This window comes from Sander vitreus, chromosome 16 (genome assembly GCF_031162955.1).
Source record: "Sander vitreus isolate 19-12246 chromosome 16, sanVit1, whole genome shotgun sequence".
In the NCBI taxonomy this organism is placed as follows: domain Eukaryota; kingdom Metazoa; phylum Chordata; class Actinopteri; order Perciformes; family Percidae; genus Sander; species Sander vitreus.
This window is the reverse complement of record NC_135870.1, coordinates 31008072-31151963: the sequence shown is the minus strand read 5'-3', so window position 1 is coordinate 31151963 and position 143892 is coordinate 31008072. Positions and strand designations below refer to the sequence as shown.

The window sequence follows — 143892 nt, the reverse complement described above, 5'->3', positions numbered from 1 at the left end:
TTATTTCATGTCACACAGTCATGCGCAGTCAGATTTTTACCATGAATGATGTCAGCTAATGGTTGTACTAGCTGTGCATAGTTTGGGATAAAAACACGACAGTAAGAACACATTCCTAGAAATGACATCATTTGTTTCTTAGTCATAGGTTTTGGAAAGGAAACTATGGCTTCAATGCGAGATGGAGACAAAGTTTTCCCTGCTTCAGAAATGTCGTGTCCCAAAAAATTAACATCTGTTTTCACAAATTGTAATTTTGACAGGCTAGCTTTGTGCCCTTTGGCATGTTTTAGCAATGCAATAGTATCACGTTCACACTGTTCTTTTGTGGGGGTGCCAATTAAGCAGTCATCTACATATTGTAATAACCCTGTTCCAGGTGAAAGGGTTAAACTCTCTAGGCTCTCTCTCAGAGCATCATTGTAGATTTTTGGAGATTCAGTTAAAAACGGGTCTGATTCCGTCAATTGCTTCCTGCTTTAGTGGGTACTGATGTTTGTGGGGCCTCTAGTCCAAACGCGGAGCGATGACTACAGGTTGGCAATTTTAAATCAAACCTACGTCATATTTTTTTGCTGCCCAGAGGTGACACGGTACCTCAGAGAGTAAAGGTGTAATATCAGTGGGCAAAATGTCGGTTTTGCTCTGCAAAAATGTTTGTGTGTTTGTCACAGGTTCCTTTAACAGATGAACACTGCGTACACAAGACATGCGTAGCGATAATGGTTTTCTATAACACCCTGTGGAGGGAGAAAAAGAAACCTCGTTATCCATAGCATCAGTCCAGTCGGTCAGTCTGTCGGAAAAACATGTTTTGTCTATCCATCAAGGAAACTGATACTGCACATTTTTCATCTTGCCAGTATGCGTAAGTACTCTCAAGCTCATCGTTTAGTTCTTCAAAAAACTGTTCAGCATAGTCTTCAGCTGGTTCTGGTGAAACAAGAGAGGTACAATGTAAATGCTGCGGTTTCATGAACTCAGCTGTTGAAGTCACAAAACCTTGTGCTTCAGCCAAGAGATTTACAGCTTGACACAGAGACATGAATATGTCAAACAAAGTGTAGTTGTTTTCAAGACGCACAACTTTGAGACCGGTAGATGTTGGTACTACACCTATTCCAAAAATACACATAGGTAACACTTTATAATAACCATCATTAATAGATGGTAAATTAACAGTTAATTAATCTTTAGTTAATTGTCATTTTACTGTTAACAAACAAATTATAATTAATAATGTTTTCTAATTATTAGTAGTGCTGTAAATTAACAGTTTATTGTTACACACATTATATCCCTCATTTACTATATTAGGTATCGGATAATGATTAAAAAATGTTTGTAAACCTTTAAGAAACCATTTTTAAAACATCTATAAACAATAAACTCGCGAACAAGACCCCAAGGTACTTGAACTCCTTCACTTGGGGTAAGGACTCATTCCCTACCTGGAGAAGGCACTCCATCGGTTTCCTGCTGAGAACCATGGCCTCCGATTTAGAGGTGCTGATCCTCATCCCAGCCGCTTCACACTCGGCTGCGAACCGATCCAGTGAGTGCTGAAGGTCACAGGCCGATGATGCCATCAGGACCACATCATCTGCAAAAAGCAGCGATGAGATCCCCAGCCCACCGAACTGCAACCCCTCTCCACCCCGACTACGCCTCGATATCCTGTCCATAAATACTACAAACAGGATTGGTGACAAAGCGCAGCCCTGGCGGAGGCCAACTCTCACCTGAAACGAGTCCGACTTACTGCCGAGAACCCGGACACAGCTCTCGCTTTGGTCATAAAGAGATTGGATGGCCCTGAGAAGGGACCCCCTCACCCCGTACTCCTGCAGCACCTCCCACAGTATCTCCCGGGGCACCCGGTCATACGCCTTCTCCAGATCCACAAAACACATGTAGACTGGTTGGGCATACTCCCAGGCTCCCTCCAGGATCCTTGCGAGAATAAAGATCTGGTCTGTTGTTCCATGACCAGGACGGAATCCGCATTGTTCCTCTTCAACCTGAGATTCGACTATCGACCGAACCCTCCTTTCCAGCACCTTGGAGTAGACTTTACCGGGGAGGCTGAGAAGTGTGATACCCCTGTAATTGGCACACACCCTCTGGTCCCCCTTTTTTAAAGGGGAACCACCACCCCGGTCTAACACTCCTTAGGCACCGTCCCAGACTTCCACGCAATGTTGAAGAGGCGTGTCAACCAAGACAACCCCTCCACACCCAGAGCTTTAAGCATTTCTGGACGGATCTCATCAATTCCTGGGGCTTTGCCACTGTGGAGTTGTTTAACTACCTCAGCAACCTCCACCAGGAAATTGGCGCCCTAATCCCCCCTCATCCTCCAGCTCTGCCTCTACCATAGAGGGCGTATTAGTCGGTTAGGAGTTCCTCAAAGTGCTCCTTCCACCGCCCTATTACCTCCTCAGTTGAGGTCAACAGCGTCCCATCCTTACTGTACACAGCTTGGATGGTTCCCCGCTTCCCCCCTCCTGAGGTGGCGAACGGTTTTCCAGAAGTACCTTGGTGCCGACCGAAAGTCCTTCTCCATGTCTTCTCCGAACTTCTCCCACACACGCTGCTTTGCCTCTTTCACGGCAGAGGCTGCAGCCCTTCGGTACCTTGCAACTGCCTCCGGAGTCGTCTGGGATAACATATCCCGGAAAGACTCCTTCTTCAGTCGGACGGCTTCCCTGACCACCGGTGTCCACCACGGTGTTCGTGGGTTACCGCCCCTTGAGGCACCTAAGACTCTAAGACCACAGCTCCTCACCGCAGCTTCAGCAATGGAAACTTTGAACATTGTCCACTCGGGTTCAATGCCCCCCCAGCCTCCACAGGGATGCACGAAAAGCTCCGCCGGAGGTGTGAGTTGAAAGTCTGTCGGACAGGGGCCTCCTCAGACGTTCCCAATTTACCCGCACTACCCGTTTGGGCTTACCAGGTCTGTCCAGAGTCTTCCCCCACCCCCTGACCCAACTCACCACCAGATGGTGATCGGTTGACAACTCCGCCCCTCTCTTCACCCGAGTGTCCAAAACATATGGCCTCAGATCAGATGAAACAATTATAAAATCGATCATTGACCTTTGGCCTAGGGTGCTCTGGTACCAAGTACACTTATGAGCATCCCTATGTTCGAACATGGTGTTCGTTATAGACAATCCATGACTAGCACAGAAGTCCAACAACAAACAACCACTCTGGTTTAGATCAGGGAGGCCGTTCCTCCCAATCACGCCTCTCCATGTGTCTCCATCATTACCCACGTGTGCGTTGAAGTCCCCCCAGCAGAACTATGGAGTCCCCGACTGGAGCCCCATGCAGGACTCCACTCAAGGTCTCCAAGAAGGCCGAATACTCTGAACTCTTGTTTGGTGCATATGCACAAACAACAGTCAGAGTTTTCCCCCCACAACCCGCAGGCGTGGGAGGCGACCCTCTCGTCCACGGGTTAAACTCCAACGTAGCGGCGCTCAGCCGGGGGGCTTGTGAGTATCCCCACACCCGCCCGGCGCCTCACACCCTGGGCAACTCCGGAGAAGAAAAGAGTCCAACCCCTATCCAGGAGTATGGTTCCAGAACCAAGACTGTGCGTAGAGGTAAGCCCCACCAGATCTAACCGGTAGCGCTCCACCTCCCGCACAAGTTCCGGCTCCTTCCCCCACAGAGAGGTGACATTCCACGTCCCCAGAGCCAGCCTCTGCTGCCCGGGTCTGGTCCGTCGAGGCCCCTGACCTTCACTGCCACCCATGTGGCAGCGCACCCGACCCCAGCGGTTCCTCCCACAGGTGGTGGGCCCATGGGATGGAGGGATGTCCGCCACGTAGCTTTTTCGGGCTGTGCCCGACCGGGCTCCGTGGCAAACCCGGCCACCAGACGCTCGCTGACGAGCCCTCCATCTGGGCCTGGCTCCAGACGGGGGGCCCCGGGCTTCCTCCGGGCAGGGTCACTTCATCCCTTCCTCGATTTTTCATAGGATTTTTGTGAGGGGACAATGGAGCGGGAGATTGGTCGGAGAATCGGCACAGCAGGTGCGGTATTACATTCAATTTATTGCACCGTTGTGATGAAAAGAGAGCTGAGCCACAAGGCAAAGCTCTCAATCTACCGGTCAGTTTTTGTTCCTACCCTCACCTATGGTCATAAAGGCTGGGTCATGACCGAAAGAACAAGATCCAGGGTACAAGCGGCCAAAATGGGTTTCCTCAGGAGGGTAGCTGGCGTCTCCCTTAGAGATAGGGTGAGAAGCTCAGTTATCCGTGAGGAGCTCGGAGTAGAGCCGCTGCTCCTTTGCGTCGAAAGGAGCCAGTTGAGGTGGTTCGGGCATCTGGTAAGGATGCCCCCTGGGCGCCTCCCTAGGGAGGTGTTCCAGGCACGTCCAGCTGGGAGGAGGCCTCGGGGGAGACCCAGGACTAGGTGGAGGGATTATATCTCTAACCTGGCCTGGGAACGCCTCGGGATCCCCCAGTCGGAGCTGGTTAATGTGGCCCGGGAAAGGGAAGTTTGGGGTCCCCTGCTGGAGCTGCTACCCCCGCGACCCGACCCCGGATAAGCGGATGAAGATGGATGGATAAACAATAAAAAAAATTGATAGATGGACCAGATATTCCTAACACTTTGTTGAGGGTTACTAGTTGGTTTGTAAACCGTCTATAAACAGTGTCTGGATGGTTATTATAAAGTTGCAACATATTAAATAATTATATATATATGTATATAAACTTAGCACAAAAGTAAGGAAATTTGTGTTTGGTAGATTATTTAAACAATGCTTTTTGGCAATAAACCTTATACCGTTGGAAAGGCTGTTTAGTTCCTTACAAATGGGGCACCATATGCCAGAAAAATTTGCCAAATCGTCTCTGTCAATGCCAAACAGCTTTTCTTTGCTGTTGCTATTGACTCTTGTTTTGAGCTTCTGGTACCCCCAGGTGCTGACAATCAGGTGCCTGATTCTGCAACCAGTGGCTATACCATATCTCCAGTCTGGGACCAAACTCTATCCTCCAAGATGACAACACTCGCCCCCACAGGGTGGGGTTTAACAGAGACTACCTCCAGAATGTGGGAGTGGAGAGGATGGAATGGCCTGCCAGCAGTCCTGATCTCAACCCCATTCAAAACTTGTGGGATCAGCCTGGGCGTGCTGTTCGTGCCAGAGTGACCAACACAACCACGTTGGCTGACTTGTGACAAATGCTGGTTGAAGAATAGGAGGCCATCCCAAAGCAGTGTGTGACCAGGCTGGTGACCAGCATGAGGAGGAGGTGCCAGGCTGTTGTGGCTGTGTATGGTTCTTCCACACGCTACTGAGGTTCCTGTTTGTGAAATGAATCAATTGCCAATATGTCTTGTTTCTTCAAACTTCAATCATCCAATCCACCAAACACCAAACGAGTCAATGGCAGAATAAGCTGTTTGGCATTGGCAGAGCAGATTTGGCAAATTGTTCATGGGCGCAACCCACATATACAATGGGGGCACCATTTGTAAGTGAACTAAACAGGCTTTCCAACGGTATAAGATTCATTGACAAAAAGCATTGTTACCACAGAGAAACAATCTACCAAACACAAATTGCCTTACTTTTTGTGCTAAGTATATATATATATAATTATTGTAATTATTGTATATGTTGCAACTTTATAATAACCATCCAGCCACTGTTTAGAGACAGTTTACAAACCAACTAGTAACCACTGACAAAGTATTAACTATCTATCTAAATAATGTTTATAGATGGTTTACAAAGTATTTATTAACTATTTAACAAGGTATTATAGTCATCTGTTGCAACTTTATAATAACCATCCAGAAAATATTTATAGTTTACAAACCAACAAGTAACCCTCAACCAAAAATATCTGGTCCATCTATCGATGTAATGTTTATAGATTTCTTAAAGGTTTACAATCATTTTTTCATCATTAACCGATACCTAATATAGTAAATGAGGAATATAATATGTGTAACAATAAACTGGTAATTTACAGCACTACTAATAATTAGTAAACATTATTAATTATAATTTAATTGTTTGTTAACAGTAAAATTAATGTTTGCTAAAAGTTAAATGACAATTAACTAAAGATTAATTAACTATCAATGTACCATCTATTAATGATGGTTATTATAAAGTGTTACCAACTAATGGCTACAGGTAGTAACTTCTTGTGAACTTTAAATAGCTTGATCAAATGTAATTATCCAATGGTTAGAAACTGAAGAGGTACTGAAGAGGTGAGTACGTGCTAGTGTGTTTTATGGGTCTGTAGCATTGTGTGGAGGGGTTATCACATGTTTGAAGGTGTGTGTGTGTGTGTGTGTGTGTGTGTGTTTATTTAAACAAATGTGTTTTTATTATGTCATAGGCAGCCCTTGAAGGAGAAAGCAACGAATCATCAGAAATAGACCACACATCGATTACCCCTAATCTGGACCCTTGTCAATGTCGTGGGAATGAAGGTGATATAGAATGTGCTTGTATGTGTTTTATTCCAGACACACCCATCAGCCAGAGGCCTGGTGTTTCCTATAATCACACGGTCAATGGAGCAGACAAAGGGCGCCCCAGTGCTCATGCATCAGCAAACGTCTCTGTAAATACAGAGGATATTGATGAGGCATTTGAAGGTGGTCAAATATTGGATTGTTTTAGTACTAACAGCAGTTTTGAGACAGGCGCCCCCAATAAACCGTCCTGAGCAGATAACATTATTACAGGGTGAGGCACTCTTCGACTTCTGCGCCGAAACTACACGTCGACACACGGCGTCAGATGCGATACATGACCAAATAGATTCCAAAGTTGATAATTTACACAAAAATCTGGTGAATAAAGTAGACGCATTGCAGACCGCTAATGCACAGTTGTTTGACGTAGTCACAGCCTTGGGTGTGGCGTTAAATAGTTACGGCAGAGGTCTTGAGAGGTCTGAGGCACAGCATCTGCAGCGATCAGTCGCCCTCAACACACTACTGATTCCGTTGATAGCTATATTTTCAAAAGACAATAACAAAATGAAGTGAAGCAGTCATTGGGGGTAAAAAAAAACAAAAAAAAACAAAAAAACATTAATAACAAAAATGGGTACCCCCGCCAAAAAACCTAAAAAATCAGAGCAAATACATACACGCTACAGTGACACCGATGTAGATGCTTTATGTGCAGATGACTATAGCCGGGCTGTGTGCCATCACGATGCGTATATTCAGTTGTGTGAGAAACAGAGAAAAATATTCCAAGATGTACTGAACAACATATGTACGGCTGGCCCCAGTGGCACACTTCCCCCAGAAACAGCCAGCCTTGTCACCATACAGGCAGCAAATCAGGCCCCACCAACAGTATATCCAGACAGACCTGGGGATTGTCTCGTCACTATACAGTCATCAAATCCTAATCACACAAGGCAAACATGTTTTGCTAGTGTCCAATCATCAAATTGTATACGTACAGATGATTATATAGAACCACAGCCGTCCACAAGTACATACATGGGGCCAACTATAAATCCTCAGGGGCCAATACAGTGTGGAGAGGGTCGGGTTTCTAGGATAGCATCCAGAGCAATTCCTGTTTTAAACACGGCGGAATTTCGTCAAGCCATTGATTTTCGAAATATTGATTTGACGGATAATGGTAGTGTGCCAGAACGAGTGCATAGTATCCCTAACGGGGTTAATCGAGAGAGCATTAGACACTGCGTCACAGGACAGTGTTTTAAGTGTCGAGCTAAGGGGGCCATCTGTGGCTGCACCTATCCAAACAGTGTTGAACTCCAGCGATGGGTATAATGTAGATACATTTCTGGAGCAAATTTCACAAGCTATGCAGAGTAACGATACTTCTTTGTCCGAGGATTCATTAGAATTACTTGTAACAATAGCTCGCAGTATGTCGGGAGGGGGAGGGGCCCGGCTAAAGCTAGGAAGTGTATGCTACGATAAAATATTGTCCTTAAAGGGTAATGCTTTATATAACCCTATGAATACCACCGCCAATGACAAACTTTGCTTTGCTCTATGTCTGGCTCACTATGTAAACCCCCAGCTGTCTCAAAGTGAGAAAACAGACTACGCAAAACAACTGCACACGGATCTTGGGCTTGAATATTCACATACGGTTTCGTTCACAGATGTTGACAGATTTCAGAAACATTTGAACATAAAAATCGTAATATTTCATCACGGAGCCAGTCATAAAAAAACACAGATCTTCAAAACACACGATGAACATAATGTGAAAACGGCATGGTTGTATCTGCATAATGCGCATTACTACCTCATCTTAAAACAAAACTTTTTTTTTCGGGGCTACATGTGTGTGATGTGTGTTACAGATCATACAACATAGCATTGGATCACAGGTGTAGTCTGCTTTGTAATGTGTGTCACACAGCATGCCACCCAGGTAAAACTATTAAGTGCACAGCTTGTAAACGCATATGTAAATCGACGCACTGTTTTGAACAACATAAAAGGTTGGATGCAAAACATGGACTCATTCCATGGGACAGATGTAAATATTGTGAGGCATGTCATATGACATATAGGGTGGCTAAAAAGCCTCACGTATGTAGAGCTCCAAAATCCTATATACAACCCCTCAAAAACGCTAAACATAGTGACAAATACATCTTTTACGATTTCGAGACTAGATACCACGATGGCCGCCATGAGGCTAATTTCGTATGCAGTATGAATATGGAAGGCAAAAAATCTGCTTCGAAACAACAAAATGTGTGGAATTATTCGTCAATCATTACAGACAGCCGGCCTATAAAGGTTTTACCTTTATAGCCCACAATGCATCAGGTTTTGACAGCTATCTTGGTGCTCGAGTACATGGTGAATCAAAGCATATGTCCAACGATTACCATGCGCGGTTCAAGGGTGATTATGATGCTCGATGCTACTTGCAATCAACGATGGATCGACTCATTCAGTTTTCTCCCTATGGCTAAAACACCCACTGCTATGGGCTTTTCAGATGTACTCAAAGGTTATTTTCCGCACCGCTTCAATACACGGCAGAATGAGCAATACATCGGTCCATACCCACATCCGTCCCTCTATGGGTATGACACCATGTCTGATGACGCTAAGAGGGCCTTCATGGAGTGGTACGTGACAGTTTGTGACACGACATTTGACTTTCGAGCGGAATTGATTCGCTATTGTGTTAACGATGTGGCTGTATTGCATAAAGCATGCACAATATACAGAGATGCTTTCAAAGAATGTACATCGTTAGACCCCTTTGCATTCGCCACCCTGGCCTCATCATGCATGGGCGTGTTTAAAACCCTTTTCATTCCCAAAGACACCGTGGCGTTGACATACGAGGGATCGTACATTAGGCAAAACAAAGCCTATTCGGACATTTCGATTCAGTGGTTGCAGTATGTCTCAAACCGAGAGAACATTGAAATTCAACACGCTGTTAACAGAGGGGAAAGGGCATTCTCTGTCGATGGATACTGTGCTGCCACAAATACGTGTTATGAATATAATGGCTGCTTCTTTCACAGATGTAATAAGTGCTATGCACAAACTGAAATCAATCCTGTCACAAAAAAAAACACACGATGAATTACGCAGAGCATTTTGTGACCGAATAGCCGCACTAAAAACTGTGTATGGTCTAATAGTGGTGGTGAAGTGGGAATATGATTGGAAACGGGATGTGTGCAATAATCAGGACGTTAAGGCGTTCATGGCCACATATGAAAAGCCAGAACGTCTCAACCCTCGAGAAGCCCTTTTCGGAGGCCGAATGAATGCAATGAAGTTGTATCACAAGACAGAGGGTGATGAAAAAATCAGATACTACGATTTCACAAGTTTGTACCCAACTGTCCAGGCAAAACGAGACTACCCCATTGGGCACCCTCAAATAATCCACACTGATTTTGACGACATAAAAACTAATGTACTGTGTCACCCCCCAGAGGCCTGTATCATCCGGTTCTACCCTATCGATGCCACGGTAAATTGATGTTCCCACTGTGTGGAACGTGTGCCGAGCAGATGAATCAGACAACCCCATGTAACCACAGCGAACATGAGAGACAATTGTCGGGAGTGTGGGTAACGTTTGAACTAATCAAAGCCGTGGAGAAAGGATATCGGGTAGTCGCCATCAGCGAGGTATGGCATTTTCCAGAAAAATCGGATCAGCTTTTTAAAGGCTATGTTAAAACATTTCTCAAGCTCAAGCAGCAGGCTTCTCAAATATCAAAACGGAAGATGACAAAAAAAAGTACGTTGAGGACTACTATGTCCGCGAGGGTATCCGTCTGGACCCTGCCAAGATATGTGTTAACAAGGCAGTCGGAAGTATCCAGAAACTCTTACTGAACAGCCTTTGGGGTCGTTTTGCCATGCGTAATAATATGCCAAATGCTGAGCTCATAACAGACCCAGAGCGCTTTACACAACTCATGTTCAGTGATGCTTTTGATGTTCGACAGTTCTCATTTATTTCTCCAGAGGTGGCGATAGTGCAGTGGCGACATGCTGAGAGTCAGGCTTCCAGTGTAAAAGACGTTAATGTCTTCATAGGGGCCATGACTACAGCTTAAGCACGTCTCGAACTTTATGAGCTGCTCGATAAACTGCAGGAGCGCATTCTCTACAGTGATACAGATAGCATCATATTCACCACCAGAGGCGATGAGTGGGTACCAGAGCTAGGCCCCTTTCTGGGAAATTTAACGGACGAGCTTAACTCCTCACTGCTCTGCGGTGATCCCAACGAGGACTATATAACTGAGTTTGTTTCTGGTGGGCCAAAATGCTACGCATATCAGACCGTCCAAGGACATACACAGGTGAAATGCAAAGGCATAACTCTCAATGCACAGAATGCCCAAACTGTCACACACCAGTCATTAATAGGGTTGGTACAATCATTTGTGACCAATCAGCATGCCACAGACCATCTGTCCACAACTACAGACACTATAACACGGGACAAAAAGCTGTTTCATCTCAAAAACACTACAGTGACCAAAAAGGTACACGTTGTTTACAATAAACGACGTGTGCTCCATGACTACACCACCCTACCTTATGGCTACTAATAATATCAACAATAACCAACTGATTGTTGGATTTGATTGCCGGCTTCAGCATCCATTCAGTGCGGTTATTAGTGGCGGTAAAACGCATTTTGTCAAAGATATTATTGAAAAGCAATCAGCAGTAATATCACACAAGCTCAATAACATCGTATACATTTATTCATGCTGGCAACCAATATACGATCGGTTGCTTAAAACAGTGAATATAAATTTTGTGGAAGGTATCCCTGATTCACTTTGTGACGAGACACTTCTACCGCCTACTAAGAATAATCTGCTAGTAATTGATGATCTTATGTCCCAAGCATGTGGTAATCTAGAAGTACAAAATGTCTTTACGAAGTATGTTCACCACAGAAACCTCAGCTGTATATATTTAGTGCAGAATCTTTTTATTCGAGGCAAGGCCAGTCGTACAATCAGTTTGAACACAAACTACATGATATTATTTAAAAATCCTCGAGATCAAATTCAGATGAGTTTAATAGGCAGTCAGATGTACCCGGGGAATAATAATTTTTTTCTAGAGGTGTTTAACGATGCAACAAGTTCACCATATGGCTATCTCCTGATAGATTATAAATCCAAAACTCCAGATAATTTACAACTCAGAACAGCTCTGATATCGTCACGGCAGGTTGTATACAGTCAGGTCCATAAATATTGGGACATCGACACAATTCTAATCTTTTTGGCTCTATACACCACCACAATGGAGTTGAAATGAAACGAACAAGATGTGCTTTAACTGCAGACTTTCAGCTTTAATTTGAGGGTATTTACATCCAAATCAGGTGAACGGTGTAGGAATTACAACAGTTTGTATATGTGCCTCCCACTTTTTAAGGGACCAAAAGTAATGGGACAGATTAACAATCATAAATCAAACTTTCACTTTTTAATACTTGGTTGCAAATCATTTGCATTCAATTACAGCCTGAAGTCTGGAACGCATAGACATCACCAGACGCTGGGTTTCATCCCTGGTGATGCTCTGCCAGGCCTCTACTGCAACGGTCTTCAGTTCCTGCTTGTTCTTGGGGCATTTTCCCTTCAGTTTTGTCTTCAGCAAGTGAAATGCATGCTCAATCGGATTCAGGTCAGGTGACTGACTTGGCCATTGCATAACATTCCACTTCTTTCCCTTAAAAGACTCTTTGGTTGCTTTCGCAGTATGCTTCGGGTCATTGTCCATATGCACTGTGAAGCGCCGTCCAATGAGTTCTGAAGCATTTGGCTGAATATGAGCAGATAATATTGCCCGAAACACTTCAGAATTCATCCTGCTGCTTTTGTCAGCAGTCACATCATCAATAAATACAAGAGAACCAGTTCCATTGGCAGCCATACATGCCCACGCCATGACACTACCACCACCATACTTCACTGATGAGGTGGTATGCTTTGGATCATGAGCAGTTCCTTTCCTTCTCCATACTCTTCTCTTCCCATCACTCTGGTACAAGTTGATCTTTGTCTCATCTGTCCATAGGATGTTGTTCCAGAAATGTGAAGGCTTTTTAGATGTTGTTTGGCAAACTCTAATCTGGCCTTCCTGTTTTTGAGGCTCACCAATGGTTTACATCTTGTAGTGAACCCTCTGTATTCACTCTGGTGAAGTCTTCTCTTGATTGTTGACTTTGACACACATACACCTACCTCCTGGAGAGTGTTCTTGATCTGGCCAACTGTTGTGAAGGGTGTTTTCTTCACCAGGGAAAGTATTCTTCGGTCATCCACCACAGTTGTTTTCCGTGGTCTTCCGGGTCTTTTGGTGTTGCTGAGCTCACCGGTGCGTTCTTTCTTTTTAAGAATGTTCCAAACAGTTGATTTGGCCACACCTAATGTTTTTGCTATCTCTCTGATGGGTTTGTTTAGATTTTTCAGCCTAATGATGGCTTGCTTCACTGATAGTGACAGCTCTTTGGATCTCATATTGAGAGTTGACAGCAACAGATTCCAAATGCAAATAGCACACTTGAAATGAACTCTGGACCTTTTATCTGCTCCTTGTAAATGGGATAATGAGGGAATAACACACACCTGGCCATGGAACAGCTGAGCAGCCAATGTATAGAGCCAAAAAGATTAGAATTGTGTCGATGTCCCAATATTTATGGACCTGACTGTATGTCCCAAGAAAACAGAGGGTTTAATAATGTCAATCCGGATGCAACGTAATTTCACACTGCTGGACCTTCTTCACAAAGCAGCACCCCGAGCTAGAGGTGTTATCGTGAACAATGCTAGTCCAGATTTTCTTAATGCGTTGTGCAAAAATAGCTCTGAATGTATTAAGAGGTAATATACCACTGTCTAGCACTCAGTACAAGTTGTTGAAAAAGAAGAAGATGGTTATTAGACTAATCGCTGATAAAAAAGTCAAACATAAAAAAAAAAAAATTATTTAAACCGGTGGTTTTCTATTGCCTCTATTGGGGGCTGCAATCCCTTTCATCGCTAGTCTCATCAATAGGATCTGACATGGAACACACGCAGAAAATGTTTCTGGTGCCTCAGCAACAACTAGCAGCATTACAGCAGCATCAAGCCTCAGACACACAAAACGCCTCTTTGTGGCAGTCTGTCCAAAATGAATTGGACCGAGCCATGAGCGATATATTGAGTCAGTCTGACATTGACGCATATGAAAAAGCCAAAAAATATTCAGTGGTTTTGCAGAAGTATCTTACCCTGGTAAAACAGGGCAAACGTGAGAAAAATTTTATTACGTTATCCTTACCCAGCGATGCATCAAAGTCTGAAGCCTCAAATGTTGAGTCACAAGACGCCATCATAGAAGCCGATATGATAAGATCAGAAGTATTGGCACATATGCCCCCCAGGAATAAACGCAATGCTGAATACATAATCACCTCTTTAGCCCGTAATAATGACAAGATCACGTGGTCAGATAATGGGCAAATCGTTGTTGAAGATAAGACTTTGACAGGCAGTCAATGATCTACTGAAAAGAGTAATAACGCATAATAATGTTTCAGACCGTTCGAGACCTGCCATATGGAATGTCTTTTTAAAGAGGTATGTTTAGCACGCTTAAACATACCTCTATCCGTAATTCCAAACACAGCTGTACATCCTGCTATTGTTGGATTTAAAACAGGGTCCCCTGGGGCTGCTAATAGACATCACATAGTGACTGATACACAATCACCAGTCATGTTCACACCTAGGTCAGCACATATTGCCACACCCTTTAGACAGCCTTCATTGACAGGCACAAGCTCCCCGCTCACACCTAGATCAGTATGTATGGCTTCACCCATGAGCAGGACCCGGTGGGCTAGTTTTTGATTATTCTTTTATCGTCAAGTTGTCAAAGACATTTAGTGATTGTATTTGCCTATTTTCTATTTTACATATTGGTTGTTTTTATTTTTTAATACTATTTTTACATTATTTACCTATTGACTGTGGCTGTAACACAATGAAATGTTTCTCCCTACTGTGAAAACCTAAAGACGGTTAGTTTTTATCGTTGAGTTGCCAAAGACATTTAGTGATTGTATTTGCCTATGTTCTATTCTCTATTTTACATATTGGTTGTTTTTATTTTTTAATACTATTTTTTTTTATTTTTTTTACATTATTTTCCTATTGACTGTGGCTGTAACACAATAAAATGTCTTTCCCTACTGTGAAAACCTAAAAAGACATTATTGACTGTAAAACTGTGATAATATTGACTGTGTTTCTCTATTTGATTTTTTCAAAACTAATCATGTATTTTCCCTATTAGCTCTCTTTTTGAAAAGTTTGAATAAAAACTATTACAGAAATTGGTAAGACAATTATTTTCACGTTTTTATTAGCTACAAGCACTATACAACACTTTTACTTATGTTGCACATTGCACACATTTAAACTGCTGATCGTGGCACACATCGGGGTGTATTTTGTTAACAAAATGACTGACCATAGTATCGTTACAGACAAGATTATTACCGTACATGTTCAACAGTTTTGTATAAGACATTTTTTTTTTCTGTATATTACATAAAAAGAACACACAATGCTGTCCACAGGTTGTCGAATAGTTATTTTGCACCTGTACCCCGGAGTGGTACATCTCCACACAATTTTTTAAGAGGAAATGACTGATTTCTGGTAGACTGTGTCCAAAGCTATCAAAGAACAACCCATGTTTGTTTTCAGTAAGGTATATAGCCAGCCAATGTTGACCCGGTTTATCACTTGTGTCTGTGTTTACCACTAACATTGCAGGTAGTTCTAGGAAAGTTGATTTTTCGATAGATGTCTGTGTGTACGGTACGGTAAACAGGTCCAATTCTGTCTTCACACACTCTTCCAACTGATTATGAATGAACGCCATGATTACTTCCTTAGATTAATTTAGAATATGTCTTTTGCTAAGACCAGAGAGCGCCGGGTCGGAGCGCTGCGTCTTCTGGAAGCTGTCTTCTTTTTGATGACTCTTCATTTTTTGGTTGTGGTTTTACGTTTTCTAGATACAGCCTGGTTACGCCCACATACTGAGGGGCTTCTTCTTTACGGTTTGCACCTGTATACCATGAGACCATTTCCCTGCTGTCTGCTTGCTATGGTATTTCGAACATTAGACACAACGTCCCCAATAATACCCGTGGCAGCTGTTTTCAGATGCAGTTTGGCTAGATTAAACCCCTTTTTTAAAAGGGGGACAGCCATACGGAACAGATTTCTGAACAAGCCCCCCTAAACCATTCCCATATTGCACACTGGAACCTATGTAGCCAGGGAGTTCTCCACCCCCCTGGCTCATATAGTAGGCTGTATATCGCCCATCATCTGAGGTGTATGCTTTCTACATCATTTTAATGCTGCTTCACGGGTCTAAAATTTGACAATGACTTTCCGTATGAGAAGGGAATGTGTTTGTTCTGATCGTCGCGTAATTCTATTTGAATGTCCGTAATAGTTGAGCGTGACAGCGATTGGTAATGAGGCGTATCGTAACTCATAGTGGGGATGCGACGGCTCTCATCAGAGATATTTATACACAGGAGTAGTGGGACATGGCTATCACCGACTAACTGGTAGTCCACTATGTCGCTATAAATAAATATATTCTAGCGACCTGCATGGATGTCTGCAGGTCTGGGGCTACACATTTAACACGTGGGTTGGAATCTATTTCGAACACAGTGTCTGGAATGAAGCCAAGAATCTCGACCACACGGCCTGTAAATGCTAAATGATACCCCGCACCGCCGGTAAAGTAAACCCTATTTGTAATATTGTTGTAGCTCATGGTTATGTCAGCTGACCCTATACTAGACATGCATCTCATATTATACTCTTTAACAATGCTAGCCACTGAATTATAACAACCGACCGCTAGTTCTATTCTATATGTATGTTTAGTTTTTGTGTCAACAATTTCAACCTCAGCATCATCTGTGGTAAAATTATTGGGGTAGTGTATCTCTGAGGCCTACCTTGTAGGGCTGCTGGAATATTAACGGTTTTGCCAATTTTGTTCTGAACTGCTATATCTTATTGTTTGGATAAACTAATGCTGAAGCATTACTGAGGAGCGTAACAAAAAAACGTTCTTATTCATTATACCTACACCTTTCATTACCAAATCAGAATGACTAGTTTAAGTGTTTGTCATGCTAGCTTTATCTCACATCAACTATGTCTTTTTCAGCGACCCATGAATTTAATGTATCAGGCCAACCTAACCATTTCACCAGGACTAGCTTTTTACGACCTACTTTCTTGCTATCAATTATTTTCTCTATTTTAAACACTTTGTTTTTGTCTACAGTTACGGGTTGTAACTCTGCCTCATAAAATGTTCCAGTCAATGACTCCCCGTCAGTGTCTTTTAGTATATAAACAGGGGGTGTCCTTCCAACACATTTAGCTACTGTAAAAAATGAATCTGTAAACGTTTGTTCATAACCTTTCCTAAATACACCCCTATGTTTTGACAACCTGACGGTATCGCCCTGCTGAAATTTAAAAGCAGCCATTCCGGGGTGTTTCAGTTTGTATAGATTGTTAAAGACTGTTTTCTCATTGTCTTTATTCACTGCAGACGGTGCCATTTTTATTGACCTATGGTGTGAATCGTTGTAAGCACTCACCAGATCTTGCACAACATCAATATATCTACGTGCGTTAACAGCTGTTAAATATCTCCACATACGTGTCTTAAAAGATCGATTGAAACGCTCCACTACACTTGCCTTTGTCTCGTTTGATGTAGAGAAATGATGTATTTTATATTGAGTCATCAATCTTTGAAAAACCTTATTATAGAACTCTTTTACCTCGTCTGTTTGAAGTTTCATAGGCACCCGCCCTTGACACAATATTTCTTTAAAGGCACTTGTGACGGTGGGGCCAGATTTGTCTTTAAGATATTTGACCCGTGCATACTTAGAAAACACATCGATACAGGTTAATATATACCGAACGTTATCGTTTTCCTCTGAATATTCAGACATATCGACCAGATCGGCCTGAAATTGTTTATCGATACTATTAACTAACACTCTGTTCCTGGGGAGTGCGTCTCAACGCCAGAGCGTGTAGAGTATACGCATCCTGACGCAACAGAAACTTTTTAACCGTAGGTATTGGTGGAGCCAACCCCATACATTCTTTGACTGCATTGCGAAGCTTATGCACCCCACCTAACCCTCCAGGGTGTGCGGGGTCATAATATATTTTCGCATAACCCTCTCCATGATTCATCTAGGACACATGTGAGCACATTAGATTTATGCCAACATTTTTTATTCTACAACACGCGCATGACAGTTATGTGGACAGCGAAACCCCCTCTATTACAGATAGAGTTTTGGCTAAAATGGATACATCCGTTTTACTGATTATGAATACATGTAGTTTTTTGCAAATCATGTAAGACATTGTTACAATGTTTTTCTTTCACATATAAACTCACAACATCTATAAGCATCGTGTACATAACTAGTGTATGATATACTTTCAGCATCTTGAAATTGTGTGTGATGTTAGTTATGACTGTGCAAAACGTCTCCACAACACTCTCACGAGTTATTAGCATTGATAACAACATTTGCATCAACTCATCCCAAGGGGGTGTGCTATACTGGCTTCTAACAAGATCCATCAGTTTTTCTAACCTACACACATCAATGCTATTTACATTACGTTTACTCTGGTACTTTTTAACATCATTCACATTGATGGCAATGGTTTTATCTAAAATACAGGATAAACGAGTTATCACATAGCTCTCACTGATATGGTCATACATTACACGTAAACAGTTCCCCATATCCACACAGTTACTTTTTTTTCTCATATAAATCTCTCCAGTAGTCTCCAATTTCTCGAATTTCAGCCACTTTGACAACGTCCTCACTAATCATAGCATCATACATTTCTCGTATTTTGACTGTGACATCTTCCACAGATTTCAACTCATACAAAACGGTTTCTGCTACACCACGGATTCTTGCACCATCAGCACAGAGCTGTTTCATCGCCAGAAAGCGCCGTACGACAGGGATAAATTTATCCGTCAACAGTCTTTTCATAAGCTGTTCAAAATGTCTTGCATAGAACCCCTCTGGTATACTACCCAAACACTCGTGCTGTTTCTGACTCGGATGGCTGATCTGACAACCTTGGCACAACTCCTCCCAATAGTTGTAAAGTACCACGTTAAGCAGATGTAGAGACGCTGTTTTAACACTGTCTATAAACAATGTTGACACCATTCCGTCCGATTGATCATCCCCCACATTGTCTGAAGAAACACAGCCATCTGGCAGTTGTAAGACATCAGACGATTTGGGGAAAAGCGGATGTCCATAGGGGTGTGGGGAAGGTAGCGGTGACCTGATCAAAAGAGAGGGTGGTAAAGGGGGGGAAATTTGTGGCGGAGCCAGGAAGCGTTCAGGGGTTATTTGTGTTGATGATGATGATGATACGAGCGATTGAGGAGATCCGGTTGCAGTCAGCTGAGCAAACAAGCTGTGTTGGCTCGGAGGCGTCCCCGGTGATAAACAGCTCCACTCCAAACATTCTGGAGAAGAAGAAAAAAAATCCACACATTACAGTCACAGTAATACAGAATAAGAAAATTTAAAAAAGCATTTTTAACTATTTTTAAAAGCAAATAGCACATACAAAAAGACCCACCGTTTTACTAGTCTTTGTGTCTGACGATTTTAAGTCTATAAAGTGGTCGTGGCAGGGGCAGAGAGTGTTGTCCACCGTCATCGAAAATCAACTTTTTTCTTATGGTCTCATAAGAGCTCCTTATTTGGTCTCTTCTAATGATATAATCGACGGTATCAAACTTCACACGTCACACCATTGTATAAAGAAGCCATTTTTAAACCACTTGTTGCATTCAGTGTTAGAAACAGGATATGGCTTTAACAACCATTCTTCACGACCTCTGGCTGCAATAACCTTCTCTTTTTCTGCGCATACACTTAGGAAAATAAAATCCTCAGCAGATCTTGTGAAACGATCTGCTTCCACACGGTAGATTTCACCCCCTTTGCAGCCGTCCCACTGGGACACATATACTATCTCAGGAAATCCAGGGTTGTCCAGGTCCTTACACACAACCTCCCTAAAAAGTTTCCAGTCTTTAACCGAGATCGTACACTCTGTTTTAGCTTTGCTAGATAACTCCGCAACAATGCTAGTGTACACAGCTAATGTCACATACCCCTCACTGTAGCAAATGGAATAACAATATCCATTGTCACTCACATATTCCATATCGGCTGTACACGACTCTGCCATGCTTGGCATAAACATCTCTGGATGGGATCTCTTTTTCCGGGGCGCCCAATTCACAGCACATGGGGTATCTGTAATAGCAGTAGCTTCTCCAGTACTAGATGGGTCTCAATTCAAATGTACTGGGAGCGCGTGTATCAGACATACCTTCTTCAACAGATGATCCAGCTTGAAATCTAAATAGGTGTGTAGACATGGCTGTAAGACGTTTTTCCTCTTGCTTTTCCCCAAAGGAGTTTAAAAGAAAAATCCACAGTTCGTCTGTTTGAGATGATCGAAGGGACAAAACGAACTGACAAGCTAGCTAGTTAGCTAGCTAAAAACGGCAGGTAAAAAAAGTGGCCAGACATGTTGAGACAGTTATTTATACCCCCCTACATAACCCCCCCGCCCCTATGACCGTATGACCATCATAGGAGACTCCTAACTTTTAGCCTTTACCCATTGGTCTCACAACGGAGTTTTTAACACTTTGATCTAAATAAGATCCAATATTAACGGCATCACACACGTGGGGCCTCTGTGACGACATCATCACGCACTCGGGGGTGCGAAACGTCACTACAGACGGGGAGGTAGCTATAACATAACCCCCACACCAGACTCCCTTTTAGGAATACATGATTTAAAACTTCACCAGACTGTGACAGATCACTCAGGGCAGTCATGACTCTGGTTCTCACGGGGGGTCCCTACCCCTCAGTGGGGAAAACAAACCGGGGACTATTGATTTCATTTATTTCAGCATTTTTTTTATTTTAATAGATATATATATATGTATATTTTTTTTCGATCAATCAGAACACTAGAAAATAGATGCGCGCACACCTACCCCCCTGCACCCCATTACCGCATTCTAATTACTATTCATACTCACAAGCCCCCGGCTGAGCGCCGCTACGTTGGAGTTTAACCCGGTGGACGAGAGGGTCGCCTCCCTACGCCTGCGGGTTGTGGGGGGGAAAACTCTGACTGTTGTTTGTGCATATGCACCAAACAAGAGTTCAGAGTATTCGGCCTTCTTGGAGACCTTGAGTGGAGTCCTGCATGGGGCTCCAGTCGGGGACTCCATAGTTCTGCTGGGGGACTTAGACGCGCACGTGGGTAATGATGGAGACACATGGAGAGGCGTGATTGGGAGGAACGGCCTCCCTGATCTAAACCAGAGTGGTTGTTTGTTGTTGGACTTCTGTGCTAGTCATGGATTGTCTATAACGAACACCATGTTCGAACATAGGGATGCTCATAAGTGTACTTGGTACCAGAGCACCTAGGCCAAAGGTCAATGATCGATTTTATAATCGTTTCATCTGATCTGAGGCCATATGTTTTGGACACTCGGGTGAAGAGAGGGGCGGAGCTGTCAACCGATCACCATCTGGTGGTGAGTTGGGTCAGGGGTGGGGAAGACTCTGGACAGACCTGGTAAGCCCAAACGGGTAGTGCGGGTAAATTGGGAACGTCTGGAGGAGGCCCTGTCCGACAGACTTTCAACTCACACCTCCGGCGGAGCTTTTCGTGCATCCCTGTGGAGGCTGGGGGCATTGAACCTGAGTGGACAATGTTCAAAGTTTCCATTGCTGAAGCTGCGGTGAGGAGCTGTGGTCTTAGGGTCTTAGGTGCCTCAAGGGGCGGTAACCCACGAACACCGTGGTGGACACGGTGGTCAGGGAAGCCGTCTGACTGAAGAAGGAGTCTTTCGGGAGATGTTATCCCAGGCGACTCGGAGGCAGTTGCAAGGTACCGAAGGGCCCGAAGGGCTGCAGCCTCTGCCGTGAAAGAGGCAAAGCAGCGTGTGTGGGAGAAGTTCGGAGAAGACATGGAGAAGGACTTTCGGTCGGCACCAAGGTACTTCTGGAAAACCGTTCGCCACCTCAGGAGGGGGAAGCGGGGAACCATCCAAGCTGTGTACAGTAAGGATGGGGACGCTGTTGACCTCAACTGAGGAGGTAATAGGGCGGTGGAAGGAGCACTTTGAGGAACTCCTAAATCCGACTAATCGCCCTCTATGGTAGAGGCAGAGCTGGAGGATGAGGGGGGATTGGCATCAATTTCCCTGGTGGAGGTTGCTGAGGTAGTTAAACAACTCCACAGTGGCAAAGCCCCAGGAATTGATGAGATCCGTCCAGAAATGCTTAAAGCTCTGGGAGTGTCTTGCTGACACGCCTCTTCAACATTGCGTGGAAGTCTGGGGACGGTGCCTAAGGAGTGGCAGACCGGGGTGGTGGTTCCCCCTTTTTTAAAAGGGGGACCAGAGGGTGTGTGCCAATTACAGGGTATCACACTTCTCAGCCTCCCGGTAAAGTCTACTCCAAGGTGCTGGAAAGGAGGGTTCGGTCGATAGTCGAGATCTCAGGTTGAAGAGGAACAATGCGGATTCCGTCCTGGTCGTGGAACAACGGACCAGATCTTTACTCTCGCAAGGATCCTGGAGGAGCCTGGGAGTATGCTCAACCAGTCTACATGTGTTTTGTGGATCTGGAGAAGGCGTATGACCGGGTGCCCGGGAGATACTGTGGGAGTGCTGCGGGAGTACAGGGTGAGGGGTCCCTTCTCAGGGCCATCCAATCTCTGTACGACCAAAGCGAGACTGTGTCCGGGTTCTCGGCAGTAAGTCGGACTCGTTTCAGGTGAGAGTTGGCCTCCGCCAGGGCTGCGCTTTGTCACCAATCCTGTCTGTAGTATTTATGGACAGGATATCGAGGCGTAGTCGGGGGTGGAGAGGGGTTGCAGTTCGGTGGGCTGGGGATCTCATCGCTGCTTTTTGCAGATGATGTGGTCCTGATGGCATCATCGGCCTGTGACCTTCAGCACTCACTGGATCGGTTCGCAGCCGAGTGTGAAGCGGCTGGGATGAGGATCAGCACCTCTAAATCGGAGGCCATGGTTCTCAGCAGGAAACCGATGGAGTGCCTTCTCCAGGTAGGGAATGAGTCCCTACCCCAAGTGAAGGAGTTCAAGTACCTTGGGGGTCTTGTTCGCGAGGGAGGGGACAATGGAGCGGGAGATTGGTCGGAGAATCGGCACAGCAGGTGCGGTATTACATTCAATTTATCGCACCGTTGTGGCGAAAAGAGAGCTGAGCCAGAAGGCAAAGCTCTCAATCTACTGGTCAGTTTTGTTCCTACCCTCACCTATGGTCATGAAGGCTGGGTCATGACCCAGAAAGAACAAGATCCAGGGTACAAGCGGGTCGAAATGGGTTTCCTCAGGAGGGTAGCTGGCGTCTCCCTTAGAGATAGGGTGAGAAGCTCAGTTATCCGTGAGGAGCTCGGAGTAGAGCCGCTGCTCCTTTGCGTCGAAAGGAGCGAGTTGAGGTGGTTCGGGCATCTGGTAAGGATGCCCCCTGGGCGCCTCCCTAGGGAGGTGTTCCAGGCACGTCCAGCTGGGAGGAGGCCTCGGGGGAGACCCAGGACTAGGTGGAGGGATTATATCTCTAACCTGGCCTGGGAACGCCTCTGGATCCCCCAGTCGGAGCTGGTTAATGTGGCCCGGGAAAGGGAAGTTTGGGGTCCCCTGCTGGAGCTGCTACCCCCGCGACCCGACCCCGGATAAGCGGATGAAGATGGATGGATGGACCCCCTGAGGTTGGAAAAAAATGCACCATGTGTGTTGCGTGTGCTGAACGAGGTCCAGTTTAATGTGGTATGAGGTTAAGGTATTCTTTCGCAGCGGCAATTTCGTAGTCTGTGAAGTTGTACTGAGACGTGATTATTGCTGGTTGAAAACTTAACCCAATACCCCGCTGAGATGACTTGCAATATAGTCTGCTCTGGCAATTTTTGTTAGTCTCATTGGAGACTATAACTTTTGTACAAATAGTAAAACGAATGGCTACAGGTACTAACTTCTTGTGAACTCTAAATATCTTGATTAAATGTAATTATCCAATGCTTACTGTCACAAATTAAGTTATCCAAATGATATAGTACTTCCAGCCATTGTGTAAGTGGCTAAACTGCATTTCCTCGAATGGCCACTCGAGACTGGCTCCAAAAGTGAGTCAGTCACCATTGACATCTATGCTGAAATGCCCAAATTTACAGCAGAAGTAACCATGTTAACAGCTTAGTACAAAAACCAGGTGGGTCTCTATAGCCACATTTCCTGTTCATGACAGTGACATAGTGGGTGAACTAACCCGTTTTCAATTATTTTAAGGATTCAATTTCTGTGTACTTGAGGGCTGGTCCGCTTTGAGTGACAGGTGGGTGTGTCACGGAGACTGTGGCCATCATAGACTGTGGGTTTCATTCGCCACACAATAACTCTGAAAAAACTATGGACCATTTTTCATACTGTCTATGGTATATACCTGTTCAGCCGTGACATCATGAAAAAGGCGTGGTTTATGGTCAAGAAGCCGATCACATGCACCGTCAATATGACTGTACACCCCCTGAGGTTGGAAAAAAATGCACCATGTGTGTTGCGTGTGCTGAACGAGGTCCAGTTTAATGTGGTATGAGGTTAAGGTATTCTTTCGCAGCGGCAATTTCATAGTCTGTGAAGTTGTACTGAGACGTGATTATTGCTGGTTGAAAACTTAACCCAATACCCCGCTGAGATGACTTGCAATATAGTCAGCTCTGGCAATTTTTGTTACAAATAGTAAAACGAATGGCTACAGGTACTAACTTCTTGTGAACTCTAGATATCTTGATTAAATGTAATTATCCAATGCTTACTGTCACAAATTAAGTTATCCAAATGATATAGTACTTCCAGCCATTGTGTAAGTGGCTAAACTGCATTTCCTCGAATAGCCACTCCAGACTGGCTCCAAAAGTGAGTCAGTCACCATTGACATCTATGCTGAAATGCCCAAATTTACAGCAGAAGTAACCATGTTAACAGCTTAGTACAAAAACCAGGTGGGTCTCTATAGCCACATTTCCTGTTCATGACAGTGACATAGTGGGTGAACTAACCCGTTTTCAATTATTTTAAGGATTCAATTTCTGTGTACTTGAGGGCTGGTCCGCTTTGAGTGACAGGTGGGTGTGTCACGGAGACTGTGGCCATCATAGACTGTGGGTTTCATTTGCCACACAATAACTCTGGAAAAAACTATGGACCATTTTTCATACTGTCTATGGTATATACCTGTTCAGCCGTGACCTCATGAAAAAGGCGTGGTTTATGGTCAATATGACTGTACACCCCCTGAGGTTGGAAAAAAATGCACCATGTGTGTTGCGTGTGCTGAACGAGGTCCAGTTTAATGTGGTATGAGGTTCGCAGTGGCAATTTCATAGTCTGTAAAGTTGTACTGAGACGTGATTATTGCTGGTTGAAAACTTAACCCAATACCCCGCTGAGATGACTTGCAGTATAGTCAGCTCTGCCAATTTTTGTTAGTCTCATTGGAAACTATAACTTTTGTACAAATAGTAAAACGAATGGCTACAGGTACTAACTTCTTGTGAACTCTAAATATCTTGGTTAAATGTAATTATCCAATGCTGTCCAAGTTGTACCGGACTGTCACAAATTACGTTATCCAAATGATATAGTACTTCCAGCCATTGTGTAAGTGGCTAAACTGCATTTCCTCGAATAGCAACTCCAGACTGGCTCCAAAAGTGAGTCAGTCACCATTGACATCTATGCTGAAATGCCCAAATTTACAGCAGAAGTAACCATGTTAACAGTTTAGTACAAAAACCAGGTGGGTCTCTATAGCCACATTTCCTGTTCATGACAGTGACATAGTGGGTGAACTAACCCGTTTTCAATTATTTTAAGGATTCAATTTCTGTGTACTTGAGGGCTGGTCCGCTTTGAGTGACAGGTGGGTGTGTCACGGAGACTGTGGCCATCATAGACTGTGGGTTTCATTTGCCACACAATAACTCTGGAAAAACTATGGACCATGTTTCATACTGTCTATGGTATATACCTGTTCAGCCGTGACCTCATGGAAAAGGCGTGGTTTATGGTCAAGAAGCCGATCACATGCACCGTCAATATGACTGTACACCCCCTGAGGTTGGAAAAAAAATGCACCATGTGTGTTGCGTGTGCTGAACGAGGTCCAGTTTAATGTGGTATGAGGTTAAGGTATTCTTTCGCAGTGGCAATTTCATAGTCTGTGAAGTTGTACTGAGACGTGATTATTGCTGGTTGAAAACTTAACCCAATACCCCGCTGAGATGACTTGCAGTATAGTCAGCTCTGGCAATTTTTGTTAGTCTCATTGGAAACTATAACTTTTGTACAAATAGTAAAACAAATGGCTACAGGTACTAACTTCTTGTGAACTCTAAATATCTTGGTTAAATGTAATTATCCAATGCTGTCCAAGTTGTACCGGACTGTCACAAATTACGTTATCCAAATGATATAGTACTTCCAGCCATTGTGTAAGTGGCTAAACTGCATTTCCTCGAATGGCCACTCGAGACTGGCTCCAAAAGTGAGTCAGTCACCATTGACATCTATGCTGAAATGCCCAAATTTACAGCAGAAGTAACCATGTTAACAGCTTAGTACAAAAAACCAGGTGGGTCTCTATAGCCACATTTCCTGTTCATGACAGTGACATAGTGGGTGAACTAACCCGTTTTCAATTATTTTAAGGATTCAATTTCTGTGTACTTGAGGGCTGGTCCGCTTTGAGTGACAGGTGGGTGTGTCACGGAGACTGTGGCCATCATAGACTGTGGGTTTCATTCGCCACACAATAACTCTGGAAAAAACTATGGACCATGTTTCATACTGTCTATGGTATATACCTGTTCAGCCGTGACCTCATGGAAAAAGGCGTGGTTTATGGTCAAGAAGCCAATCACATGCACCGTCAATATGACTGTACACCCCCCTGAGGTTGGAAAAAAAATGCACCATGTGTGTTGCGTGTGCTGAACGAGGTCCAGTTTAATGTGGTATGAGGTTAAGGTATTCTTTCGCAGCGGCAATTTCATAGTCTGTGAAGTTGTACTGAGACGTGATTATTGCTGGTTGAAAACTTAACCCAATACCCCGCTGAGATGACTTGCAATATAGTCAGCTCTGGCAATTTTTGTTAGTCTCATTGGAGACTATAACTTTTGTACAAATAGTAAAACGAATGGCTACAGGTACGTAACTTCTTGTGAACTCTAAATATCTTGATTAAATGTAATTATCCAATGCTGTCCAAGTTGTACCGGACTGTCACAAATTACGTTATCCAAATGATATAGTACTTCCAGCCATTGTGTAAGTGGCTAAACTGCATTTCCTCGAATGGCCACTCGAGACTGGCTCCAAAAGTGAGTCAGTCACCATTGACATCTATGCTGAAATGCCCAAATTTACAGCAGAAGTAACCATGTTAACAGCTTAGTACAAAAACCAGGTGGGTCTCTATAGCCACATTTCCTGTTCATGACAGTGACATAGTGGGTGAACTAACCCGTTTTCAATTATTTTAAGGATTCAATTTCTGTGTACTTGAGGGCTGGTCCGCTTTGAGTGACAGGTGGGTGTGTCACGGAGACTGTGGCCATCATAGACTGTGGGTTTCATTCGCCACACAATAACTCTGAAAAAACTATGGACCATTTTTCATACTGTCTATGGTATATACCTGTTCAGCCGTGACCTCATGAAAAAGGCGTGGTTTATGGTCAAGAAGCCAATCACATGCACCGTCAATATGACTGTACACCCCCCTGAGGTTGGAAAAAAAATGCACCATGTGTGTTGCGTGTGCTGAACGAGGTCCAGTTTAATGTGGTATGAGGTTAAGGTATTCTTTCGCAGTGGCAATTTCATAGTCTGTGAAGTTGTACTGAGACGTGATTATTGCTGGTTGAAAACTTAACCCAATACCCCGCTGAGATGACTTGCAATATAGTCAGCTCTGGCAATTTTTGTTAGTCTCATTGGAGACTATAACTTTTGTACAAATAGTAAAATGAATGGCTACAGGTAGTAACTTCTTGTGAACTCTAAATATCTTGGTTAAATGTAATTATCCAATGCTGTCCAAGTTGTACCGGACTGTCACAAATTAAGTTATCCAAATGATATAGTACTTCCAGCCATTGTGTAAGTGGCTAAACTGCATTTCCTCGAATAGCCACTCGAGACTGGCTCCAAAAGTGAGTCAGTCACCATTGACATCTATGCTGAAATGCCCAAATTTACAGCAGAAGTAACCATGTTAACAGTTTAGTACAAAAACCAGGTGGGTCTCTATAGCCACATTTCCTGTTCATGACAGTGACATAGTGGGTGAACTAACCCGTTTTCAATTATTTTAAGGATTCAATTTCTGTGTACTTGAGGGCTGGTCCGCTTTGAGTGACAGGTGGGTGTGTCACGGAGACTGTGGCCATCATAGACTGTGGGTTTCATTCGCCACACAATTATTCTGGAAAAACTATGGACCATGTTTCATACTGTCTATGGTATATACCTGTTCAGCCGTGACCTCATGGAAAAGGCGTGGTTTATGGTCAATATGACTGTACACCCCCTGAGGTTGGAAAAAAATGCACCATGTGTGTTGCGTGTGCTGAACGAGGTCCAGTTTAATGTGGTATGAGGTTAAGGTATTCTTTCGCAGTGGCAATTTCATAGTCTGTGAAGTTGTACTGAGACGTGATTATTGCTGGTTGAAAACTTAACCCAATACCCCGCTGAGATGACTTGCAGTATAGTCAGCTCTGGCAATTTTTGTTAGTCTCATTGGAAACTATAACTTTTGTACAAATAGTAAAACAAATGGCTACAGGTACTAACTTCTTGTGAACTCTAAATATCTTGGTTAAATGTAATTATCCAATGCTGTCCAAGTTGTACCGGACTGTCACAAATTAAGTTATCCAAATGATATAGTACTTCCAGCCATTGTGTAAGTGGCTAAACTGCATTTCCTCGAATGGCCACTCGAGACTGGCTCCAAAAGTGAGTCAGTCACCATTGACATCTATGCTGAAATGCCCAAATTTACAGCAGAAGTAACCATGTTAACAGCTTAGTACAAAAACCAGGTGGGTCTCTATAGCCACATTTCCTGTTCATGACAGTGACATAGTGGGTGAACTAACCCGTTTTCAATTATTTTAAGGATTCAATTTCTGTGTACTTGAGGGCTGGTCCGCTTTGAGTGACAGGTGGGTGTGTCACGGAGACTGTGGCCATCATAGACTGTGGGTTTCATTCGCCACACAATAACTCTGAAAAAACTATGGACCATTTTTCATACTGTCTATGGTATATACCTGTTCAGCCGTGACCTCATGAAAAAGGCGTGGTTTATGGTCAAGAAGCCAATCACATGCACCGTCAATATGACTGTACACCCCCTGAGGTTGGAAAAAAATGCACCATGTGTGTTGCGTGTGCTGAACGAGGTCCAGTTTAATGTGGTATGAGGTTAAGGTGTTCTTTCGCAGCAGCAATTTCTTAGTCTGTGAAGTTGTACTGAGACGTGATTATTGCTGGTTGAAAACTTAACCCAATACCCCGCTGAGATGACTTGCAATATAGTCAGCTCTGGCAATTTTTGTTACAAATAGTAAAACGAATGGCTACAGGTACTAACTTCTTGTGAACTCTAAATATCTTGATTAAATGTAATTATCCAATGCTTACTGTCACAAATTAAGTTATCCAAATGATATAGTACTTCCAGCCATTGTGTAAGTGGCTAAACTGCATTTCCTCGAATGGCCACTCGAGACTGGCTCCAAAAGTGAGTCAGTCACCATTGACATCTATGCTGAAATGCCCAAATTTACAGCAGAAGTAACCATGTTAACAGCTTAGTACAAAAACCAGGTGGGTCTCTATAGCCACATTTCCTGTTCATGACAGTGACATAGTGGGTGAACTAACCCGTTTTCAATTATTTTAAGGATTCAATTTCTGTGTACTTGAGGGCTGGTCCGCTTTGAGTGACAGGTGGGTGTGTCACGGAGACTGTGGCCATCATAGACTGTGGGTTTCATTCGCCACACAATAACTCTGAAAAACTATGGACCATTTTCATACTGTCTATGGTATATACCTGTTCAGCCGTGACCTCATGGAAAAGGCGTGGTTTATGGTCAAGAAGCCGATCACATGCACCGTCAATATGACTGTACACCCCCTGAGGTTGGAAAAAAATGCACCATGTGTGTTGCGTGTGCTGAACGAGGTCCAGTTTAATGTGGTATGAGGTTAAGGTATTCTTTCGCAGCGGCAATTTCATAGTCTGTGAAGTTGTACTGAGACGTGATTATTGCTGGTTGAAAACTTAACCCAATACCCCGCTGAGATGACTTGCAATATAGTCAGCTCTGGCAATTTTTGTTAGTTTCATTGGAGACTATAACTTTTGTACAGATAGTAAAACGAATGGCTACAGGTAGTAACTTCTTGTGAACTCTAAATATCTTGATTAAATGTAATTATCCAATGCTGTCCAAGTTGTACCGGTCTGTCACAAATTACGTTATCCAAATGATATAGTACTTCCAGCCATTGTGTAAGTGGCTAAACTGCATTTCCTCGAATGGCCACTCGAGACTGGCTCCAAAAGTGAGTCAGTCACCATTGACATCTATGCTGAAATGCCCATACTCATGAGGAGCCCACATCCAAGTCCATCATTTTGTTTTGTTTCTGTCACGCAGCTTTATATCTGGGCTCTTGGGGTGGAAAATTTTCGCTACTAAGATTACGCCGTAGAAGAGAAGAGAACAGTACAGTACAGTAGAAGAGGCAACTTTTTTGGCAATTAGCAAACATGAAATCATATAAAACCTTAATTTTAATTGCAATCAAAAAATGTCTTTGTGAAATGTGTTTTTGATGGATCTAATTACTTATTCTGAGGCACGTGTTATACAATTAGCTTAGCACTACACTGTACACTTTGTTAAGCTTCCATAAGTTTATCGTTGTTTTAAAGAAAGCGTTCCTCTGAAAGCCTTCTTGATTTAAGTTGTCAAGTAGATGTTAAGTTAATGCACATCACAACATCTTTTGTGGTGCCAACTTCATAGCTAGGACATAGATTTAGCTTCAGGGACATTTTGGCTGCTAGCTAGGTGCACATGACATGATAACGCGTATACAGCGTGAAGGGAGTAGACAGCAACATAATTACATTATAAAATAATCCGATTATACAATCCTTCGGAGCTTGCTAAAAGCAGGAAACTGTCCTTCCAGGAATGGTGTGAGAGCAATCATGACACCAATAAAACTAAGGAGATGATCTTTGATCAAAAAGAACCCTATAGTTAAAGGAGACTGTGTAATTCACAGTACCTCTGCATTCACATAGACGGTCTGCTAAAATGGAATGTGCATTGTCTCCGGACATTGTCTCCGTCACATTTTGACATTGTGAAGTACTTTACATTACATTTTTCACTCAACCAAAACAACTTGCAGTCAAGAGAGTTAGTAAGGCTAATCACTCACTACTGATCACCAAAATGCAACAAACCGTAAACTCATCTTTATTTCCCCAGCACCCTACACATTTTGAGGGCCTCCCGGACCCAGGAAAAAACCTTGAGGGTGGATCCTATAAATGTCCATGTTGTAATTACTTCACCAATATGTTGTACAAGATGAGACTTCACCTTGATAACCACATGCAGCTTGCAGTGCAACACAAAGGTAGGGTTTGTTGGGATGGACAATATGTGTATGCTTGATGTTGACCACCAGTTCCGGATGGATATGTAAAGGATAATGAACGCTTTGATTTATTTCATTTAATTATGCACACTTTGGCGGCCGTTATCCCTACATATAGGCCTAGGTGGCAAATCCATGACATTCTACGATTATCAGATTTAATAAAGTAAAAAAAAAAAAAAAATTAATGTTTTACAGGGCTTTTCATCTGTAAATGTAGCCAGGCTTGTAGGACGTCTGCACATTTTCACTGCATTCAGTGCAATGTTACCATCATAAGAAAGGACCAGTTTAAACTACATATCAGCAGTCACCAATCACCAGCCTTTGCACCAGCCACCACCACACAGTGTCCACTGTCAGCACCAGCCACCACCACACAGGGTCCAGCCTCTGCTGATGCCTTCTTAGTGCCACCGTCTCCACCACTCATTTGCAAGAATAGAGAATCTGTGGTGTGTCCACACTGTGCTCAAATTTTAAACAGAAGGAACTTGCGAGTACATCTCCAGAGACGCCACACACCAATAAAACCAGACATCACCGCCCAACACCACCTGAACTGCCAATGCATCAACTTTGATAATGGTGTATTTGCAGTTGTAAAATCATTTGCCACCCCCAGCACACCAGTCCATGTCATCAAGAGGACTTGGGGGCAAAACCAGAAAACCCAGTGTGAGATGGACATCTGCAAGATAAATATGGACTGTGCACAGCGCTCCAATTTGAGAACATTTGAATGTCCTCACATTCAATCCCTCTCATACTGCCCTCAGGCAACGCAAATTTATTCTGCTCTATCAGAGGAAGTTCTGCAGCAGATGGTGGAAGAGAATTGGTTTGGGCAGGACAAGAAAGACAGGTGTTTGGCACGGCCGAGGGCTGCCGTTGAGGCTCCACTCTCCTGTGTAGTTAGCGTCTCTGGCCCTCCTTCTCAGAAATATCTGTCTGTTTTTGAGCCAACGGTGGCATACTACAGCAGGCTTGGTCGGGTCATGGTCAGCTTTGATACTAAGAAAATAACTTGGCACTGTCCATGTGCGAAGCCCCGTCAGTCCTGCATCCATGAGTATCTTGCCAAGTGGCATTTATTTCAGACAGATCAGGGAGTTTTTAGGAAAACTAGATGTCTTGAGGCAGACGAAGGAACCATGCTGTTCAGTGAAGACATAGAAGGTGCAGCGGAGGAGGAGGAAGGAGTGCATTATCCACCTACAGGCAAAATACTTGTGAATATGGTTAAGGACATCTACCACAATAAGAAACTCCCAGCACTTTTTCCCCATTATGCAGTCCACACCAGCTCATTCCCATCTGCCATAATCCCACCTGAAACATTTTGCAGAGCATGTCCAGACTATACAATGCTGAGTGAACCAGCACTCATCACGTCCAAGGCGAAAATTGTTTCCATGACAGATGTCATAGAGGGTAGGTCCTTCTTTTATTGTGCACCTGTTGTTTGAGGGTGTGTATTATTATGCTGGTTTTAGAAGAGCCAATGGATATTGAGATAAGGGGATTAAATGCCACTCTGCGTCAAATCATGACAATCACCCCCTTGGTATAATATCAGTGCAACTGTGTTATTGTGGCTCTTATTCTTCATCTTAGTTTTACTCTTAAAGCTGCATAGGTTCATGTTTTATCCATCTCTTCAATTAAATCAATCCTGAACAGGAATTTCAGTGTAAAGCAAGTGGTGCAGTAGGTGTGGCCTGGTGTACAGATACCAGGAGTGGTCTGATGGTATCCACAACTTTGATGATCTTACACTATTGTCTCTTCACCTTTGTCTCTTCCTGTGAAACACTCTTCAGGTAGGACAATCATTTATTCCCTAAGTCTTTGATTCACTGACAGAACAGTTTAATTTCGAACGTACAATGTCAATGTTGATTTTGCAGACTCACCAGGCTGTTGGTAGTGTTAAGTTATTGTGCTGGGCCCTAAACACCTTCCGAACATCTTTATCCCAAGATATAATTACTCTAGATGGTATTGCCCTGGCCTCCAGCACTACTGTCAGAAATCTAGGAGTTATTTTTGATCAGGATATATCCTTTAACGCCCACTTAAAACAAACCTCTAGAACAGCCTTTTTTCACCTTCGTAACATTGCCAAAATTAGGAACATCCTGTCTCAAAACGATGCTGAAAAACTAGTCCATGCATTTGTTACTTCCAGGCTGGACTATTGTAACTCCCTATTATCAGGATGCCCAAATAAAACTCTTAGGACTCTCCAGCTGATCCAGAATGCTGCAGCGCGTGTTCTGACAAGAACTGAGGGGAGATCATATTTCTCCTGTACTAGCATTGGCTTCCTGTAAAATCCAGGATTGAATTTAAAATCCTTCTCCTGACCTACAAAGCTCTAAATGGTCAAGCACCATCATATCTTGAAGAGTTCATAGTACCTTATTGTCCCACTAGAGCACTGTGCTCCCAGAATGCAGAGTTACTTGTGGTTCCTAGAGTCTCTAAAAGGAGAATGGGAGTCAGAGCATTTAGCTATCAGGCTCCTCTCCTGTGGAACCAGCTCCCAGTCTGGGTTCGGGAGGCAGACACCGTCATCACCTTTAAGAGTAAACTTAAAACTCTCCTCTTCGATAAAGCTTATAGTTAGGAAGTAAGGAGTTGCAGCGTTCGCCTAGACCGACGAGGGAAGGTGTGTAGCCACAGTCATGACGCACCGCCTCCCTAGCTCGGCTTCTCTTCATAGAAAGCTTACTATATTTAGGGTATGAGGAGTTGCAGCGTTCGCCTAGACCAGCGGGGATGGGTGTGTAGCCACAGTCATGGCGCACCCCCACCCTATCTCTGCTTCTCCCCATAGAAAGCTTACATATACTTAGGGAGTAATGAGTCATAGTGTTAGCCTAGACCGGCGGGGGAAGGTGTGTAGCCACAATCACGGACCACAGCCTCCCTATCTCCCCTTCTCTGCAGCTCTTAGTGATGCGGTTATAGTTCTAGACTACCGGACACACTGAGCTTCTCTCCTCTCTCTTTCCATCTGTGTGTATTCGTGTCACAGAAATGCTTGTTACTAACATAGCTCCGGGGAGCTTATTCCCCGGAGTCCTTATGTTCTTTTTCCGCCCAGCATCATCATCTTGGATCATGATGGCACCTACATCATGGTGGCAGCTGTCGCCGTGGTCCTGCCCTACGCCCTGCTGTGCCCTATTACACCCTGCTACGCACTGCAATGCCCGGCTTCGACTTGCTATGTCTGGCCAATGCCCTGCCATGCCCTGTTACACCCTGCTGTGCTCTACGACACCATGAACTATTATAAATATAACAATATCTTTATTGTGACTATTATTGCCATTGTTCAGCACACCCCCAACCTGCACCGTCAGACACCGCCTACCAAGAGTCTGGGTCTGTCCCAGGTTTCTTCCTAAAAGGGAGTTTTTCATCACCACTGTCGCACTTACGCATTCATGCATGCTCTTGGGGGAATCACTGGAATTGTTGGGTCTTTGTAAATTATAGAGTGTGGTCTAGACTGACTCTATCTGTAAAGTGTCCTGAGATAATTCCTGGTATGATTTGACATTATAAATAAAATTGAATTGAAAAAATGATCGAGGCGCTTGAAAAAACATCTGGTAAACGTTAACCATCAGCGCAAAGGATTCTACAGGCTTACCTGACCTTTGAAGCTCTTTGTGACCACAGCTACACATTTATAGTGTTTCATGCGGCTATCATCCTGTGACTGTGGTTATGGACCTGCACAAGAAAGGAGTATTTAGTATGCCTGGTGTGTGTGTGTGTGTGTGTGTGTGTGTGTGTGTGTGTGTGTGTGTGTGTGTATATATATTCGACTTGCACAGAGTATGGCATGACTGTAATTTTCTTGAAAGTGAGCAGTATTAAGGAACCACCAGCAGATTTTGATGGCAAGGTGGATGCAGAAGAGTTCTGGGAGAAGGTGGCAATGGAAGTGATTTCCCGTGGATTAAAAAAAAAGAGAGCTAGAGAAAAGAAGAACTTCATCCGATGTTTAATGTGAATAAAACAGCCTTGAACAGCCTACTCACTACACTCCTGTCACTACCGATGTGACTGGGAGTCAGTGCAGATCCTAACGTATAGCAGGCAGTGGACCAAACCACTGTGAGGCAAGGGAGGGGGGACTCAAAATGTTTCTAAACTTTAAAAGCATTTTGGGGGTGGTTGTATTTTTTTACTACTTACACAGATATTTTAAGGTACATCAGTATGTTATTTACAATACACAGCATTGTTTTAATTATATTCCTAGGGGGGGACAACCATTAGATGGGATTTACGCCCTTGATTGATGTTAATATGTGAACAATATGGGGCATTCACCAAAAAGTCTAATGCGCAATATCCTTGAGCATCAAAGCAGAAAGCTGAATGAGTTTTGGTGATTTTCTATTATTTTGTGATATAAAAGATCTATTTTTATCTTAAGGTCCACAATCTACAGACAACAGTAATGTATCAACAGAGCATGGCCCAAGACTAGATGAAGAGTTGACCGATGTGGGTCCACAATCTACAGACTCCTCCACACTTGGGGACACCTGTTTGTTATTCTGGTTGAAGTAGTACATACTTGTTTCATGTATGAATTATTCATGTGTGTCTATAAATGAATAGCTGTCCAACTGTATAACATTGTACAGAAGTACTGGTTTTGTCCTTCATTAGTGTTCTCCCATTTTGTCTTTTGATATCACTTCAACGACAGGCATGCCGTGGGGATCTCACTGTGTGCGTCTCACAAGTGCAGGCTCAATAGAGGCCAAGAGGTCGTGCTGGTCCTTTGATTTGCACATCGCTCTGTGGACACCTGGTCACTATCAGATCTGTGTGCGTATATTTCTTCAGTGTTTTTTGCCATGTCATTTGTAAATTATTCTCTGTTGTATTGAAGGAAGTGTGTCACTGAAATCATGTCTCTTATTTGCACATCACGTCATTTCCTTCACAATTACTTGAAGTTGCAGCCAGGCTCCATGGGCACATGTACCTCCACTAGGAAACAGTTATTTGATGCATATCACCATGATACTGGTACTTGCTTTACTAAAAACAAAGGCGCTCCTCTTTAGGTCATATATATATATATATATATATATATATATATATATATATATATATATATATATATATATATATATATATATATAATTTTTATTTGGTCACGTTCCTTTGACCTTTTTAACCTTTTTATTATGTGGTCACGTTCCTCTGACCCTTTTCATTTCAATTTAAGCAATTGTCTATTGTTATTTTTTTGTTTTCATCATTATCACAAATATAATTGTCTCCCTCGGAAATTTGCAGGAATATTACTCAAAACATTTATGCAGGTACTTGGGAGGAAATAACCGGCAAAGAGTTGCAGGTATTTCTATAGTTATTTGCATCACAAACACATGTGTGAGTGTGTTCAATTCATTAATGCTGGCCTGTCTTGATTCAGGGCTTCCCTAGCCAGCAATTCGGCATTGACTGTGGCGTCTTCATCTTAATGGTGGGTCCTACTCTGTGATGCTAGTCAAAGCATGTTGATTATGTTAAATTCACATTTGCTGCATCAAGTTTTATTTCATACACTATGGACCACATGGATACCTCTGATGTCATACTGATACAGTATGCTGCACACATGCCTATATCAAACCTTGGGTACAGGCCACCTTGTACATCGCCTTAGATGCTGAATTTGACTACTCTTTTCTAAGTATTTCTACTATGAAATTGTTATGGCCTGGTTCTGTCATTTTGTGTTGTGTACTGAAGCAAAAAAATTTTTAATTTCAGCAAGACATGCCAGCCCTGCGGAGATGGTGGTGTCTGTTACTACTGGAGAATTACTCCCTTGACAGGTATAATTAATTGTTGTAGACGACATGGCTCCATGACCGCTGGTAGGTTTTTTCTCTATATTTGTCTAAATGAGTTCAATCAGTTTCACTGTTGCTTGCCTCTTACCCTATCAGGACTCAGTGCAGATTAAATATGATAATTGCCCCTGATTCTGTAGGTAGTTGTAACTTTGTACAATGTAGGTCTTTGTTTTAATTGTACATTTTCATTTGAAGCCATGGTCAAGTCTTTGCACATTGGACAGCGGAGTGCCAGGAGCTGTTGAGTGGAAATTATTCCCCAGTGTTGAGGCTGAAGAGAAGGCGCGAGCAGGACCCTGAGGTTAGTTGTGAGGAAGAACCTTGATACACACAGTCTTGCCAAAACTCTTTTAAAGTGTCCGATTCTGACTGTTAAATGATTGGAGAATTAGTTTTGAGAGTCAGTATAGAAAACTTTTTTTTTTTTGCAGTTGTTGCCGGTCCACTTTACAAAAAAATATATATTTCCCTCTTGTCTGCAGAATAATCAATACTGTTGAGAGAGAAGGGAGTTCATCAATTTTCTCAAAAGCCCAAATAAAGGTAATTATTAAGACATATATTAGCCGTAATAAAATGAGAAGTGTTCTTATGTGTTCACACTTTTTGTTTCAGAGCTTATATGATCAGCTAATCTGTGGGAGCAGAAGGTCCAACAGGATGTTCTTATGGAATCGTCCTGCATCCCTTTCTCTGAAACAGCACCTGAAGCAGAACATGCTGCTTTTTAGTGAGAAGCAGGTAAGCAAAAATGGCAGTGATGTGTATGTGTGTACCTGTGACTGCAGTGCCTTACAGAGAGTGGTCAGAGTACCTCTGTTATGGGCAGCTCTCTCTCCGCCCTGTTTTGGGTGTTTTTGTTCTGTTTGTCTGTGTGTCTCTGTGTGTATCTGTGCTTTTCCACCTGGAGTGCTGGAGGTGTATTCAGAGGAAAGTAGGTCAAGGGGCGTGGCCTAATCAACACTGCACAGCCGTTCCTCTCAGCTGCAGCTCATCTCCAAGATTCATTCCAGCAATACTTAAACCCGGGCTGATCACCTCTTCGGCGCCAGTTTGTTATCTACACCCATGTGGTAACTTGGCTCTGAGGTCTCAGTTTATTCAAGTTGTGTCCGTGTTGTTTTGTGCACCCTAGCTTTTGTCTTTGTTTTCCTGAGCTCATACTTTCCCCGTGTTTCTCTCCAGTGACCGCTCAGACCTGCTGCCTCCTCCGCTGTGCCTACAAGCTTCCAGCCTCACCATCCAGCCTTATCCTCCACCTGTGGAAACTACTGTAAACTCTTCCCTGCCTGTCCGCCTCGAGTCTCGTACAACCCGGATCCTTCCCCCTCGGCTCGCCTCGGTACTCGGACCAGCCAGGAGATTCCCCGCTCAGACAAAACCCGCACTGTATCTCTGAGTACTCTTTGGTTCATTAAAAACTTTACAAACTGCGTTCATTGTCTGTGTGTGAAATCTCTGCGTTCTGGGTCAGAACAAGCCCCTAACAACCTTTTCCTAACCTGCAGGATACCTATAAGAAAAGAGTATGTTAAAGGGCCCGAAGTATTTTAATGGACGTTTCACATCCTGACCATGGACTTTTCAAACCACTGAGGTCAGACAGACGTCTCTGCTGCTACAAGACCAGAACAGAGAGACTTAGGAGGAGTTTCTTTCCTCAAGCTTTACATTAGTATTTCTATGTATGTGACAAATAAAAGTCCTTGTATCCTTGTATTGCTTTGTCTCCATAGACCTATGAGATCTGGAAAATAACAGAGGAGGTGACTGGCTTGGGATCATCCAGTAGAAGCAGGGAAATGGGAGCATACATGAGCGCTGACTTTGTGATGGATGTCATGTATCCAGAGGTAAGATGGTCACTTTTTCTAGGTAATCTGATGGTCCCCAAGACCCTCACGCTGCCTCCACTGTGCTTGACAGGTGGCATTAAGCATCAGTGTAGCATCTTAGGTGGTCAAATGGGAGATTTGTATAGAGTGAAAAGGGGTCTTGAAGAAAGAAGTCTTGCATACCCACATTATGCAATACCCAGTGGACGGCACTTGATTGGGGGATGGGAAATGGAGGAAACTTGATATAGGAACCCTGCACTCATCGCATGATATGATTGTTTGACTGTTTTCCAGATAGTCATCAAAATCGTGGCGGGCGAAGGTCTGTCTAGACTACGATCTGAAGTCCTAATGACCAGAGGAGGCATCGCATTTTAAATATTATTGACCTCAGGTGCTCTGGTTGGTCACCGTTTCCAGATCTTCTGCATCTGCACTCTCTGTCTCTCTGAATAAGGGTTGTGTGCATTTCGCTGTAGATTGAGCATTTTGATACTTTCACAGTATTTACTGATGTATCCACCGCATAGTATGAAACTAAACTAAAAAGTAACTAGATAAATAAATGATGAGGTGTACCAATATTACATTTTTGGGACAATAATCGTAACAGACCATAATTATCTGTTTGTTGTAGCTCATACTGATGATATTCAGTATGATGATGATAATCAAACAGATATTCTTGCAATTGCCAACATTTAAAATGACAATAATATATAGAAAAGTATATGTGAATAGGTTAGCATACCTGAAAAACTGTTTGCCAGTTGTCTGTCGTGTGTTGAAGTGAAATGGCATAACTTGCATTTTTTTTTCAAATGTTTGACTCAACAGTGTTATAAATGTTTAAATATAACCATGGGAGGGCGAACAGCGCTGTCTAGTGGGAATTTTAAATCATTACACCTGGTGTTAAACGCAAATAAATAGTTTTGATCGTCAACCTTGATGATTTGATTGATGACATTGTGAACAGTCAATAGTCATCAATTGGTTACAGTCCTTGTTAAACCTCTGCAAACGTTTATCCTAAGACATGACACCTGTGGACTGGCCTCCCACTACATGTTAAAGAAGCTCACTCAGTTGACATTTTTAAATCTAGATTAAAAACCCACCTCTGCTTATTATATATAGCCAACCATAACACACCATCCTTTTAATGTCTTATGTTGCTGGTTTTTATTGTCTGCATGACCTGTTTCACCTGTATGCTTCTGGTTCACCTGTTAATAAAGCAAAATCGCCCCATTGTACATTTGGTTGTAATGGAGACTGAATTGTTTCAAAATCGGAAATCAAATGAACGAAAAAGTGCACGGGCCCAATTACAGTAAACTTCACTGTTGTTGCATGAAATGTTGTTTGTGTTTAGCCTACATCATCAGTTTATATCATCTAATGTGAAAACAATAGGCTAATATCAGCTTCGCTACCAAGCTAGCTTCCGAGCATATGGGGAGTGACGTAAGCAAAAAAAAAAATGGCTGACTTGGATGTGGGTGGGACTTGATGTCAAGCCCCGCCTTCCCGCAGGCTGCAGCGAGATGCACTTGAAATTTGGTGGTTGAAAACTTAACCAATATCCCGTCGAGATGATCGAAATATAGGCAGCGGTCGAAAAGTCAAAAATGTCCTTCTAAGTCCTTTCCTAACCACTTATCTTTAAACCCGATGGTAAACGCCATGAAGTAAAGGAAAGATGTGAAGGAGAATTTGAAAGCATCTAGGAAAAATAGAAGCGCGGTGCGAGGAGAATCTGACTGGCCTTACACTCGTCTGTGTAATCATGCGACAGCGGATGTTATTGACAAAAGTCTGCCGGTGAAACTACTCTGTTCTGAAGGTGGACTACAGAAAGCACATCTGGATACTTCCCACCCCGTGGGTTCTTACCGTTTTGTGGACAACCCCGTGGAAAATATAACTACAAACACCATTAGCACAATCTTTTCACATTTGGATCACAGACGATGGAATCTGACATCCCTCTACATCTTTACTGGAAAGAAGCCCATCATTGAAAAGGCCAGGGCATGAACTGCAGGTTGTCACGCAGCTTGCACTGACGTGTTTCCTTGTCGGCTTCAGTTGGTGCTACAACCCAAAATGGCTGTTGACTGCAGAAAAAGGAGTACGACACGTGTGCACTTTCAGAAACACTCTTCTGCATTTTCCTTGTCTATAGAGTGATGGTATGTCTTTTGCCAGTTGTCATTCTACTAATATTGTCTCTGCTCAGCTAAGCCCTGGAGCCTGTATTTCTTTATGATGTTGCCCACGGTTGCTCTAGCAAGCACCTGCTTGTCTGTTTGTTCTCTTGCATTGTGCTACTTCTTTCTTAACTCTTCAACCACGGATGCATGAAGCAGCAGTTTTCTGGCCAACGGGTTAAGTTGTGTGCGAGGTGACTGGGTTTGTCCATTAGTTTTCTTTTCTCTTTGCCACTTCTTGTATTTATCTTTTGTAGTTTTTACTTCCACCAGGGCACCTTTGAGTACTTTTATTTTTCTATTTCAAGCTTCTTTCTCTGTTTAGTTTGATACGTTGACCTTGTTGTCTTTGCCTAAAACACAATAAACACACATTTATGTAGATTTCACTAACACTGTAACACACAACTGACAATTATTTGACATATGATCATCCATACACCCAACCTAACCCATTACCTTCACTCTAATCTGAAACTCAACTCTGACATATGATATATATATATTATATAATATTTGACTTGGAAATGTTGCCCCTACGGGAAAATAATTCACCTGTTGATCACATCCAGAGTAAGATTTCAGAGCTATAAACAACCACTTATTGCCACAAACTAATCCCATTTTTTGTGAAGGCTTTTCTATGTGATCACTTATATTTCTCATGTTTAAATATGATTTACTCCATTTTGCTTTTTGTGAGGTAGGTTTTAGAATCTCTTTGGTTTTTATTATTTCCATTTTCAGTATCACTGTTGTATTCTGCTCAGTCAATGAGAAGTGAGTACTCAACAGTAGTACCTGGTAACTATGTAATTTTTACACTTCTGACCTTCAGGACTTTGCCACTGGTTGCAATACAAGAGGTGTTGTAAGTGAAGATGCTACAGCTGCCTTGGCCTTTTCCATGAGCTTTGCTTCCCTCTTTTTCTTTCTCCATTTCTTCCTCTGTGCTCGCTGCTCACGCTCACTGAGGTCAGCAACTCTTTTTCCTTTTCCCCTTTCTGGAGATACTTTGCTTGTCTCTCTGGATCTGCGTCTTCGTTTTCTCCCCCCCAACTAGCTGTTATTAATTCAACACATTGTAATAATTACACATTCATCTGCCAGTTAGTGAACAGCTTCAGATGTATCAGCACCAAATGTTTGGATCTGCATGTAGCCCGGGAAAACCAGGACGCATTTGAGATCCCACCAATGGAGACACACATATGTAGATATACAGCATAAGGCAATGGCTTCAACTTGGTGAATGTGATCTTACATGTCTGACCATGTGGCCTCACACAACTCACCAGGACTAAAAAGAAGCATTAACAACTCCACCTCAGTTCCTATCGGTCTAATGGCGAGAAAGCAGCGGACCATACAGCAGCTAAGAGCTGCCTTTTGTGACTAGCTAACATTATATTAGCTGTTATGATGTGGCATCCATGACTAGTTAAATTGATACCATGGCAACTTGCAGACCAGAACACAGGCAGTGTCAAGTCAGTGTCCTGCAACCATAGACATTATATAGAATAGACCAACAGATCCCGTGTCTCTGGACGGAGACCAGTGAAGGACATTAGAAGCTCTTTCCCGGTGATGGCTGAGCGTTACTGAGCAGCCTCCAACTGAGCTTGAAGACGTAGATGTGACGTGAGCAACCTGTCTGAAAGTTGGAAGTCTTCTGGTAGCTGTGCCAAGAGAAATCTCAATCATTCCCAATCTAGCAGAGACGGAGAGCGTAGGTATATGTAAGGAGATAACATAGACACAGGCTCATTATTGATCACTAAAATGATAGTTAACATTAGTCATTACACTTAAACAGCTGATGGAAGTCCAAACTGCCTGAGAGCTTCTCCTGTACTATACGGTAACTCCTCTACCATGAGACAGGAAGTCTCGTGGTTATGACCCAATCGTTAGCCTATTGTTATAAAAACGTCTGCTACGGAGCCATAACGTGAGCTACAAGGTAATGGAGCCTTTTATACATTGTCGTGTTTCTTTAGAAATAAACAACGGACAAATGGAGTCTTTAAACGCTTCAGATGTAAAGGTATTCTCTGTCAAAGTGATGTCAGAATGAATGGCAGTCAATGGGATGCTAACGGGGGGTGATGGCTTGGTAGCATCAAAATGGCGCCATAGGAGGTTCGCGGTCCGAGGAGAAGCTGACCCCCTTGCCTGCAACTGTCTGGGGCCTACCAGGAGATGAAGTGCAAAGGCTAAAATAAAATGATTAGTTTTTTTCTATTTGAGATTTTAATTTAAGTATTTCCATTGTCAAGTTTCATATTTGATGTTTATCTTTTCTTATTATATTGCGATTTACAATGTCATCCTTCAATTTAAGATTTCAGTTTGAGCATTTATATTTAAGCTTTGCATTTTAAATTTGACTTTTTATATTGTCACTTTACATTTTCAAATGATCATTTTACATTTGATCTTTGCTTTATCAGTTTCCTTTTTCTTTTTTTAAATTCAATTATGTCATGATTATTCCCAGTGACGTAGTAAAGTAATATCTTTTTAATTGTATCTCTTTTCGTTTTCTCTTTGGACTTTCAATTTGAATTATGAATACATATATCCTCCATAGCTCTAAATGATCACCCAGTCAAACCTTCTTGCTGGAGGACATTTTAGGAACGGACCACGGAGGAGCTGTGATGGACAAGCCTACAGGAAGCTAATGAAGGCGTCACAGATGCACCTGCGTCTGAAGGATGCTGCGCTCTGATTGGCCGGCTGATTTTAGAGGCGGGAGCTGTCTGTGGAGCCCAGCGATGATTAGGCAATACACCTGGCTGTCAACATAAGTGCGCCTACCTGTCACTTCCTGCTGTCGGGATTTATTCATTTTCACTTTTATGTTGCGACTAGAGATAATTTGGTTCGTCACAGCCATGTTTGTATGATACCGTCTAATGTATCCCGCACGGTTTGTGGACCCTGCGGACCAAACGTTGCGACCTTGGCTTCATGTTCGACTCAAAGGAGGAGTACCCCCCCCTCCCCCGGACACTGCTGTGGTTTAATCAACTCGACTCGGCTCGTGTTAATGTGGACGCAGACTGTCGCTTGTTTGAATAAAGCAGCAGCAGCGGCGGCAGCGGCAGGGACGGTATCTGGCGGAGAGGTAGGCACCGCAGAGCGTTAGCATGCTGTAATGTGTGCGGGGGGGATGAGGCTGTGCTGCGCGGACACAGCCAGCAGCCGCAGCAGAAGGCCGGGCTCTGTGTGCTCGGGGCCGGGCTGTAGACGCCGTGTCATAGCGTGTCGTAGCTGCTTTCGTGACAGGACACTGGATGCTGACAGATATACTGATTCATGGCCATGGCTGCTGTGGTCACATGTGTTGTTCAGGTGCACAGATGGGTGTCTGTCTGCGACACTGGACGGGGATCTCAGCTGTCGGCGCATGTTTGTGTATGGCGCAGGGCCGGCTACAGCATGTATTGGGACCTAGTAGAAAACGCGCCCCCCCCCCTTCTGTCACATGTTGCCATAACCTACAGGGTTCTATAATATTATAAATGATCCTGAAAGATAAAAGACCTTACACAATATAAATCATATTTCTGGTATCTGTAGTAGGGCTGAACGATTTTGGAAAATAATCTAATTGTGATTTATTTGTTCACCAATATTGCGGTTGTGATTTAATATGCAATTATTTTTTAAGCTCTTTGTCTTCTGTATTATTCAAGGTAACTACTCTCCGCTGGTCGGCGATCAGGAAAGGTTAACACGTTGAACATTTTGACAGCTTATTAACGTGAGCTTGTTGTCCTGATGACGTCATCTGTTGACATTTCTGAATGCCTTCCTACAGCTGCTTAATGAAAGCTTTCCACACAAACAAACCTACATGTGTCATTAGTATGAGAAAAAAATGAGATTGTAACTGAGTCAGGCTCGGGTCGGGCTCGGACATAAATATCTTAATGCCTGTCAGGCTCGGGCCGGGTTACTGCTCTGTCGGACGCGGGCCGGGTTCGGACAGAAGAATGCGGCCCGATCAGACCTCTAGTGTGTAGCTGTGAACCCAGGCTTGGTGACCGTACTGTGTGCGCAGCGGCGGAATGGGACCAAAAAATGTACCGGGAAGTTTACGGCCCCCACCATACGGGTTGAGCAGAGGCTGCACAGTTTGACCAGCATGCAGCGGCGCCAGGCTGCCGGATGGTGTTGCTAACAACTTGCAATGTATAACTATTATCAGACCGGCACAAACATATTTCAAACAAAGTTTCTTACCTGCAGCCTAATGTAACGCATTTGAGCACACACACACACACACACACACACACACACACACACACACACACGAGAGTCGGGACCTTAAAGGTCCCGACTCTCGTGTGTGTGTGTGTGTGTGCTCAAATGCGTTACATTAGGCTGCAGGTAAGAAACTTTGTTTGAAATATGTTTTTCTTTAAAGTATCTGTGCATCTTTGCCTAATACTGAAAGTATTTTCAGTAAAGTGTGTTCCTTAACTAAACAGACACCAGTTTTTCCTGTTTTTTCTGGATCTTGGGGGGCATTTAAGAACCGAGGACTCAAAATCAGTGTAGAGCCTTTTAGAATGGTTTGCACTACAGAGAAGACACCCAATACTTTAAGCTTTTTCTTTGTCAAAGTCTCTGCAACTAGTGTACTTGAATTGTATTTATCTGCACCATTATGTTGTATAATTACAGTTTTGAAAAATAAATGTTCTCAAAACTACATGCTACGTTTCTTTCTCTTTAAAAAAGCTTTCCTTAGGGTCTATGTAACCTGGTCTGAAATGGTTCTATTATAATTTATATATCGCGATATATATCGTTATCGCAAGAGGCTGCAATGTATATTGCAATATGGATTTTAGGCCATATCGCCCATCCCTACTATATAAATGACTACTGGTGGGAAATTCACACACATCTAAAGTGTAATGTTATGGAAGAACCATTTCCTTCTTTTCACATCCAATATCCAACTAAACAAATGTGATATATTTAGCAAACTAAACTTCTGTATGTATGAAAACAGGGAAAAGAGGTAATGGCAACACAAAAATATATAAATAACAAATAAAAGTAAAATAAATATAGCCTTGCAGTATAAAGACATTTCTCAAAACACACACACAGGCCTGTTTGGACGTCAACAGTAACGTTACCTAAACAGCGTGTAGTTTATCAACTCAGAAAGCTAAAAAACTGGTTATCATGCTTCCTATAATAATCATAGTCTAACAAAAATAATTAGACATACTCTATGAACTGCTGTAAGCCTATTGTGACAGAGGAACCATCTGATAACTGTAGTAGTCCACTTTTTGGCGTCATGTTAATGTCATACACACATATTTCTAATGAAGTGATAAAACCAATCGTAGAGAATATAAGCCAGTTCAGAGTGCACAGGTGGCAGTGAAATGTGTTTACTACATGAATTACAGTAAACATTTTTTTCTGTAACTAGATGCCCTGGACTCTGTGTTCTCTAATGTTTGAGGTAATATGATAATGAATGCTCTGTAGTGTGTAGTTATGGACTGGCTGTGTGTATGATCTGAAAGCATTGTTTGATTATGCTAGCAGAGTCAGGAGTTTTGTGAATATAGTTTGAGAATTTGTTTTTGTTTTTACAGTTTTGAGAAAATGGGTGAGAGTTTCAAGAAGTGTGTCTTAACAATCGAGAGAAACTGTAACTGGTGTGCAGACTTTGGGAAAACATGTGATTCAGTATGTAAGCACAACTATGGATACAGTCAACATAGGACGTATTCTTTCATAAAGGCCAGGCCTATGTGTTAAGATGAAATGGGATCAATTAATCCATTTATGAATGATATAAATAACTTGTCTTTATTTAGCTATAGAGCTGTAAAAACCCTAAATTCCAGTAGAATAGTATGACTTGTAATTTTAAGACTTACTTAAACCATAATTATCATAACTTAAAGTCTGAATGAAGACCAGCTAAGCACAGCAGAACAACAGGCCTGGAGTGAACATTATTACTACGTGATTACTGGTCAAATACTATAGTTACTTTTGACTAAAACGTGTTGTTGTCATTGGATGTGTCCGTAGGTGGTGAATGTTCTTCACCCCTGACCAATAGTCCCCTGCGGTTCAGTATTTGTGTTTATATAGTATTGACTAGATTTCAGTGGAATCATCATTTCTACTAAACTGTCCATTACATACTCACAAAAACCACGGAAAACATTTCAAGCTAACTAAGGGAAAATATAATGTCTTCTGTCTCCAGGCATGGATGAGAGGTTATGTGCTCCTCTGGTGCCCTGACCTGTGCATCCCAGCAGTCCCTCTGTGAGCATGTATCGCAGGAACGGGCTTTCAGATGGCACCAGCATCAATTCATTCACATCAGAGGTAAGGACAAGGCATGACCGGGACAGACAGATAGTTACACTGCATGTTTTACTGCTCCTTGTAGACTTACTTTAAGATAAAGTTGCTTGTTGCATTGCTCCTTGGGAGTTCTTTGTACTGCTCTGATTTAACAGACTAAAAGCAGAATAATAATTGTGATTTTTGTATTCATACTGTTGAGTTGCAAAGTCGGCATGTATAGAAAATGAGAAGTTGTGTAGTTCCCTTCACCATTAGATTTGAGCATTTTTAAAGAACTTTTTAGCTTTACTTTTTAAGCAGGTAAATACCATGCACAGTTCAACACAGCGTGTCATCACAAGATGGCAGCCCCACATTCAAATTGAATACAGCCTGACACACTACAAAGCAGTCGAAGTGACCTGATACTGTACAGCTAGACCAGCTTCTGCAAAACAACAACAAAAATGTGTATTGGCCAGTATGGCGTACCCAAAATCTGTGGTAAAGAACATGATTGGGGCATCTCTGTCTGGAACATATTTTGAGATGATGATGATGATGATGATGATGCTACCACATTCACATCATTAGAAATGGGATATCCATCTGACCAGTAGTTGAGGACAAATCCTGCTCTAGAACGGTGTTAGATGGATGGATCAGCCAGCTCAGGGAGGCTGTGGCTCAGGTTGTAGATTGCTGGTCTAGCTATCGGAAGGTCGGTGGTTTGATCCCAGGCCCTCCAGTCTACATGTCCAAGTGTCTTTGGACAAGGCACTGAACCCTGAATGGCTCCTGATGCTGTGTCATCAGTGTGTACATGTTTAAGTGATGAGCAGGAGGCACCTTGTATGGCAGCCTCGGCCTGTAGTGAATAAAGCACTTTGAGTAGTCATTGATACTAGGAATGTGCTAAAGAAATGCAGGCCATTTACATTTCCAAAACATCTAAAAATGCCTTGTTCCACCTGTTTTTTGTATGCATTTTTTCTTTTTTCCTTTTAATGTATGTAAATGTATTAAAAGTCCTTTCCATCTACGTTGAATTGATTAAAATTTCTGAGGTAAGCCTTATTAACCCAAGAACGATTAAGTCCACATTAAAAGCCCTTTGACTCAAGGCTACATAAGCAGGCTAGCTAAAATATAATGTATGGCATTCATGCATTATTATTATTATTATTATTATTATTATTTGAAATAGGCAGTAACAAAAGCAGCTGTTTTTACTTGGTAGTAAAAACCAACTCCTTTATTCCCCTTAATAACTCTAATTATTTGAAGTGTCTGCGGTTGTGGTAAAATGGTTTCAGTATTTGTATTTTGAGTTCTACTGTACATCACTAGACTGACTAACGGTGCCCTGTGGGGTTTTCTAATGAACAAAGGAGGACAGCCTCCTCTCCTCAAAAGCTGACATCAACTCTGAAATCAGCCATGGCCTGAGCTGTGCCAGTGGAGCATACGCCAGACTCAGGAAGAGACCCAAAGGCCCCAACAAAACTCCTGGTCTACAGAGTAGTGCTCCTCCCCACCCTGCTGTATGGGTGTGAGTCATGGACCAATTACAGCAGGCACCTGAGAGCCGTGGAACAACATCACCAATACTGAATATCAACTGGGAGGACAGAAATACCAACATCAGCGTTTTGGAGAAAGACCAACGTCGAGCTGGTCCTGTCATTCAAACACACTTTTCTCCAAATAGATCCTATACTTCTAGTTTAAGGAAGGTCGGCCTGTCTCTGCTGGTCCAAAGAAACACTTTAAGGACAATGTTAAGATCAGCCTAAAGATGTTGATTATACTCTGGACCAAAGCGCTGAGCAGGTGGACAGACAAACCAAAGCAGCATCACTTCCATTAGCATCATGAAGGCCTGACAGTAGCAGGGTAAAAAGATGAATTTAGGAATCTGAAGAACTAAATAAATGATGTTGACTGTAATATGACGCAGAACATTTTGCCAACTTTATTAAGACAAGGCACAGTACACAGTATGATGACAAATGCTCACCCTGTGGTTCCGGCAGCTGGTTCCATAGGTATGGAGCAGTTATATGAATAATGTGTGTCTCTCAGGCCAGCAGCAGCTCGGACTCTCTGGAGGAGCCTTGCGTTGACTACGCCAAGAGCTACGATGCAGTCGTCTTTGACGTGCTGAAGGTGACGCCTGAGGAGTTTGCTGTGAGTATACTCAGTATTTGTGCAGCAAACAAGACGGATCAGATCTTACCTGGAAGACCTAAGCATACTATTAGAATACGTACTCTGTGAGGCTTTCACATGTTGAGGACAGGGAGGTTGATATTAGCTCTCTAAAGTTCACTCTTCGTGTGACAGCAGTGTTTGCCCTGTAAATGCATTTTAAGAATAAATACAAAGTTGAAAAGGATGCTGTGGTGCACAGACGTTTGAGCATAATCTGCAGAATACCAAGCAGTCTGGTGGGAACAGGGGAACAGTGTGTGTAATGGCACTGCAGATGTATCAACATGTGTCCTGATGCCTTCAGATGTCTGCAGACATTTAATGAACTGAAAGAGAAGCTTCTCCTACCGTATAAAGCAGCTGTGGACAACAGAAGAATCACTCTTATTCAGACTGATTGGAACATTACATTTGATCTTTTGATGCCAAATGAAATACATCTACTGGCTGGAAGGTTTTTAATTGTAATAGTTTAATTACATTTTAAGTATTGTATTATTGCTACATATTTGCTTCAAATATTTAGTCTGCTCTTGACAAAATCAGTGGCAAGTGGCAGCAGAGTGAATTTGGTCCAGAAACAAATGTGGTTCTTAGATGTCTATTATCTGCACAACGTCTAAAGGCCCTGACACACCAACCCGATTATCGTCCGTCTGACAGTCTGGCGAGGTCGGTGACCTGAGTCTGTTTGGTGTGTTCTGTGCTGTCGTCAGTCGGAGGAGCCGTCGGCCTTCATTTGGGCCGACCTGACTTGCTGGGTCGGAGGGCGGGCAGTCGGACTCAATGACCCATCTGATTGGTGGAGAGCTAACACGGAAATGACGAGCGGGATGAGCGTGACTAGAGTCTCTCAAAATCTGACGAAAAATCTTTTAAACTGACCTTTGTCGATCTGAAATGAAGACAGATTCAGCAACTGCACGGCCTATTTCTCTCTTCAAATGTTTTCAGAAACACGTTTCGCTGAACTATATTTGTAAAATATGAGATCGTATTCTAAACGAGCTGCCATTATGCCCGGTTGTAAAATCCGGGAGCAGCCAGACCCACGTGACGCGTTCGTCCAATCAGCTGCCGGTTTTCATTTTTCTGGGCGATAATACAGATTAGCGCCGCCTGCTGTTATGGAGACGTGTTACGTCTCGCACACGCACAGAAGTCGGCATTGCTCCGGTGTGTTCCGAGGAACTTTTTGGACCAACTCTGGGAGGCTGATCAGTCTGCCGACGGTCGGCCGTCGGGTTGGTGTGTCAGAGCTCTAAGACTCAGTTTCCACCACCATAGCAAGAACTGGCTTTGAACTGCCTCATGTTTTTAATTTTATTTATTTATTTTTTGGGCATTTCTGCCTTTATTGGATAGCTGAGATATGAAAGGGGAGAGAGAGAGAGGGAAAGACATGCAGGAAAAGTGTCACAGGTCGGACTCGAACCCTAGACCTTCTGCGTCAATGAATATACCTCTGCATATGTGCACCCGCTCTACCAACTGAGCTAACCGGCCACAGAACTGCCTCATTTTAATGAACCACCCACCTCTTTGTTTCTGCTCTTCAACCTGGGCACCGGCCGCTAAAATACCACACGGATTGGCAGAGTGCACTGAATGCTGCTTGCACTGCTTGTTGCGTTGCCATGACAATAGAGCTTTCCCCCTCTTTCTTTAGACAATAGATTTAAGTAGAAATGTCAGAGTGGTGGGATTTAGTACCAGTACTACTAGAAGTACAGGAACTACAATTTAAGGCATTCAACCAAGGTTGTTGCCACTCAAACACTACTTGAATCCTGCAGACTCAGACACAGTCTATTGTATTCATTTACTGTATCTCCATCATTGATTTTTTAGCAGTTATTCACAGCGCAGCATTGGGCCTATGTTTGTATTCTCCCATCATTGTAATTTCATTATGTCATTCAGCTGTTGTATGCACTATACATATGCGTACCATTTGATAAACTCCTGCATATTGACAGATTATATGGATTTCTTTCTTGTGATATCAGAGCCAAATCACCCTGATGGATGCCCCAGTCTTCAAAGCGATACATCCAGAGGTAAGAGAGATGCATGTTGTCAGGTGGTTGGTTTCCTGAGCCTCAATTCCACTTCAAACATTTAACACCACATTCTCACCTTGTAGGAAAGCCAGTTTCAGCTGTGGGACACGCTAACCTCTCAGTAATGTGTTGGTGATGTCTGTGTTATAATAATAATAATAATAATAATACAATAATCTATGATGATTGACCTCAAACTGTTTCTGAGTCATTTGCATCAGATTCCATGTACAGTGGACCCTGATCAAATCCAAAATGTTATGCAGGAAGCCCTCACAGATCTACCCATCTGGTCTTTGCAACCATTGCCACTGAATGAACCCAGACTGGCCTTAGTGGTTAAACTCTTCACTGGAAACCCTGCTTACCCTCTGCTAGTCAGTGCAATTCCAGTCACTGCTGTGCCCTGGAGCATTCCATCCAGACTGTAAGCAGGGAAGGGAACCAGGCAGAGATGGTAGAGGCATTAGGGACTGATAATTAGATATTAACTCAAGATGAAGCTGTCAGAAAGTACATGGTATACAGTCCAGTTCACTCATTCAACATGCTCTCCCATTTTATTTCTAACAACTGCTGTGCTTTTGTCCAGTGCATGTTATCTCTACGTCCATGACCAGGAGCTGTAATCACAAAGGATCTTATCCACCAGGGGGAGCCCCCCTACTGTAAATGGATCGAAAGCTTCCAGATAATTCTAGTTTTCCACAGGGACTTCACTAGGATTTAAAGACAGAGGGTGCTTAGCCCCCAGGGTATTTGTAACTTGCGTTTGCAAAATCGTTGTACTCACATCTTTTGTTACTGTATTAGAGCTACACTTATTGACTTAGTGACAGAAATATCCTTTTTCTACTCTGTTCAACAACCGTTACTGTAATGTTAGCTTTCAGACACATCAAAGGAAGTTACTTAGGCCAGACTTTGCTCCTGATGAGATCTTCTGTAGGCAATGACTTAAATCTGTCTGCTCATGTAAATGTGTGATAAAGTAATAGCATACCGTACTGCATCTAATTCCTCTCTCTGTAAGATAAGTTGTCCAAAGAATGCTATTTAATTACACTAATTAGGCTACTGTAACTGCGCTGTGGATTGGTTCAATCAGAGTGTCATTTCTCTGTGTAGTTTTGCTTGCATACAGTATAACCCAAGAACCAGAATTTTCAGGTCTACATTTAGACAACATGTACATATTTATTTAATTTATCACAGCCAATGAATGCAGAAAGTTAAGTTGGTCAGAATATAGCTAGCATATATAATAAATATAATGAAATCATTTAGTTTAGGCTATGCCTTAGTGCATAGACCTGCCAACAAACTCTTATTGTTAGAAGAAAACCAAACAGCCCACATGTCCTTAGACCTGTAGACCACTACTGACCTCAGTCAGAACCAACTGCCCTGCCAATCTCCTGCTTCTCTTTCTCTCTGCTAAAATATCTTCCAGTATCCATCTGCCCAATGAATTGAAGGATACACCGCTACAATAGCATTAACAGGGACCCTATGACATTTAGTTTTCACTGACAACAACATTCTATGGGGACTGATATTGTTTTAGAATACTATAGAGCAGGGGTCTCAAACTCAACTTACCTGGGGGCCGCTGGAGGTAGAATCTGGGTCAGGCTGGGCCGCATCAAGTATGATGTTCTATTCCTTTTACACTGCAACTTTCTCTGTGCATATGAGACATGTAGGGATGCCCCTGTGCTCGACAAAAAAATATTCTGTCTCCAACTTTCCCTGAAATTGCCTGTGCTCGTCGCCAACCTTTCTCTTCACGGCACGTTTTGAGAGAGACATGACTGGAACTGGGTGCTTCGCGGTTGGCAAGCTTGACAAACGCCGCTGTCAGGAGACCGTAAGTGACACACACGACGACTCAGCAAAAAGGTGCGTTTCAGAACAACGCGTGGGCCACACCAACACTAAACTTTGATGTCAAGTAGGGGGCCACAAAATATCATTCCGCGTGCCTCAATTGGCCCCTGGGCCGCGAGTTTGAGACCCATGCTATAGAGAGAGGCTATATTATCTCATTATTATTAATGTTTATTATTGGCAATGAATAAAGAGCTGTGGATAGCTGGCTAGCTAACTATTTCTTGTATTTCGCTCGTTCACTCTAGCTAGACTATAGTTTTCCACAGTAAATCAAAATATCCCCTTTCCTTTACCTCAAGAAAATGTAGCTAAAGGTAAGCAGCTCATTAAAAACAACTTACAATTTCACTCTGTATCACTCACTACATGTAATCACTCCTCCTTCACCATTCATCTGTGTGGTTGTGTGTGTGTGTGTGGTTGTGTGTGTGGTTGTGTGTGTGTGGTTGTGTGTGTGTGTGTGGTTATGTGTGTGTGGTGTGTGTGTGTGCATGCAGTAGCGAGTTCAGACCAAAGAGTAGCGACGAGATGAATCCTCCAGTTACTTGCAACGCTCTGAAAGCTGCCAGTTCACACCAATGCAACGAGACGGTGCAGCATCTTGATAGCAACGACTCTTTGTACTTCTGTCTAACTTCCGACTTTCTGGCTATTTTATAGCTGGATATATATCATTTGTTGTGTCTAAATATGAATGGGGATACGGCTAGTGATAATGAGACGCTTGATACAGTTGCAGAATCTTTGATTCTCTGCTCTGTTTTAATGCTGCTTGGCTCTCTTCAGTAGCTAACTCTCTACCTCGCTCGTCCACATACTGTTACCGTGCACGTGGGCGCTCGTTGATCCTCTAACACGCCATTTCCACCAGCTGACGATAGAATTAAAACAGACACACTACACACCGACACACACAGATGAATGGTGAAGGAAGATTGATTCACTGTAGTTAGTGATACAGAGTGCACTGTGAAAACACATTTAATTATTATTGTTGTTGTTGTTGTTATTATTTAGGGGGGCTTAGGAACATTTTCTGGTAGCTTCAGCACCCCTAAAATAGGCCTAACAGCATCCCTGGTTTTCCAAATCTTCTTGATGAAACCAACATACTATGTTCCATGAATGAATATATATATATATATATATATATATATATATATCAGATTCCTGAAATCTGTTTCTTCATGTGATTTTCTGATTGGCAGGAGCTAGCTAGCTGCGGATGGAATGGGAAAGAGAAACACAGATTGGCCCCCAACGTGGTCGCATTCACACGCAGGTTCAACCAGGTACGTCTTAACAAGATTTCTCACGCAAATATTGAATCGCTTAATCACTCCCATGTTTGCTACGTGAAATCCTTCTAGTTTCCCTTAAAAGGGAGGTAACATTGCATGGATCACAAGATTTCAGCGGGAGGTACAGCTCTGTGCTGTTGGCATAACGATGGTATGAGATATACATGCTTCCCTGCTATTTTCAGAAAATATAAGTAAAATAAAATAGGGTCTGATATGGAGCCTTGTGGTACTCAACACTATTGATTGTAAATGAAGCTAACTTGTCTCAGAGGGAAGAGGCCAGTCCCTGAATGCCAACAACAGGCTTAAAGTGGTCCAAGAGGATGGAGTGGTTGACTGTGCCAAAGGCAGTCGAGATATCTTTAAGAATGAAAATGTAATTTCCTGAATCTAAAGACTGGAACAAATCATTTGTCACCCTCAGGAGAGTAGATTCTGGCCTATGGTGCCTTCTATGTTGACTTTGTCCAAAAAGGAGATGAGTTGAGAGAAAACTATTTTTTCAAATATTTTGAATACAAATGAGAGCTTTGAGATTGGATGGTTGTTATTAGGGACAAATAGATCTAATTTAGCTTTTGAAGGAGTATTTCCTGTAAACTTTCTCCACCTGCAAGAATATACCGGCTTGAGCGAGTAGCAACCAGGCACTTACTGGAGGGAAGGGCTCCTGTCTCTATGGAGACGGGCCTACAGCAGATCCTCTCGGATCGCTCATCAAAAAATTGGAGATGTTGATAAAGGCATTATTATACTATTAAATATGCAGTAGTGCAACTCGCTAACACCTGGAAACACATGTTAATGTGGACAATACAATACAGTCGGTGGAGTAACCCATTACTGATGCGTCATAAAGATACCAGATATGCAAATAGTATTTACTTGTATGATACAACCTTTTCCAGGCATGTTACACATCAAACTCAATAGTCAGTAGTCTACTCAGCTGGTAAACACAGTAGCATATTGTCCAGAGTTGGTCATCAGGGTTATGTTGATGTGCAGCCTGACCCGTACTGGGGACTGGATGTCTGGATATGACAGCATCTGCTGCTTTGCTTTTAAACAAGTCCACAACTTGATGTTAGTACGGAATCAATGACGCTACAGTTATGTGTGTGTTTCTGTATTAATATGTGTTTGTATGTTATGTTTCAGGTGAGCTTTTGGCTGGTGAGAGAAATCTTAACTGCCCAGACGCTGAAAATCCGAGCAGAAATACTGGGCCACTTTGTCAAAATAGCAAAGGTGAGTTGAAATGACTGAATACATGCTGAGGCCTTATTAAGGACAATATGAAACCTATTTTCGAGATATGAGTTAATTGTTAGTACTTCTTGCAAAGAAGTTAAAAAGCAGAGGATAGAAACAGGCTGTTAATCTCCAGTGTTACAGTAGACCAGCCATGGATATGTGTTCAGCAGCTGTTGAACTCGTGACATTGTATTTCATGGTGTCACTGTCAGTTGCTTGTAAAACAATTTCAACACAAATTCCACTTTAGTCTGTGAATCTACCCAGCTTCTTTATTGCCCTATATGAGAAGTGATGGAGAAATGCTACACTTCTTCTCCTGTGGTCTGAATAGGGAACGGTAGCAGCGGGGGTTTCCCCCCGTGCTCAGAGTGTGGGATGCAAAGGAAATGTGGAACCAATGAAGTATGCTTTATACAGCTGACTGTGCCTATTCACAAAGCCAGAATACATCACCATGTGGAATCACTCTGCAGTTATGGCTTCTTTCAACTAATGAGGTTGGCTGATTACGTCTGATGTCACTGATATGCCTAATCTCTGATGGATGCACTTTTTTTAGCCGTCAATAATTTTAATTATTTTTTTTAATTAATTAATTTGGGAAAATGGTGACATCTCTAAAAAGAAGTTGAATGTATAGAAACAGGAGCACAAGCTTATTTGAAAAAGGAAATGAAGGTGAATTCTAACCCTGTGTGTGTAAACATCCATGAGAGTTTACAGAGCCCCCCCCCCCCCATGCTCCAGCTGTGAATGTCAACATTTGAAGCTGTTCTGCCGTCAGACTTTGGGATAATGACGTCACTGTGTTTCCTGATCTAAGCGTACAGTCAGGCGTCTGTCAGTAGTCGCAAAAGAACCAATACTATTTATTCACTGATGACTGCACAATGTTAGCACACTGTGAAGCCACTCACCTGTAGTGCTCCAGTATATGAGTGTATGTCCCATTGAAAGCCTCTGGAGTTTAGTGGAGGTGACACACTGCATGCTCACATGGCTGTGGGAGGATACCGACAGGACAAATCTTAAGTTATTCTCTATTGTTGTTATTATTAACAGCTTGGGCCCATTCAGGTCTGATCCCTACAGGGATCATGGTCTGGTCTTGGCTGGATTGAAATCCCCCGCGATAATGTAGTGAATGCGGGGCCGACTCGTAACACCCCTAAACTCCGCGTGGAAACCAGTTGCAATGGTTTATCTATCCACCAGGGGGGGCAGTGATTATGGTTGACTTGTGGGACATTATGGGCCGGTGTATTCTATGCTAAAGGAGGTAACAAAGGAAGCATTAAAGCACCTTTCCTTATCACTTAATCAGTTTGAGCGTTTCTAATCATGGCCAATAGTCCATCAAAATGGACTATTGGACTGTAGCCTCTGATTGACTACAGATTGTTGTTTTTAGAGAAGAAAGGACACACGTCTGTGGTTTCTGATTATACTGATCTATATATTATGTCCATGCAATCTGTGATTTTCAACAGAACTGCATGAAAATAAAAGCAAAATGGAGGGGATAATAATAAATTAGAATAATATATAGAGTAAGAGATACCGGTGAGTGCCATGTGACATCTGAGCAGCTGACTTTATCTTCTCGCCGGATCGAACCTCTAAAGCCACGAATAAGTGCACAGTACAAAGTACGCAATACACAGTGCACAGTACACAATCCACAGTACACGCTAATGTACTGTCAGCAGATCCACTCAGTGCTGCTCTGGGTCTGCACACAGGAAGTGGCAGCATTGTTAGTATGTAGTGTATGTAAGGCGTATGGATTGTGCTGTCACTTTCTCTTCTACACTCAGACACGCTGCTTAGGTTCAGCAGCTTCATCGGTGGCTGTAAACCCCGCCTCCACTGCACCACCACTTCAAGGACATACGGCTGTATAGACTACTTTTATTATGATTATGATTTAGACAAAAATAGTGGAAAGATGACAGAAAAAAGGAGAGATAGATGCTTCAAAAGGCCGTTGGCCTGATTCAAACTGGGGACATTGCAACTTATGGTTGCCATCTTAACCCAGGCACGCTTGTCAAGATCTTCATGTTATTTTTATTTATTTTTCTCATAGTCATAGCATATTACAGGTGCAGTATTCACAGTGCCAACAGACTGTGAACTTATTTGTTAAACCTATACCGTACTCTTTGTGTCGTTCATAAAATATTGATAGAATATCTGTGTTTGTTCCCAGAAACTGTTGGAGTTGAACAACCTTCACTCTCTGGTGTCAGTGGTGTCTGCTCTGCAGAGCGCTCCCATCTTCAGACTCAGCAAAACCTGGGCGGTAAGACAACACGTCTCATTACAATGACTACATGTTGAATTACCACCATGTTCAATACATGAATAACATGAATAACACACCAGTCCAAACTTTCTCATCCAATGGTGGAATGACACACAGCAGAGACCTAACAAACCCACACCCTAGCTGACTTTTCTGGGCAAGATTAGTTTTTTTGACTCCTATCTTCTGTTTGAAACTTTCCATACAGTATGATATTATAATCATCATGGATTTCTAAAGTTCTCCCTTTGCTCTGCTAGACCTCAGGATTTATCATAATATTCTGCTGGGTTGGGGTTAGGGTTATAAACGGCTGCGTGGCTTTCCGCTCAGCGCTACTGCAGTCTACAGCAGATGTAAAGAGGGCAAAACCACTGAGATACAGTATGTTTCTTGAGAAATTATTGCATCGACTATATTCCTTTATAGATAAACCTCTTCTCCAAAAGCCTGATTTTTAACATGGTAGTTAAGGCTTCTGGAACACAGATGCTTTAATTAGGGAAGATATCATGATGCAGTATTTGTGTGTTTGCCATAGTTCCCACAGGTAATCGGTTCCTAATGAGAAGGACCAATCAGATGTGGGTCATTGTTCTTCTCTGTTGTAGTTGATCAGTCGGAAAGACAAGGCCACATTTGAGAAGCTCAACTATCTGACATCCAAGGAAGAGAACTACACCCGCATGAGAGAATACATCCGCTCCCTGAAGATGGTGCCCAGCATTCCTTACCTGGGTAAGTCCTCCATAGGCCTCCATAGGCCTCCATAGTCCTCCATAGTCCTCCATATGATTTTAACAATATGCTGGGAAGCCTTCTAAAGCCAGAGGTTTCCAAGCCTCTTAACATCTTCCATGACTAGTTTTAAGCCCAGCATACAAAGATTGTTTTTACTTAAGCTGGAATTGCATTCAGCACAAAACAATCATGTAGTATACAGTACCAAAGTACATGTAGTATATGTTTGTATGTTTTTACTAGGGTCACTCATGATTTGGAGAAAAAGTCCTATCATGATTGCAATTTACAATGCTGCGATTATGATTGCGATATAATGGTGCCATGCGTTTACTTCAAGGAAAATGGAGAAAATAAGCTTCTAAGATTTTGAAATGTGTATTTTTTTTCTATCTTGAACATACAAAGTTAAACGAGCATGAAAAGAAATGCATAAACAAAAATGTGCAATACTTTTTTAAATATCTATTTTAGAAAATCAAATAACAAAAATACAAATTTTTGTTAAATGAATACATTGTGTATGCCCTTATAAACGATGCCATTCAAAATGGGTGCAATATAATAACTAGTGATTAACACAATATACTTTGTACAGTCTGCATGCTCTGAACCCCTCTACGCGTCTGATAGTCACGTGACCACACACGATACTGCCTCAACACACTGACTGATCACTGGTCATCTTCATGGCCGTTGTTACCACCGTAGCGCCTAATACATCCATGGGGAAGCGTGATTCAGAGGACAGATCCAACGCAGATTGACCACTGAAACATAAACCAGGTATTAGTGAGAGAGAGACCGGCTAGTATCTACACAGCATTCCAGTTGTGCATCGTCCCTGAGACGTTCTTGAGATTTCAGTTTAGAGTGGTGTTCCTCTTTGCTGTGCAGCTTGGAGTGTCAAGCTGCACAGCCCATGATATAAATCTAAAATATAAAATGTTGTTGAGCGCCTTTACCAGTTTCCCAAATGCCCTGAGAAGTCCATCATGAAACGTGTAAATGTCACATTTCAAAGCCACATTTTCAGTATGACAGATAATGACGTGAGTTTCCTGTGAGTGTTCAAAGCCCCCCAGGCACACCCAGAAACTTACATGGAAGGGCCGACCTATAAAAGACTACAAACGTGTCTTCAGGCCCAGATTGTGGTACTTGACATACTCTGTTTATCTAACAGGCTGGTAGATAACTTTCCGTAGCATTAAGCCTTAGATTTTAGGTTGGAACATGGGATATAACTCCTTGGCAAGTCACTCTCAGTGATTACAGAAGTGGAGCGGTCCATGCAGAGCTCTGTGCTGTAAGAGAGGGGTCTTCAGCGTTTTTTAGGCCAAGGACACCTTAGCTTTAAAAGAGACACAGCAGAGATACCTACTACATATGCCATAAAATGTAGTTGTATATTAAACTGGTTCTACAATAACGTGTAGGGCGGCCTAAAGCCTTTACACATACCTTACCTTACTATGGTGCATACAATACTAAGCTTTTAAAATGGTTGGCATATTCATATACTTCTACATCATGTTAAAATGGGCCATAGCGAATCCTCTAAACTTAGCAATAAGAAGTAGCTATGAAAAAAAAAGATTTATCTTTACTAATAACATTTTGGTTTCAGGTCAATGCATACTTGCAAAAGTATTTAAATTGTTGTTGTTTTGAAACCATTGAACAATAACTTTCAGTAACTCTGAGGACCCCCTAGGGGTCCCAGACCCCCTGTTGAAGATCTCTGCTGTAAGAGAGAGATCAGCATATCCTAATGTATTTCAGATGCGGTTGCACAATTTATCGGGACATCATTTCTTAACAAATAGATATTTAATTCAATCCATATTTTCTTTATGCAGACGGTAACAAAATGATTATTAGCTACTGGTAAAGCTTTTTTTTTTTTTAACAAAAACTGCATAAAACAGTGTATTCAAGAATAATGACTAAGTCTGTTGTCAACTAACAGTAATTGGCTGATTGTGTTGTTGCATATTTAAGTGTTATTATGTGAATGGCATCGATACTTCAGTCACTAAACCAGCAGAAACTTCATTCACTGAGGAGATACATACCATCGCTTTCATTTTTGAAATGTAACACAGTCATTAGTGTTATTTTTTACTCTTTGTGAGGGTACAAATCATAAACTAACTAATGCATGACTCATGATGATGAATTAATGCAGGATGTATCATGAATTCATGGTGCCCACCATTACCATAGGATCAAGTCACCATGACTTAATGTGATAATACTTTAACTCTTAACAGATCAATCATGTTTGTTCACAGTTACCTCATACAAGAATCAATATGCGGCCTCTCAGAGCTGTATTCATCAGAAGCACAGCTTGTTGTCAATATAATAATGTGTTAATATTGCTGGCTGAATTGTTTAAGAGCTAATGAATCACTCTGTCGTGTTGCATTTATTACTGGTTGCAAGTGTAAATCTGCTGCTCTTTCAGTGCCACTCATTGATTTGTGCTTTACTCTATTTCTCCAGTATAGGTTACTCTCTCGCCTCTGTTGATTGTAGTGCAGATGTGTGAACGGTAAATGGCTTTGGTTTCAAACAGTGGAACTGATTAAAATGAGATCACTGGAAACACAAGCAGAGTTGTATATTGTTTATTGCAACGTTGATAATATACAGACTATAAAAATGAATGTTAACAAAACAGCATATATGTACACAGAATACCTGGAACATACTGTATCTGCACACTCATACAGTGACTGATCTTTGGTGGGTAGAAGGAATAACTGAATTACTGCTTAAGTATACTGGAGCTGCTTGTACCTGGAAAACCTGCATTCAAATTGTAGTTTTTAATTCCTATATACATTTAAAGGCTGTTGTCTATTTCAAAATGTCCATCTTAAATAGATGTAGTGGATCTTGTAATCTCAGTGCTGGTAACTTAAAGTAGTAGTGGTAGTAATAGTTCAAGAAGTACAGAGCTGGAGTCAGGATGTGGTAAGCCTAGCTTAGCATAGAGACTGAACTGAGGGAGATCCGTTCTTGTCAAAGTGTGAGCGAGACATTGGAGCCTACTATGCTGCCACCAGTGGTGTATGAATATGTATATTAATGGCTGAATGAGAAGTTGTTAAGCACTTTGTTTTACAATCAAAATCTAAAGTTTCCCTGGTTACACCTGAGGGTTTGACTAATACCTGGAACAATCTTTCCCATCTCATAAGGTTATTATGCAATGCAAACATTGTTCACTGTTCCAGGGAATAGGACGGCCTTAGATACGACTTGCCACCCTTGGCAACGGGAGATATTTATAGTCCGCTCAGCTCGTAGAACCCTTCAGCTCAGACAGCTAGGCGCCGGAACACTAACGCTATGCTGGAAAGATTTAAAGTCAATAACATTGTGTACAGTTGGCAACCAGTAAATATAATGTGACAGTGTGTTTAACAACAAGACAAGCTAGCTATCCAGCCATGTCCAAAACAATATCAAAACTTTCAGGAACAGTGATCTGCCATGTATAGTGTCGGCCGCAGCCTGAAGTAGCGACCTGAACAGTGAACGGGATGGGAGATAACGTTACTCGCTGTGAAACAAAGTCAGTTCAGAGTGTAACTGACTTCCTGCAGCTTGTGTGTTGGCGCCATCCTGTGGTGTTCAGAGGACGAGGCACTGAAGCACAACACAGAGTTGGAAATACCAGATTCACATTTTCTTTTTCTTCTATGTAGCACATTCATTTAGAATGGTAAACAGTCAGTTTCACCAGAACGCCTTTAGTAGGTGTCCTATATCACTTTTAATGGACACCCTGCAGCCAATCAGAATTGAGTATTCACCCAGACCAGACCATGGTGTAACAGTGGTTGATCAGGATATAGTGAGGAAGATGATCTCCAAGGAGCAGTGTCTGCCACTTATCTCTCTATAAAGACCAATCAAGCATTATAGACTCCTTCCAGTCAACATATGGAGTTGAGTTGAGGAATCCTGCAGTGTATTCAGTGATACAGATAGCTGTATATTCCACAGTCCTGTTATTTAGATTGGAGAACAGTTGACCTGTTTATTTGGCATGTTGAACTTTGTACTTTGTCACATCCAATCCATTGTTTTACTAACGATTGTCAATTCTAAATATTAGATGAAATGAATAAGCAAAGGCCTTTGAAAATAAATTATCTTGGCAAATGTGATAGATTTACTGAAATCTTTCTAGAACATTGTATCAAAAATAAATAACTAGATTTATCACCTGTAGAATTGATCCCAATATAATTATTTATTATTTATTTATATATTATTTATTGAAGTTTGTGATGTGCACCAAAAGGTCACGCAGACCAGGAGACACGGATAAGATATTACAGCCACTTGATGTATTTTTTGTCTTTGCGATGTCGCTTTATGACCCCAAACAACATAAGCAAAACCTATACCTGTAGGAGGAATACAAAAAAAAAGATTCTGCATGGATCATATTGCATCACTGCATGAGCCTTTGCAGTTTGAAGCTACATTATGAATACAAAAGAAACCAACAGGAAAAGAAGTGAAGACTGAAGATCAAATCAAGGATTCCTGCTTCAGTTTTGAATGACTAAAGTGTTAATGGAAGGTGTTTGCATTGGCTCGTATCATCATGGTCACTTTTTTCAGAGAATAAGCTCCTCCTCTGAACTCGGCCCAGTAGACCCCGTCTTGGTAACGGCTGCGGTAATGCCCACCACGGTACCACACGCCGTTCAGGTTGGAATGGGCACAGGCATTATACCACCATCCTCCCTTCTGGTAGTGGGCACAGTTACCTGGAGACACAAGGAATCACATTCAATTCTGGTCTTTTGCTGGTTCAGGGGTTAGGGTAAGGCTTGATCATTGCACCTGCATAATTGGCCTTTTTGTATGTGTTCATTACAGAACAGTAAAGCTCTCAGCATGCTCCATGCGGTGACCCGCCCGCTGTCTCCTCTCTGGGTGTGTGCACTGTCTGCATCAGTTAATGTGTACATGCTTGTGCCAGTCTCGCTCTCCTTCATGTTGGAGTTGTCATTGCTGTGTAAATGCTGGAAATATCTATAGGAACACACAGGAAGACAGTTTCAGAAGAATGAAGCAGGATGGCCACATGTGGTGTTTTATTGTTGGCAGTTGTACAGCATGTGTGTTGTTTTCCACTTCCTGCTTTTTACTTCTCCTCTTTATGAATTGATTGGCTATCTGATTACTAGTGTGTTTTGGTAGGGAGGTGGTTGTGTGGCGACTGCAATGTTTCAAATTAGGGTTGTGGTAGAGCTTTGATTCTTGGCCCGACCCAGGCTGTAATTTGTACCTTCCCCTGGGTGTGAATCGGGTCAGGTTTGCGATCTTAAAGTCTGTGTAATGTCATGAATAGTATATTGGCTGTGTGCCACTTTGTGTGACTGCTGTCTTCTGGATAACTATTTACAGCATGCAATTGGCCATAGCTCATTAACACAATGTTTTTATGAGTTTTTTTTCTATTTTCAGTTTTTTGTGCATGCACTCTGGATAATTAAATACATTAACTCTTTCAAGTAGAAAGGTGTTTTAATCATAAATGCCAGTACAAGATATACAATAATGGGGTATTTGCAGAGTTGCCAACTTCATCCAGCCAATTCGATTTAAATAAATCAAGGAGCAGAGGTTATGTATCTTCAGGCTTGCATGTGCGCTAAGTTGCGCTATGGCTAACACATTTGGATCACTGAAATATGCCAGACATTACTCGGGTGGCTTGCTTGCCAAATTTAAACTCTGAGTGCATCTTGGTGTGCATGTCTTCAGTTACAGAGGAAGAGCAGGACATGGCCGTTTGGACTTGTTCTCAACGAGCAGACATTGCATTTGCCTGAGCTCGCTGGCTTATTGTTATTCAATATCAACTTGCTTAATTGCTGCTGTGATCTTCCAAAATTATAAAAACCCATTTTGTTCTGCACAATCAACAATAACATATGTAGGCTACAACATAGTATTTCAAAAACAGAACTGCAAAAGGCATATGAATTGCAGAGTTTAGCCATAATAACCACTGCTTATTCAGGTGCAGCCTGACTCCGGACGCCACCACCCATCTCCGTTTTGGGTTAACTCTACCAAACATTGGAAACTGTGAAGTTCCCTACACTGTATACCCATAGCCTCAAGTCTATTACAGGGCAGTGTTGTATCAATTCTTCATCACGGGTCATAACTCAACACTGAATACAGCCAGTTATGTTTCACTTTCCCAATGAGAAAAGTGGCATATACACTATGGGGAGGCTGTGGCTCAGGTGGTAGAGCGGTCGGCGGTTTGGTCCTTGGCCTTGCAGTCTACATGTCAAAGTGTGTGAATGTTTATCTGATGAGCAGTTGGCACCTTGTATTCAAATACAAGTATAATAAATAAACACAATGCCATAAATCATAATACATATACTTAAAGTGCAATAAGAGTAGAGCAGCAGCAACACATGTTCAGTTTTATATTAAAATTGATTGTCCATCGCACAACAGTGTGAGTGTTAAGAAAAGAAGAAAACAGGGATGGTTGGGAGTTGAGGAGCTGCTGGTCTGAAAGTGAAAGTGAAAAGGGGACGGACAGGGACTCACATAACCCTGGAGCAAACTGTGACTACACTTTGCATCTGGTTTCTGTTCTGGAGGCAGATTGAGTGAAACCAGGATATGAAAGAGAAGGTGATGATGCTCTCTATAGAGGATTAGTAAAAGGTTCTGAGGATGTCTTTACTGACACTGAATGAGTTGAGCTTTCGCAACAGTTACTGCCTCTGCTGGCACGTCCTTAGGATCTCCTCTGTGTTGGTGTAGAATAGCTGGTTGTCAAAAACTGACCCCAGATATTTGTACTCAACAAGTTCAACCGGCTCCCTGTGGATGATGAAGGTGACTGCTACAGCCTGATCTTTCTGTTTGGTGGAAAATGCTTTTACTATTTTTTTGGTCTTGTCTCACTTTGAATGGTCGTTAAGACTTGAAAAGCGCTATATACATGCTGTCTATTTACATTACATTTATAGTATGTGGCTGGAACTTCTGTGAAGACTGTGTGATGTATTGAATCATATACCAATATGTTTTTGCAAGTGAAAGCCAACCAATAGTTATAATGGCCCTCTCTTGCACTGCATTCCAATCACCTGTGTAGACGTCATTGTCTTTGTCCAGTGTGGTAAACTGCTTGCTGTTGTGCCAGGTAAGAGAGTCTCCAGCGTTGCCATGGTATCGGCCCACTCGCAGCCTGTAGAAGTCGGCCTCAGACTCGACACGGAAGCTGGCGTACTCTGCAAAGGTCTTGCGTCCGGTCCAGTCTTCCAGAGTCACTAGCAGCTTGTAGGTGCCCTGGTTGGTCAGCCAATAGATGTTTTCTAGGCCTAGCCAGTGTTCACCATCAATGTTTCCAAACCCTTGCTATAAAAGAAGAAGGGCATTAAATGAATCCAGGAGTAATCCATTTCTACAGTTCCTAACACATGATTTAAAGCCACAGCAATTTTCTTATTTTAAAATGAACAAGAAATAAACAGTTTGTCGTCCCCTTGGATACAGCCATGAACTTCCATTAAATAACCACCCATATTTTCCTTGCATCTTTGAAAGACTGGTATGATGTCAGAGTGAGAGGCCAAGAGCAGTGGCATAATTGCAGGACATGTTTAAGATCCTCTCCATCAGAGCTTAGGGTGTCTAAATCACTGGTTTCAATTACATCACACATGGGTTCCATCAGGAGGGAGACCTAGTCCCTGCCAAGTGTCGGGGTGTAATTGGCTCAGAGTGCCTTGTTGACTCATTGAGGGTGTGTTGGGGAAAGATTGGGTTGGGGGACAACTTGGAAGTAGTCTATGCTTTGGTCTTGAGTTTAAAGTAGTAAGAAGATTATCCATATTGGGATGTCTTCCCTCTAAGCCACAGGATGTTAATTTTTGGCAACTAAATGTTTCGCCCTGTGCACCAGTATTTACATAACATTGAGTTCCACTACTGGTAGTAACTGGGAAACACAGCATAGTTATAAAGTCCTTGGATCATAACCATACAACACTAAGAGCATGCTTGGTTCATGAATTGATTTCAGCTCTTCTGTTGCGATCTCATACACTTGATTTTGTAGTTATTCTTATGATTACTCACATCTTACACAATGGAGTCACCAAACTGTTTGTTTTGTCTAAGACAGATATCCACTGTGGGAGCTAAATAGCAGTTTAATTATTTCATCACGGATATAACTTAAGCTTCTCAGAACTGTCTAGAAGGCATGTAAAACCTTATGATTCTAAGCTCAGATCCTTAAAGTGCCCATATTATGCTCATTTTCAGGTTCATAATTGTATTTTAAGGTTGTACCAGAATAGGTTTACATGGTTTAATGTTAAAAAACACCATATTGTTGTTGTACTGCACAGCTCTGTCTCACTGCTGCAGATCCTCTTTTCAGCTGGTCTCTGTTTTAGCTACAGAGTGAGACCTCTTTTCTTCTTCTTCTTCTGTACTATCTTTGATTGCACTCGCACATGTGCAGTAGCTCAGATGTAGATCATGTCAGCTAGCTAGCTCCATAGACAGTAAAAGAAAGGCTGTTTCTCCACCTTCAGTCAGTTACAAGGCAGGATTAGCTGGGAGACTTCTAAATGAGGGTGCACATGGAAGTAGTTCTTTTGGAGATTATGGTGAACTTGTGTGTGTTGTAGCAGTGCTTTGCTATTGAGAATGAGGTAGCATGCTAACGCTAATGCTACGAGCTAACAGTTGTGGTTAGCCAGCTCGTTTCGGCTTGTGACATCACAAGCCGTGCCGATTTTGACCAGCTGACCCGGAGACTGAAGACAGGACACATTCAGAAACCGTATCTCACTCAAAACAGCATGGATGGATTTGTATGCGTGTGGAAGCACCAGAGACACAAAAGAACACCCCAAATCCCAGAAAAAGTGTTTTTTTCATAATATGGGCACTTTAAAGTGCTCATATTGTGCTTATTGGCTTTTCCCCTTTATATATCATTTTGTGCACATTATATGTTTACAAAGTGAAAAAGCCCAAAGTCCCCCCCCCCCCAAAGGGACTTACCATCTCCAACAGAAAACACTGTTCACAAACTGCTCCAAACAGCTCTATTGTAGTCCAGCCTTTACTTCAGAGACAAACGTGGTCACTTTGGAACACACGTTATAATGCTCGCCTAGCTGCTAGCATGGCACGCCCTCATACTCTGCAACTGACAAGCTAGCAGTACTTACTGAGCATGTGTGACTCCCAACAAAGATTGAACAGAAGTGTGATGTCTCACTCTGTAGCTCAAACAGAGAGCTCAACACACAGGGTGAAAAGAGGAGCTGCAGCAATGTGCAGTACAACAAAAATATGATGTTTTCTGAAAATTAAACCACATGAACCTATTCTGGTACAACCTCTAAATACAATTATGAACCTGAAAATGAGCAAAATATGAGCACTTTAAATATTACCTTGTACGTCTCCCAGTTTCTAAAGAAGTTCACAGAGCCATCCTGACGTCTCAGAATAACAGTCCAGCCACCAGGGTCGTGTCTCTGGTCACACCAAACTTGCATGAGTTGGTTGCTGTTGTCCGGTTTCAGGAGGTACATACCACTGGTGGTGTATCCGCCCTCCAGAGCATCGAGGCAGTCTTTGAAAGGACCTGGAAGAAAGACTAATGCTGACTAACAAAGCTGTATAATGCATTATTATCGACTAAGCCTTTAATTACTGTCATCTTTATTATAATGCTAACAACCTGTGCAAGTAACAGGCACTGCAACTTCAAATAGAATGGTGGAACATGCATATGGACAGACTGCTCCTGGAAAAGTGAAGTCATTTTTGACCATGTGTTATGTATGCCAAATATGACGAATGCTTTCCAGTGTCTGTGATGCTGGCAGCAGTAAAGTGTGTGTGTGTGTGTGTGTGTGTGTGTGTGTGTGTGTGTGTTATAGTAGGAAAATGTGTAGAGTGTCTGCTGTCCATGGGATGCTTGTTTCCACTACGATTAAGCCATGACAGCAATTGTTAGACAGATTGTTTTTGAGCGATAGGTGGGCCCCTTTCATAGTGAGGGCCGAATGGCAGTAGCTTGAATCAGACTCAAGCAGCCATTGGGAGCTAGCACAGAGGAGTGTGGTAGTGTGTGAGAACTTTGGTAGGTTGGCACAGGCAGGCAGACCAACCTGTGCCAAGAGTGAGTTGCAGACTGATTAATTAGATCAATATTTTCAGCTCTACATCATTTACTTCACTAAACCATCTTCAGTCTCAACTTAAAAAAATGTCACAAGGACCCGTTTAAAATCCCCTAGTGGGATCAAGCTGGACCGTTTTAGATCCTGCTGCAGTGTATTCCAGGTTGAGGGGGCAGAACAAGAGAAAGCCTTTTTGCCAAGCTCAAGCTTTCTCCCAGGCTTAGTAAGATCTGCCAAACAAGTCATGATCTCATATCAAATGAGATGATTTAAAAACCTCTTCCTCTCTAAGGATATTATAGGGACTTAGACATCAGTTGCAGGTGCAGTAATCTTTTTTGAAAAAGGCCACTGTATGCATGTTCTCAGTGAGGTATGCCACAGTAGAGGAGATGTTCCCCAGCTTTGTGAAGTATTGGACAATATATGGCCTGTGTCTGCTGCAACAATAGACCTCAGAGGAAGACATGACAGTGTCTGTGTGGTCATCAACAGTACTTACCAGAGGGCTGGCTTGTAAAGCTGTATGTAGCACTTGGCATTGTGGCAGGTGGAGGTGGCAATTCTTTGGAGTTCTGGTCACTCTGTATCTCATTAGTCATGGGGTTGTTGGTGTGGCGGGTGAAGGGAGGTGGATGGTAGGGTCTGTAGCCTCCAGGAGACAATGCAGGCATCTGTAGAGGAGGCTGAGGGATGGCAGGAGGCTGTGATCGGCCCGGGCGGCTCCTGTCCTGCACCATACCGTAGGAGTATCCCCCCCGCTTACAGTGCTCCTCCAGCTGCACCAGGAGAGCACTCTGGTTATCTGCGAGGGCTGACAGCTGCTTGTACTTGTGTTCCAGGTCGCGGTAGCGTGAGGCGAGCCTCCCCATCTCATTTGTGTGGTTGAGCACGCGGGTCTCCAGCGTTGAAACCTCAAGAGCATTATCTCGTTTGCGGATAATCTCATGCAGCAGCTGCATGTAGAGCTGTGTAACTCTGGAGTTCATGTTGCGGCTTTCTTTGCGCAGTAGCTTGACTTCATTGATGACCCCCCCATCTACCTCTACCAACTGCTGCAGCGCTTCAATCTGCTTTCGCTGCTTCTGCAGCTCACTGTTGAGCAGCTCCAGCTCCTGCTTATTGACCCGGTTCTCCAGCAGGGCCTCGGGCTCCTTGGAGTTCACACAGATGGCCCCCTTGTTTTTCTGCTGAGGGACAATAAAGGTGTAAGAACATTTGTCTTTTTGGGAAACACTGTGGTCAACCACAGCACGTTTTTGGCGTTTTGGCGCATAGACAAACTCTCTCTCCAGGAAGTCATCACTGTTTCCGATTTCCTGAGGGTCTCCCTGGAGAGAGGACTTGGGTCCAGAGAGCAGCAGGAGCACCGGCAAAACCACCACAGGGAGAATCATAGCGCAGTCCTGCTGCACCCGACACAAGATGATTTCTGGAACAGAAGGGGAAGAGATTATCAGTAAATGTGTGTAGATGTGACTACATGTTAGCGGAGAATCCTGTCTGCAGTGTACTTCATACATGTCACTGATAAACCAAAGAATTGTAGAATACCCAGCCATCTAGAGCGTAAATGCCAGTGTCACTGTTGTTGCGAATGCATTCATGCGACGCTGAGGCGAGTGTCTATACTGGTTCCGTCTGGTCCGCAAATTTCAAAGCCTTGAGCAGCAGGGCAGGGGCGGGTTGGAGATCGCAGCAGATTTGTCAAGTGGCAATACATGTAGAGTGTAGGTTACAGTCTGTCCATGAATAAACACTGCAGCTCCCCAATACCCACAAAGTTTTGTCATTTCACTCAGCAATCATTTCTCATATTTTACTACACATGATGAATCAAACAAGTATTGTTGAATATGTGACGACACCAATGAAGGCTTGATTTGATAAAACTAGCATTGAGGCATGTAACACATTCATAATGTCCTCACTTGAACGGTCAGCAAACCTCTTGAGGAAATGTTTTCATGAGAGTTCAGATATGAGGAAATTCTGGATGGATTCCAATGCATTTCAAGTAGTGATGCCCCGATTGATCGACTGCCGATCATTATCGGTCGATATTTACTAAAAACTTGTGAACTGGTGCTCGGCATTAATCTCCCTTTAGCCGCAGATATACTACTACGCACTTATAGTTAAACACTCGACCGAGAGCAACAACTGCATGCCTTTGCCTGGTTGCCTGTTGAAGGGAAGTTAAGTCCTCCTGCGGCCGCATCCCACCCACCTTATTGGACAGGAGCCGCACGTGGTTGCTTAGGCGCGCGCACGGTACTACCAACAAAACAATAGTTGAAAAGTCGTCACCCAGTGGAGCACAGCGAGTTTAAGCTCACAGCAAAGAGTGAGGAAAAAAGGCTGAAATGCCAGATAATAACGCATGCAATGATAACTAGTCATTTTGGTGCCTATGCTTAACTGTCATCGCCGCATGATGCTCACTTTAACCTGTAAAGACCACCCGCCTTTCTGGGGAGTCTGTCCACTGTCATTTCCACGCTTCCCATTAATTTCTGCAGGAGCAGCCGTGCTGCCGTAAACTTTGGAGAAGCTGGTTTTCTACCTCTCAAAAGCTTGTCGATCTGAAATGAAGATAAATTCTGCATTGCCTTGAGTTTAAGTTTAGTAGCGAAGATATCACGTGAATACACAGCACTTAATAAGAATGGTACAGCAGAGTTTGCAGTTTTGTGCAATGAAAGCTGTAGCAGGAAAGGTTAACAACACCGGCAGTTTTCCGGCACGTTCTTGACTTTGTACGTGACGCGCCAGAAGAAAAAAACAAACAATTGTCTACTTGCAATGGGAGAGGAGTCTATATCCATCATTAGCAGATTTTCCTGTTCAAAAACTCACATATATGCACTAATGGAAGGAAAAGATATGAAACAACAAGAAACAAGACTTAAAGAAGAGAGGAGGCCGAAGTTTGAAGTTTGAAGTCGGACTGCTTGTCAGATTGTGCAGTAAACCCTAATTTGATCTCATGAAGTGAAAACACTGGTTATCTTTACTAAAAGATATGACTAAGAAGGCTTGCTCAAGCAAATTAGTTCCCTGTTTCCAGTCTCGACTCAAAGCTCGTTTATTGGCAAGCCATGTTTTGATAATGATTCTGTTTGTCTCTGGGAAAAATGCTATCACAGCATTGGAATGTTCAGTGACACAAACTTTTTTATGGAGGGGTCGGACTTACGGATGAATTACAGGGAGTTCTGGCCGGCTGTCGTCAGAACCGGATGAAGGAAAAATAATGCAGCACAATAACCCAAGTCTCTGTAGCACATGAAGAGAGGAGGAGACCAAATGTTTAGTTGGCATCTGGTCCGACGACTTATTTTCCGAGAGGATGGGAGAGCAGTGCCACCTGAAGTTATGTGAAATACCTACACGCACTCGCACACACACACACACACACACACACACACACACACACACACACACACACACACACACACACACACACACACAGAAACTGCAGGTCTCTGATAGTGCAGTCTGCATGGGTTAGGTCTGTGTGGTCAGTAGACCCCCACAACCTGAGCCCAGAGCCAGATCACCATCTGTCTGTCAGCAGACAATACGAGCACCCAGAGAACAAACATAGCTCTCTGTGCTAGACGTCAGGAGTGATGCATTGATTTGTCACGCATGTTTTCTCCCTCCCTGTCTCCCGCTTCTCTCTTTCTGTCTTTGTCACTGGAACTCACAACTCATGTGTGTGTCACACACACACACATTGCTCACCACAATTGCACGTCTGCGTCTGGACACAAAGGCATGAAGAGCTCTTTAAACTATGATGACTAATGAAAAACATGATTAGTACAGTGAGAAAAATACATACTGAGCAGGAAGTTTTACGGCGTAAAATCAGCATTTGTTTTCTTTTTAAAAATTGTATTTAATAGAATCTGACAGGAGAGGGGGAAGAGACAGAACTACGCTATATAAACCTGAATTCCAGCAGTTCTTATTATTATTATTATTATTATTATTATTATTATTATTATTATTAGGGCCCGATCGCCGACAGCAGCGAAGGCCCTATTGAAACTGAAGGAATTATTTTTCGCGCAATGAATCGTCTTTTTGGGGACCTTCCCATACTCACAAATTCACTAGACTTTGCATACGCATCAGGCCAAATTTGATATTTTAAGGGTTTTGTAGATAGGCGTGTGATGGAGCCCCTGCAGTATGTTTGACGTAGACTAACGAAATTTGGTACACATATGTAGCATGTCAACACGTACAAAAAAGCTCACTGGAGTGACCCTTCGCTAAGCCCCGCCCTCCTTAGTTACTGTTGCTACGCCTGTCAAGCTTTCGTGCCTGGCACGTCCATTAAAGTATGTATGCACCGGTGTCAGACATTCCCAAGGAGATAATTAGTCATTTTTGGCGAACAGGTGAAATATCTGAGAGAGCAAGACAAAAGGGACTGCAGTATATATTCGAGGGATATATCCACGACATAATATGCAACCGATGAGAGAATAATTTCATCAAAATTGAAGCTAAAGCCTATAGGTCATGCAATAATGTGAGCCGCCTCATATGCTGACCATTCAAATGGGAAACGGCAGGGTAAGTGACATTTGAAAATAATCTAATAATTATAAATCAAACAGCTTATCCATACATCTTGTGGAATAAACACAAGACATTAGCTTGAACACTTTGCAATGATAACATTCTCCTGCTTATTTTTAGCGATTAACAAATGCTGAAATATATTTTAAAGTATGTCAGTGAGCCTCCGTCTTGCCTTTAATCATCTTAAGGACAGGTTATGACAGAATGTCAGGTTATTAACAGATGTCTACCCACTCGATCGCTCTCTGGGACATGTTTTCATGCTAATCAAATGTGTTTGGAGCTTGGAACAAGCTAGCGCGGACCGCTGATTAGCTTACAACGCTAGTATTCGGGGCAGAAAGACAGTAGCTCCCAAGACGGCGGAACGCAACTGTCTTTCTAAACTATCTTTTTAATAAACTGTCTGTACACTTACAAAGTTCTCAATGCTTCGGTTAACATTTAGGGACCCTCATTATGCTACAGTTGAAGTGTGGTGATATTTTGAGCCTTTTTAGTGGTATAAATAGCGATTTGTTTTTACTTTCCCTGTGCCCCGAATACTAGCGTTGTAAGCTAATCAGCGGTCCGCGCTAGCTTGAAAACATGTCCCAGAGAACGAAAGAGTGGGTACACATCTGTTATTTAACCCCTAGGTTCGTTTTGCGCCGGAATTGTCTTTATTTTACGTTCTAATATATGCATTATGAGCAAAGAACAGTCATTATTTCCAAGCAATGCAAGAACACGCAAGAACACGCTAATGTTAGCTAGCTAGCTAGCTAGCTAACATTAGCGTGTTCTTGCCTTGGAGCAAACGTATGTGTTTTTGTTAATACTGTCAACATTTAGCTAGTTGTGAATGGGGCCTCCCACACTGCTTGATCCACGCCCAGCCTTTCTCCCCTTGGGTTTTAGGTTTCGGGAAGGGAAAAATTCCACCACCCCCGTCCAAACTTTTAGGATACCGGATATCAGATTTGCACAACGCTTCGGCGTACGGTGTTTCCCTTGCTCGAAAGCTTGACAGACCTCACGCGCCTAGTTACGGTTGCTAAGCCACGATTGGCCTGTGGCGGTTTTAGGGCATGGCTTAGCGAAGGGTCAATTGGAGCAATACCCTAAGCCCAACAGGAAGTCCGCCATTTTGAATTGATTGTACGAAATTAGTGCATTTTGGGCCATTTCCACATGTCGTACTTTAACGAACTCCTCCTAGAGATTTCATCGGATCAACTTCAAATTTGGTCTGTACCATCTTAAGGCCTTAGAGATGAAAAGTTATTAAAAGAAAAACTTTTCGTCATAGGGCATGGCCATGGCGGGGCGGCCATTTTGTGCGTTTCGCCAATGAAACAGGATTTGGGTGTAACTCGAGTGTACATTGTCCAATCAGCTCAAACTTTTCAGGATTCATAAGAGTCCAACCCTGACGACACCTACAGGCCGATATTGGCTCAAAGTCATAGCGCCCCCTAGTGGCAACAGGTAGTAGACCTAAAAGTCATGATGCTATACTTTAACAAACGTCTCCTAGAGATTTCATCCGATCAACTTCAAATTTGGTCTGTACCATCTCAAGACCTTAACAATGAAAAGTTATTATACTGGGCGCGGTGTGGTGGCCATTTTGAGCGTTTAGCGAGAAAGTTGTTCTAACCCAGGTGCATATTGTCCAATCTGCACAAAATGTTTCATGATTGACAGGGGTCCAGGCCTGAGGTCATCTACAGGACAATATTGACTTTTGGTCATAGAGCCTCCTGCTGGCAACAGGAAATCAGCCTTATATGACAAACATCATCCGATTTACATGAAACTTATGTGTGGTCTACATGTAATACTGAGCCGCCCCCTATACATGGGTATCTTGTGACGTCACACATTAAAGCCGGCGCCATCTTTAGGACCGCCCAGGGACCGTAAGTGAACAGTAAATATGCCTTCTGTCTGCTGTGCCATGGGCTGTGATAACAGCAAGTCAGAAAAAACGGGACATACGTTTTATAATGTTCCTAAAAACACTGAAAGGAGACATACGTGGTTAGCTGCCATTAAAAGGAATCACTGGACTCCCACAGAACACTCCAGTAGACTATCACAAATGTGTGTGTATATTGGTATGGGCTAAAATTAGTTGGAAATTAGTGGAAATGAAAAATGTTATTCATTCAATTACACTTTAGTGATGTTTATTGTACATGGTCACATTGCGGTAACAATAAATGTGCAATTGATACATTTTCCATCACATTCCATTAGGTCAGTCAGCTCCCCTGTCACAGACTGGTAATACTAAACTTGTTTTCTACACTCCACACATTTCCATGTCTTAGGTACCCTGGTCAGCTTAAGGCAGGTCTTCGCCTACAGTTTCCAGATGTGCAAATGATGACATCTGTGCCTGCAGGTTGACCGCAGTAGCATCCCACTTAAGGTGGCTGTTTTGTGGCTGTGGTGTCTATGGGAGTAAGGCGTGGTGTTGTATACCATTTCCCCAGCAGCTCAGGTACCACTCCAGTCTTGATGAAATTCACCACTTTGCTTTAAGGATCGTGGAAGAAGACAGGATCATATTGAATTCACTGGGCGAAAACTTGCAGCTTTCAGTAAGGGAGCAGTTCCTGGTTTTGAAGGGGCATTTTATCTCTAAAACGCCATCTCCATGGCAAGTGCAGGCAACCACACAACCACATCAGGTGATGCTCCAATCCAGGGGAGTTCTGGGTTGATGATGAACCCTGATGCCCTCACCTGGAAGTCTTCATGGTGGTCTTGCATCATAGCAACATAGCTTTCCCTTGCTCTGTCCTCATTTTGTTGACCCCATCTGACAAAGATTGGAATGTAAGTATGAAGGTAAATATGGTGCAAAATGTGAGAGCTTGTAGAATACGATGTGAGAAGTTGCAGAACAAAAACTCTGTACTTGTAAGTAATTAACACTTGTAGAAAATGTGTACACCTATTTTCTAAATGTGAAGTCACAGAAAAAACAATTCACAAATGTGGAGATTGATATTTACATGAACACGACAGCTGCAAACTTGTAATGCAAAAGTTGAGGCACAGATTCTGTTCTCAACAGTTTTTTTTCTTTGTGTGACTTCAAATTCAGATCACATGTGTGCAAATTTTAACATACAAGTTCAGATTTTTTGTTCTGCAAGTTCTCACATCGTATTCTACAGCCTCTCACATTTTGCACCATATAAAATATGTATTAAAATGTGAACATGTCTATCATTTACCAGGTGTTGCATTCTGACAATTTAAAAAAAAACATTGATTTACTGGCTTATAAACAAAGGCTTCACAAACTTGCAAGCACTATTGTATACAAGCTGTAAGCCTTAGAACAAACTAGACCAATTCATCTTGCTTTCTACATGGTTGTCTAGCACAGTAGGCCTATGCATAGATCTCCTATGGAACTGTTCTGTTATATGGATGTACCTTGTTGCCTCAGTGGAGAACCGAGAAGCACGGGGTCAAGGATGCAGGTGTTCCTGCTCTGGCTGCCTCACTGAAAACTGACGCTGGGACTCTTCCTGCCCTCTGATCAAACCAAGCTCTAGATTTACTTTGCTCCCTGGTCTCCTCCTCAACTATCAAACACTGGGGGGGGGGGGGTTGGTTAGTGACACATGACTATTTAGAGATTAACCTACCACTGAAGTGTATAGATTGACTAAAACTGATTACGTTCAGGAAAATCATCCATAGGAATACTTTCAAAATGTAAAGGCTTATCATTTATTTCACCTGAACTGATGGAAATATTAAGAGTTGTACCAATACACAGCCTGATCATTGTGGATATCACACTCCAATACAATTGAAGTAGGCCTGTGGCAAACTAAAAGGAGAATGTTTATATTGTTTACCTGTTGCTTTGTTAGATGTAGATCATCAAAGACCGTGGTACTCTCAACCAGCAGCAAGGGAAAGCCCATCTCCAGCCAGGTGCTTGAGTACAATGTGGAAAGAGGAGTTGGCAAGTGCAGTTGCATCACACAGAGAGAGAGAGAGAGAGAGAGAGAGAGAGAGAGAGAGAGAGAGAGAGAGAGAGAGAGAGAGAGAGAGAAAATAACAACATTGGTAGATTCCCTGATGGATTTGCCTTTAATGCTGTCCACAGACCAATTCTACAACTTACAGTAAGTACAACTTCAAAACACTTGGTTTCAAGACAGGCCCGGTTACGTGAAGCTCCCCAGACCTTGTCATAGCCATCTCTGTTTTTCATTTCTTGCTGAAGTCTGCTGACATTGTCCATTCGTGAGCCCCCGGGGCTCACGAATGGACAATGCCACTCCCACAAGTATCTTACTTGTGGGAGTGGCCCTCAATGACTCAATTTGGTTTGGACTCCTGCAATTCACTATTATGAAGCGCCTCAAAGAATGCCTGGCAGTCTTTATCTGATGGTCTGATATCAGGACAGCCAGGACCTTGATCTTGACGGCTTGAACATGGCTCTTGTTTGTGAGAGAAACTGATGTTGCAGATCTCTTCATATGGGACCCGTCTGACAGAGTTCATACTTGTCTGAGCCCAAGCACAGGGCTTCTCGGTGCAAGCCTACCCGTTTTTAATATCAGCAGCAACCAACACAGAGTACAGAAGAGCTGCTGCATGAGAGCAGACCTCTCCTAGGCCTGCCTTACAGGTGCAGTGAGCCATTAGTACTGTCTCGTCCTCTTGGACTGTGATCCAGGGATGTGTTGGGGTCACAGAACGGTTTTATGAATGCTTCACCTTTAAACACAAATTGAGAATTATAAGTTTAGCAATGTAGCCAGATTAACCCATGATGTTTAAGTTCAACATAGACTCCTAGCTATTTTCTACATTAAATATGTTTTCGCTAACAAACGTAAGGTCAGTTTTAAAAAACAAAATACCATTGGCAATTGTTAATTATTATCCTAGCATTGCCCTAGCTTTGCCACCTAGCACCACCTAGCAAGTTAGTAGCGTAGTGAAGTTGAGTAAACACATATCTTACCTTTCCTGTAAATAAGAACAGTTTCTTCATCTCCAGATGATACACTTGAGGATCATTCACCCATCCTGATTTTAAATACATGGAAGCTTCAGTGCTCTTGTATGCCTTGAGGGACTCCCCGGTGTATGGAGAAGGATTGTGGACGAGGTAGATGTAAATGTCGCCAAAAGACATGTTTGGCAAGTTAACGGCAGATTTCAGCGGGGTTAGTAGTTGATTCGGAAATAAATATGGATCAAAACCTAAAATATAAATTTTATTGGAATAGCGTTGCTTTTCTTTATCAGAGAGATGAGCAATTTTCGTCTGACTAACGTTAGCAGAGCCTGTTTCTTTGACGTTAACGTTAGCCATTTCCCCTGGAATCAGTTGGTGGCGCTACGGTCCTAAAGATGGCGGCCACAACAAAGAGGTCACGTGATTGGTACCCATGTGTACTTTAACCACGCCCATGTATTCAGGCCACACCCCTTTCATACATTTTGACCCGTTTAAGTTATTCTTGTGTGAGGTATCATTGAACTCAGTAGAGTTCCCTTTTCATTGGGGATGGTTTGGCCTGCCCCCTGTGCTTAAGCCACGCCTCCTTTAATAACTAATGACCTGTTTATCGTAGACTCTTGTGTGAGGTATCATTGAACTCGGTACAGAGTTCCCTTTTCATTGGCAAACGCCCCGCCCCCTCTACTTTGTACAACTTTTGCAATACATGATTTCCAACACCGCACATGGTCTAGTGTGTATGCAGGGTCGCATGGAACGGTGTCCACCAGTAACCCCTAGGCACACAGAGGAGCGAGGGCCCGTCCAATGCAGCTTGCAGTTTTAATTTTATTGTTTTTTTTACCAGTAACGCAGTGTCAAGTCTGCCTTACCATTATAGTTTTAGCAGGATCAGTGCTCATATATATTAGTCTGGATCAAAGGAAGTACATTTCCAGGATAATTGCCTGACATGTCCCTCCCCTTCCTCTCTCTGTGTGTTGCGAGCTACACGCTGAAAATGTCAAGTTTTGAAGGAAATGTGGACGGTGCAACAAGGCAGGTCTGTTTGGTTCTTTCAGGGAATGATTGTAAAGATTTATAAAGAATATGTTTAGGTCATTTCCTCTCTAACTGGGACTCTAATTTTGGGACTGATTGGTGGGATTGCTGTGGACGAAGTACACACGGAGATACACTGGTAAGAGCCAATGAGGTTTAACCATGTATCAGCTAATTTAAATAGCTCACGTTACTGGATTGTGTCAACAGTTAACTTCATTTAATATTGGATATGGAGTTTTCTTTTGCGGGGTGCAAATGTTCCACCTAAACAAGTTCCTTTCTGAGCCACCGTCTCTGCGTCTGGAGCTCAGCGCCACCCAGGACCATTGGGATTGGTTTAAAGAAATGCAAACAACCCAGAGCGTTTTTTTTCTCCTATCCCAGAATGCATCTGTGGTGTAGCCAGACCTTACTCTACAGCGCTGTGGAGACAGAGCTGGATATACAAGATGACGTATATAACGTAATATAACCATATGAAATCCTCCGCTGAAGTCAGGAAAGAGTATGGCTGAGTGTTTAAAGTGGATTTGCATCATGCTTTGCATTTTAAAGGAGTCATATTTCTAAACACAGAACAAGGTGTGTCATGTCTGCTTATCAGAAAAAAATAAGTATCTTTGTTTAAAGGATATCCATGAAGTATACTAATAGGTGGCAATGTTAACAAACAAGGGCATTTGATGAGTAAAGTGAATGATGAGTTGGACATGTCTGTTCCACACCAGTATCAGAATAATCTGTGTATTCCTGTGGACTTTCTACTTCTGCCTTTGAATAAGAAGACAGTAAAAGAGTTATTGATGTGAGGGCAGCGACCGTAAGTTAAACTCATTACACCCCACTGACAGAACAAAGTCATACTCTGCAGCAAATCTTTGTTCAAACCCCATAGAACTTTCCAACAATATCAAATCCGTCATGCTGAAAGAATTACAAGATTACAAAGCTCTGGAATATTTCCAGCACAGAGCACAGTATTCAGTGTTGAGTTGAACATGAAATGAAAAAGTCAGTCCCACTCACCTCCACTTGTCTCAGCTCCCTTACACCTCCGGCCAGTCCTTAGTTGTCAGAGCCAGTCCTCATGTCCTCTGAGTTAGTCCGGTATTTAGTCAGTGGAACTTCTTCATATTATTTCCTTTACTTGCTGTCAGAATCCATTCTCTGGGGGAAATGAGATGGTTGTGTGTTTATTAGTGCCCAGGTATCCAATCATCAAGCAGCAGCAACCAGCCAACCTAACTCCATTCATCTGCAGCACAGGATTTTTTTTCTGTTGCTCTTCCACCCGGAGACTCAACCTCCCTCTGTCTTCCTGCTATTACACGGGATTTTCTCTTTGAGTAATTAAGCAGTGAGCCATGGTCACGCCCATTTCTCCTCCCCTTGACAACAGGGAGATCATGGAGGAATTAGACGGAGGCTCCCAGTCCCCCCACCCAAACCCTTGTCCCCTGCAGCCCCACACGGAGAGCTGGGCAGCAGCTGTATGCTGCAGCGAGGTCACAGCTTTGACCTGGACGGGAAACAGGGACTGTTGACCTTACCTCTACTTCAGAACAATAAAGTCATGGATTTACCCTGAAGGAATTTGGAGAGGCCTTCAGACTAATATGAAAGTTTATGTAGTAATTTGTGTTATACGTGTATTATGTATAAAGTTTTTTAGACATATTTGTGCAAACCACAGCAGTGGTTGACATGTGAGAGCCAGCATTGCTACAACGCAACTTCTAGAGAACATTCCGTTGTATAGATCCCAACCATGTTGTCATGAAGGCTACACAGCGTTAGCTCTCAACAATTAGCTATTTAAGGTTTCCATCCCTTCACAATATTTGGGACAAGCCATTGTTCATGTTAAAAGTGCTCCCCACTGGGAGCACTATGGAGAAGGTGTCTTTGTAAGTAGGTCCCATATTTCTTTGTGTCCTGCACTCACACAAAGATTTCCCTGCTGCTTGAACACTTATACAAATGTATATTATTGGTTAACAAAAGACGCCTTTAGGTTTGTATGCCACCAAAAAAGTGGAAGCTAAAAAATGTCTTCGCAAAAGAGAATAAAAATTTCAGTTAGACTTTTTCCAGGCCTCATTCATACTCGTATGATCCTTGCCTTTTATAGGATAAGAAAGTCATTATTTTCCAGCTCGAGCTGTGTTTTCAGTCCATTATTTCTGTTAAGACTCTTCCATAGACTCTGTAAGCTGAGATGAAAGCAGGCAGGCACTGTCTATTCAGACCATTTGCAAAAGCAGAGGTGGAGTTTGGTAAAGTTTGTTATGTTGTCATAGTAATCACTGGTTACATAACACCTGAACAACCCTTTCAATAAATATTGAGTGACCTTTTGTTTTTAATTCCATGTGAGGTATGACAGGACTTTATCGGTGGATTGTCTCAGAGAGGTCAGATGGGCGAGGAAGATGGTTATCCTTTGAGACATTCCGAGAAACTTTACTCTTTAGGAATTGATCTCCTGCTGATTTGTGCTGTGGTTTTAGTTCCAAAATCTTTTACAGGGAAACTTCCAGATGGTTTAATGTCACGCTTGTAGCTTCAAATGAGCTGTATTCTAATCAGAAAGTGGCAGGCCTTTTTGAAATGTTGTGGAGTAGGTGGGCTGGAGACACCAGCAACAAGCTAGTGCCCGATGTGGCTCTAGTCTTTACACAGGAGAATATCATACACACATTTCTCATTATGACTCAAAAGTCAAGGTCATATTTGACAACATAATCGCTAATTCAAATCCTGAAAGGAAATATTATGATACTCATTTAAGTGCCTTCATGCAAAGTTGAAACATGCGTCAGAGCACATCCAGACGCAGGAGAGCGTAATACCGGAGCCATGATTTCATTTCTTTGTTCTGATTCATCCTCTATGTCTTTTAACAAAGAGAAAGTCGTGGGACTTCTTGTATTGGCTTTTGTATGTCTTTTCCTTTCTGTACCTCATAAAGGAGGGCATGCCCCAGCCTGTGACCACTCTCCAGTCTCTTTCTTCTCTATTCATGCACACAGTCTGCTCTGTTGGTGCCGATAATGACCTACAGCTACAACTGGCAGCAGCAGGTAGTCAGGGAAAAGCAGTGGGCTGTGAACTGTCTTTCCTGTCATGGCTGCATTTAGACTACTTGCACACTTCAGCAGAGAGAAATCACTGAGTTAACTCACTGTTGTCCCTCTTAAAATGGCCACCTTAATGTGGTGGAGGGGTTTTGCGTGTCCCTGTGACCCTGGGAGCTGTGTTTTCGGGGGCAATAGCTCCTGGTAGGGTGGTCCCAGGACAGGGACCAAACGAAGTCTGATTCACAAATCCTATATGAATCAGCAGAAAGTTCACCCGGAAAAGGGAAACTGGGGCTCACTTCTGGAGCCAGACCTGGGTGAGGGGCTTGCCAGCAAGCGTCTGGTGACCGGGGCTTGACCCATGTTGCTCGGCTGGGCACTGCCCCAAAGAGCAATATGGAGCTGCCACTCTGTGGGCCTACCCCTCACAAGGATAGGCATTGGAGTCAGGTGGATTGTGAGCCAGGAGGCAGGCAAAGGCGGGGACCATCACAGACTGGCTAGTTAACTTGCTAGTGCACTAGTGGCCGCTGTGGACTTGTGTTTGTGGTTGTTGTGGTTTTAGTAAAGTGGCTGCATGTGTCCACGAAGAGAAAGTATGTCTAAGCCTCTTGGACGGTGAACTGGGACTGTGTTGCTTGATTGTCAGTTAACGGTTAATGATCAGTTACCGAGGGTCGGGTATGGGTTAGGAAATAAAAATCTAAATGCTCATCCCTTAACCTAATAACACTAGAGGAGTGTGTTTGCTATGAGCACTGATGCTGATGGATAACTTTTTGACATAATGAATTGGCTTATTAGTTATAGATGCAGTAGGCTCTATGGCGGTTCCTTCCATTTCGCTTTTATGCCTGTATATAATTGTGTATTGTCATCATAGTGAGCCTATGTAAATTTGATTAGTGTGTAATACTGATCTGAGTTCAGCATTTAACTGTGCCACTGACAAACAGCAAAATGAGCGATGCAGGATATGTAGCAGAAGAGATGAGCAAGAAAAGCTACTGAAAAATATCAATAAATATGCAAGACAATATGAGTGTCCAGATTAACACATCTCACAGATGATCACAAACAAAGACCATTCATCTGTTTTTGTTTGTGTATCCATTGTGAAGCAGCAGTATTGCAGCCTGAGTCCCAGGCAGAGTGACTAAATGCGCTTTGCTGTGGGTCAGAGCAACCAGGACTCTGCAGACCGCGCACAGCTGAAACACATTACACCCCACACTCATGTGTCTATTAGGATCACATCATCCACAAATATTTGTTAAGCATTTCGTGTTGCGTTATGGAGATGTAATATTTAGGCTGGAGCTGCCAGAACAGCTGATATCATGGACGGCCAGTACATCTTAGTGGGATTTGGGTGTAACATGAAGAGAAATATTTTTAAGCCCAGAGTTAGGAAACAATTTCTAGTTCCTGGAGTTTTAAGCAACATTTCATTGGAGTTTAAATTGTCTTCTTGATGTCTTGGATAGGATTACAGTTATTTGTCCTAGCATTAAACACATTTCCTGCATTCTCATACATTTTTAGGCACCAATTTATGTTTATTGGTGTTTTATGCCCCCAACGCACTAGGATTAGGCAAGGGTTAGGGTTAGGTGGTTAGGGTTAGGGGCCTTGAAGTCAACGGTCGGGTGCTTAAAACACCATCGAGCCCAATTTATGGTGAAAACTTCTTAAATTATGTCAAGGAAATCACAAAATTCTGGTTGCAGGTAACCATTCAAAATATAAAAATATAATGGAATATAATGCAGTAAGGGGGCTTTCGCATCCGGGACCTCGGCCTGGTTCCGACTACACTTGACCCCAAAGTCCAGTTTGTTTAATTAGTATGAACAGGGCTTGAGGGTAACTTTTTTCCCCAAGGAGCACGTTTTGCTCCTAAGTTGTTAAGTGACTTACATAAGGTAACTGCTATTACTGTTGTAACTCATTTGTACAATACTGCAATCATTTTATGAATACAAAACCTTATCAAGTGTAATGTTTTCTATTTTGAAATAGGCTAAATTATATTGATCAATAAATGACCAGGGATGTCAGATATACTGTACAGTAGTATCCCTAACCCACCATGGTCCAGCATGCATGTGAACGGCATGTTAATTGCAGAGTTTATCCTTCATAGTGTAACGTGACACTACGTGAATGGGAGGCAGCAGAAACACAGAGCAAGACAACGCCGCTTGTTCAGGGCAATGCACCGTTGCATCTTTTCATGCATACACCCGTATGGTTCACAGTGCAGCCCATCACAGGCAGACAGCAGTCGGTGCTCTGTGACCGTCAGCAGTTGCTTCTCGCTGGTCCGGCAGCATGGTCACCGGGAGAGTCCGGTACAGCCTGACTCTGCATGGTAAAACTGAGATCCCATTAGCGCTAGCTTCACAGCGGAGCGTTCAGATCCAGTCAAAATAATGCGTCTTAGCTGGTTTATCAGCGCCAGCTGCATATGTAAAATATGTCAGCTGTGGATGAGAGGGAGATGGTGCTGGCGCTGGTCATTTTCCTTTGGCGTTGGCTATAAACCTCTTTGGGGGGGCGCCAAAACTTTCTCTATGCAGGAAAAACCCTGCAAATATTTTCACAACTGGTTTCCATCTTAACTTGCCCTCATCAGTTGAGACTTTAAAGTTTACTGAATGTTGGCAATTATTTACTTATACTATTAAGTATAAGTAAATAAAGTCTCAACTGTTTACTGTTACTATCGAAAGCTTGCCCTGCTTTTTCCCTGCCTATCTAACAGAATGCAAAAGTCCTCAAACTGGGTAACATCTTTGATAATTTCTTATTTACTTTTAGATTAGACTAGATTAGACTTTTAGATTATTTACTATTTAAATTAGATTTTGCAATATGAAAGTAACTTCTTGCAGACTGTCCTGAAAGAGGGATCCCTTGTGTGGAACACATTGGCAGCCAAAAAGGTACCAGCTGGTAGCACCACATAGACTGAAAGTCAATGTTTATGTTATTTGCATGAATCTGACAGCTGCAGTCTCTTTTGCAGTCCGTGATTTCATAGTTGAAATATCTGTGTTTAGAAGTTTGATTTTGTTTCAGGCAAGGCTGTTGAAAGTCACAGGTGGAAGTTCGTCTAAGTAGTGGGACACAAAGTGAGCAATGTTTTTACCAGCCTCGTTAAGTAGTTTCAAACCGTGTCTTTTGCGGCGGCCCTTAATGTGCTACAAAGAACTTTTTTAGAACTCTCAATCCACTCCGACCCAAACTGGTTCACCAGTAAAATAATGTCGTCCTGGATAAGAGTTTTCATTTTGACAACAAGGAAGTTCAGGAGTTCATCTTTCACAATAATTTCACCATCGACCGCAGTGTAGATCTCTGGTTTTGTTGGAGGTTTACTGAGAGCAGCGGCCCCTCTACCAGCCGCCTCTGCCATCTTGACTTATCATTTACATCACCAAAGTAGCAACCAGATTCCATTGTGTGTTTTAGGTGACCCATTTAAAGGGAATCACAGGTTTTCAATTTCAAGACACATCACGACCTCTTTGACTCACTGTATAAAAGGATGGCAGGCAGCCCTCCACCTATAGAGGATTAATCATCAAGCTAATATTGAAGCAAATGCCGTTTTGGACTGATATGGATGCAAGTCCATGTTCTGTTGAAGGTACACCTAAATATTGCCATAAACGGGTTTGGAAATTAAAAAAAATACAGGTCCAGAAATTGTTTAATGAGATACACAACCAAAACCTTGTCCAATTGGTTGTGCTAAGTGTTGACCTCTGAAGCAGCTGGCATCATAATAAGCATATATTTAAGATCATTTTTCTCTAGTAAAATTGAGATGGTGAGTCAGTTTAAACTGAAGCAAGCAGTGACATATGCAAATACAATACGATCAATAGGAAAATCCCAAGTGGTACCAGGGATAGTCTCATTAAGATTATAAAAATGTTTTGTTGTGGCCAGTGTTGCAGGGTTGATATGTTGAATAATGACCTGTAAGATTTGTTCAGGATTTAGACAGTCCTCTAAACTTTGGGCTTTTAAGTATCTATAAAAAATGATATTATGGAATGTTGCGATTTCTAACTAAATTATCAAATAAAACAAAGGTGAAATTTGTCTTTTTTTTTAAGCCATATATAATTATCATATATATTCATCATATATTATTATATCACCAAACAATATATAGTGACTTCATTTTGAAATTGCAATCCCTTACCAATGAAAGCATTCTGTTTTAAAGAGAACTGTAGTTGTGAGAAGTGCAGAAGTGCAAGAGAATTGCAGTTGGCCTGTGTTTTCTGTATTTACAGTGTATTTCTAAACTCTAATATGTAATATGTGTATAGTATTGCCAAGTATGTGTGTATGTTTTCTGCATCTGTTTATGCTTTGTGACTTGTCCTGTGGTGGGCTTTCTCTGCCACCATTAACAGTACTTGACCAATCTTCTATAACTCACCACTAATTATAAATGGTTGTTAAAGTCAATGGGAAACCAAAATTAGCAGTTTGTGAAACGTTGTGACAACCAACCCCCATCACAGGGTATTCATAATTACAAAATATCTCCTCAGCTTAATATGTTGTGTGTGTGTGTGTGTGTGTTCTGGAGAAACACTGAATATTTATATTCAGTATATATTTTAACACTGTGTTGAGATCTTTTAACAAACTCGCAAGATACAGTGCAGAAATATTGATATTGTCGGCATTTCCACTCTCATGGTTCGTTTTTCAACGACTTTGTAAGACCTGGCTCAGCTGTTTCAAGATCTGAACCAATTTGCTTGGTTTCAAATTTGGTTTGTCTGCTGGTTGACCTGGTAACATGAATTATTTAGAAAAAGGTGTGCAACATCTCTATATCTATTTCTTTGGCATTATGTCTTGATTTGCACCCATGTGGTATGCGCCCTAACCACTCGGCTCCATGTGTGTCCATCTGTCTGCCGTGGCCGTTCTGTATTCTGTAATATACTTTAATATATATGTATATACGGTATACTTTTTTCAAAAAGTACAATAAGCCCAGCACAGCACAGAGGTGAGGCTCAGGGCCAGATGTACGTACATTTGCGAATGTAGCGTTATCAGCACCATGGCTAACACGCAGAAAGCGGACGCTGTGATACTTCAGCTTACGTCGTATTTACCAAACCTGCAGTTCATCGGGTAACCTGGGCCTTTCTCCACCCACTATACCGTAAATTGTGCACATTTAAAAACGCAATTGAATGGGCGATGTCAAAGAAATCCTGCTTGTTGCGTATTATTTCAGCATTAGTGGTGGGGAAATGTATGTATTGACTAGTGCGCTGTAGCAAAGCGTTAAGTACTGTTGCTATGACACGGCTGAGTGCAGACTGCGATGTTTCCACTGCTGATGCTATGAATGTTTGAAATGATCCTGATGCCAATATTTGTAAGGTATCGAGGAGTTTAACAACTGCTGGAATGGAATGTGAACGCTGAGTCAGAGATATGATGTCATCTTTGATTTCTTCCAGTAACTGTAATATTGCATGGCTGCTTAATCTGTAACGCTTAATGATTTTGTGTTCACTCAACTGAAAACGTGTGATCCTTGTTCAGCTCGTCTCCTTGGCCTATGTCTTCGTCTTGCTCGGATCACTGCTGCCATTTCACCAGGAGGCATATGTGAGGAAACCTGCTTCCTGGTTTACACCTGCTTTTAAGAGGCGGAGAATTTTCACCACAAAACAGAGGCGTGCTTTCACGGGGGGTTTTTGTACATACCGCGGAATACATAATTAGGCGCACTTTACACTTCCCCTCCCATCTCTTTATGGGAAACTCCCACTTTCCCCTTGACGCTCCCATGAATGCATATGCATGACACGGAAAAGCACAATTTGCCATTTTCAGTTCCCGCGACAGGCAGTCTGCGCTTTGACCTCAGTGCGGCCTGTTTGTACATACCTCGCCATGCTGTTACGCACTCGTTGCGAAACAAATACGCTTGAAGTGGGCGCAAAAGCGTTAGTACATCTGGCCCTCAGGGTGAGTTTCCAGTCTGGTATTTAGTAACACTTAGTACAGAGTAATTAAGACAAATAGTAGGAAAGTGGTGACTCAACAGATGTTTTCCAGGTTATGTTGGACACATTGTATGTGCTCTGTGGTTTCTCCTCCTGTCCTTGGTAACAGTGCCAGAAATCAGACATGCAATGCTTAAACTTAAATAAAGAGTTATCACTTATCATTTTTAACTTTTTTTTTTATTTTTAAATTTTTTTTAACACGCATATGGCTCCTGAAAGACATTGCTTGGCATATCCAAACACCAAAAATATCCAAGTGAGTATCCAGATTATCACTAACAGATTAGAAAAGTTGGTTTTAGCAATGTAGGAGCAGCTGGCAGCTTCGTACTCTCACAAGTATTGTTTCTTCTGTCAGTGCTGGGATAGACTCAGAGAGTATGTGCTGTGTGTGCTCTCCTCCAGGGATCTACCTGCTGGACATGATCTACATCGACTCAGCCTATCCTGCGTCAGACAGTATTATAGAGACAGAGCAGCGGACCAATCAGATGAACAACCTTCTCAGGGTCATCTCTGACCTGCAGATGTCCTGTAACTACGGTAACAAACGAGTACATTACCTGTTTGCTTTTATCTGCATTTTGATTTCCACTGTTTTAGGGTGTTTCTGCTCTGTTCTTAGTTTTACTGCGCACTGAGGAAGCTATGGTCAAAACATCTGGTGTTCTACTCCCCATGTGCTGAACACAGAAACTTTTAACTTAAATCCTTGCTGACATTAGTTTTGATGAGTCCTGTACCTGATTTTGGTGGACATTCAGAGCTAGTATTACTGAGTCCATGTGTGTGTGCATGCACTCTCATTTTGTATAATGTATGTGTTTCCTACATCCTATGTGAACTGTCAGATGTGACTTCTCCCGACCTTTTGTTCTTAAGATTACTTGGTGACCCTGCCACATGTCCAGAAGTATCTGTTGTCAGTTCGCTACATAGAGGAACTCCAGAAGTTTGTAGAAGACGACAACTTCAAGTAAGTTTGATCTCAGTGAATGGCACTGCGTGGGCACTACGACATGTTTACAGGCATGATGACGTTTTATTTGGCTGATGACCCTCCCCAGAGGACCAACTCTTTATTGTGGAAACTCTTCAAGGTTTCTTCTAGCCCTCTAACAGCCAGATTACCAAGACTTACTAAAACAAACTCTGTCCACTTGGTCAGCACACAAGCTTTTCTCCAGCACATTGGAACATGGAGGGTGGCGTGAAATTGGCGGGGGTCACTGCACAGGAAGCAGGATGGAAAAGGACAGGCAGCTGGTTCTATCTATCTCCACAGGGAGTGCATTCATCCAGCAGACACTAAAGACTTTCTCAGGCAGCAGCTCCGATCCTGTGCTCAGAAACATGTTTAGCTGTCTGCCATGACCCAGGGCCTCTGGCCCCCGGCCCAGCCCACGGCCCCCGGCCCCAGGCCCATGGTAAACTGAAAACTCAAGCAGAACTCTATTTGGGGGTTTGAAAATTCCACAGCAGTTTAATTAGCAATGGCTTGTTAAACATGAATCAGGTTATTGGGTGAATGTGTCAGGGTTTGCTGAGGAATTGACTGAGCTTGGACCCAAATGCAGGTAAAAAGGAGTTTATTAAACAAAAACTTACAACTGAGAGTGTCAGTGGTCGGCAGGCAGGTAAACACAAAATAATCCAGACAGGAAGACCAGAGGCCTGTACTACGAAGCGAGATTTGGCGTTAACGAGCTAACTTCAGGTTCAACCCAGGGTTTTCTGTACCACGAAGGTGGATCACTTGTGATCGGGTTCAATCACCGTGGTAACTTATGCTCAACACCTAACCTGGTCTGGAGCAGGTTAAGTTGGAGATCAGAGATCAACCGGTGTAAAAGCACCGCCTACTGACCAATCAACACTGGATTGATAACGGCACCACCGCTCTTAGAAGATCAGGTGGAGCTCGGTGTGCAGAGGGGGAGAGAGAGAGACAGAGAGAGACAGACAGACAGACAGACAGAATCCCGTTAACATTCCCTGATGGGTATCTTTATGAAAGATTTAGATTTTTAAGCGGAGGGAATTACATATAGGCTATTTGTCTGCTTCTTCAGCCGTGTGTTGCCAATACGCACATCGGTTAGAATTATGTTTTGATATTTATTTATTTTCTCTCACGATCGCTTACCACTTCCAGGGTTTCAACTGAAATAAAAGGCTAAAGCAACGACAGTTCATGGAAAGCAAAAGTGTAATTATGATCAGATCTTGTGCCTGACTGATGGGGAAGTGACCAGTGTAGTCAAATATAGGCTATTATAGTGGGTGTACTGTAGCCTACTTTATATTGGCCAGAATCTGCCTTTGGGGGAGGAAGGGGGCATATCATAGTGGGGGGGCCTGGGTGTACTCCCCCAGGAAAGTTTTAAGCATCAACGACTTCATTTCCTGCATTCCGATACACTTTAATGCACCAGTTTACGGTAAAAATACCTTTATTCAGCCTATAGATGTTAAGAAAAAAGCACGGATGACAATTCAAAATGTATTAAAAATATAATGGAAAGTAGCCTATGTTGTTGTCATTGGACATTTTTAAGTGGGTAGCCTATATAGACATCCTGGAGCTTACTATCACGTAGACTACACCACTGGAAGTGATATTGATAGGCTAAGCGTTGTGATTTACGTATAACAGCGTCAGCTTTTTTTGCCAGCTTTTCTTCCTGCATTTTGCCTGTAAAATGTGTTTGTGTAGAATCACAGTTTGCTCTTCTTGTTTAAAATATGCGGCTCTGGTAGATGTTTGTGATTGGTCGTGCTGTGCAAACCCCGCCTCTTTTATGTGAACGTGCATACCGCTGGATTGGGAAACCCTGGGTTGACTGAACTAGTTGATAACCAGCGTCGTGACACAGGTTATACAGGACCGCAGCTGTTAGGGTGAAGCTGGGGAACTGAAAGAAATCCAGGACCTGTTGATCTGGATTCGTAGTACAGGCCTCTGGAGGCAAAAACACCAGCGACAATACGACATGAATCACAACACAGAACAGAAGGAATGCTCCCACAAGCCGCAAAGGAAAACACAGAGACTAAATACACAAAGTAAATGAGGAAACAAGCAACAGGTGACACTAGGGCTGGGAAACAGGTGAAACACATTAGGGCTAGGCAGAACAATCAAAAAAGGTGGGAAACAAACAAAGACAGGAAGAAAAACCAGACAAGACAAAAAACCAGATTATCAAAATAAAACAGGAAACCAAGCAAAACAGAACTACCACAATAAGACAGAACACAGTGAGAACACAACAAAATACCAAAACCATGACAGAATGAATCCAATCAGTGTATCATGCAGCTATGGTGAGATGGTCACATAGCGTTACTACTAACAGAACACGAGAGAAACTTGATGAAACCAGGATGAGTGTATGATGTAATGTGTACGCTACACATGACAGACGGTGTTTGGCGTTGCATGGCACTCCCCTCCTGTTTTTCTTTTTGCCAGCTCTTTAAATAGACATTCATAAACCAAAGCCACTCACTAATTAATGACTCGTTTATCCACAGTTCCCTCCCCTCTACACTGTTTCAATAAATACTTTCCATATGTGGTGATGAGTGGCAGAATCACATTTACCACAGAGCCAAATACATTGGGATTATTCCACATCCAACCAGAGCATGTGCAGACTTTTCAGCATTCTCACTGACCCCAGCAGCTCAGCTTGGCTCTACCTGAATATCCGATGACATCTTTATCTCATTAAGTGAAAGGTCTACTGACAGACTTTCACAAGAAAGAGTAACCTAATTGACAGTGAGATGCAGTCATAAGATACAATACTGCAAGGAATTCTATCATGTATCAAAATGTTTGAGAGCCATCAGAGCCAGCGGTGAATCTCCACAGGGCTGGATGAGATGACGACGGACCATTATTAGCCAGTCATCTTCACAGCCAGGCTGCTAGCTGCTAACATGGCCGCCCAGTCCCGGAAGTCGTGCAGCTGAAAGCCATTGCTAACTTCACCCAAACAGCTGGCGAATTCACGTGACGTTTCAGAGGAAAGGACGTCTCATCCCTCTAAAAGACATTTGCTTGTTTCCTCTCTCCTCCCATGATTTCCTTGCGTCTCTCCCATGCTTCCTCGGTCGGAAAAGGAAGGGAGGCAAGTGAAGTAAACGTGGAAGAGATTTAAGGACCTGGGACGTACCCACTGTCAGCACTACTCTTATGCTGATACTTACTCCATCTGTGTCTACACAGGATGTGTTCAGGCACAGTATTGAGTGTAGGTCACCAGCAGTTTGGCAGCGATCAGAGCCCAAACACATTCATTTTAGGTCTGTCAATAAAAACGGAACAAAATTTGACTTGAAATGTAAAATTAAGCTTTGGGTCATTGTTTTCCTGAGGCAGACCATTAAATTAGCAAAATTAAATTACAAAAACCGCCCTGCTAGTCTTGATTGTGTTTTGCAGTTTGTTTAATCTTTAGGATCCTAAAGAAGGTCTGGAACACGCCTCTGTCTTTAGTCTTCTCCTTTCAGGTGACCTACGCAGTATTAAGACTAGAACATCTATCTTCCACCATAGCACTTATCCTGAAGCAATGCTTCTCTGGTTGTATATATGTGCACATGCACTTCAACTTTAAGGGCATGGGCCATATGGTTGCACTATTGTATTAATTGTAATGTTACTGTATTGTAATTGTGGCAGTGTGTTTTTGTGGACACTCCTGTTGTGTGTACTGTGGTATTATATGTTTTGTGGTTGTTAAGCACACCAAAGTGAAATGACTGAATCTTAATATCATAGCATCAAGCGTTTGATGTATCTGGACACTAGTGACTCTCAGCTGATTGGCCGTTGTGTCTGATGGAAAGCATTTGTGTTGCAGACTGTCTCTGAAGATTGAACCTGGCAACAGTTCCCCTCGCACTGCTTCGTCTAAAGAAGACCTGGCAGGTAAGACACCCGTGGCAGAGCTACACTGATGCAATGGCCTCCCAGTGGTTTGTCCTTTAAAGGAAACAGAAAGGGGGGGGATGGTCTCCTGTGGCCTCCTGTGTTGCTCATCACAGTTCCAAAAAAATCCTAGCCTAATGATTGGAGTAAAGTGCGGTTTTGTTTTCAAGTCATTACTTAGTTTAACCAACACTTCTAGAGTACCAGCACATTCATAACATCTTGGGTTTTCTGGTTCTGCTTTAGTGCTTCTAATGTAAAAGGTCGAACAATGAGCAGCTGACAGACAGTGAATAAAGGAGAGAGAGAGAGAGAGAGAGAGATGATGATGTCATACACACTGAGGATGTCACACAGACAGTCAGCGATGTGTGCTCAGAACTGATTATTGATCTGAAAGTTATCCTTTGCATCATATAGAATCCGTAAATTGTGTGCGGTTGAAATTGCAGGCTAGTAAAACCTCAAACCAACCGGACTATCCAACCAAATGCTCCAGGGTTTGTTTTACACGGACCAAATGAGGTAGGTGTGAAAGCAACCTTAGAGCCCCATCATGACAGCCCAGCTGATCATCAGCATGGACTACTGTAGATAAGTATTTCTGAATAGATTAGTTATAATCAGAACCATAACTGCATCATTTGACCAATAATTTGAATCACCATTTATTAATTCCAAATAGCCAAACTGAGCTGCTTCCTACTTCTCCAGCTATTTCACATCCATCAGTACATCTAAAATCTCCCAGTCTCAACCTGAGGAAGAAATCCAAGCTGATAGTTCCATCATCCCTTGGTTTGATCCAAACCGATGTTACAGGTGTGAAACCTCCCCCGGAACACGATCCAGACCAAACAGCCGAAATTGGGTCCGACCAAAACCGGTAGTCTTGGTCTGGAGCAAGCTGAACCAAGGTCCGGTTCCTTTCTAGTGTGAAAGCATTTTTTGGATGGTTCAGACTTTCGGACCAAATACAGAAAGCTCTGGCAGGCTGTCTTGTTGTTATAAGACAGGGCAAGCTCCTTTAAGGAACAGCTAAGTGTTTAGTGTGTACATAAAAGAGAGAGAGACAGTGTCAGCACTCAAAGCAGAGAATACATCAGCAGTTTACATGTTAAGTGGTAGTAAATAATAATAATTAGGGCTGTCAAAACGATTAAAAAATGTAATCTAATTAATTACATACTCTGTGATTAATTAATCCAAATTAATCGCATACATAATTAACGGTGCCTGAACTGATACTTTTTAAGAAAGTAAGAAAAGAAAAAAAAAGGGTACTAAACAACAGTTGGTGACATTAAAGAACGGCTTGTTTATTGCTAAGGCCATATGGTCAAAATTAAATGATTTAATAATAATGTATAACAATAACTTATTTCACTAGTAAATTGCTGTTGAACGACAAAAACAACAACCAGATAGGAAAAGGACATTTACAATAACTTCAAATGCACCACGAGGCTGTAGTTTACCAGTTTCATTGAACACACCGTCTGTGTTGTTTCTCCGACGGCAGCTGCAGATTGTTACATCCCGGTGTTGAATCCTCTACAGTAAAACACAGTCACACTTTACACCGTTTAGTGTTAGCTGTCAGCATTTAACCCTGTTTAATCCAGCTACTAGCTAGTGGTAGGCTAACGTTAGCTGCTGTTGAGTATAGTGTTAACTAGCTAGCGGTAGGCTAACGTTAGCTGCTGTCGAGTATAGTGTTAACTAGCGTCACGTGCAGCGGGGTTTGTGTTTCCTGTAACGTCTGTTTCAGAGCAGCAGAGAGAAGAGCAGACATATCAGTGGCAGTAGATTTTCGTCTGTATGCAAACGTCAATATGGAATGGATTAATCTGTGTTAATTTTTTTAATGCGTTATTTTTTCTCAGATTAATTAATCGAAATGAACGCGTTATTTTGACAGCCCTAATAATAATACATTTTATTTAAAGACGCCTTTCTCAGCACTCAAGGACACCGTACAGGGATACATAAGACATTTAAAAGCAGCAAAAAAATATAAATAAAAATAAAGAATAAAACAACAATAGAAACAACAGAAAGAGGCAGAGCAATTGACATCAAGTGGAATAGGCAGAACAGGAATAGTTCAGATGTGTTTTGAGTTGCAATTTGAAATGGGGGAATGAATCGATGTTTCTGAGTTGGGGTGGTAAGGACGGTGGTGAGACTGAGGAAGAGGATCTGAGGGAGCGGGAGGGAGTGGGAACCTGGAGGATATCAGACAAATATGGGGTGGCAAGGTTGTGGATGGCCTTGAATGTAAACAGGAGGACTTTGAATTGGATACGGAACTGGACCGGGAGGGCTTTGAATTGCATATGGAACTGGACCGGGGGCCAGTGGAGCTGTTGGAGGACAGGAGTGATGTGGTGGAGGGAGGGTGTTCGAGTTATGATGTGGGCAGCTGAATTCTGGACCAGTTAGTTTATGGAGGGATTTGTGAGGGAGGCCGAAGAGGAGAGAGTTGCAGTAATCCAGACGGGAAGTGACGAGACTGTGGACAAGGATGGCGGCAGTGTGGGGGGTAAGGGAGGGGCGGAGGCAATTGATGTTTCGTAGGTGGAATTAGGCAGAACGGGTAATGTTATTGATGTGGGGTTGAAAGGATAGTGTGCTGTCAAGGATGACATCCAGATTCTTAACCTGGGGGGAGGGTGAAACGGAGGAGTTAGTGAGAGAAAAACAGTTTCAGATAAAGTGGATTTGGTGCCAATGAGTAGAACCTTGGTTTTATTACTGTTTAATTTGAGGAAGTTTTGGGTGAACCAGGTTTTTATTTCAGAGATGCAATCAGTAAGGGAGGTGGGAGGAAGAGTGGACGAGGGTTTTGTTGAGAGGTAGAGCTGGGTGTCATCAGCATAACAGTGGAAGTGAATGTTAAATTTGCGGAAGATATTGCTGAGGGGAAGGCGGTAAATGATGAAGAGTAGGGATCCCAGGACAGAGCCCTGGTGCACACCTGAAGTGACGGAGGAGGGAATGGATTTAAAAGACTTGAGTTGAATGAACTGAGTGCGTCCAGAGAAGTAAGATGTGAACCAGTCTAACGGAGTGTGGGTGATGCCGATGGAAGATAGCCTGTTGAGGAGGGTGGTGTGACAGATGGTATCAAATGCTGCACTCAGGTCGAGGAGGATGAGGATGGTGAGGAGTCCAGAATCAGCTGCCATAAGGAGGTCATTGGTGATTTTGATAAGTGCTGTTTCAGTGCTACGGAGTGGGCGGAAACCGGACTGGAACTGTTCATACAGGTTATGGTGGGATAGGTGAGAATGGAGTTGAGAGGCAACTGTTTTTTCAAGGATTTTGGAGATGAAGGGTAGATTGGATATAGGACAGAAGTTGTTGAAGTTGGAGGGGTCGGCACCAGGTTTTTTCAAAATAGGGGTAATGGCTAGCCTGACAAGCCAGACCCACATCCAGATGTTGGGTCTGGGAACTCACCATTGACAGGGCTCAATCCGAGAGGCGGGATAAACCGTTGTCTTTCAAATTCCCTCTGCACGCAATTAGGATAGCGCTACAACCAACCAGAGCAACGAAGAAGGTAGCGAAGCTAGTTGATAGATTAAACTTTTGCCATATCCGGTCGGCAAAACTCCGAACACATCTTCCTTTTTTAAGAATGACTTCAGTGCCGTTGAAGTTTGTTCTTTTCTCAAAGAAAAGCTTAACTCCAAGTCTTCCAGAAGACCGCTGTTCCCAGCAGCAGCAGCCATAAACCTGCCCGCCGACTTTATACACGATGTGATTGGCCTGACTAGACTTTGGTTTTTCCAGCTCGCAAGCCAACGGAGAGTTGCTAGACTGACCCTGGCTGCATATTAAATTTGCTGCTGCTAGGGTGCGTCTAGATTTCTAGGCTAGGTAATGGCAGCAGTTGTGAAGGATGTAGGGACAGTTCCAGTGGTGCAAAGAGGAGTGGATGATAGCAGAAATGAGGGGGACCAGGGAGGGAAGGGAAGGCAAGGCAAGGCAACTTTATTTGTATAGCACATTTCAGCAACAGGGCAATTCAAAGTGCTTTACATAAAAACGATTACATTACAAGAATAAAAGTTACAGTGCTGTAGGCAGGCTTTAACAAGTTGTGTGGAGAGGGGGTCAAGTTGACAATTGGATGGCTTGGATTTCTGGGTGAGTTCTGTGATTTCTGAAATACCGGGGAGCTGGAAGGAGGAGAATGAGTTTGTGGATGGGTGAAAGTTGCCTGAGATGCTGAGGTGAGGGATTGATCCAAGGTGCTGGTGGATGTTCTTGATTTTTTTCAGTGAAAAATGACATAATGGAGTTGCAGAAGGAGGTTGTATACAAGTGAGGGGAGAGAAAGTCCTGGGGTTGGGTGATATTGTTAAGTAGAGAAAACAGTGACTTGGAGTTTCCTTTATTGGCAGTGATTATACTGGAGCTTTCTTGAAATGAAGGTTGGGGATGAACCAAGGGGCGGAGACGGAAAAAGAAACAGATCTGGTATTCCAAAATGAAATAAGGCGTGGTATTTTAGAGATGGAGAGAGTGAGTTTCACTGTAAATGAGAGAAATGAAATGTAACGTTATGTCCCTACACACGTACAAACTCTTCAGGCACGCTGAGGAACTGCACATGCCAATCAAAAAGATCAATCTTGTAGCATTTGGCGGATCAATGATCAAACCAATTGGCACAGTGACATTATCATGCAGGCTAAATGAACAGCAGTATAGCCTGCAGTTTCAGGTGGTGAAAGAAAATGTTCACTCCATTCCTGGCCTACAGGACAGCCTAGAGATGAAGCTGGTCACTTTCAGCAGTGAAGTATTCCACCTAGAATGTGTAAAGGATCACACCCTGTCATGGAAAATGTTTCCGCCCTCACCATCCCATGCGCACAGTGGAGGAGGTTGCCGCTCAGATGTCAGGTGCCACCATCTTCTCCGTCCTTGATGCCAAAAGCTCCTTCTGGCAAGTCAGACTGGATGATGCCTCATCTCTCCGCACAACGTTCACAACTCCCTATGGCCGATTTAAGTTCCTAAAGATGCCGTTCGGGATTAGTACAGCCTCAAAAGTGTTCCAGAGAGCCATGGAACAAATCTTTGCAGGATATCCATGTGCTATAATCGTGGATGACATCATCATTGGTGGCAAAGATCCTGATGAGCATGAAAGAAACCTGAAAATGGTACTGGATCGTGCCAGACAGGTAAAACTGAGACTGAATCCAAGCAAATGCAAGTTTGGACTCAACGAAGTGAGCTATGTTGGGCACACATTCACAGATCAAGGACTAAAAGCAGACCCTAAAAAAATAAAAGCAATTAGTGAAATACCGCCCCCAGAGGACAAGCCAGCTCTACAGCGCTTTTTAGGGATGGTAAACTACTTGGGCAAATTCATCCCAAACCTGAGTGAACTCACCACACCGCTACGTCAGCTGCTTCACAAGGAAGTGGTGTGGAATTGGGCGGCGCACCAACAGAATGCTTTTGACAAACTCAAATCCTGCATCAGCAGCCCACCTGTACTCCATTACTATGATGTAAGGCAACCAGTGACACTCACCTGCGATGCTTCACAATATGGTTTAGGGGCTGCCTGCCTCCAAGAGGGGAATCCGGTGGCATACGCGTCTCGCACACTGACCCAGACGGAGACGAGATACGCGCAAATAGAGAAGGAACTTCTAGCAGTGGTCTTCGCCTGCTACAAGTTCTATGACTATCTACGGCAAGCCGGTCACGATTGAGACCGACTACCAGCCCTTAGTCACCATTCACAGCAAACCATTTCACACCATCCCAGCACGCCTGCAACGCATGATGCTACAGTTACAAAAATTCGACCTGACTCTCACCTACAAAAAAGGAAAACACCTTTTCCTGGCCTACACCCTTTCCCGTGTACCAAGATGCAACGTCAGCCCCCAGAGGCCAGAACGGCCAGAGTTCGAGGTGATGACAGTTCAACTGATATCTCCACGGCGCCTTGAAGAACTCACTGAAATACACTGCTGCAGACACAGTGCTGCAGAAACGCACCCATTTCATTCAACAGGGCTGGCCAAGACGTCCGTGCAGCGTACCTACAGAGGTGAGACCATTCTTCAGTTTCCGTGATGAACTCACCGTCGAAGACAGGGTCATCATGAAAGGGAGTAGGGCAGTTGTGCCCACCGCCCTGCACTCGGAGTATTTGAAGGTGCTACACATGGGACACCCAGGAGTTGAATCCACAAAGAGAAGGGCGAGGGAAAGTGCTTTCTGGCCATCAATAAATGAGGACATTCAGGATGTTATTATGGCATGCGGCATCTGCAACAGCCTGAAGCCCCACCAGCAAAAAGAGCCGCTAAAACTGTACACAGTCCCGGACCTGCCCTGGTCTCTTGTCGCCACAGACATATTTGAATGGAGGAATCACCACTACCTGGTGCTTGTTGATTCATACTCTGGGTGGTTTGAGATGGACCGGCTCAGCAGCTTGTCATCATCGACAGTCATCAATATGCTAAAGCATAATTTCTCTGTCCACGGGATACCACAGAAGTTATACTCGGACAATGGCACCCAGTATACTAGTGAGGCATTCCATGACTGCCCGATTCTGGGATTTCCAGCATGTGATAAGCAGTCCCGAATATCCACAGTCCAATGGCCACAGTGAGAGGGCTGTAAGGAGTGCAAAGAAACTGTTGGAGACCACAGAGAGAGACGGGACAGATTTCTACCTGAATCTGCTCGGGATACGAAACACGCCCCGAGACAACACTCTGGGCTCACCTGCACAAAGGCTGTTGTCCCGTCGCACTCGGACTATTCTGCCTGTCTGCAAACAATTACTGAAACCAGCTGCAAAAACCCGGACCAGCATCAAAGCACAGTTAACAAAGAAGCGGCGGACACAAAAACACTACTACGACAAGACCAGCAAACCACTACGCCCCCTGGCACCAAACCAGGTGATAAGAATCCAAACAAAAAGGGAACATAACAAAGTGGCAATCGTGAAGCAAAAGTGTGATGAGCCACGCTCATATGTGGTGGTTTCTGAAGGGAAGGAATACAGGTGTAACCGACGCCACATCCTGCAAGTGATGGAGCCGCAGCCTTCAGGGAGCACCACATACACTGATGAATTGAACACAGGAGGATACACACCCGACGCAGACATGGAGAAAATACAAGGGACTGAAACAACTAAACAAACGCCACCAGAACAGTGTCACAGACAACTAAGTCCAGAAAAGCCTCCCACCAGTGTATCCCAGCAACACGTGGAACCGCAGGCCAGAAACCCAGTTCAAGCTGCCACTTCCATGTATCTCACTAGGTCCGGCAGAGTCTCTAGGCCAAATACAAAATACATGAACTGAACTAGCTACTCAATTAGTCTGTTGAATCCAAAATGTTTGAACTAACACTTTGTTCCTTGAGATATACATAATGTTTCATTCTGTTAATGCATTTAGTTGTGGGATACTCGCAGAGTTCATGTTATGTAAACCAGATCATATTTGTGTTTCTATTATAAAACTGCTGTTTTGTGCAGAAGTATGCGATTCAATGTTTCTCATGTTCAGGAGCCACAGCTAAAGAAGGGGGATGTAGATAGTGGTACTGTTAAGTGTGTTACGGTAATATGAGTGGCTCTCGGGAGACGGCCCCCGGAAATAGTGGTGTATGTACGGCGGGAACTCCAGGCATGTAGACGCTATATCTGTGGAGCTGTGGACGTTAATAAAGAGGAGTCAAACTTTCACTCGGTTACATTATTGACAAAACAATGAGTATGAAAATCAAACAAAATGATCAATGCATTCGTGAAAAAGAGTACAATTACTGAAAGTAAACAAGCCAGACAGAGCGGTGTCAATCTCGCCAGCGTCCCCGTTACTAGGCAACTTGTAAATGGACAGTGTAGGTTTCAGTTTGTCTCTGAATAAATGCTGCAGCAGTAAAGTTCCCGTGTCTTGCTTCGGCGGCGGCAGCACGGGGAGAGCAGCAGTCAGCTGGTAAACCTCTGACACAGAGAGAGGATACGAGAGGACGGGGAAGACCGTCTACAAACGAGTCAATTACAACTGTCTGGACAGGACGTATTTACAGTATGTCAGGTAGAGTTCTTTAGTGCGCCTGCATAACTGCAGTATGAAACAACAAAACTTACCAGATCAAATGTTACAGTGGAACAAAAACATGAACCTTGGTCCGGACCTTGGTTCGGACTTCCAGGTGTGAAAGCCCCCTCAAACACCTCAACCTTTCCTCATAGTTATCTCACAACTATCTTGTGATTACCAGGTAGATTTCACATAAATATTAGAACCGGATTTTGTAATTATGACTCTTAAAGTCTTACATTATGAGATAGGGAAGTCCTAATTACAAGATGAGAGCTTTATTTTGTTCTTCAGGCAATGTAATGTCCCTCCGTACTTCACCCCCCTCGGTGGACAGAATGTGTTTCTCATCCACACTGTGAATCCTCAGGCAGCTGTCTGGATGCTTCTCGCCTCACGTTTTATAGTCCTGAAACGAGCAGCAAAGGCACCTGGTTGCTCTTCGTACTAGGGCTGCACGATATTTAGTTTTATTTCATCATGATGTGCGATGTTGACGCTACAACTTCTTTGCTGCTTGATAAAAAAGTAAACTTTCACCGTTCTCCTTTTCCATGATTGTTACCGGCCGACCCTTCCCCTTTAAGACAGGTGGTCATGTGACGTAACGTTAGTCCGACGGGGGGGGGTTGTTATGGGAAGTGAGTCTCTCCCTTGTGTAGAAAAGTACCGTAAGCACCAGCTGCTGCTGACACAGTGATACACATGCTTCTCCACGGGTAGTGAAGCTCCAGTAGTCAGTGTTTTATGTTCGCTGCAAAGACAAACTAAATCACCTGATTAATGCAACGTAATCACGACGTCTCCCGGCCATTTTTCACCACAGAAAGCTGCTACCAGCCAGGCTAAAGCTAACATAGTTAGCCTAAAGAAACAAGGCGTCTGTCCCAACTAACGTTAAGGTTCGGAGCTGCGACGCTGGAAACGTAACACTAATCTACAACAGCAGTCTGTTTCTGATATAACCTCATTTACACTGATTTCAACACTGTTGAAGAGTGTGACATGCAGGTCTGCATGCTCAGCTAACCACCAATCATCATCTATTTTAATCAGTTTATCAAACAACCAAAGCAGCCCCGCTAGTCGACACCAACCTGACATTTAGAGGAAGCAACATGCATTATTAATATCATTGACTTTAGCCTGGATTGATATTATATGAATACAATGGTGTCATGTCAGTCAACCAGTGGATTTCTTCCTAATGTCCCTCTCCTAAATCTCTTCAGAAGAGGAGTCACAGCCTGACTGGCTTTGGTTTTTGTAAAGCATTAAAGTTCAACAAAGACTGGTTCACATTAGAACATTTCCTTTTTCATTTTTATTTTCTTTGTAGATGCACTCCCCTACAAAATCACCCCAGTAGTTGAGAATGATTTAGTATTTCTAAATAGGGCTATTTATGTCTAAAAAATTAGTCTTTTTTTATATCGCAATATATATCGCAGGGGAAAAAAAAATCAATGTAATACAATAAGCAATGTAAGTTTTTTCCAATATCGTGCAGGCCTACTTCGTACGCTGTTGTGTCTTTTTATATTCTGCTCGCTGTGTGAGGGAGATTACATGGAGTTGTGTTTTTCTGTAAATGTGTCAGCCTGGTAAGAAACGCACAGCTGAGGGGATACAAACTGCAATAAAATGTAACTAATAATCAGCTTTATTTTAGATAAATAAGGTTATCTAACTAATAGGCCAGTTCAGTCTCTTCCTTCATCCTTTTAAAGTAATGTAGAGCAAGTTAACGACGCAGCTAACAGTCTAACAGCTGCGTCCTCAGGGACAGACCTAGCCATCTCTTTCCATTGACTCATAACCCGCAGGCTGGCCAGCAACATGAGGGCTTTGTTTTTAATGGTTGCCATAGAAACTACTATTTTCTCTCTCTGTCTCTCTGTCTCTCTCTCTCTCTGTCTCTCTCTCTCTGTCTCTCTCTCTCTCTGTCTCTCTCTCTGTCTCTCTCTCTCTCTGTCTGTCTCTCTGTCTCTCTCTCTCTCTGTCTCTCTCTCTCTGTCTCTCTCTCTGTCTCTCTCTCTGTCTGTCTCTCTCTCTGTCTCTCTCTGTCTCTCTCTGTCTCTCTGTCTCTCTCTCTCTCTCTCTGTGTCTCTCTCTCTGTCTCTCTCTCTCTGTCTCTCTCTCTGTCTCCCTCTCTCCCTCTCTCTGTCGCTCTCTCTGTCTCTCTCTCTCTGTCTCTCTCTCTGTCTCCCTCGCCCTCTCTCTCTCTGTCTCCCTCTCTCTCTGTCTCTCTCTCTCTCGCTCTGTCTCTGTCTCTCTCTTTCTTCAATTCAACTGCTACATTTTTTTATTGCCAGACCTACATTAAACATACACATGTTCCACCAAAACAAGTTCTTTCAAGAGACGAGAGATGGGAGAAAGAACGTGCTCTGGTTTATTGGCATTTCTTTAAACCAATCACAATCGTCTTGGGCGGGGCTAAGCTCCAGACAGAGTCACGGTGCCTCTGCTAAATAGTCTCAGGAAGGAACTTGTTTTGGTGGAACATGTGGACGTTCAAAAGTAGTTTTAGTCGTGCAACAGAAAACTCCGATTGGACAGATAGTCTAGCTAGCTGTCTGGATTTACCCTGCAGAGATCTGAGGAGCAGTTAACCATAGTCCTCACAAATCCACCAGAGGTTAGAACACCAGCACAGAGACAGAGGAAGGGGACGGACATCCACAGAAAATGAGGGACATCTGGGGGAATTTTGGTCGACAAAGGAGCAATCCCAGAAGTGGAACATCGTGGATGTAGACATGTTATGTGACAAAACCAGAGAAATGTCACATGACCTGATGTGTTCAGCAGTTCATTATTCACTGAGTGAGAACAGGGAGATCACCTCTGATGGTGGAGCCCCAAATATGAGCTCTCTTCAATGCTTATTTTCAGTCAATCATCTCATGTCAGGTCAGATTTATTTATATATATATGCCTCAAGGGCCTTTATAATCTGAAGAGCATACTACACCCTCGGTCCTTAGACACTACTTTGCTACTGAAGAATGTAAGGTGTGATGAAAGATTAAATTAAGAGATGTATTAGTTTTGAAATGAATCCAGGTATTGACTAGGTGTGAACAGAACTCCCCGTCTGGAGATAAAACTGGACTGGGATAGATGTCTTCATTTTTATTCTTTAAACAACCTTTGGCTCAACATTTTTTAAAGATTTAAAATGTTATGATATCACCACAGAATGCTTTGTTCTCCTCCTCTCCCAATGTCGGTGTTACATCATTTGATTCATTTGCAGAAATTATTGTAAATTGTGTTTACAGCTCGTACTTGAAATATTTTTGGCAAACAAAATATGGCGAATGAGTAACATTTAGTACAAATGAAGCTTTTGAAAGAGTGACGTTATAAAGTTTGAACTTCAAATGTTACAACCATTAGCGAAATGGGTTTGATGAATTTGTTGGAAAAGGAGAGCAAACTTTGGATACTTGTTAGTTTTCAGAACAAGGTGCCATCCTGCTGCACACAGCGAGTCAAACAGCACGCATCTTTACAAGCTGGAAGAGGGGGAATGAAGGCATATTACAGCAAACTCTATCCCACAGGGAGCACATTATCCTGCTGCCAAATGGACTCCTGTCATTCTAACTTTACCACATTATGTTTTATGATTACACAATTGCACATGAGTAAACATTTCCCTCTTGTTTGTAGCATAGATTCTAATTTGAACAAGTTCCATAGTGCATTATCAGTGGGAATGATTATGTCTACATGATATAGATAGATAGATAGATAGATAGAGGGGTTTCCAGTCAGAATGATAACACTGCATCAGTTCAGCCATCCAACAGTCCTAAGCTGAGGCTGGACTCCCCATCCATGTGTGTACACATTCACACCATCGCTTTCTAAACAAGGCGTCACAACAGTGGATGAAGGCGTTGGTTCCTGATGTTATTTTATTCTCCGCCTCATAGGCTCCATCTAGTGGATCTGATGGGAAGCATTTTAAAGAAGAGCTGACATGGGGATATGTGAAGAGAAAGTGTTTTGTTTGACTAGTGGCACTTTACAGGAGTAGCACTCTGAAGTTTGAAATGGTTCATGACAGAAGGCATTCTATTCTATAGACATAGTCCCATTTAAAGCTACTGTGTTGTCCCCATGAAAAGGAATCTCTAACACTGACAGAAGGCCCTGTGTCAAACGTCTTTTAGTTTTATGACCAAAATTATTTCAGTTCAAATAGTTCTTACATACTGTATATTCCCAAATAATATTGTTTAATTAAATTGACACAGAATAAGTAATGCACAGTGACTCTGGATATATATATATATATATGCACACACAGTATACTTGACAATAAAGAGAAACCTTCCTGTGCCTGTCTGTCTGTCTGTGTTCCAGGTCTGTCAGCGGTCTCTGCCTCTCTGAGGTATAATCGACGGCCTACCTGTCCTGACGCCTCTGTGGGGGTTCATATCGCCACCCCCCCTCCCTCTCACCATAGGAAGAGCCACAGTCTGGGGAACAAGTGAGTATGACAGGCCTCCACAAAACAATAAACTGTCCATGCCATCTGTCTAAATCCATGTTTAAGTCCAACAATAGGATGTGGCAGCCATGGGCAACTACAACAACACTGATACAATCATCAACTCCCTTTACTGGGAACATGTTTCAGTATTGAAATGTCATTTATAGATGTCAGGCTTAGAATCAGTCAGTGATACAGATCTGCAGAGAATAATATCTGAGGGGGCCCAAAATATAAAATACTAAATAAATAATTTGTTTAAATGATTAATCAACACTCCAACAGATGTAAATGCACCCAAGTTAGCTAGAAAGCTAGTTTTCATTGGCAGTCCCTTTGCCTGATGTCGTTGGGCATCCTAGAATAATAAAAAATAAAAATACAAAATATACAATAGTTCAAAACATACAACATTGTAGGAATAAAGCATATCCAACACTGTTAAACAACATGAGGGGACAAAATCCACATGCGTATGATACACTGTGTCAACATTGTTGCTTCTCAGTAAGCCATTTCTCAACGTTACACTTCGGTAACAGTTGCAGGTATGACGTTGCCACCAGCAGCACACGGCAGCATTGAAAGCTAAAGTTTACATGCTTCACATTCAACGTTTCATCTTTTTTTATTCCTGTAGACAAACAGTTGGCAGGCCAAGGCCCAGGGAGAGCTCTGCTCGATGCCTCACAGATGGCCATTGATTGTAACACTTTAACAGGAAACAGCAAAGTGTTATATAGCAACAAGATCCACTATATGGTACATGTAGCCATGCAAGCCACCCCAAGCAACAGAACACAGCTAATCACTGCTGATTCTGACCATTTGATGACACAAGCAGACATGCAGAGCGGCGATAAGCAGCGATAACATACGTGAGAGATAATGTAGCGTGATCCCCAGGAGGGTAAAGTCCTCCCACTCCTAATCTGTTTCAAATGATGAAGGAGATATCGCCTATATTATAGTAGCTCTCATATATAAAAGATGTGACTGTGCTTCTGGGCCTGATGGGCCAATGAATAGGCCGCTCATACTCCAAACACACAGGCCATGCAGCACAGTGTGGTGAGAGACAGCTGTAGGTTGGGGTAGAATGATATGAAAACTGACAGTTGGAAAAAATAAAGTGAACTTTAATGAGTGTGAAATGACATGTGTCCGTGCTGTGTAATGGTTGGTCCCTGGGCTGCTCTGTCCACAGCATGATGTGTCAGTACGGCATGTCCCAGAGCAGGAGTGCTACGTTTCCCATACAGAAAGCACGCCACCTGCTGGACGACAGCTTCTTAGAGTCTCACAGTCCGGTCCGGAACGATCCACACAGTACTTCTGTGTCCAACGGCCTGTCATTAGGTACGTCTATCTTTAGATCTGGTTCTGTTCATGGCAGACACAATGCAGCTTTGTCTCTTCTAACCAGTTTGTGCTGTAGAAGAAAGTGTAATATCAAATAGTTGTATTTTTATGTTACTATGGTATTGTCTTTGTGTATTCTGAATGAAGTGCCTGCTGTTCTGTATGACAGTAAGCTCTCTGTGTAAGGAGTCCACAGTAATGACTCTCCCTTCGATCTTTGTAGTCACAATGGCAACTTCAGTAACACTGAGGTGTTTAATCATTGGTTTGTTTCTGAAGCTAAAGTAAAGATTATGTTCTTCAATATGGAACCTGAGTGAAGTTTTTTTCAGCAAAATACTAATTCCACACTGATTATACTATATTTACAAATGCATGATTAACTTTTCTCATTAACTCTACACGTACATTAGAATACACCTGTCCTGTGTTTTTCCTAATAGGCAGCAGTGAAAGCTCTTTGGGGGAGGAGCTGTCACCTGCAATGGAGAGGTGAGAGCTAATCATCAGATAGAAGCAGTCATTTGATCCTTTAAGGTTATAATCACTTTGAAATGACATATAAAGTATGTCTAGCCTTAAAGTGATTTTGTTCAATCTAGAGTGTGGAACCTTTACATAGAAATGAACATTACATTTAAGTCCTTATCTAACGAGTTCACACAATGCTGTTTCAGCCTATCACTGCCAGGGAAAGCTGTATGTATCTGTCAGTATAGCGACGCTGTGGGCTCTGGTGTCTGTGGAGACATTCCCATGCTGGAGCACCAGGAGGATGCCCGTACAGCTGATTTGTTCCAGAACGAGTAGTTTAACTCCACAACAAGGTGTTACATCAGCAGTGCTCACTCACTCACAGCTCTTCACAGCCTAGCTGCTTATTCTGGCTCTCTGATTGGTTACACAGTATGTCAGTCTACCTGTATTGCCCAATCCCTTGACAGACAGGGAGGGAGGGAGGGAGGGGGGGGGGAGAGCACAGTGACCCCGTGTTATTATGAATCCCACTGTGACAGTGTTTGTGTCATTACTATTGCTACAAGAGGACGGAGACAAAAGTTAAGCATAATTATCTATTTAGATAACAAGCTAAGGACAAAAACATTTTTCTCTCACTTTTATCCCATATAAACAACGTCACCACCTCTGAGTGATCATCAGTTAATCTCTACTGCAGGTGCAGAATCTGTAGCAACGGGACAATTTCAATTCAATTTTATTCATAGTATCAAATCATAACAAGAGTTATCTCAGGACACTTAACAGATAGTCAGTCTAGACCACACTCTATAATTTACAAAGACCCAACAATTTCAGTAATTCCCCCAAGAGCAAGCATTTAGTGCAACAGTGGCGAAGAAAAACTCCCTTTTAGGAAGAAACCTCGGACAGACCCAGGCTCTTGGTAGGCGGTGTCTGACGGTGCCGGTTGGAGATGTGATGAACAGTGGCTATAATAGTCACAATAAAGATAATGGAACAGTGACCAGAAATAGTAGTTGTAGTAGTTCATGGCATAGCAGGGCACTGCAGGGCGTAGCAGGATGCAGCAGGGCGTAGCAAGACGCAGCAGGACATAGCAGGGCACTGCAGGGCGTTACAGGACGTAGCAGGGCACAGCAGAGCATAGCAGGGCGTAGCAGGATGCAGCAGGGCATAGCAGGACGCAGCAGGATATAGCAGGGCACTGCAGGGCGTTACAGGACATAGCAGGGCCAGCAGAGCATAGAAGGGCGTAGCAGGATGCAGCAGGGCGTAGCAGGACGCAGCAGGACATAGCAGGGCACTGCAGTGCGTAGCAGGACGCAGCAGGACGTAGCAGGGCACTGCAGAGCATAGCAGGGTGTAACAGGGCATAGCAGGGCGCAGAGCAGAACCACGGCGACAGCTGCAACCATGATTTAGGTGCCACCCTAAGCCAAAGAAACATGCTGGGCGGAAAAAAAAACATAAGGACTCCGGAGAATAAGCTCCCCAGAGCTAAGTTAGTAACAAGCATTTCTGGGACATGGATGCACACAGATGGAAAGAGAGAGGAGAGAGGAGCTCAGTGTGTCAAAGGAAGTCCCCCGGCAGTCTAAAACTATAACAGCATAATTAAGGGAGACAGGTTAAGGAGAGGAGCCTGGTCGGGCTAGAACTCTTCCCTGCCGGATCGGGCTGTACTGGCCTGCCTCCCTCTACTTTGATTATATCATTGATTATATGGTAGATTAATCTGACGACTATGAAGTGAAGCAGAGAAGAGAACAGGTGCTGTGTCTGTAGACACACACCCTCCCCCGTCGGTTTGGTTCTAAATATAAGCTTTATCAAAGAGGAGAGCTTAAAGTTTACTCTTAAATGTGGTGACGGTGTCTGCCTCCCGAACCCAGACTGGGAGCTGGTTCCACAGGAGAGGAGCCTGATAGCTAAAGGCTCTGGCTCCCATTCTACTTTTAGAGACTCTAGGAACCACAAGTAACTCTGCATTCTGGGAGCGCAGTGGTCTAGTGGGACAATAAGGTACTATGAACGCTTCAAGATATGATGGTGCTTGACCATTTAGAGCTTTGTAGGATTTTAATTTCAATCCTGGATTTTATAGGAAGCCAATGCAGAGAAGCTAATACATGAGAAATATGATCTCTTTTCTTAGTTCTTGTCAGAACACGTGCTGCAGCATTCTGGATCAGCTGGAGAGTCTTAAGGGACTTACAGTAGTCCAGCCTGGAAGTAACAAATGCATGGACTAGTTTTTCAGCATCGTTTTCAGACAGGATGTTCCTAATTTTGGCAATGTTACGAAGATGAAAAAAGGCTGTTCTTGGTTTGTTTTAAGTGGCCGTTAAAGGATATATCCTGATCAAAAATAACTCCTAGATTTCTGACAGTAGTGCTGGAGGCCAGGGCAATACCATCCAGGTAGCTATATCTTAAGATAATGAAGTTAGGAGGTGTTTGGGGCCCAGCACAATAACTTCAGTTATGTCTGAGTTTAACATCAGAAAATTGTAGGTCATCCATGATTTTATATCTTTAATGCATGCTTGAAGTTTAGCTAACTGACTGGTGTCGTCTGGCTTGATTGATAAGTATAATTGGGTGTCATCCGCATAACAGTGAAAGTTAATTGAGTGTTTCCTAATAATAATGCCTAGAGGAAGCATATATAAGGAGAATAGAATTGGTCCAAGCACTGAGCCTTGTGGAACGCCATGGCTAACTTTAGCATACCTGGAGGATTTATCGTTAACATTAACAAATTAACTTGAGAGAGAAATAGGACCAACTTAGTGCAATTCCTTTAATGCCAACTAAATGTTCTAGTCTCTGTAACAGGATGGTATGGTCAATAGTGTTGAATGCAGCACTAAGATCTAATAAGACAAGTATGGAGACAAGTCCTTTGTCTGAAGCAGTCAAGATGTGGATATCGGAAGCGTTCTGGTGTCCGTTTGTAGTTGAGATTAGGTTTGACCAATCTTGTTTGAGCGTTCTTTGGTTGCATGCAGGTAAGCAGTCCATGTGGAAATCAAAAGAGGCAAAACGCATTGGCCGAAATGCAATCTCAGATCCCATAGGCTATTTTTTATTAGCTTTTTAAAAATGTACCTGCATTCGTATGCAGAGAAACAATTCGGCATCGTCTTTCAAGTCCAACTTCATTCTCGTGTCTCAAGTTGCTAATCAGACTGTAAGCAATGGCCGGCCCACGGAAGAGGACTTTTTTGCCTGGATATCTGCTGGCTATACCTGAACCCCCGAAATATTGGCCCCAGCCCCCAGCGGCTAAATCCTGGTCAGACCGATAGCTGATGGGTTCCAAGATTAATCATAAGCATACAGTCAGCTTCTGTTCAGTCTTAGTCTTTAGCCAGACCTTTCTCCACAGCGCTGTGTCAGTGCTCTGGCTACAACACTTATTATTCTAATGCAGGGGAACACAACGTTCTGGCTTGTTCGCATTTCTTTAAACAATGGTCTTGGGTGGCACTATGCTCCGGACGCAGGGACGGGGGCTCTGCTAAATAGATAGTGGAGATAGCAGAACGGGAAGAGAGACTGATCTCCGGCGTGTCCCTCACACGCTGGATGTCAGCATCCGGTAAGCCAGACTAAGTTCTGTATAATACTGAGGCTGACAATGTTCTTTTTTTAAATTTTATTTCTTACAGTCAATTAGTCCCTAATAACATCACCAGACTTATCCTTTGAACTTTGAATTTGTCTGAGAAATGTATTTCTGTGCCACTAGCTTGTATCTGTGCCTGCAGCATATTCATTGTGCATTCAATATCAATGTTTTTAAATGTTGCTAACATCCAATGTCAAGTTAATCATATTGTATATCAACCTCTCCCAGCAAGAACAGAGAATGGGCAGATTAAAAATGGCTGTGGTTGGACATTAGATATCATCATGTCTGTCACTCAGTACTGTGTATGGTTTGAATTGCCGTTAGTTCACTCTGGTGGCATGAGATCCACTCAGAGACTATAAAAGAAGTGGACGGAGCTTCCTGGTCTGTAAAGTGAAGCCAAAGCTGATGACTTAGCCAGCTGATGTTTAACTTTAACAGCCCTTCTGTGAACCAAGTGAAATAAACTTTAGTAAGATGTGTAACCTTAACTAACCTGGTTTGACATCCCGAAACACCGCCCATCAGCATATTCACGCAATTTGATAACGTGACTTTATTAACTTTAATATTGAACTTTATTTATTAAAGTTCTGCTTTGTGAAACATGACAAATTTATCAGAAGAACTGATTGAATTGTGGAAAGTCTGTTTAAAAATGAATTAACATTTTAAATAACTGATGAAGCAAATAAAGTCTAAACTGTTTCTTACTGTACTATTAACGACTCATTAGCAGACACATTCGACGAACATGAATCAACATAAATTGGTATTAAGTTTAGCTCCATGTAAAATAATAAACTTGATGATTCCCAGATAACACTCGTCTGCCTTACAACATAGTGTAAACATTTTTATAAATGCTATTTATTAAATCGTAGAAACATGATCCCGCATTAAATGGAAGAACGCAGTAATCTAGAAAAACTCTTTTTTTGTCAGATAACCAATAATGACTCACTGCCATTATTTATGGTTTAGAGATTAGTTAGGCCATCTTTGTCGTCTTCTTCCCTTAATATTGTAGTGTATTTTGACATGCTTTATTAATGTTTTATGGTGTTAAAACGCTGTGCTTAAGGTCTTAAGATTTAGCTGATCATTTAGTTCCAGCGTCTCGGCCAAATATGGTCACTTCTGGCTCCAAGAAAATCAAGATGGCGGCGGCCAAAATGCCAAACTCGAGGCTTGAAAACGGGCAGTCCACAAAACAATGGGTGACATCACGGATGCTACGTCCACTTCTTTTATAACGCCTATGGATAAACTGAACATTTCTGCTAAGAAAAAGGTTAACCCCATGAGTGACTGACTGTGACGATGTGTGACAAACAGGGGCCGCATGTACGCAACACTGGGCCCCAACTGGAGGGTCCCGCTTCGCAACTCCCCCCGGAGCCGCAGCTATGTTTACAGGTACAGTGAACTGTGGGAGAGTCATTATGACTTTAAATAAGAACAAACTCATCTTTATGGAGTAATAGAAGTTTGACTGTTGTATCTCACCTCATCCCTTCACCTCATACTGGTGGAAGTCAGGTGTCTTTTTCTTTACTTTTGTTATTGGGGTTCTGGCAGTCAATACATATATTTCAGTTCAATATATGTATAGAGCCACTTTTCCCACTATACATACATAATACTAAATAAGACGGAGGACAATGATAAATCAAGACAAAATCAAACGCACACTCCGCCAGGTGGCCATAATTATATTCAAATTGCTTGAACATGCTGTAGTCAGTTCCCATGTTGTTAATTGGGCAAAGACAAAGTTCAGTCCAGTGGGGCCCACTGTGTCCAAAACGGGTTCAAGATTAAAAAAAAAGATTCAAAATCCTTTATTAATCCCACAATGGGGCAATTCACACTGTTGCAGCAGCAAGGGATAAGAGGAAAGTAGAAAAATAGAAGACACACGGGTTGCCATATATCCTGATGAATCCCTCAACATTGTCATGAAGTGAAGGGTGTAAGTCAGTTTTTCCAGAGATACTTCCTCATACCAATCGTCAAGCGCAAGAGTGTTCTTAGAGATCCAGAAATTGAGAATAGTCTTCCCTGCTATGTACAAGAGTATTCCAATCAATATAGCATTGTAGGCGTTTTTTGCACTTTCCACTTTAGCTGCTAAAATGTACTAATGAGGTGGCAGTTTCAAATGATATCTAACCAAGGTAACCATTTAATCCTTCAAATCTCCCCAAAACACTTTTTCCACATTTCCAAAACATACGTAGCTATGTGCCCATTTCTGTATCACATTTAGGGCATTTAGGAGAGCCCAGATAAGACCCCTTAATAGTGGTGTAAAATGAAGTCGATGTAATATTTTAAATTGTCTCTCTATCAGCGTTACAGCTCAGATTAGTAAGTGTATTTTTTATGATTGTTGCCCATACATCCTCTTCTATCTGACCGTCTATATCTGTCATTGCTTCAGATGTGGTCTGTAGAATAATTAGAGTTTAGGCCTTAAGTTTCATAAACATGAGAGATAAATCTTCTTGGTATGGATTGTTTAGGAATGTGTTCTTAGAGAGACTCATTTTGAGCATGTATGTTTTTTGATATTAAATGTCGTATTTGCAGATTGTGATAGAAATGAGACTGAGAATATTTACATTTTAAGCCCTCAAATGACTAAATGAGAGTTTAGCAAGCTGGTCCAGGCCCTTCTCCTGCCAAAGTTTCAGCTTTCACTCGGCTTCCTGGAATAAAATGTGGCTGTGGGCGGTACATAAATATAAATTAAACAAAGCTACAAAAACTATCTACATAGCTCGAAGCTCGGCAAATGTGTTGTTTTTGTAATTTGGGTGAACTGACCCTTTAATTACAATCACAGTCTGAAACAGGATTTAAAATATACTATGATATCACCTTAGCCCTAGATGTGTTGGTGCAGGACTCCTGGGGGGATTCCTGACAAATAGCATCTAGCAAATGGCACGTTAACTTCTAGCTTTTGTGTTATGATGACTATACTCACTGCAGTTTTTGTGTGGAAAAACCTGGTGGCTGAATCTAAAGGCTGGTATTTCACCGATCAACCGCTTTTAGTTCGGTCTAAGTGTGATGAAGATTTGTAATTGCATAAATACATTATGAATTCATCCTCCATCTGTGATCGCAGCCTTGACCATAGGCGATTACATTTCCGATTCAGTATCAGTTAGGTCAGGGACATTTCAGTTACAAAACCAGTTTAGCTTGGATATAAAATAGATTCTCAGAGAACTTCTGCTGTAAATTGTACAAGCAAGAAGTTACACTCAGATATTTTATATAATGGACAAGGTTAATGTTTGCGTTAATTAACCCCCAAAATGTTTGTGGTGGGGTTAGACATCCATTGTAAAAACACAGATATTAAAAGTCAATTCAATCAATTTCTGGATGTTATTAACAAGTATCCGATCACTCAAATAAAGATGGATTTTAATTGAAGAATGGATTATTTTAACCCATCCCTAACTGCTACAGTGTGAGACCATCGCTGCAGAGGAGCTGCACTTCATGTTTGTCTTGTGTTTGACTTATTCATCTAACTATAAGAAAAGCTTTGGGAACCATAATGTCCATGTTGGTCACCTGCATGTTCTCTCTATCAGACCACACTGTCATCATCATACACTGTTTTGTGATCACACCACAATCTATTCATTCTACTTTGCTCATATTGCATTTGTTTTACAAAAGTGATATGGATACCCAGAGTCTGGACTATCGTCACGTCAAATATGACATCATCATAACAGAGATCATGTGGCCACACCCTCACATCTTGTGACTGCATTGACATTTGGTCCATTGAGGCTGATGTCAGTGGAGAACTCGCTTACCCTTTCATTGTTGAACATAGTTAACACGTTTTCTGCTGTCAACCCCTATAGTAGGACGCCATGTGATTTGCAAAAATAAGACAACAAAAAATACTACAACCAAGTGGCCCAGTGCTTTGTCAAGAACTACTTTTTAAGCATAAATCAGTGCAGGGACACCTAAAGGACAAGTCCACCTTCTATACTAATGAAAACCTGCATACTGCAGAGCCACCACTGTCCTATCACAGAGCGGCATATTGTGTCACTCTCTGAACTCTTGAGTACTTGGCAGGAATCTGTTTCACTTGCTTATTGTGTTTTGTGTCTGGATCCCCCCTTGCATCTCCTCTCCTCTTCGCTTCCCAACACCCTTAGCTCCTCTGCTGCCAACTCCTGCTATGGATGCAGTGAGGCCGGCAGTGTGGCTATTGAAGGACCCCTGCGAAGGAAAACGCTGCTGAAGGAGGGACGGAAGCCCAAGGTACAGAGATCTTTGATATGACTCTGTTTCCCTCAAATACAGTTGACCATGTCAGCAAATTGAAAAGGAGTTATCTGATGAGAGGGAGTGAGATGTTTTTCTTTGCTATGTTGCAGTTGTCATCGTGGAGCAGATTTTGGATCACTCTGTCTGGATCGACACTGACATTCTATGGGGCCAAAGCACTGAGGGCCTCTGAGAGGAAACATGTGAGTTTGATGCTTAAATAACATGAATTTGGTCAGACTTTGTAATGTGAACAGCAGTGTGATGAACAGTGAAATGTTTTAACTCAGTGCTGCTTTCAGTCTGAACGCTGCTAACACCGTAACACATCGGAAGGATCAGTGCTGGACAAACATAAAGTTAATAAAGGTGGAGCTACAGCTGTGCATCATGTCTAACTGCGTGTCAATCACTGCTCATGCACACCCATCCCTTGTGGGGGGAGGGGCTTAGGAGACTGTTTTGGGCTTTAACAGAAAGGGGGAAGGGACTGAGAAGAAGACTGAGAATAACACTTGTGTCTGTGTCAAGGCAGCAATTAAGTTTGCCAGCACAGCGTAATTGAGAAATCAATTTAGTTTCTTTATGCTGATGCTGCTTTGTGGAGTGGATGACAAACCAAATGTTGTTGTGTTTAACATGCAATGACAATAAAGCATCTTATATTGACTTATATATCAAGTCATGTCTTGCGGACAGAGTTGTTTGCTAGATGTAAAAAAATAGACAGTTGCTTTAACTTGCTTCATGTTGTCTTCACTATCAACCGTCACTGACTTGATGGAGAAAACAGCTGACCAATGACGTGTCTTGTCTCGTCTTTTTCCTGTCTCCATAGCCTGATGTCTAGTTACTTTTTTAAAGAGATCAGTCACGGTGTAGCTGTGTTCTATGTCCATAGGCTCCAATCACAGCCATTAGTTTGGACATGTTTGCTGTGAATGTGAGCCGCTGTATTCCTGTGTGTGCCACAGTATAAGTCCAACCCCTGCAAGAAGGTGTGTGTGACGGGATGGATGGTGGTGCTGCCAGATGACCCAGCCAGACCCAACATCTTCCAGCTCAATGACCCAGACAAAGGTCAGCTTCACACTCCGTTCTCTGTTTTCTCTTTCCCTCGTTTCAATTCAGATAATCACACAAAGCAATGTGTGGCACTTCACAGGCAATGTTTACAAGTTCCAGACAGGATCCAGGTTTTCAGCGATCATCTGGCACAAAAACCTGGAAGAGGCTTGTAGGAGCAGCAGACCCCAGGTATGTTCAGCACACACACTCCCCAATCTGTCTGGACCATGAGTGAGTTTTGGTCTGACTTTTTCCTGAGGAGACTGATAAATAGAAATGGGAATATACAGTATATGATATAGAAGAGTTCTAACCATAAATACTGAACCATCCTCAGAAGCAGGGAGACACGAACCAAGACTAGACACTTTCCTCCACCTGTTTCACCACTGTGTACCATTACAAATAGATTGAAAATGAGATTAGTAGTCTAAAGCATCAGCCATGTTTCTTGCTTTAAATATTCCCTGAATCAATTTACCAATATGGCCATAATGTTACTACCATCATGGGTCGAAGGTGTACTGTATAATGGGACCATCAAGGAGAGCCAGCAGTGTTTCCCTCAGGAAGACATTGTGTCAGTTTGGGGTAAAGTCCACTCACAAAGAACCTTAACCCAACTCTGCAGTGTTTTATTATTTCGTTTTTTTCAGCCCCCAACGTTACTGTTTTGGTTGAGTCTCAGCACTCTCATCAACCTCGTTGTCAGCAGCTGCAGCAGCTGTTTTCAGTGATGAACCCACTGTGCACTACCTGCTACTAACAGCTACTGAACACAATGGAGCATTTAGCAACCTGAGAGTCAGAGCATCACGGCACCAAACACATGACTCCAAATGAATGTTAATGTTGTTTTGTATCTGCTAAATATATACAGTAAATAGGTTTGATAACACATTCTCCATAACAACTTTAGAAGCTGATAATATATAAATGTAAATATCTATAAAAATCAATCATTTAAAATTGGGTTAAAACGTATACAGACAGAGTAGCCTTTTGGCTTTTGTTCATTTTTGGCAGAGCCAGCAGCTTTCCCCTTTCAGTTTTTAATTTGTGTGCTAAATGTCTGTTCTTTTGGTTCAACAGATGCCAGCAAACCTCATGTCATTTGAATGAGAGCAGACCTTACACAGCAGGACATTATTGTGCCAAACCCATTTGTTTGGGATGTACAGACTAAATAATGGAACACAGTGAAATGTGATGGTATCTACTGAAATGGGAGAGTCAAGAAGCATCTGGCACTGTAGAAGAAGCTCTTTAATACTGGACGTGTGACTCCATATGCCAACACACCTGCTTTCTTCTTCACTAGGACTAAATGTAATGTCAACTCTGGAAAAATCCAGCCAATGGAAGACTTTGGTGAGGTTGTCCCTTGATTACTGTCTCTAAGCATCCTTGTTCTCTGTCATTTGTTATGTTGCTAAAAACATGTGAGCAAGCACACTGTTTTTTTGGCCCAAGTTGGGTTTCTGTTTGGGTGAAACGATCAGTGCACAAATGTGGACAACAGTGTCAGCTGACTGATGCTGATCTTGACTTTGCAGACCGGTGTTACACGGCCTTTAAATGGAGCTCGCATTTGTAACACAGGAAGTTCAAAAACACACCCCTGTTGTTCAATCTGTGAAACTGCTATTGCAATGTTTTTCTGCATTTCAACATTATACCAGAGTCAGAGTAGGCAACAACTTCAACGCACATCCCAACTGGAATCTGGAGCTGTTAGCATGAAAAACATCACCCTGTTTTAAAGTCTCATTATTACCATTAAAAATCAGCACTGTCCAGTCAAAAAGGACAGAAGATGAGTCTTCATCACCTTTAGCCCTGTGGCATACAGCTGGACTGAATTTGTTTCAAAATAAGAGTATTCATAGGTGTACAAAAACAATATGGAATCTTGAAGTTGGCTTTAAGAGCCAGAATAGTGGTCAGATGAAGAAGCAGCCCTGCGCCACTTCACTTGTTTCCCCCTCGCTACCTCAGTTGGTAGTTCTCCTGTAAAAAGGGTTTGCTGATGTACATACCAACGTTTACAAATAGCAACAATTCATATTTTCTACAAAACTTATCAAAACGTGTCAAACCCCATAGAAGTGGTACTGTGTGATAATGTGATAATTACAATCAGTGATGCAGAAGACAGCTGTTGTCCACACCAGGATGCCAGGCAGCTGGTGGAGTCAATTTAAAGCAATGAAGTACCGAGCTTTCAACAATCATGTGTGTGTGCGTGTGTGTGTAAATACTGTATTTATTTGTAAAAGAGTTTATTTTTTTGACAGTCATCAAAGGGAAGTGGTACGATTATTATCTTTGATTGACCAGCTGCTGACTGTTGGTGGGATGCCAGCCTAAAACTTAGTTTAACTCATGATCTCCAACTGAAGGACATTGGAATAAGGTTAAATAACATGCTTCAAAATCAAAATGTTGAGCTTAAAGGATAATTCAGCTTTATTAACTTGGATTCATAGACTATAAAAGAAGTGGATGTAGCCACGGTGACGCCAACCATTGGTTTTGAAGCCTCAAGTTTAACATTTTGGCCGTCGCCATCTTGGTTTTTTGGAGCCAGATGACCATATTTGGATGGGAGGGTGGAGCTGTTACAGACCTACATTCTGCTTCAGCTTTTACCCATCATACTTTCCGTAGTTGTGTGCACACCGTTTTCTTATGCAATAAGGAATTATTAACGTTTAAGGTGTCTTATCTCCAAATCATCTGTCGGTTCGTTTCAACCTGTCTGATTGTCTGATGTTCCCAGACCAAAAGCTATGAAAAAAGATCCAAGTTTTAATAAACCGGAATAATCCTTTAAGAGTAGAACCCATGGTAACTGTCAGTCATTTATTTCTGATTATCAAATGCCACGGTGGCAAAAATATTGAAAAACAGTAATGAAAGCATATACTTGTCAAGTGTAATCACATTGTTAAGAAGCTGATAAATTGAAATGTTCTTTGTCTTGTTTTTTAGAACTCGTTCACTTATTGTCCTTGACTAAAACAAAGTGTGGACTACTTTTAATAGTCAGGATTTCCAAATGTTTCTCCAGTATTATTGTCCATCTTCAGATGAATGCAGACATGAAGGCTCTCTTAAATACGTACTGTTCCGGGCATTCAGTGGATTCCAGTCCTTTCTGTAGGTAAATCAATGGGCAGAGTCCTGAAACTTAAAAAAAGAGTCGGTGCCGGACTGATATGTATTGGCCAATATTAGCTTATTGCAGATTTATAGGTATGGAAGTGTACTTGTGTAATAGATTACACAACTTAGGTTCACTAATTGACTTTCAAAACCAATGGGCACCTGCTGCATTTCTTTTTATTGTAACAGGAGACATATGCTATAATGTTCCTCCAACCACTAAGGAATATTAGGCTTTCTTCATAAAATGTCCACACATCACCTGTGAATGCCTGAGCCTGTGTTGGTTTAGTATTTTGTATTGCAGTATTTTATTATTGCAGTTCAGCTGAACGTGTTTTGCGTTGATTGACTTTGTCGCATCACAATTTCAACGAGTTTTTTGTCCCTCTGCTGTTGCTGTACAATAGGCTGTATTCAACTGTTTTTGTTATTTCACATGCTATTTAAAGAGTAAAACTTGTTATTAAAGAAACAGATGAATGTGTTGAGGTAATAGCAAATGCAAATTCAGTACTAATTTCATCTGTGCATGTCCAGTATTGAGAGTTTATGCATTCAGAAGTGATTTCCTGGCTGTAGGATAAAACTGCAGACTTTCAGTTTTTTTGATTTGGGGTGAACAAAAGCAAGAGTGTATGTTTGGTTTCAAACTGGTTCCATAATAAGCTCTATTGTACAATTTCCGCTATAGAGACCTGATACTTTTTTATTTTAAATATTTTTCTATGGGCATTTCTGCCTTTAATGGTAGGACAGCTCAGACGTGAGAGGGGGAAGACATGCAGGAAAACCGTCACAGGTCAGACTCGAACCCTGGACCTTCTGCGTCGAAGAATAAATCTCCACATATGTGCGCCTGCTCTACCAACTGAACAAACCGGCCACAGAGACCTGACACTTAAATGTAGCTTCAACTTTTTTACTGAAAAACATGCAGAGAGGGGGTAGGTCTTTCATTCTTACATACTGTCTGCAGGTGATGCTTCAGGCTGCACACCACCCTAGGCCTTTCCCAATTGCCAGATTTGTACCTCCTTGACTCCTCGATCCTCAGGCTTGTGACCCGGAAGTCATTCTCAGCACGCCATCTTCAAGGAGGCTCCCCGGAGGAGTTATAATTGAAGATCTAGCGATGTATCCTCTGGTGAAGTCTTTTCACCCATGCCATGTAAAGAGGCGTGACAGAGAGAGAGAGAGCATATATATAATAAATAAATATACTATATAAATATAGTATAGTATCTGTGGCCCCGTGGTTCATCCACAGATAAGGCCGGTCAGATCTTATGAATTAACATTTATGGGTGAAATATCACATAATTAATGAGGAAAATTTTAAGAGTTGTCTAAAATGTGAACATAGCATAACATTTGTAAGTAAATGCTACAGGTTAGCTCAGCAGCTTTTAAAAAGTCAGTATAGTATGTCGAAAAAAGTCGTATATACCATACTACGACTTTTTTATCACTTTTTTCGACATTATATATATATATATAAGTCATACTATAGTATGTCGAAAAGTCACAGTATAGTATGTCGAAAAAAGTCATAGTATAGTATTTCAAAAAAGTGATAAGTAATATATTGTATGTCAAAAAAAGGCTTTGTATAGTATGTCGCAAAAAGTCATATTATAGTATGTCGAAAAAAAATCATAAAAACGTCATAGTATACTATGATGAAAAAAGTGATGAAAAATGTCATAGTATAGCATATAAAAAAAGTCATAAAAAAAGTCATAGTATAGTACGTTGAAAAATCATAGTCGTAATATATTTTGAAAAAATCATAAAAATTATACTATAGTATGTCGAAAACAGTCATAGTATAGTTGCCAAAAAATTTATAAAAAGGTCATTATAGTCATTCTAGTATTTAATAGATGACTTGTATAAAAAATTCATAGTACTGTATGCCATAAAAATGTTATCATAGTATGTCATTAAGTCATAAAACGTTATGACAAGGTGACATTTTAAGTTCTTTATTGTAATATGTACAGTAGGTACAGTCTTTGGCAATGAAGCTCTTAGTTCTCAGGCTACCTTCAACAGTGCTATTTAAATATTAAGAAAAACGTGATAAGCTCAGAAATTGTTTTGTTTCTTTATTTACACATTACAAATACTAAAAAGATACATAAATAATTTACAAGGGAATGTGAAGGAGAATCATTTTAAAAACCCTTCAGGAGCTTGATATTTGGAATTCTCCAGGCAGCATTTTACAAAAAAGAATCATCGTCAATTTAATATACACAATTTATATGTGCAGTATCTATCGATACTTTTACACAGACATCAACAACACTGATTCATGTAAGTATACACAAACACCATGTGACATGACCTAGAGTCTACACCAGACAAAAAGAGAAAGGTCAAGAGTTCAGAAGTCTATTTGCATGTGGGATAGAGCTGTCCCTGGGCGCCTGGTAGCTTATCTGGTAGAGCGCGTGTCCATATATAGACGTTTCAGAACAGTTTGTAACTGGGGAGATTGGGGTCCTCACCACTGGGATTGGCAGTCCTCTGTGGATGAAAGCTCTGTCCTTGTGATGTGCTGAGCAATTTTCCGCACCCGCTACGCCTAACATTTGAGGGCGGTGATGCAGCCAGTCAGGATACTGTCAAAGTTGCACCAGTCAAGTTACAGATGCTGCACAGATCTGCCTGTCCATACAGCCTGGGGTCTGCCTGTAAAGAAGCTCAGCATCAAATCACAGAAGGGGTTGTCCCAGCTCTGTGAACTTGATGTTGTAAAAAAAAGTCATAAAAATTCATAGTATACCATGTCAAAAAAGTCTCTGTCGAAAAAATCACAAACAGGTATAGTATGTTGAAAATATACTACAAAAAAAGCCATAAAAACTCATAGTATAGTGTGTGGTAAAAGTAAAAAAAAGTCACAGTATACTATGTCGGAAAAGTCATCCTATAAAAACTACGCACAAAAAGTAAGGAAATTTGTTTGGTAGATTATTTCTTTGTTGTGTGGTAAATTAAGTTGCAGCACTGCGTTGCCGATGTGTGGAGAAGGAACTTCGTTGACACTGTTCTCGATTATAAAAAGGTTTATTACATCAGAGATTTGAGCATCAATTTACAGACTCCATGGACATCTGGAGAGACGACCGACCCAATCTTCAAATATTGTCGCTCTGCCTTTTCTTTGTGTGAATTCAGTATATATCCTGTACATTGTAATAACATACGGTGTGATATGTGTAAGTATATGATTGGAGTAGGGAACTGACCAATCGATACCTTTTCTTTGGCACAACCCCAAAAACCGGACTCCTCTGTCCTGGGGACCATTTGTTCATGTTAACAGCCTCCAAATGGCTTCAACACAAGTGGGGCAAAGTTCACGCATCCCCTCACACCAAATCCCAAGTCAAAGTGCAAATGGTCAGATACCACATTTCCCCCCTTCGAGACTTAATAAAGTCTAGAAAAACAAAAAGAGTAAGATTACAACAAAATAACACTTCTCATTACATCAGGTTCCTTATAATATCACATTTGGAGTGTAAACAAATTAATAGAGTGTATCAAAATGTATTTTATGGAGTGCGAGAGCGAAAAACCCATCTGGCAGCTTTCTTTCCAAATAACCATCAAACAATCAAGATAGGAAAACTCTCTCACGGCCCCTCTGCCCTAGGCGACCACCTAAGTACTAAATCATCATCAATTTATGTAGAGATATGGTTTAAGCAAATACACATGAAAACCTCAGAAAATGAAATAAAATCAAAACAATGTCCAAATTCAGGCAGGTCAACCCTTAGGACCATCCATTGGACCTATCCCTGCCTAGACCCCATCTCCCTAAGCGTCAAGAAAAAAAAGAAAAAACATCTGAGGTTCTCATATATTCACTTCATGACAGAAAACATCATTCTCCAAACAATTAATACAAAAAGACTATGACACAAATTATGCATTACTCATACAAACATGTATATATATCAGAACAAACACAGGAATGTATTCCACTATATTGCAGCTTCTCAGCAGTGTTGATTATCAATGCTGTATTGTTGTGATGAAATCTGAACGTTTCCACACTGTCCTGGTTCAGAGTTCTCAGTCCATTTTATTGTCCATATCTGCATCAGTATCCCCTCTGCACATTCCCCCATATGCTCTGGAAGAAAAGAAAACATTGACCAGTATCGATTGCAAAACAACACGACATTTAAAACATCAAAATAAGAACAAAAATGAATGTAAAATAAGAATAAAAATGAATAATACATGAAAAATACCAAAAATAATACGAATCACATTCCATTTCCCCCCTTTGATTAAGAAGAAAGCATTAAACAACACCAACAAAACTTGAGAATGTGAAAATCATAGCACAACCAGATATTCAGAAAGGATATGCTCCCATCAATACCCCATCTAGTATCGCTTCATCTCCGTCCGAATCAGACACTGTCAACAAAGGCATCTGAACACTATCTCCAGGCATTACCACTCCAACCCATCTCAATATCATAGCCTTAGCAAAAGTCAGCAACAAAGTACAAAAGCAAAACATCACACATAGCGCTAAGAGTGCCGCTACTAAAATCTGAACCACTACTGCTCCCACTGGTCCTAATTGATCTTGTAGCCAACCGTTTGCAGACCATCCAGCTCCTTCTGATCTACCAAACGCATCCCTTATACTTTTCAATGCATCTATAACACTAGTGATATTATCAGTGCTATCAGGAATCAAAGTATAACAATCATCTCCTGTCAAGTTCAAAGCCACACATAAGCCTCCCTGTTTGGCTAAAATATAGTCAAGAGCCATGTCATGTTTCAACAGCGTCAGTCTGTGACTTCTTTGAGTATTTGACAAAATGTTAAAACGTCTTATCGTCTCATTTGCAAAGCCTTGCAAGGTATAGGTAATGTTATCAATGTGATCTGCCAAAAATGTTACACCATCCCATAAGGAAAAAGTCCTAATCCCCATTTCTCTCCCAAACAGATTTTCCAGTGATATGCTCCTAGGTTATGAAATTGTGCCATCTCTCTCTTCACCCTACTTTCAGAACTAGTATCAGTTTGAGTTGCCTCAGACGCTTCCCCTTTCTGAATGGTATAAACCTCGTACGGAAGCTTCAACGTCGCCATGTAACAACATCCTATCCACCCATAGGGTAAAAATAAATAGGCTTTATTACCACAAACCCACCAAATGTCTTGAAAATTCCCTATAGTCACGTTACCAGGCAAAAGCTGATCTCCAACCCTCACCATCCTACCCTTTTTGCTAGATGGTATAGAAAAAGTTACTCCATATGTCTCTTCACTAACCTTACGTTCATACTTACTCAAAGTCATCATATTGTCATCACAATCTGATATTCCCATATACATTCCTGGTCCATCATACCTCTTATTTGAACAAAAACATCCTTTTTCCCTCGCCGGTGTTACTTCCATTGCTTCTGGAACTGCTGTTAACTTATTTTCCTTTTGATCTAATAAATTCACATAGGATAATCCATTTAACCAAAAGCAATCATCTCTAGGTCTAAACAGCTGTGTTGACAGAGACATTGCTACATCTATTGCAGATTGTTGATGATACAACAACCATGATAAAGCATAAGATTGACACTTAGTAGATAAAGGTTGAGCCGCCGTCTCTAAAATTGAGTCCCACGTGCAGGTACTTTCAACGGACATGGACCATTCAATTTCCTAACTGACCTCACAGAATGAGTTAATTGCTGGAACCATAGATTCCTACTTGCCCATCTATCTGTAATCCTTAAAACAGAAGAATCGAATCCATATGCCTTCCATGTAGTTTCTCTCTTCCTTAATGAACGGTATTGATCAATCATATCTACTAGTGCTTCACCAAGATTAGAGAACTCATTTTGTTCATCCGGGATAATATTGTGAACTGTTTCAGATGAATCTACATCCTTCTCTTCTACCATCTGTTCTCCAATATTAAAAACATCCTTACTGCTATTTGCACCTAACTCCGTCGGTAACACAAACTTCTGGGTTACATTTACTACATTCTTTCCCACTTTACCCACTTTCTGAAAAATTGTACTCGGTGTTGACGTCACATTTACAAGGGATGTTACTACTGTCGTAGCATTCATCTCTTTCAAAGTTACCAGCAAATTCACTGCTTTAGTTGAAGTATTAACACTTTCAATTGTTTCCGAGAGCAAAGTGACAAACGTCTTCTGTGTATTATTTACTTTTGGAGTAATTACTGTAGTATATGGTTCCTGTATTCCTTTGGTGACTGTAGAAATTTTAACAGACTTTAAATTTTCCATCATAAGCGTCACTTTATGAGTCACGCGACCTGCTATCCAATAATTTTGAAACGGAACAGTTTTAAACTCCGGCTCTAAATAAGTACACAGGTATTCTCCTAGATCTTCCCATGTGGTATTAAGCAAAACAAGTGAACAATCGCCCGAAACCTTCCACCATTTCATATCATTGAACAAAGAATACTTTCTTTGACTATAGGATACACCATCCACTTCTGGTCCTCGTAACAATACAACCTCGCCACGATTATTTCTCCACTCGGGAAGATTGTTACCACCACTATTCCATTTCCCACATTTACAAGGAAGAACAGTTGTTGTTCCCAACTTGACCTCCATCACAGTCTTCAATGCTGTTGGCATTGGCGAAGTCGTCCGAGGCGCCACTGTAGTCAACTGTGATACATTTATACGTTTAGTAACTATCAACGCTAAAAGAGTTGAATTACCACTCATTGTTCTAATGTTAGGCTGAAGTGTTGATATCAGTGTTGTTGATTCTTTTGTTTCTTCAACAGCTTGGACCCCTATGTTTTTGTTTCCATCATTTACCACTAGTGTCACTAAATTAACTCTGAGTCCCGACTCTAATCCCTCGCTTTCAAACTGTGGATTATAAAAAATACACTTATAATCACCTTGATCCTCCTGCTGGGAATTATACACATAAAGACTACAATCACCTTCGATTTTCAATCTTCTCTTATCATTCAATAACGCATACTTTCTTGATGTTAATGTTCCTAGCAGGTCTAAAACCCTACCATGACTATCTTCTCACTGAACTCTAAATTTCCCTTCACCACTATTCTCTCTCCTACACTGGCATGGGAGCTGAGCTGGCTTTCCTAGAGACACTTCGACTCTAATTTTCGTAGCGTCTTGGTCTGACTTTTTTCCTAACTGGTCTTACTACTTCGTCTAACTGAATCACCGGCTTCTCCTGTAACGGAGTTACAGCCCTTGGTGACCTCTGTGGTTTCACCTTCCACTGGGATAGGCTCTGCTGTTTCTGGGACGTACTGAAATTCAATGTCCCCAAATCTCCTTTCCTGTCCATCAATTGCAGTGTCATGTCTGGCATCATCAGAAGTGTACACATGATCATCAACAATCTCTCCTTCTGCTGCCTGTTCTTCCCTACTTTCTTCCAGCTCTTTTGAGCCCTCAACATCTTGGCTCCCTAAATGTGGTGCCTCTTCCCTGGGAGCTTTAACACAATGCGATAAATGATACCACGTTGGAGACCCTTTAACCTGGACGGCTGTTCCCGTACTGCGAACAACCTCAAATGGTCCTTCTCGGCGTTCGTTATACCATTTCCTTCTAAATACCTTCACGAACATCTTGTCCCCAAGTTGCACTGGTCCTAATTACATACACTCATGATACAATAAAAGGTGCATTTACAAACTACATCCAAGAATAGTTTACTAATGTTAATGTCAGGCTATTTTACTTATAGTCACACAATTGTTCTAAGCTTATTTTTAACAAAATTCTGAGAAGAGCACTCTCAATCTGCTGTTTGTAACAACTTTACATCAATCCAATTCAAATTCATACATAAAATCACTTCCCAAAAAATTATCTGAGCAGCACTCAAATAATAGAAACATCTTCAAAAGTTACCTATGTCATTGGAGCACAAAAATAAAACAGTGAAATGTTCGTTTAACATTTCCTGACACACCAACTAAAGTAACATATTTGTCACTAGTCTTGTTAGAAGCTGTCACAGGAAAGTCATTACACATTTAACAGAATGTTACCAGGTACTGACAAAATGTAAGGTTTTCATACCAGGTTGCTTAATTTAGAGACATGTCTTAACCCTTCATATAGGTGTGTTCACATAGGAGTAACTCTATTTTAAAAGTAGAAATAATTACTTCTTTAGAGTATGTGTATTTTCAAAATGTGTGTTTGTCGGTGCATTACCTCGTTTTATGTGTCGATGCATCAGAGCAAATCCGATGTCTCACTCCCCCCCTCCTTCTCTGGTCAGTCTGCTGATGTTAACGCTCATCTGTGGAGATCTGTACCAACTTGTGACTGTCTTTGATCTCTTTCTGGCCCTGATGACACCCCCCTTTCAGATCTTCTGGGCACCTCTAGAATCCTGACTCCAGGCTCCTATAAGGGTCCACCAGTCCTCCAAATGGCTTCGACTGGCCCCTGTATCTTCCTCTGTAATTTCCTCTGGAGTTTCCTCCAAATCTATTACACTCATGGGCAAAGTGTCCAATTTGTCCACAGTTATAACACTCTTCTGAAGATTGTTGAGAATATGGATTATATCTTCCTCTTCTTCTCCAATTGTGTATCCGTCCAAAAACTGGTTGTGGGTATGAAACCACTGGGACCACGAATGGTGGTTGAGGCAATTGGGGTTGAGCTTGGCTTGACTGAAGTTGTGGCGATGATTGTTGATTTTGTGGGCACTGGTTCTGCAAAACCACAGCCTGCTTCTTCTCCTTCCTCTTATTGTCCACCAGTTGTATTTGGTTGAGTATTCTAAGAGTCTCTCGGTCCTGTTCTTTCTGCTTATTTCTATATAGCTTCACTTGATGACTATATGATCTGTATAAGCACCTATTGTCATACTCCCAAGTCCCACTACTTCTGCCAATTTGCTTCTTACCGGGGAAGGCAGTCCCCTCTGTAATTTGGTTCGCAAAACTGACTTTTCCAGTTGATTCACATCTGGATCATTTCCTGTAGTGTTTCTCCACACCTGGTGAATCAAAATGTTGTCTGGATGCACATTTATTGGATACTCATCTCTCAGCGCCCTCCACAGACGACCTCTGCTTGCGGCCAACAACTCAGGATCATATACAGAAGTCCCCACATATCGATGAAGTCCAGCTCTCTGCAAGATTTCTTCCATACCTGGAACCCCAACAAGATTAGCCAAAAGTCTCTTAATATCTCCTATGGCAAATTGTGTCCCTATCGACATTTCTTCCAATCTTTGCAATCCAAGGATGTGCTCCTTCTTGAAGAGTAGGCAACTTATCAAGAATATCTGACATATCGGTGTGCTGCAAAGGCTTATACTCCAAATTCTGTCCTTGAATGATCACTGGAAGCATCTTCCTGCTTGCCTTTCCTTCTCTTGAGCGCAACACATATCCCTTCTCCGCTCTTTGGAATCCTTTTTTCTGCAATTCTTCCCTCTGTATCATCAGCTTCTCAAATTGCTCTTCCAATTCTCTTATTTCTTCTAGTTTAGTAGACCTCTCCAAGTATGACAGACATCGCTCCATGTCCTTTTCAACTTCTTCTAACTCAGTTGTTGTAGAACATGATCCTGTAGCTCCTTTAGTCTCCTCTTCTCCATCACTGTCTCCTTTTTCACTTTCATCAGAGGTCTGATCTCTCATTTCTTTTTGTCTCTTCCATTTTTCATCACCTCTCTTTTCTGCTCTAGCCAGCACTTGTCTGCTAACAGGGTCATATCCTGCCATAATCTCTTCTGAATCACTCTGATCATCATCATCAAATTCCATCCTCCTGAACCTCTGTCTGCTCTTAGTTTTCCGGCGTTTCATTTCCTTCTTACTTTTGGAGCTTGGATTCATCTTTATGGTCGTTTCAGTTTGTCCTCTCTCAATTATTAGTTCATCTGTGAATGTTTCACCAAAGTACTTTGTAGTCATGTGTGACGTTACTTCTTTAATATCAGTCTCTGGTCATGCCGTGAAAGCCATCTGGGTGTCCACTTCAACCACTCAGTCATGGGAAGTTTTAAATCTGTCGCCCCTCCTCTGCTGCTCCAGCTCCAGATGCGTTTCTGGTGTAAGTGTGAATCAGCTTATAGGGGAGTGAGACAGGTCCGCTCTGACATCCATCGAGGCACACTGAATAAACACAAAACACAACTCCTTCGAGAAGCATTACTTGTACTTTAACCATACAAAAATATTACATAAGTAAGGAAATATCATAAACTATGTACTTCAAATACTAAAAGTAACAACACAGAAAAGTCCCCACATTTTAAACTGGAAATGATCACAGTAGTTCTATCAATCAACTAAGTATTTAAGCAGCTAATCATTTCAACCAAACTTGTAGGCCTATATATTTGTTGGGCAGTTTAACAACAATAAAACATCATATTTCATAAACACATGTTTATTCTACACAAATCCTAATTTTTTATTTTTTTATTTTATATGTCAGATCACAATAATATCTAAAAGCAATTCATCTTGGACATTACCATTAGTCATTCCTGAAAATTACACAATTTGTCTCTTTTTCCTAAGTTTTGGTGCTTGTGGTATAGCAGTTCTATTCTATATACTATTCTATGTATACTATTCTCATCTAAATGTTTACTCTCCTGTAGATTGAAGCCCAAGTGCTACAGTTGTCTCTGTAACAACAATATTAATATGAACTCCATTATCCTAATTCAAAAGTACATTCTCTTTCTTTGTCTTTCTGTCACTTAACACTCTCTTTCTGTCTTTAACCAACTTAGTACATTCTTGTACACTTAACTTTCCCTTAAAGTCATAACTTTTTTCTTCCCATTGTCTCATAAAACTTTCTTTTCCCTTTCTACAGCATACACTTACCATCTTCTCTCAACTTTCCTGACTATCTTTTGTAACAATTGATACCTATTTAATATACAATGTATATGAATTAACTCAGTCTGTTTTATTAGACTGAATTAACTTGTTGTTCATTCGTTTTGTTTCCCACCTTCACAAATGTCACTCATTTCCTTGACACAATGACGTGACCACATGTGACAGTGGGGAACCTTAGCAAAGTCAAAAACCTTATAAAATTATCAAATATTAAATCATTTTATTCAAAGTAAAATCATTTTTACTGTAGTAGTTCATGTCATAGCAGGGCACTGCAGGGCGTTACAGGATGTAGCGTGGAACAGCAGAGCATAGCAGGATGTAGCAGGACGCAGCAGGATGCAGCAGGACGCAGCAGGACACTGCAGGGCACTGCAGGGCACCGCAGAGCGTAGCAGGGTGTAGCAGGACCACGGTGACAGCTGCATCCAAGATCTTGGTGCCATCCTAATCCAAGGAAACATGCTGGGCGAAAAAGGACTCCGGGGAGTAAACTCCCCAGAGCTAGGTTAGTAACAAGCATTTCTGGGACAAGGATGCACACAGATGGAAACAAATGGAAAGAGAGAGGAGAAAGCAGCTTAGTGTGTCAAAGGAATGAAGTCCCCCGGCAGTCTAGAATTATAACAGCATAACTAAGAGAGGCAGGTTAAGGAGAGGAGCCTGGTCGGGCTAGAACTCCCCAACCGGATCGGGCTGTACTGGCCTGCCTCCCTCTACTTTGATTATATTATTGATTATATGGTAGATGAATCTGACGACTATGAAGAGAAGCAGGTGGGCTGGGCTAGGTGGACGCTGCAACTCCTCACTCCCTAACTATAAGCTTTATCGAAGAGGAGAGTTTTAAGTTTACTCTTAAATGTGGTGACGGTGTCTGCCCCCCGAACCCAGACTGGGAGCTGGTTCCACAGGAGAGGAGCCTGATAGCTGAAGGCTCTGGCTCCCATCCTACTTTTAGAGACTCTAGGAACCACAAGTAACTCTGCATTCTGGGAGCGTAGTGCTCTACTGGGACAATAAGGTACTATGAGCTCTTCAAGATATGATGGTGCTAGACCATTTAGAGCTTTGTAGGATTTTAAATTCAAGGAAGCCAATGAAGAGAAGCTAATACAGGAGAAATATGATCTCTTTTCTTAGTTCTTGTCAGAACAAATGCATGGACTAGTTTTTCAGCATCGTTTTGAGACAGGATGTTCCTGATTTTAGCAATGTTACAAAGATGAAAAAAGGCTGTTCTAGAGGTTTGTTTTAGATGGGCGTTAAAGGATATATCCTGATCAAAAATAACTCCTAGATTTCTGACAGTAGTGCTGGAGGCCAGGGCAATACCATCCAGGGTAGCTCTATCTTTAGATAATGAAGTTCGGAGGTGTTTGGGTCCAGCACAATAACTTCATGTTTGAGTTTATGTTGAGACTTTTAAAAAAAAAAAAGCTTATCAGAAGTCATAAACCATGGTTCTCCTTATACATGGATAATGCAAAGACTAGAAAATTTGTCATGAGACTAACTTCTGGTAAGCTAACAGTCCAACCATAAAGCTGTCTGCTCATCTGTTGACTTACTAGGCATAATCATTACTGAGTGAAAGCCAAGAAGAGGATAGAGTCTAGAGTTAAAGGACTACTTAAACCCAGTTGGCAGAAAACACTTGCTAGAAGAGTTGGCAAGATGGCAGCAACAAAGGAGGAGCTGGAGAGGCTAAAACAGAAGCGGTCAGCAGCCCAGACTGTGTTCACTAAAAGAGCCAATTACATTGCCTCCAGAGTTAGTGCACTGGGGGAAAGTGAAATGAGAAGTGAGTGGAGGAACTTTAAAGTGGATCACTCCAGAGTAAGAGATGCAGGGTTTGAGTATGCCACGGCCCTGAGAGAAGTGGACGACGAAGAAGTAAAAAAGAAGGCGGAAAACATTGACGGGAAAACAGCAGAATGTGACTGTAAGTTTGATGAAACTGAACAAGTCATCCTGATCAGCTTCTGGACAAGTTTCGCTGAGGAGGAAATTACCACCCTCGCTAAAGAGGCTGGATCAGCCATGGGCCAGGCTGAGGCAACCGACCACCAGCATATGACCAGGAGGGAACGTGAACTGATTCATAGGAACCTGGAACGGGAGGTCTACAACCTCGAACGAGGATTGGATGAGTGGAAAGACTTGATCCCTCGGTCCAAGGCAACAGAGTCAAAAGACCAGATCCGGAAGTTGAAGAAACGGCGTGAAAAACTGTGGGATGAGTGGGTATGGCAAGGCGGTTCTCAATCTGACGACGAAGAGAAGCTGGGAAAAGAGAGGATTGTGGAGCATGAGGAGCCAGTTGGGGCTTACAACCAAAGGCTCCCAGATCAGCCTAGAACATGCACGCTTGCCCATGTTTGCTGGTAATATGAGGGATTACTACCGCTGGAAAGCTGAATGGGAGGACTTGCAACGTCTGGGAAACCCTCATGGATTGGAAAATGTGAGGAAATTCCATCTCTTGGGCAGCCTAGATGAAAAAGTCAAGAGGGACCTCGTATTGTCCAGCTGTGGATCCGCCGACGACGTGTTCAAGCTCCTGGACAGCAAGTACGGAAATAAGCCGAAAATAGTGCTGCTGATTGCACAAGAAGTGCAAAGACTTTTCCCCATCAAAGGAAACAATCCGAGGAAGACAATCAAACTGATTCAAGCCGTGGAGACATCTCTTTGTGACCTACAAGTCTTAGGGGAGGAAGATGCTGTAAAGAACCGAGCTTCCTGACTCCCTGAAAGAAAAGTGGTTAACACACAAAAATGACCCTGGAAGCTGGTTTTCACCTCGCAACCACTTTGACTGTCTACTGCAGTACTTGAAAAAGCAGGAGGACATTCTCGAGGAGCTAGACCAGCTACAGCCTAGCCCGGCGGACAATACAGAGAGGTCAAGTGAAAAGAAAAAGGAAAGGAGGGCATTCACCAGAGCCACATCAGGAAACACCCAAAAGGGCTCTCAACCAAGCTTATGCATCACATGTGGAGACAACGAGCATGGAGGTAGGCTGTTCGCCTGCAAAGTCTTCAAGAAGCTCAATCTGACAGGCAAGAAGGCTCAGCTTAGGAGAGCAGGAGCATGCTTTAAGTGCTTGCGCCTTCATGGTGACGACGGCGGCTGCACACAAAAGTATCTATGCTCAAAGGATGACTGTCAGAAAGAGGGCTCTTCCGACCACAATTACTTGCTCTGTCCAAAGCCGCAGATCAAGAAGAAAGAGGAAAAGAGCGGAGAGCAGAGTGATTGAAAATTGGGGAAAAGGGGCTTGGACTAACCAAGAAACAGGAGGAGCTCCTTGCCAAACTTTAAGTGAGAGTAAAAACTCCTAAAGGTACAATAGCAGAGCACAAACTCCTTTGTTACGGCTTGGAAGATGTTGCGAAGGTGAACCAAGCCGTCACACCACAGCAACTGCAGAAGTTCTTCCCAAACGTTCCACTCAAGGACTTGGTCCAGCCTGAAAAGATTGACCTGTTGATTAGCCACAGGGAGGGTCGCCTGGTCCCACAGCCAGTCAGAGTAGTGGGAGACCTCGTCCTCTGGGATGGCCCCCTTGGGAAGACTGTTGGTGGAACGCATCCTGACCTCTTTGAAGTGATAGACCTAGCAGTGCACAGGTCTGAAACACATGACCGAGGTCAATGAGAACAGCTTCAAGGGCGTACAAAGAGATTCTCGTGGAGACGGAAGGACCCGGTGAAGTCTTGGTGGGAGGAGAAGACGCAATCCTCCGAAACACTGCAACTACCAACAAAGAAGTCTTTGAATGTTTCAAGTGGGACAGTATTGGCGCCGCCTGTGATCCTCAATATGGTGGCTGCAGATGCGGTAGGTACCCTCCTGGAGGCAAGTAGATGACCCTAGGAGAGGAAAGAGACTTAGAGAAGATAAAGGAATGTCTCACCTACATGCAAGCTGACAAGCAGAGCAAATCCCCTCACTGCGACGCAGCTTACCCGTGGAAAGGAGACACTGCAACGCTGCCTGACAATCGACGTGCAGTGGAAGCTACCTTTTTAAACACCGAGAAACAACTGGAGAGGGAGCCGGAATGGAAGGCTGCGTACAGAGAGCAAATCCACGATATGGTCTCAAGAGGGGTTGCCGTTAAATTCACCCAAGAGGAAATTGATAGCTGGAAGGGACCTAAGTGGTATATCATCATTTAGTTGCTCCTAATCCTCACTCAACCACTACCCCTGTAAGAATTGTCTGGAACAGTAGCCAAGAATTCATGAGAATAAGTTTGAATGACCTACTGTACAAGGGTCCTTACGTCCTAAATCAGATAAGGGGCGTGCTTCTAAGATTCAGAACTGGGTTGTACGCCACCCTGGGCGATGTGAAAAAAATTTACAACTCTGTCTGGCTAGAAAACAAAGAAATACACCTCCATCGATTCCTCTGGAGAGACAACCCTGAGGAGGTAATTGAAGTCTTTGCTGTCGTCAGGGTTAACATCGGCGATAAACCTGCTGGTTGTATCGCCCAGGTGGCTATGAGAGAAACAGCCAACCTGCCCCAGTTTGCAGCCATGGTTGAGGAGCGCCGAGTTTTGGTAGAAGATAGTTATGTGGATGACATCTTGACGTCCCATGATGACTTGCGGATACTGGAGAAAATCACCAAAGGAGTGGAAAAGATCTTAAAAGCTGGAGGCTTCTCCCTTAAGCCGTGGGTCTTATCAGGCCAAAGTGGGAGGTCTGCAACCACAGCTGATGTCAGTATCAGTAAGACAACTGTGAGTGTGCCCAAAACTCTGGTGTTACCCAACCAGATGCGGGACGAAGAAAGTAAAGCACTTGGAGTCGGCTAAGAACCAGAGACTGACAAACTTCTTGTGATGGCGTCCGTAAATTTCTCAAAGAAGAGAGGAAAGATGAGGACAGGAGTCGATTTTCGCGAAGAGGAAGTCAGAGGTAAAACTCCAAACCCATTGATCCGTTGGATGCTGCTAAGCCAGATCGCTGGATTCTACGACCCCATTGGTCTTGCCACACCCGCAAAGCAGAAAGGGGTGATGCTTGTGAGAGAAGCTTACCAAGAAGCGAGTATAAGCAATCCAGTTAAAGACACTTGGGATGACCCACTCTCACCAAAACTACGGGAGGCTTCCATAAGACTCCTCGAAGAATATGTGAGACTTGCCAGATCAGGTTCGATAGAAGCCTCACACCAACTGGAGCCATAGGCCATCCAATGGGAGTCACGTTTTCAGATGGGAGTGAGGCTTCCTACGGCATGGTGCTCTATCTCCGGTGGGAGACAAAGAATGGGGTCATAGTGAGGCTGGTTGAGTCAAAAGCAAAGCTTACTCCCTCTAAACCAGAAAGGAGACGTGATTAAGGCAGAGGTATGTGGTGCTGTCTTTACAATCCGTCTAAGAAAATACTTCGTAAAGCACTGCCGCATCAAGGTCGCACGCTGGGTCCACTTCGTGGATAGCCAAACGATCCTGGGAGCAATTCACAAGGAAAGCTATGGCTACCAAACTTTCTTCGCTAACCGCATCGGAGAGGTCCAGAAGGCTGGACCAGTGGAAGACAGGAGGTGGATTGAGGGCAACCTAAACATAGCAGACATCATCACAAGGGGAGCAACTCCTGAGGAATTCGATGAAGGTCAGAGTAGCAACAAGGCCCAGAGTTCCTGAGTTGGCCTGAAGTTGAGTGGCCTGTGAAGACGGCCAGTGAGATAGTGACCAGCGTTGCTGATGACGTTAAAAGGTTGCAGAGAAGAGCATTCTCAATTGTAGTCACCAGGTCTCAGGCAGAAAAATTCTCAGGCCCCAGCAATACTGATGTTGGGGCAGACTTGCAAGACTCCGCAATGCAACCGCAGATGAAAGACCAAGGTCCAACTCCAGCAGTAGAGAGGCCAAAGAGGAAGCCCTGGGGTGTAGCTCTAGTGCGCCTTGTCTGGCCCGAACGCTGCAGAATCCTGGCTGAGGACAAGCTACCATGCCTCAAGTTCAGCAAAGTGGGAAGTGAGGGGCCCCAGGCTGTCTGTGGAAGAGAGAACGGCGGCTTTCCAAGACCTAGCCCTTGCGGCCCAAGACAGCGTGAACTTTCAGGATACGACCTTAAACCGCCTTGTTGTGATCAAAGATGGCAACAATGGACTCTTACTTTGTGGTGGTAGAGTCCAGTCTTGGAATGAAGACGGAACAGCTGTACCTTTAATCCCATTCCAGTCGTGGCTGGGGGCCCTTGCTTGCTAGGGAAGCTCACGAAGCGAATCATGAAGGGGTTGCTGCCACATTGCTGCACACTAAAAGAAAGGCCTGGGTTGTGCAAGGTCGGAGGACAGTGAAGAAGGTGATCAACAAGTGCATCACTTGCAAGAAGCAAAGAGCCCGGCTGTGCCAGCAAGTGATGAGCGCCCTTCCTCAGGAACGTACCAGTAGAGCGAACCCATTCGAGTATACTACATTGGACCTTTTTGGACCTTTTGAAGTAAGGGACGCTGTTAAGAAAATAACCAAGAAAAAGGTCTGGGGAGTTGTGTATTGCTGCATGACTTCCAGAGCCGTCCATGCTGATCTCGTCGACGACCAGTCTTCTGAGAGCTTTCTTCAGGCCTACTCCCGGTTCACTGCCCTGAGGGGGCATCCCAAAAAGTTATGGTCAGACAGAGGCACAAACTTCTTGGGCGCCAGGCCCGCTCTGAGAGAGCTACACAAGAACCTGGCCTGTTTGCAGAAGGCATCCGTTGAGGACAAGGCTGCCAGAAATAACACAGAGTGGCAATGGGACTTTCATCCTGCAGACTCGCCACACAGGAATGGAGCAGCAGAGGCAGCTGTCAAGCTCATTAAAAGAGCTCTTAACAGTCTTGGTGGAACAACTGGCTGCTACACCTGGGGGGAGTTCCAGACCCTTCTCTACTCGGCAGCCAACTTGACTAATGAGCGACCCATCGACGCCAGGGCACAGGAGCAAGAGGACTCTGTGGAGTACTTAACCCCCAACTCCCTTATCCTGGGATGCACCGGACAGGGAGGAGACATACACGGAATCAACATGGAAACCCGCTCTTGGCGCAGACTGAGGGCTGTCCAGGCTGGAGTCGACAGGTTCTGGAAGAAATGGAGTGAACTGGCAGGACCAAACTTGTTCATACGACACAAGTGGCACCGAGCAGAGAGAAGTGTCAAGGTTGGAGATGTAGTCTGGATTGCGGACCAGAATGCTCTAGGAGGGCATTTCCGGCTCGGCCGGGTTGCTACAACATATCCAGACAAGAAGGGGGTCGTCCGGGATGCGGACATAACAACTTGCATGGGTCTTCCTGCTCCCATGGCTTCCCAGGGCCCGGAGAAGGGACTCCATGCCCACGACCATCATCATTCGCAGGGATGTGCGGAGGTTGATGATCTTGATTCCTGCTGAAGATCAAGAGGAGGTAAGATAATTCCTCGCCATGGGTACCCAAAGACTGTGACTCTGTGTTCTTTGATTAGCTAGCGGGTAACCCTGGGAGGCAACTGAGTGCTTCAAGGGCAAACCTACACTCAGCAGGAGGAAAGGTGGTGGAGCCTACCTCTTTAGTTAATAATAATTAATACATTTTTGTTTGTGAATGCCAACAAAGGATGGACTTTAGTTCGAAATTCTCACTGAGAGACTCAAGAGACTGTGCCCTCCTTGGATCTTCGATCAGTCGGCCAAGTGAGAGGTGTTGAGACAGAAAAAAAAATGGGAACGAGTAATTTCTTTAAGCTTCATATATGCTCAGATATGTTACGTTATGTGCGCATGCGCAGCTTCATTAGAAACTTTAATTATGGCACCTGGTAATCATTTCACCCAGATCATCTTCAGGAGCACACAGCCCGTTGGTTTATGACCTGTGGTCATTTAATTTAAAATAAACTTAAGGACAAACACGAGTCATGACATGGTGTGCTTCCTGGTAAGCCTTTTCGGAGGGCTAAATAATGGAAAATCCGAACAGTTTAACATCAGAAAATTGTAGGTCATCCATGATTGTATATCTCTAATGCATACTTGAAGTTTAGCTAACAGCAGTGTGTGACCAGGCTGGTGACCAGCATGAGGAGGAGGTGCCAGGCTGTTTCGGCTGTGTTTGGTTCTTCCACAGCTACTGAGGCTCCTGTTTGTTAAATGAATACATTATGAAATTGCCAATATGTCTTGTTACTTCAGACTTCAATCACCCAATCCACCAAACACCAAACAAGAGTCAACAAAAAAAAGCAGTTTGGCACTGTCAGAGAAGATTTGGCAATTTTTTCATGGGCGCAACCCATATACTCAGTGCTGCTGCTCATCCCACAAATGCATGTTCGGAACTAAACAGGCTTTCCAACGGTGTAAGATTTATTGCCAAGAATCATTGTTACAACAAAGAAATACAAGCACAAACTTTTTTACTTTTTGTGCATAGTTTTTATAGTATGACTTTCTTTACTTTTACCACACGCTACACTATGAGTTTCTTTGTCGTACAATACTATGACTTTTTAAAGATTTTTCAATATACTATGACTTTTATCATAGTATATTTGAATATCTCTGGTATAGTATGTTGAAAAAAGTCATTATATAGTGTGTGCAAAAAAATCATAGAAAGTCATAGTATAGTATGTTGAAAAAAGTGATTAAAGTCATGGTATAGTATTTTGAAATAAAGTCATGAAAGCCATAGTATAGGATGTCGAAAAAATCATAAAGGTTATTATATAGCATGTCGAAATAATCATAAAGAAGTTCATAATATATCATGTGGAAAAAAAATTCATAGAATAAGAAGTCGAAAACATCATGAAGCATGTCAAAATACATCATAAAAAGTCATAGTATAAATAATCACAAAATCGAAACAGTCTTAGTATGTTATGTCGACAAAATCATAAAAAGTCATAATATAGTATGTCGAAAGAAAATCATTAAAAAGACATAGTATAGTATAGAGTGTGTGTGTGTGTATTTGTGTGTGTTTCACTATCTTTGTGGGGACCTGTCATTGACATAATGCATTCCCTAGCCCCTTACCCTAACCTTGACCATCACAACTAAATGCCTAACCTTAACCCTTACCCTCACCCTAACCAGAACTTAAAACCAAGTCTTAACACTCAAACAGACCTTTAACCTTGTGGGGTCCAGCATTTTGGCCCCACAAAGCTGTCGGGACCCCACAAGTATACTAAAAACATGCCTAAAACACTAGCAGCCCTGATGGTGGCGCTGAGGGCAGGGCCACTGATAGTGGCACGATATGTAAAATGATTCCTTATGGAAAATATGTTCGTCACAGGCAAACAGATGGAGGGAGGACGGAGCTGCTCCTCCTGCTGCAGGCGTGATGGGGGGGGGGGAGAGAGTGTGAGAGAGAGAGAGAGAGAGAGAGAGAAGGAAGAGGGAGAGAGAGAGAGAGAGAGAGAGAGGGAAGAGGGAGAGAGACAGAGAGAGAGAGAGAGAGAGAGAGAGAGAGAGAGAGAGAGGGAAGAGGGAGAGAGACAGAGAGAGAGAGACAGAGAGAGAGAGAGAGAGAGGGAAGAGGGAGAGAGACAGAGAGAGAGAGAGAGAGAGAGAGAGAGAGAGAGAGAGAGAGAGAGGGAAGAGGGAGAGAGACAGAGAGAGAGACAGAGAGAGAGAGGGAAGAGGGAGAGAGACAGAGAGAGAGAGAGAGAGAGAGAGAGGGAAGAGGGAGAGAGACAGAGAGAGAGACAGAGAGAGAGAGAGAGAGGGAAGAGGGAGAGAGACAGAGAGAGAGAGAGACAGAGAGAGAGAGAGGGGGGGAGAGAGAGAGAGAGAGAGAGAGAGAAAGAGAGGGAGAGAGAGAGAGACAGAGAGAGAGAGAACACAGAGGGGAGAGAGAGAGAGGGAGAGAGAGAGAGAGAGAGGGAAGAGGGCGAGGGAGAGAGACAGAGAGAGAGAGAGGGGGAGAGAGAGAAAGAGAGAGAGAGAGAGAGAGAGAGAGAGAGAGAGAGAGAGAGAGAGAGGGAGAGATAGACAGAGAGAGAGAGAGAGAGAGGGAGAGAGCTAGCAAGAGAGAGAGAGAGAGAGAGAGAGAGAGAGAGAGAGAGAGAGAGAGAGAGAGAGAGAGAGAGAGAGAGAGAGAGAGAGAGAGAGAGAGAGAGAGAGAGAGAGAGAGAGAGAGAGAGAGAGAGAGACAGAGGGTGGGTTGTGGTTACGGTGCGGATGTTGCAGCGGGGTTGCGCAGAAATCAACCAACGATGTAGCGCCAGGGAGGAGGATTTCTTTTTTTTTACCTTTTGCACATGTCCAATGTCGTCATTGGGAAGCCACTATCTATAGCCCTGCCTCGTAGCGCTTCCTGACGGGAACATGGATGAGCAGAGGCTGCCCGTCCGGACTCATGCGGTAAGACATGATGTGTGCTACCGAGTACTCTGCAGGGAAGCACACATTTCACCTGTAGGCTACTATCTGCAGCCCCGTCTCAATGTCTGTTTCATTTCACATCGCCGCGATGTTCGCATCTGTGCACATGACGTTATCAAAATGCATGTAAGCATTGGGAGTTAGTGGCTGCATGTTGGAGCACCTACAGGGAAGCACGGGGTTGGTCCTGCTCATTGCGGTCCATTTCCCCGCTGGCTGCTGTGGACTGATGTGTTCCCATCGTCGAACACTGACATCATCCTCATCAGGATTCAGGATTCAGCCTCTGGCAGCAGCAGCAGCAGCAGCAGCAGCAGATACTAGTGGATCTGCAGTGTTTGCTAGCTCAGCACGGCAATGCGACGTTTGTCCGGACGGGATGCACTGCTCTGCGACCCAAGTTCATTTCATTTTTAAGAATACAGGCCCTCAGCCCTGCATGGGTGCAGTGCTACGGAGGTCGCGTGCGTTGTTCTCATTTAGTCACGAGACGCCCGGCGGAATAGCCTAGCCAGATGTTAGCCTACAGAGGCCACAGTAGGCTATGTATGTATGTATGTATGTATGTATGTATGTAGTGTATGTATGTATGTATGTATGTAGTGTATGTATGTATGTATGTATGTATGTATGTATGTATGTAGTGTATGTATGTATGTATGTAGTGTGTGTGTGTATGTATGTATGTAGTGTATGTAGTGTATGTATGTATGTATGCATGTATGTAGTGCATGTATGCATGTATGTATGTATGTATGCATGTAGTGTATGTATGTATGTTTGCATGCATGCATGCATGCATAGATAGATAGATAGATAGATAGATGATATCCAGCTATACAATTGTTATGCCAAACCATAGCTTTGGTACAATTTTAAGAACTTCTTGAATGAATCTGCACCCTGGTGACATTTTTTATTTACATTTAATTAGTGCTGAGTTATCCCATTAATGGGCTAATCATTTAGCTACTAGGCTACTAACTAGACCATCACATAACAGCCCAGTTCATAATGAAGTCAAATATAGGCCTACTACACCACATGTGGTATTTTAGTAGCCTACAAAAGAATTTAGCTTGGTACTTTTGCCCTGAGTTGGTTATGAGATAAGATTACAACTAATTATTTCAGCATTATCTTTGTATTATTCATTTAATACAGTGAGACGGGCAGCCTGCAGAAGGTGGCCATACGTCTCTGAAGACAGATAGTGATGGAGTGAGGAAACTGCAGCAGAACGCCAGCACTAAGGCCCACAAACATATCAACTAGTCAGTTAGTCACTTTTATTCCTGTCCTTTCCTAAAGTTCATTTTCTCATGTTCTTGAAATATGTTTT

The 143892-nt window shown here is 42.6% G+C and overlaps 2 protein-coding genes and 9 non-coding genes across 19 annotated transcripts; 10 read left to right on the top strand and 1 right to left on the bottom strand.

The window, feature by feature from the left end:
* The first annotated feature begins 23546 nt into the window (after positions 1-23546).
* LOC144531945 (U4 spliceosomal RNA) lies at positions 23547-23687 on the top strand. Its single transcript, XR_013503288.1, has one exon. It is a non-coding gene; the product is annotated as a U4 spliceosomal RNA (small nuclear RNA).
* A 676-nt stretch (positions 23688-24363) lies between these two features.
* Positions 24364-24501, top strand: LOC144531924 (U4 spliceosomal RNA). The gene has a single exon (XR_013503268.1). It is a non-coding gene; the product is annotated as a U4 spliceosomal RNA (small nuclear RNA).
* Positions 24502-25120: 619 nt separating this feature from the next.
* LOC144531926 (U4 spliceosomal RNA) lies at positions 25121-25259 on the top strand. Its single transcript, XR_013503270.1, has one exon. It is a non-coding gene; the product is annotated as a U4 spliceosomal RNA (small nuclear RNA).
* A 692-nt stretch (positions 25260-25951) lies between these two features.
* On the top strand, positions 25952-26092 carry LOC144531923 (U4 spliceosomal RNA). Its single transcript, XR_013503267.1, has one exon. It is a non-coding gene; the product is annotated as a U4 spliceosomal RNA (small nuclear RNA).
* A 696-nt stretch (positions 26093-26788) lies between these two features.
* On the top strand, positions 26789-26929 carry LOC144531943 (U4 spliceosomal RNA). Its single transcript, XR_013503286.1, has one exon. It is a non-coding gene; the product is annotated as a U4 spliceosomal RNA (small nuclear RNA).
* A 694-nt stretch (positions 26930-27623) lies between these two features.
* LOC144531932 (U4 spliceosomal RNA) lies at positions 27624-27764 on the top strand. Its single transcript, XR_013503276.1, has one exon. It is a non-coding gene; the product is annotated as a U4 spliceosomal RNA (small nuclear RNA).
* A 667-nt stretch (positions 27765-28431) lies between these two features.
* Positions 28432-28572, top strand: LOC144531922 (U4 spliceosomal RNA). The gene has a single exon (XR_013503266.1). It is a non-coding gene; the product is annotated as a U4 spliceosomal RNA (small nuclear RNA).
* Positions 28573-29263: 691 nt separating this feature from the next.
* LOC144531925 (U4 spliceosomal RNA) lies at positions 29264-29401 on the top strand. The gene has a single exon (XR_013503269.1). It is a non-coding gene; the product is annotated as a U4 spliceosomal RNA (small nuclear RNA).
* A 650-nt stretch (positions 29402-30051) lies between these two features.
* LOC144531944 (U4 spliceosomal RNA) lies at positions 30052-30192 on the top strand. Its single transcript, XR_013503287.1, has one exon. It is a non-coding gene; the product is annotated as a U4 spliceosomal RNA (small nuclear RNA).
* Positions 30193-44288: 14096 nt separating this feature from the next.
* Positions 44289-121722, top strand: LOC144531650 (ras-specific guanine nucleotide-releasing factor RalGPS1). 5 transcript variants are annotated; one of them, XM_078271898.1, is made up of 21 exons: positions 44290-44613; positions 47743-47867; positions 49914-50018; positions 52052-52102; positions 53910-53975; positions 55207-55290; positions 56464-56553; positions 58775-58867; positions 59482-59608; positions 90030-90167; positions 90507-90600; positions 94499-94566; positions 107067-107193; positions 108404-108555; positions 109002-109050; positions 114017-114097; positions 116884-116989; positions 117106-117198; positions 117970-118075; positions 118161-118252; positions 119156-121722. In XM_078271898.1, the coding sequence occupies exons 2-21, from the start codon at positions 47811-47813 to the stop codon at positions 119183-119185; spliced, it is 1809 nt and encodes a 602-aa protein (XP_078128024.1). In that variant the 5' UTR covers positions 44290-44613; positions 47743-47810; the 3' UTR covers positions 119186-121722. The 5 variants fall into 5 exon arrangements, with proteins under 5 accessions (XP_078128028.1, XP_078128024.1, XP_078128026.1 ...); XM_078271900.1 differs by lacking the exon at positions 114017-114097; XM_078271899.1 differs by lacking the exon at positions 53910-53975 and having other exon boundaries at positions 44292-44613.
* LOC144531652 (angiopoietin-related protein 2-like) lies at positions 62232-81795 on the bottom strand. 5 transcript variants are annotated; one of them, XM_078271905.1, is made up of 7 exons: positions 81506-81795; positions 78309-78390; positions 77176-77251; positions 70340-71269; positions 69103-69308; positions 66772-67042; positions 62232-64410 (listed from the first exon to the last, which is right to left on the bottom strand). In XM_078271905.1, the coding sequence occupies exons 4-7, from the start codon at positions 71232-71234 to the stop codon at positions 64211-64213; spliced, it is 1572 nt and encodes a 523-aa protein (XP_078128031.1). In that variant the 5' UTR covers positions 71235-71269; positions 77176-77251; positions 78309-78390; positions 81506-81795; the 3' UTR covers positions 62232-64210. The 5 variants fall into 5 exon arrangements, with proteins under 5 accessions (XP_078128031.1, XP_078128032.1, XP_078128030.1 ...); XM_078271906.1 differs by lacking the exon at positions 77176-77251; XM_078271904.1 differs by lacking the exons at positions 77176-77251; positions 78309-78390.
* Positions 121723-143892: the final 22170 nt, after the last annotated feature.

Excerpts from the sequence above, each read along its gene's own strand:
- LOC144531652 (XM_078271905.1), bottom strand. The coding sequence starts at position 71,234 with ATGATTCTCCCTGTGGTGGTTTTGCCGGTGCTCCTGCTGCTCTCTGGA. Across the intron at positions 69,309-70,339 it reads CTTTACAAGCCAGCCCTCTG|TCTTTCTTCCAGGTCCTTTC; the intron begins GTAAGTACTGTT and ends AGTCAGCATTAG. Across the intron at positions 67,043-69,102 it reads GAAACTGGGAGACGTACAAG|CAAGGGTTTGGAAACATTGA; the intron begins GTAATATTTAAA and ends CTTCTTTTATAG.
- LOC144531650 (XM_078271898.1), top strand. The coding sequence starts at position 47,811 with ATGTATCGCAGGAACGGGCTTTCAGATGGCACCAGCATCAATTCATTC. Across the intron at positions 50,019-52,051 it reads TGACGCCTGAGGAGTTTGCT|AGCCAAATCACCCTGATGGA; the intron begins GTGAGTATACTC and ends TTGTGATATCAG. Across the intron at positions 52,103-53,909 it reads TCAAAGCGATACATCCAGAG|AGAGACATGACTGGAACTGG; the intron begins GTAAGAGAGATG and ends GCACGTTTTGAG.